This window comes from Mytilus trossulus, chromosome 8 (genome assembly GCF_036588685.1).
Source record: "Mytilus trossulus isolate FHL-02 chromosome 8, PNRI_Mtr1.1.1.hap1, whole genome shotgun sequence".
Lineage (NCBI taxonomy): Eukaryota > Metazoa > Mollusca > Bivalvia > Mytilida > Mytilidae > Mytilus > Mytilus trossulus.
This window is the reverse complement of record NC_086380.1, coordinates 27,257,461-27,401,639: the sequence shown is the minus strand read 5'-3', so window position 1 is coordinate 27,401,639 and position 144,179 is coordinate 27,257,461. Positions and strand designations below refer to the sequence as shown.

The following is a 144,179-nucleotide window of genomic DNA, read 5'->3' as shown; positions in this document are numbered from 1 at the left end:
TCATCGTTATGTGACTTGGTTAAATTCCAGTTTTCTTTTGATTATGTTCCCTTAACCCATCAAGACTGTCCAATATTTTTGGTTTAAATTCTCTCTTGTTGTCGTATACGTAATTTACTGTATTCTCATCGGCATTTGTAGTATGACTCCCCTTACATGGGTCATAGGGAAATACATAGGAGCCTCCCTTTGGAATTGAGTATATCCCATTTTGTTTTTAAGTCATTATCAAACAAGTTTCTGTTTTTACTCTTTTTTTGCTTAACAGACTTTTATAAGATTTGTTGCTCACAAGATATCGTCTTTAATTAATTTCTTCTATATTATGAGATAAACTATATCTGTTTGTATACGTTATATAGTTAATACGATATCTCACATAGTTTATTAAATATATTAAGATATCTTAATATATAGTAAATATAAAATATCTTATATTGTTAATAATATATTTTTATATAAGATATCTTATAAATTATACGAGATATCTTATAAACTATATAAGATTTCTTATAAACTACATTGTATATATTAAGATATCTTATAACATTTTATAAGATATCTCATTTAACTTATATTTTATCATTTATTATCTCACATGGTAATACCAAATTTCCTAAGAGTGTTTTTATGTCTGTCTGACAGAGAATTTGCTACTTCCTGGTGAATGATGACGTCGCTAATTTCCATTGTAGGTACTACTTTTCTTGTACAATCCAATTTCAAATGAAAATATGCCGCTTGCAAGACCCTGGAGACGGTGTAGTTTCCATTTTTATCCTTGTATGTTCTATAGCAGTAGTGTTTAAGAATCAAATCGTTTGGTTCAGTCTTGTGTTTGTTTTTGAACTCCTTTTGGCATCCATAACACTTCTTTAGATTAAATATCGTACCAAAAAGACTAACATGGAATGGTAATGGTCTCTCTGGTTGTGATGGTCCCGGTTTTTCGTTTGGTTTCTTTTTTTTGGACGGAGGTTTTTCTGGGGGGCGATGTTTCCCCTTTGATGGAACAAAACATGGTGTACTCTTGCATTGGGGTTCTTCTTCGATGTCCATCTCAGCCGCATAAGACTTTGCCCTTTTTATGCCAGTCTTATATTCTTTAGCCTTTCGTTGGTTGCTTGTGGGCCCCTTGCCACCTTTCGATAATCCAGAATCAAACAAACGTATTTCAGCGTCTTGTCGGATAGAGAGTGCTGTGTCTTCTCTAGCCGCCTCGAGCAAAGACATGAATGCTCTTCCTACCGATGCAATTTTAGCATGGCCTATTTCGGCTAGATTTGAGGCAGGTGTATTTTCTGCCTTGAAAGCACGAAAAATGTGCGATTTTCTTTGCAGCCACCACTTATACCACCCGTTCAGTTGTTGGTGGTATGCGTTATTGTCGATGAATTCTTTTATCTCTGAAGAAGCGACGTTAAAGTCTGATATACTAAGAGCATCTAGTAACCCTTCCACAAGATTGATAAAATCGGCTGATCGTTCACTGACCTTTTTAGCATGACGGTGTACACTTTGTTTATAATGAAATTCACAGGACGCACATTTCTGTAATATATGTTCTCCAAACACCTTTTTTACACTAATCCAGTTGGCACTATTTTCATCCATTATGAAGCCACATGGATTAAATTTGTACCCTTTTTGATTATTTACTTCTTCTAACATCTCATTCAACAGCTTCCAAAATATTTCAAGGTTTACTGAACTTTCAGCCTCAGCTTCCATTTTAGCCAGACAAATTGTTTTCCTTAACCCTTTCACGTTCCGCCAAATTGGACGTAAACTTATGGAAAGACACTATCAAAGTTCAATCGCATATAGCATTCGCACTGAGGCTTACATAAAGGTCGTTTTAGGTCCATTTGAGAGATAAATGATAAAATATTTCAAAAAATATAATATATCAGAAATTTTGTCTTTTGAAGTCACGTGTTATCTGTCCAAAAGTCACGTGACTTGCAAAAAAAAGTAAAAATTTAACAAAAGTCTTCCGAAAAAGGTCGTGTGGAGACTTTTATAAGGGCTAATAGGATAAAGTTTAAGTGTCAAAGCAATGTCCTAAGTCTGATAGACACAGGAAAGTTACCATTATGGTATAGTTGGAGGAAATACGTGCTATATGCCCCCCAAACGTGGATGCCCGCAACATGCAAAATAACGGTTTTCAGCCGTTTTTTCGTCAAAATCTTATACTTGACACAAATTTAAGCTTAAATTATGTTTTTCCAAGCAGCACATGGAATTTTGACTTTGAAAGTAAAGATTCAATGAATTACCAATAATTACTTTGGTGTTTTGGGCCTATGAGGTTTTAGTTTAAGGGGGGGGGGGGGGGGTGCAATTAGGACACACATTTTTGAAAAACATACAAACATTGTTTTTCAGTTGACTTTTGTATGTATTCATGACCCTCTTTTTGAAATTGAAAGTAAAGTTAAATTAAGGTTCATTTAATATAGGAAATTATTTTTCACCTCCGGCTTTGAGGTTCGAACATGCAATCTTCCTGATATGGGCTAGTGCAGCTTCCCTCTGGACCACGGGAGTTCCAGTTTAATACATCGAAATTTTAATACTTAACATTTCATAAAGCAACGAAGTGAAAGTAATCAAATAATCAGCCTGTTTACTGTTTTCGTTTAGAAATTAAGTCTCGATATAACATAGAATTGTTGTAAAACCCATTATTTTGAGCAAATATAGGATGATATCATACTTTAGTCTGCCATTTTTTTCTAGACGTTTACCGGTTTCTTTATTTGAACAAAAGTGTTTTCGACATTTCCATAACCAGGCACATCAGAAACAATGTTCTGTTACATCTATTTCAACTTCGAAAAAAAAAAATTCATGACTTTTTGTCTTTTTTGTCTTTTTTTCAATTAATTTGGAAAGAAATGACCACAAATTGAGAGTGCATTTCAAGTAAATGATTGCGTTGGTACACTTTCAATCACTTTTTTCACTTAAGTACAAGTTTTAATCATACTTTGAATAGTTTCCCTCAAAAATACACGGCGAAGTTAATAAAAAAAAGTCATATTGCCCCTAAAATCAACAGTTTATTTTCCCATACTCGACGGAAATATTAAGTTCAAATAAAAAAAAAAAAAAACGGTTTTTACAGGAGAAAACGTTGTCCGTTAGGGGCGATTTGATACCAAACCGTACTCGGAAGAAGTTTTAGGCACCACTAATCACACAGCTGTGATATAGGGGATTGATTTGAGCCATCAACCACTTCTGTACGTCAACAAATGTCAAAGATTCAATACTTTGCGCAAGTTAGTTACCCAAAAATATAGCCCATCGGTACCAGAGTACCGATGGGAACAGGAAGGGGTTAATACTGGATGGTAAGTTCATAACGTGACAGTTTTGAAGTTTTTGCACCTATTATGCTTAGCATCTATAAATGCAAATTCCTCATTAAGAATTCCATCTTTGTTGCAATCCATCTCAATGCACAGGTTTGCCATTGCTTTGCTTGCTTTGAACACATATGATGGTTGCATATTCAGTGCTCGATTGTTCACTTTATATATGAAAAATTTGTCCCTCTCGTCACATTTCTGCTTGTAAATTGCTAAAGCCTCAAAGTTTTGACCACATGGATTAATTTCCTTTTTCATGTTATCCCTTGCATTATATACTCTTTTCATGTCAGCGAAGTTTTCTGCAACTTCCTCTACTTCCCGCCATGCAAAACTGTCTGAAGACATCAAATCAACTAGTTTATCATTAACCATTTTTGATGGTTTTGCGTTCATATTATTCCTTATTTCTTTTTTAATGATGTCAGATGATATTTTCTTTTTTTTAACAATGCATGTATGGTAATACATGTGCATGACTGTCACCTTATTGTCATCTGTTTCGAACTCCCAAACTTTAACCGCGAAACATTCTGGCCAATCAGCCACAGTTCCGCACGTGAAACAACACAGTACGGAGGACTTCTTCTGAAACTGTGTTCTATTTTTTACGCCGTATTTTGATCTGAAAGGGCATGTTTCTGAATTACAAACAGGGGATCCATTACATCTTGCTAGTCTTCTTTTGCCATGGAAGCCAACCCGTGAACTTGTTACCCAGCGACCCCACGGCCTCCCGTCCTTGGTACATTTCATCATGTCATTCATGTCACATGTTATTGTATATTTTACAAGGCCGTCTATATCTGCTGGTAAAGCAGCGACATTTTCTACAGTACAATTACTCCACTTTTCAGGGAGAAATGCTTTATTGCGGTGTTTTTTAAAACTGTTTGAGACTTCTACCCTAATCCTCTATACTTTCCGATTCAAGATTCAAATCATCCTCTATACTTTCCGATTCAAGATTCAAATCATCCTTTATTCTTTCCGATGCAAGATTCAAATCATCCTCTATACTTTCCGATTCAAGATTCAAATCATCCTCTATACTTTCCGATTCAAGATTCAAATCATCCTCTATACTTTCCGATGCAAGATTCAAATCATCCTTTATTCTTTCCGATGCAAGATTCAAATCATCATCTTCCTCAACAATGTTCACAAAATCTAAAATATTTATGCACATTATTAGTTAAATTCACGAGACAATGACGAATGACCTATCGAAACAGAGATTGAATATGAGTTAGTCTTAACTTGCAGTGCATGCATTCTGGAATATAGTCATATAAATAAGCAGATGAAGTTACGCTGTTTGTCACGTTTTTGGTCATTGCTCATGTCTGAAGAGGTTTAATTAAAGCAAATTGCACCAACTGATTCGTTATTTGTTTCATAATATTGAATATTATCAAATTATTACATGACATTTATTTATATTAGATGTATTATCATCCCAATGTTCAATATTATGCAGTCCAAGGGCAGAAGGCTCGAGGGCTGATATTGACCGAGTGATAATAATACATCTGATATGAAAAAAATCCATGTTATGATCTTCTTATCAAATGCTTCAACAAAGGAGAATACTAACAGTGTAATGTGTTGATTCTTTTAAATTGTTCTCAGTTAAAAAAGTGAACAGTTTACAGACGTCAGACTCCAAATGTATCTGATATAAAATATATATAAAAATATTTTTTTGAATTAAATCATAAAAAATAAGGTTAAATGATGTGCAATGTTTTTAACGTCTTAAGGTCTTGCAATGGTAAAAACAGGGCCAATATGGAAAAAAAGGCGTTTGGCACGTACACTTCCGTTTTTTAATTTTCTTATACTCATTTAATAAAAGTGTAATGAACTGGCTGTCTCTGTATTGGCCCTGTTATAGATTCTCGTTCAGCTGTATTGGACCACGACTTTTCGAGTCTAGGGTCCAATACAGGTAACCTCCAAACTATAACATCATTTGTTGTTTTTGTTGTTGATGCATTTTACCAAATATATTTTTCTGTTTGCTAAAAATTGTTTTGTACCCTACTTTTGTAATGTTTTTCATAGAAAACGAACTCTTAAGGTATATTTACGCGCGGGAGGACGTTTGAGCGTATTGATAGGACATTTCAGCGAAAACAATAGGACGTTTGAGCGACAAAGTAGAACCCATTTGAGCGCCAGAATGTTAAACCATTTTAGCGAAATATTTGTTACCATGAAATAGTAAATAAATAATATATAATAAATTAAAAAAAAATAATGTTTAATAGAATCATGACAACTCAATATAAAACAAAATAAAACATGTAAATTAAAATACAGCACTAATAGACTCAAAGACAGCACAACATAAGACAATATAAAACTTTCAAAGTCTAAAAGGTTAAATCAAATGTTAATAAAAGTCTTGTCAACTTCTAGCTTGGATTTTATAACCTAGCGTACGAAGTGGGCTTTAGATATACCCCCTGTACAATACTGTTTAGAGAAATGCATTAGGAACTGCTTGTCTCGATTGTGGTGCACATTCCTCTATACTTCGTATCTTTATATGTTGTGATTTGTAATTTTTACAGAGGATGACCTTGAGGTCACTCCGATGTATTGTTATCGCTTAAATTTCCGTCATTCATAAATTATAGTCAAATTAGTTTTGGGTTTTCAACACCAGTGAAAAAAGTGCATTTTCATACCTGCGATTTCTGTTCTCCGGTTGTACGATGTTTCAACAAAATATGGAATCATTTCAGTTGTTGATTTAGTGGTGAAAATTTGACTTAATTATATCTTAATAAATACGATTTTATATGTTTAATTGGTGTTTCAGAAAGAGGTCAGGTGCTCTTGTTCATTCATAAAATTATCGTTCATTCATAAATTTATCGTAAAATAAAAATCACTACACAGGTTATACGTGTAGTGTAAATGACCACCTGTAATCTAAAAATAGCGGTCTCACTAATAACGACAAGAAGAATTTTAGCGACAAGAAGCGTCAAGAACGGACAAGAAGAATAAATTAAGCGACAAGTAGACTATTTAGCGACATGAAAACTTCTCGTATCGCATGAGGATGACACATATCAAATGAACAATTATGTGTGGGACTTAGTTTTAAGAAATGATGTCAAAGTAACACTATGAAAATATTTTTAGTAAGCTGAAATATATATTTATTTTTTACATGTTTATGTCTTGTAAGTTATTTTATTTCTGTCCCATTTTTCAACATTAGCGTCTCGAAAGGTGAAATGTTTTAACTGAATGGTTAATTTAAATTAATTATGAAAATTGTTAAAATTAAATAAATAAAAGTAATTATTGCCCAGTTGCAAACACTACCAGGGGATAATCCATAATTACCCCCAACTTTAGCCTGGTAAACTTGTTGTCTCCATGTGAAATATAAAACATATTAAAAATGATTTCCTGCTTAAGTCTTTTATTGATATAAAGTCAAAACCTTCTTGCTTTTCACTAGACAACCATGTCCGACCTGTCAGGTTTAATTCTTATATATGTAGATGAAAAATAAAAGTCACCAAAACCTTAACATGGCAGCAATTGCTTTTACAGCCTTTAAGGCTTTGATTTTTTTACAGAAGAGTGTCCACCATGCACTTGCACTGCACTATAATAATAGTAGAATAGAATTATCATATACAAATAGATGAAAATATAATTGATGCTTGTTAAACAAAAACAAAAAAGAAAATTATATAAACATGCAATCGTTATATTAATAATATATATAACAACAAACCAGTGTATTCTCTACGACTATTATTATATAAGTATAATAGTCCAAGGTATACTGATTTCTTGCACTACAATATAATAGTTATTACGGTGAGGTTGAATTTTCTGTCATTTATTCATCATCCAAGCACAAACTTCTATCAGAAAAAAATATCTCTGTAAAAAGTAAAATCACAAAAATACTGAACTCAGAGGAAAATCAATTTGGAAAGTCCATAATCACATGGCAAAATCAAAAAACAAAACGCATCAAAAACGAATGGACAAGAACTGTCATATTCCTGACTTGGTACAGGCATTTTCAAATGTAGAAAATTGTAAATTAACCCAAGTTTCAGGTATAGAGATGTGATCTGTTTCTGTGACATGCGCTTTTTACCATCCACAAGAACCTGCGGTCATCCGATGTTCAGTACTTCAGTACTTTGATTTAATAGTATCGAGGAAAACATATATTGCTGGGTTACACCTATAAAATTTATCATTATAATGGGGATGGAACGACTCTGGACCATTATTTGTTCGCTTTGAGTTACCGAACATCTCCATGCTATTTCTTTTACAAATTAAACCTTTTTTTCCTTCGTTCGTTTCAACAACTTGTATTTCCATGATAAAATATAAACAACTTAAACGTTTTAACAATATAAGTTACTGTTCATGGTATACATAGTAAGGAGCATAATCAACCAGGTAAATATTCGATAAAATGGGCTATCAAAAATACAGGTGCTCAAATGTCCTCTAGTAGTTTTAATTTGTTTACTCAACGCTCAAATGTCCTGCGCCCATATTTACCGGAATTTGCCGAATAAAATCGGAATGCCGTGTTATAATGTTACAGAAATTCGGATGCATAATTATGATAATTTTTTCATATCAGCATTTTCTGAACAAATAACCACTTGAAATGTATTAATATCGTCTTCTGATACTTGATAAACCAATGAAATCAACGCGGATTGTGAAGTGTGATACGATAAATATATATTCATGCAAGACTTAGATACCAGGCAACAACCATAAGAGAAATATGTGTTGAGAATGTTTCTTTATAAGACAGGTATTAAAATGATTACAGACAAGTCAAGGAACCCTAAACACTTTCGTTTTCTCTATTTCTTTGGTCTCATTGTGCTTAAAATGTTAGTTATAAATTTGTCCTTTGAATACTTTGACATTTCTTCACAATACATAAAATATCGCTTATGAAAACAACTAATAATTACTATTCAGTTCAAATACAAAAAAGAAGACGTGGTATGATTGCCAATGAGACAACTCTTCACAAAAGACCAAATGACACAGACATCAACAGCTATAGGTCACATTATGGCCTTCAACAATAAGCAAAGCAAATACTGCTTAGTCAGCTTTAAAAAGCCCCGAAATCACAAGTGTAAAACAATTCAAACTAAGTTGGATTAAATCTGATTTAAATGTATCTATCGAATTTCACAACAATGAAAAGAAAAATAATCGCGCTATCTTTTTTCTGTGAATGATTGATACAGAGGTAAATGTATAAAAACGTAAATAAAAAAAATAACTATATTGGACATTCTTTTCCTTATTAAATCTGTATGATTGAAAAAGGTCGAATACGTCAAAATGTAAACACCTTTTTAATAACTAAAATTTACATAAATAAGATGTGTCATGATTATCATGGAGGCATTACTACGGTACAGAACAAATGTCGTTGACTTTATTCAACCTGAAGTAAAAGCCGACACTACATAGCAAACAACAGAGGGTCCAAAAATAAACAATACGTTTACTTTAAGTAGGTTATATAATACTCAAGCTGCTGCATATCATACTTTCAATGACGCATGAAACTTACCTCTAAATTTTGTCGTTGATTTTTTTAGAAAACTTTCCTCAATATTTTCACTGCCTAATTCGTCAATTGATGCCTTAGCTATGGCAGTATTGGGTCCAACGTGAGGCGGAAGTTCTACTGAAGGTATATCAAAACAGTTTTTCAAGATTTCAGCAGTAGGTCTACAAGATGCGTCAAACTTTGCGCATTTATAGAAAATACTTTTCAACTGTTTATTTTGTAAAAAACTGTACTTTTCCGATGGCCTTGGAAGTGCTTTCTTTGATACGAGCTTTTTTAAAGCCTCGATCGGTCTGACTGTTGTATTCTCTTTTATTTCTTCTGCATATGGATTGGCAGTGTCTGGATAGATTAGATGAAACAACACCATTCCAAAAGACCAAATATCCATTTTTAAAAGATCTTCAATGGTGCCTGAAGAAGAATCCCCAAGAAGGGCTTCTGGTGCCATGTATGCAGGCGAGCCGCGAAACAAATTTTGTGTACTAGTCTCTGCTAGGATCTTTGTTTGGATGATCGATGACCTTGCCTCACCAAAATCACTTAATATGGCTACAATTGGTCTTTCCGACCACCAATATTTAGCATCAGAGGTGGCTACGTGATTATTTGTTACTAGTACATTTTCTGGTTTTAAGTCTCTATGTGCAACTCCTTTACCATGAAGATAGTTCAACCCTGATAGTATATCTTTAGCCAGGTGTTGTGGGGTATGTTCAAAACCAGCAAAACCTGCGATTTCGTCGCAAGTAACTAAATATTCTTTTAAATTGAACACAGTGTCTTGGTCTATTTCTATCTTCTCAAAACTAAAGGAAATATAATCCAGAAGAATGGCTTTGTCTTTGTAAGAAAACCATGAATTTGTAGCACACTCTCGTGTCCTTGTACAGTTTTCATCATCTTTGCTTCTTTTATAAATAAAGGAAAATTTTCAGCTACTGACAACTCTTTGATAACAAATTCTTTCTTCTTTTTTATGGCTTTGTACACTTTTCCATAAGAACCTCTTCCAATAATGGTTATATCGGAAAAGTCCTTTTTACTGAATGAAGGTAAACCTATGTCTTCCAAAGATTCTGTCCCAAGCGATATAATTGGTCTTTTCTTAACAGGTAGTGGTACTTTGAAACTATAAGACAAAAAAATCATAGGTTATGTTTCAGGGATGGAAGACTGTTTAACGGTTAGTGGCAAGTTGTGAAGGCGTAAACTGAACAATTTCCTTTTTGGTATCTTTTTAACCCTTCATTGTTACAATAGATACAGAAGACCCCGTACTTTCCCATAGACTTTAGTAACCCCTGTTCTATTGTAAGCCATGGCGGGCATGTTGGTTGCATGACAGGGTCATCGGATATATTTATCAATCAAAATACTCCAATAATCAATGTGGCCCAGTTTAATTCAATTAGGCCAAGTATATACATGTACGGGGAGAAGTTTTTTTTGTAAAAGATCACAAAAAATTATGAAAAATGGTGAAAAATTTACTTAAAAAGCAAAAGCTCCTTCAGGGATCAATTAGAGCACCTGATATCATCCCTAGTTTTTGGTGAGTTCGTGTTGTTTATTCTTTAGTTTTCTATGTTGTGTCATGTGTACTATTGTTTGTCTGTTTGTCTTTTTCGTTTTTAGCCATGGCGTTGTCAGTTTATTTTCGATTTATGACTTTGACTGTCCCTTTGGTATCTCTGTCCCTCTTTGAGCCCGTTAGTTTTATCATTTGAATTGTTTTACACTTGTCATTACTGGTACTTTTATAGCTGACTATGCGATATCGGCTTTGTTAATTGTTGAAGGCTGTACGGTGATCGATATTTGTTAATGTCTGTGTCATTTAGTCTCTTATAGAGAGTTGTCTCATTGGCAACTATACCACATCTTTTTTTTATATTTGCCACATCCATTTCTGTCTTATGAATTGCATTTGCCAAATTAGCAAAAGGGATTACACACTTAAGGAATCTTGTGTTGTTTAATTGTTTTTAAAGGGACATAACTCAAAAACGGTACAACGAATTTAACCAAATTTCAAAACTAATTGGAGTTTTGTAGTAATGAACATTGTGTAGTAATTTAATAACATTTAGTTAAGGCAAAGTAAATGTAGATAACTGAAACGACAAATTTGGCACTGTGTGCATTTATAGCGGGCATTACTTAACGAAGATTCATTTCTGTTGAACTTGCGACTTTTGTCGCAGAAAGCTCTACATATGGATAGTGATCCGGCGGCGGCGTTAGCTAATTTCTTTAAAAGCTTAATATTTTAGAAGGTTGAAGACTCAGATGCTTCATACTTTGTATATAGATGCCTTATGTTACGAAGTTTCCGTCTGTCTCATGTTCATTGTTCTTGACCTTATTTTCATGGTTCAGTGACTTTGTCTACTTAAAAGAAAAAGTTTAAAAAAAAATTGTAATGCTATATCTCTTTTAAGATGAGTAATATGATATCTATATTTGGTATGTGCGTAAATTGTTAGGTATTCGTGCCTCTCATAGTTTTCACTAGACCCAGCCCTCATTTTATGGATCAATGAACAAGGGTAAGTTCTGGTGGTCAAGTACATATCTCAGATGCTATAAGCAAAGGGTCTTGTATATTCAGTGTATGGAATGATTGTAAGGTGTGCATGTCCAACTGGCAGTTGCCATCTGACCTTGACCTCATTTCCATGGTTTAGAGTTTGTGTTGTTCGTTTGTCTTTTACTGAAGGTAATAGGTCTTCTATACGTGGTGTATGAAATGATTGTAAGGTGTACACGACTAGCGGACAGGTGTCATCTGAACTTGACCTTATTTTCATGGTTCAGTAGTTAAAGTTAAGTTTTTAAGATTTATGTTTTTGTCTTACACCATATGCAATGGTTCAAGCTATATTTGTTGTATAGAGATATTTTATGATGTGCATGTTAGTCTCGCAGGTTTTATTTGAACTTGACCTCATTTTCACAGTTCATTGCTCAGTGTTTAGTTTGTTTACCTTGGTCTGCTTTTCTTAAACTTTAAGCAATAGGTCAACTATATAATTTTTGTAGGGAGGAATTGTAAGCTGTACATGTCTGCCTGGCATCATCTGATCTTGAACTTTTTTTCATCGTTCATTGGTCAATGTTTAGTTTTCTTGGTTCGGTCTGTTTCTTAAAACTGTAAGCAATAAGTCAACTACATTTAGTGTATTCAATGATTGCAAGGTAAACATGTATTTCTTGTTTAGCTTTTATGACTTTGAACTTATTTTCTTGGCTATCTGACTATGCGGTATGGTATTTGCTCATTATTGAGGGCGTTCGTACGGTGACCTATAGATGCTAATTTCTGTGTCATTTGTTCTCTTGAGGAGAGTTGTGGCATTATGTGGTCTATTATACATCCTCTTTATTCTCATCACTTGGCGTCCGTTGTCGTCGTCAACTTTTTACATTTTGAACTTCTTCTGGAGAACCACTGAATGGAATGAAACCAAATATGGCATAAATGTTCCTTATGAGGTGCTGACCAACTGTTGTTACTTTGTAGCCGTTCCATTATCCAACATGGCCATCATCGGACTTAATTGATCACAGGACCGTTAATATGGGAAATACATACACATGTCTTCTTTAAGAGAACCACTGAATGGAATGAAACCAAACATATCATGAATGCTTCTTATGGGGTGTTTACCAAGTGTTGTTACCAAGTAGCCGATGCGGATCAATCATCCAAGATGGCCGCCAGTGGGGGACTTCGTTAAACATAGGACCCTATGGGACATACATACGTATTTTAGAGAACCTCTGAATGAAATTAAATCCAAAATTGCATGAAGGTTCCTTATGAGATGCGGACCATGTGTTGTTACTTTGTAGCCGATCCGTTATACAAGATGGCTGCCAGCCGGTGACTAAGTTTAACATAGGACCCTATGGAAAATGCATACAAATGTCTTTTTAGAGAACCAAAACCTGGTTAACCAGAGGAGGATCAAGTGGGCCCCGGACCCCCATCTGCAAATGGTTAAAAGATCAATGGTATTGGATTTGTGTTAAAATTTGACCCCCCCCCCCCAATTCAATTCGTTTAAAAACTGAAAAATGTAGTGGACCACCTTTTTCAAAAGTATAATTCCGATGTACATGTATATGTAGATGGAATTAACCTGGCATTGTGACATGAACTTTATATGATGAAAACGAATGGAATGCATAAAATTTATATTAGCTTTTGATTTGTACCTCATATTGCACCAATTAAAAGAAATTCCATTCAGTTTGTTGGCAATTCGTGTTGTGTTCAGATACTTACCAAAAGAGACAAATTAATAAAACTCAGACAAACCGTAATTTTAGATTTTACCTGTGATTCTGGAGAGCCATTTCAACCGTTCTCTTCTAGATCTCGTGTCGAAAGAGTGCGCAATTTTTCCCAGACTATCTTTGAAGGCGGGAGTTCGTTTTCCAATTGTCCCACCTGTAAAGGTGCACCACTGTATAACGTGTTGTTGCTCGATTTATATACTGACCATGGAAAAACTACATTCTACATTACAACCCGAATTAAAGAATAATATAGAATATTATAATGGCCTTTCACTATTGCACCTGTATCAACCCGACACATCATATCAATTTGTTTTATATAATTCTCGAGAGCCCATGGTACCTAGCATGCCCAGGCTGTCGATTCTCCTCTCTGTAGTGACAGATAAAGTCGAATAGTTGCAGTTGGCATATTAGGCAGCAACCATTTTTTATTTTCGGGGGAGGGGGGGGGGATTGGGGGGTCTGTACAAACTTTTTTTTCGCCTTCGGCAAAGAACAATCTATTTTTTTGGCGACAAACCGAAAACATTTTTTTTTCTTTCAATTTTAGGATTACATATAGTGGAAGCTGAGGGTGAAACAAATATTTTAAGGGGAGATAACTCTTTAAGTACAAAATTTACACTGGACTAATAGCGATTTTTCTTATTTTTACTTGTAGAAACTGCAAGAAAACAAGTTCGGTGACACCATTTTTTATTTTTATTTTCTTAAAACATATGATAAAACCTATCTTCTCACAATTTATTTCAAAATGCTATCTCATAGAATTTGTTCTATGCACACAAATGTGTTTTTTTCATTAATAATATAACCAAATTAAGGCATTTTTCAACGACTCATAGCATGAAAAAAGCACAGTGACCCATACTTTTAATTATATTTAAAAAAAAAAAAGAAAAGCATACACAAATCTTCATTTTGGAAAATTATAAAAAAATTCTGTCTCATAAAGTATATACTTGTGATCTACCTTAATCAAAGTGAACGTAACAAACAATGTTGCAATAGAATGTACAATGGCTACCTTGAGATCGATTTATAAAAGTTGACAAAATAAGATCGATCTTTAATCTACTGAAAACTGGAAAAATCGATCTTGTAGTGTAAACACTCTGCATTAAATAAGATCGATCTCGTACTTTAAGGTAGCACAATACAAAGATTTTATTATTTCCAATCACTGACCTTTGAAATGCTGTAACTTTCTTATGAATGCATAGAAAATAACAAAAGAGGTATATATGGATAGATAAAATATTTATCTTTTAAATGAATGCAATATTTTTATTATGCAATCATTATGTAATCAATTATTATGTAATGAGTGGCAAAATCTGGTTAGGTTCACTTGGATGAATTTAGCTCTATCATCTTTTTAACTACACAGAAAATTTTAACGAAATCTTAATCAACACATCATGGGCTTCAAAAGGGTGTCTCAGATTGTCTCTATGGTATTCCATTCTCTCATAAATCTCTAATTAGTGTAAACATCGTAACCACATAAAAGAAGATAATAGTTAATTAGGTGTAAAATTTGTTCTATACATTCTATCTGAAATCTGAGACACCCTTTTGAAGATAATGGGCATAAGAACAACATATAATAAAATCAAACCTCTAGGGATACCTATGAAGAAGCTAATTTCATTTGAAAGTGGAAATTTGGTGAAAACTATTTTAGACATAGTTTACATAATGACTGGTTACATAATTGTTGCATAATACTAATATGTCATTAATTTGAAAGAGTAATCTGTTAGCTTTCCAAAACTACCACTTTTATAAATTTTCAAGCATTATTAAGAAAGTTACAGCATTTTAAAACTTGGGAGTTGGAGTTATAAAATCTTTGTATTGTGCTACCTTAAGGATACTTTTTTTTAAATACTTCCAGAAAATCACTAAAGTATCACATATAACTCTTTAAAAATCCCGCAATCACGGGAATAACAAAGTTTGAGTACATGAATGCATATCAAATGTGATTCAAACCTGAAGATTCGGTGTCAAAAATATTTTCGTAACTCGCAACTCGACTTTTGTAACTCGCAACTCGACTTTCTTAACTCGCAACTCGACTTTTGTTACTCGCAACTCGACTTTCTTAACTCGCAACTCGACTTTCTTAACTCGCAACTCGACTTTCTTAACTCGCAACTCGACTTTTGTAACTCGCAATTCGACTTTCTTAACTCGCAACTCGACTTTTGTAACTCGCAACTCGACTTTTGTAACTCGCAACTCGACTTTCTTAACTCGCAACTCGACTTTTGTAACTCGCAACTCGACTTTCTTAACTCGCAACTCAACTTTTGTAACTCGCAACTCGACTTTTGTAACTCGCAACTCGACTTTTTTAACTCGCAACTCGACTTTCGTAACTCGCAACTCGACTATTGTAACTCGCAACTCGACTTTTGTAACTCGCAACTCGACTTTTATAACTCGCAACTCGACTTTCGTAACTCGCAACTTGCAACTCGACGATAAGAAATCCTCCAATTTTACACTATGTGTTAGATGGCTCAGCTGACGTGTAATAGATGAAATACACTATATGAGAGTTAGAAGACAAATTTTGTGGCGGATGGCGCGATAGCTTTAGATTAAATCCATCAGAGTCGATGGCTTAGATTAAAATATTTACAAGTGGAAATCCTTTGAACATGTACAGTCTTAAATATTTCCTAAACTGTTTGATACACTTAAATCGGCATTACTATATAAAAAAAAAAATGTACATAAATTATGCCTACTATTTTCTCGTTTGACTTGTTTTACATTTTTCTTTTTGGTTTTTAATTACTCTTTAATGCAGTATCATGGGCTCTGCTCATTGTTGAATGCAGTACAATGACTTCGTTTAATGCAGTATGGGCACTGCTCATTGTTGTAGGCAGAAAAGTGACTAAATGTTATTAATGTGACTTGGGCTCTGCTCATTGTTGACGGCAGTACACTGACTTATTGATACTAATGCAGTATGGGCCCTGCTCATAAATGAAGGCAGAAAAGTGACTAATTATAGTTAATGTGGCATGGGCTCTGCTCATAAATGAAGGCAGAAAGTGACTTCTAATAATTTTAGTTAATGTGGCATGGGCTCTGCTCATTGTTGAAGGCAGTAAAATGACTTTTTGTTATTATTTTATTTGCCGTTTGTTCTACTGGGAAAAGTTGTCTAATTGAATCATACCAATTCTATTTACACGAGTGAGCTTCTCAGTTACATGTATATATTTATACTTTTCAATTTGCGTTTATTTTTTTTGTTAGCTTGCTTGTTTTAATTTTTGCATGTTTGCCTAGCTATTTACATTGCATGTGTTCCTGTTGTAAAATATGCTTATATTAAATTTGATATTTGTTTTTGATATGAAATATCACGTCAGTTGAACTTGTGAGAGATTTGCAGAGCTCATGTTTACGTTGTTGAATCCTACATACCAAGCCCGACCCTAAATTTTCTGACTTGCGTAAACATAGTTCATATAGTGATACAAGCAAATATAGTTATACAAGCAAATATAGTTATACAAGCAATAGTCTGTAAAGGTTTCAAATAGCTTACTTATGCTCATGGACAGGACAATTAGTTTACCAACAAGTCAACTTAGAGCAAATAAGAGAATTATGTGCACTATTCACACAATTATCAAATTACTTTATAACTCACGAAGCAGCAGACAGAGCATGGTACACAACATCCTCTATACTTTGAAGTGCGATAATGTTATTGTATATAACGTTATACACATGATGCATGTACATGTATTGTTTAGATTATTTTTGATTGTCTTTTCTAACTCAGATATGTGAACATTGATGTTTTAATACGTTTGTATTTTACTATCATATTTATTTTACATGTCGGCACGAACTATGGGCTTCCCCACATCTATTTTTAGAAACAAAACAAATATGCGGTATATAAGTTACTGTTAAGGACTTTTACAAACGAACACGCATATTATCCAGATGGGAAACTCGATGAATTTTTAAATTTATTTCAAATACTCTTGATCTATTTCCTTCTATCAAAAGGAACATTTAGCATTCTTATCTATTTACAAAGCTGAAAAAAAAAATTATTGATGTTGTAATGTTTATGCCCTTTGGGGCCCATAATTGGAAATAAAAAAAAATATCTTATCTTATCTTATCTTATCTTACAAAGCTGATGGACACAATCTTTTTAATTCTAGTCGGAATAAATCAACTATCCATTACTTAAAGTAATACCATGGAATTTTACTCTAGCACCTCGTTCTTTTAGGTCACAAAATATATTCGACGCAAAACTATTTAAGATAGAACTTTCCAAAACATGTATTCGAATTTTTAAGTACTACTAGGAATGCATGGGGTAGCCAGTTTAGTACGGAAACGCCTAGTTCTTTTAGGTCACAAAATATATTCGACGTAAAACTATTCAAGTTTGAACTTTCCAAAAAAGCGGCACATACTGCTTAGCCGTATCCGAATTCTAAGTACTACTAGGAATGCAATCACATGCAATCGTCATGTTAGTACTGGATATGTGGTACTTTCAATGTATCTAATATGATCCGACGTACAATTACGGGAAACGATCATAACCCCTTAATCTTGCCACTTGAGTGTGTCTATACACACTCACCAGAATTCGAATTTTTAAGTACTACTAGGAATGCATGGGGTAGCCAGTTTAGTACGGAAACGCCTACTTGATTCAATATTCATTGACAAGGGTTTTAGACCTCACGCGTACAGACTGAACAACGATTTGGTTCTATATTAGTTTTGTCATTTTTCTTTTGTTATTAAGGTCAATTTATTTTGTTGAAATTCATTTTATTTGATCATGTTTTCTAAAAACTTACCAAAATGAATACAAAACTTTAACATTTTACAATGATACATAAAGTTATTACAAACAAAATTTATAAAGTTTTAAATTTGTTTTGTAATTAAGTTTCTTTGTATCTATGTAGTTTCACGGGGAAATAAATCTTAACTATAAACCTTTCGTACCAACGGTTACTTACAACGGTTGCTTGAAAGCATAATCGAGTGCACACAATATTGTTTCCTACGAATACAAGAAGAAACCACATGAAATTAGTCCCAAATTACAGCTAAAAATTCTCTAAACATTCTGCATATGATTCTTACAACATGTTTTGATAAAAAGTGTATGCATCAATAATTTTCAAAAGTGAAATGACGGCTCCCACTTCGTACTACGGTTGGTACGGTAGCAAATCTGGAAACCTCTCTTTTTGAGACGTATCAGGTACGGTTGGTACGTAACTTAACGGTTGGTGCTGTTTTGGAGAAATCATTTAATGAATGAGATCATTTCATTTATCATAATAAAATCAAAAGAATTAAAAAGCAAATCAGCAAATTTTAAAAAAACTAGCTTAACGTTTTATTTGATAAGGATTTCAAAGTTTCTAGATCACTTTGTTTATGATTCCTTATGACATTATTTAGTTGTACATAAGAGAATGAATCAAACAGACCTTAAACGAACAGAGTTGACATGACCTTGATATTCTAAATATAGATTTGCGTTTGTGGTTGGTATTAATGGTATTATGGTTTTTTTCGTGTATTTATAGAAAGAAAAATATTTTGTTTCTTATTTATATTCGTTAACGTGTCAAACTTGTGTTAATTTCATAGTATAATTATTTCTTGCATGATTTTGAAATTAGACATTAAATATTAATAGTTTCATGAAAAGATCTTGTTTTGATGATTGGAAACCTGATGTTTTGCATTAGGTGAGAAAAGGGCACTCTTCTCATATTTTTTATTTTCAACAACTTGAGTTTTTTTTCTTGAAATGCATTCTAAAAAAGAATAACTGAAAAAGTATTGATAAATCAGACATATTTGCCTATTCTGTCGTCGATGAAAAACACCCAATATAAAAAGAAATATATGATATTATTGCTAATGAGACAACTCTCCACCACATGCAGTTGTCTGAGCCAAGTGCATGTGCTCTCCTCAAGAGATCAAATGACACAGAAATAAACAACCATAATAGATCACCATACGGCCTTCAACAATGAGCAAAGCCAATCCCGCATAGTCCGCTTTAAAAGTCTCCGAAACGTCAAGTGCTACGTCAAGTGCTACAAAAGTTTAAACAAGAAAACTGACGGCCTAATTTATGTACAAAATATGAATGAATAACTTTTAATTATGTAACACACTGAGCAACAAACGACAACCACTGAATTAATTTACAGTTTCCTGACTTGGGATAGGCACATTTACATATTTACATACATAATGTGGCGGCTTTAAACATGTAACTTTGACAGTGGTGTAACAGTACAACATAAGAGCGAACTATAAAAATTCGTAAGGGTTCCACGGAACCCAGTGTCTCGCCTACTTTGCTGTAACTCCCAGGCTCAACAAAAATGAGGAAAACAATCAATAAAAATATTCCTCTTGATACTATCTTTTGATTGTAAGAAGCTTCTGTCCAAGTTTAGTTAAAATCCAGGATAGTTTATGAATGGAATAAATGTTTTAAAAATTTAACTCCAGACTGTATAAATGTAACTAGAAGAAAAACTAAGTCCATGTATAAGTAAAATACAGATACACAGGTACCAAATATTAACAAAATTTCCTTTCTAGATACTAGCTTTTGATCATAAAAAAGCTTCTGTCCAAGTTTGGTACAAATTTAAAATTGTATAAGAAAGTCATTAAATTTTTTTAAAATTTAACCACAGAGTGAATGTTTTGTTTCCTGGCAGAAAAACTAAGTCCATTTATAAGTAAAAAGACAGAAAAAATGGAATTTTATTTTTGCAAACTTTACATCTGGATACTATCTTATGATCATAAACAAGTTTCTGTCCAAGTTTGGTAGAAATCCAGTATAGTTTAAGAAAGATATTCAAATTTTAAAACTTTAACCACAGAGTGAATGTAATGTTTCCCCTCAGAAAAACTTAAGTCCATTTATAAATAAAATTCATAAAAAATGGAATTTTATTTTTAAAAAATTTACTTCTGGATACTATCTTATGATCATAAACAAGCTTCTGTCCAAGTTTGGTAGAAATCCAGTATATTTTAAGAAAGATATTCAAATTTAAAAAAACTTTAACCACAGAGTGAATGTAATGTTTCCCCGCAGAAAAAACTAAGTCCATTTATAAATAAAATACAGAAAAAATGGAATTTTATTTTTACAAAATTTACTTCTGGATACTATCTTGTGATCATAAACAAGCTTCTGTCCAAGTTTGGTAGAAATCCAGTATGGTTTAAGAAAGTTATTAAATTTTCAAAAACTTTAACCACAGAGTGAATATTTGTGGACGCCGCCGACGACGACGACAGAATGTAGGATCGCTTAGTCTCGCTTTTACCACTAAAGTCGAAGGCTCGACAAAAATCAGTTGAAAAAGTCTTTACTCAGATAGATACAAATAGAAATACACCTAACTAAAACACAGAGTGTACATTGTACGTGGCCTGGTACTTGTACATATCTGAGAGTTCTCCCAGTTATTACCAGCTAGTTCAAAGCCAAATACAAATAATAAACGAAATCATGCAATTGTTAATCATCATAGAATTAATAAGACTAGAATAATTAATAATTAAATTGTACTGACATTGTATTTTTTAAATATCTTATAAATGTACCTTTTGATTGACACTTTCCTTGCATTTTTATTGGTACGATCAATGCATTTAAATGGGGACATGTAATTGGAACCCGCTTTGTCCTGGGTTATGAACCCCCCCTTTTAAAATGGCTGAATCCGCCCCTGTTTGGGTAGTGCGTTTTGATACCAATTATTCTTTCCATGCGAGATATTTGTCTACTACTGATATTGGAGTTAATACACATGCTAATTGCAACTGCTCATTCCATACCTTCGTCCTTCTATCGTTTTACGTGTCTGGGTATTTAATTTGCCCTTATATTATGTCGTTTGTTTGTCCACTGTCAGTCTGTGCTGTTTTAGTTCGCTTGGGGTTTGTTGTGTGTCTTGAACTAATTTTGTACCTTCTTTCACTAGATATTCGGTTTCCCCCTTTCACGTATCAGGGGAGTGAGGTTTCATCACTATTACATGTAACTACATCAATAAATACTAGAACACGCCCGCGAAATCGCGGGCATTCAGAGCGTAGTTTAAAGTATGTATTGTTGGAAGAATTTTGTAAAATATTGAATGACTGGAGAATTTCAGCAAAAGTATCATATAAAGTCATAGGTTATTGGGGACAGGAAAATGCTTTTTTTTTTTTATCCCTCCTCCTTTTTGGTTTTCTATCAATTTCAATATGAACATACATTTAATATGTTATGAACATTCAAGTAAGGAGCCTGTAATTCAGTGGTTGTTGTTTGTTTATGTGTTACATATTTGTTTTCGTTCATTTTTTTGTACATAAATAAGGCCGCTAGTTTTCTGGTTTGAATTATTTTACATTGTCAGTTCGGGGCCTTTTAAAGCTGAGTATGCGGTATGGGCTTTGCTCGTTGTTGAAGGTCGTACGGTAACCTATAGTTGTTAATATCTGTGTCATATTGTCTCTTGTGGAGAGTTGTCTCAACATGGCAATCATACCACACCTTCTTTTTTTTTTTGTAATCAATGAATTTTGTAAAAGATTTTAAAAACTCTGTGACAGCCGTGGATAGTAAACTTGAAAATGATAGCAGATAGAATTCTGAAAATACACTTTATTCTTTGTACATATGTATGTTCAAAGTATACAGAAAAACGCAAACCGGAAGTGTAATCTGACTTAAAATTTCGTCCAATGACGGGACAATATCCGGATGCCTTTTTCTCGTTTTTCTCCAAAAATAACTCAATCTGAATAACCATATGAATGGATGACAAATGGCACTATGCACTGTACCTATAGGACACATAAGCGTGTTGATTAATTTATTGTGGAAAGAAGAGAAGCGACACCCAAAATGAGGTCTTCTCGTTTAATAGTATAGATATCGGAGTTAGATTACACTACCCGTCCACTTTGGTCGCAACATTTTCTATCCCTTGTGTCACTCATCTGAGTTTTATTAATATTGATTTTGTCGCAGAAACAAGGGACTAATGTGGCGTCGGTCAAAATGAGAAAAACAAAGAGACAAATACATGTACCTACCCAGATCATTAAATAAGATGACAAATAGAACGAAATATGTAATCAGAAAGATGAACAATTGCAATTATGAATATGGTATCATGTTCGGGAATGTGAATCCACGACATACGGAGACAGAAAAAGGCACTTCCAATAGCGATAGATCAGACATAGTCTAAGAGATGACAACCAATGTATTTGTAGGGATACCAATTTTGTATCCCGAGCTTATTTTAAAATCTAGACAACTATGCCCTTTTTATAATGGTTATGGGAAGTACAGGACTGATGATTTACAACAAAACGTATTACGAAAACAAATATGACGGACAGGAACATTTCGGCAACTTCTAATTAAATATTCATGACGAAAAGGGATATCGGACAGGGGCGGATCCAGCCATTTTAGAAAGGGGGTTCCTAACTCAGGACAAAAAGGGGATTCCAACTACATGTCCCCATTGAAATGCATTGATCGTCCAAGAAAAAGGGGGGTTCCAACGTCTGAACCCCTCCCCTCCCCTGGATTCGCCCCTCTCGGGTCAGTGACTATATATGACTATGCTTTTTTACCTCTGTCTGACCGTCTGTCCAACCGTCAGTCCGTCTGTCAATTCGCCCGTCTGTCCCATGAATATTTTCGCTGCATCTTTTTCACGAACATCATAACAAGGATTTCTGATTTTTTGGTTTCAGGGTTTATTAAAGTCGTCTATATTGTGTGATGCGTTTTCAGATTCATAACTAAACAACTTTCTGTTTACCGAACACTTTTCAGATGAGAGACAAGTTGAACATTTTCGTCATATTTGTATCAGAAACTACAAAACAGTGATTTCTGAAATTTGGTTTCAAGGTTTATATAAGTCAGTTATACTGTGGGATGCTTTTTTAGATTCACAACTCAACAACTTCCTGTTTACCGAAATATTTTGGCGGGGAACCATCAGTAGCTCACCTCATCACTGTTTGGTCTTGATTTATATGCTCTTTATATAGACCTTGTTATTTAGAAAATGAGATATTTTTTTCTGTTTTATTCTATATACAGATTTCGAATTAAGTATATAGAAAGTATTCGAACTACCTTAGTCTTATGTAATATTTATACGGAGTTATTTCTCAAAATATGTTATTATATAAACGTAATAATACAGACAGACAATTTTTATTTTACCCTGATACCCTGAGACTTGACTTGATAAGCGTCGGACCTATGGGTTGTCGGAGTATTGGGCTGTCGGAGCAATTGGTTGTCGGACTATTGGGTTGACGGACCAATGGGCTGTCAGAATAATGGGCTGTCGGAATAATGGCGTGTAACCAAATATATTGATTGATTGATTGTTGGTTTTTTAACGTCCAGTGACAAATATTTCAAGCATATTCAGGACGAAAACAAGTAAACAATAGATACAATAGGTAGGTCTCGTAATAGTTGAGGTCATCCAGGATGATGGTCGGGAAAATTTTGACTGCCAGTGGAAAATGAGGGTATATTGAAAAAGGAACAGAAATTTTTCCTTGCAACAGGCCATCTACGGACCCCTCAAAGAGTTGTTGCAATGGTTTTGAATGTACAAAGAGAGTGACACTCTTTTTACACGAGCATCGGATTTAACGACCCTTTTCACTACATGGTTGATACATCCCGCACAGCCAAACGGATGCCCGACTTTTGCAAGCGTTTTACTGCCGGCCGAGAGAAGACCAAGATACCATATTTCTATTCCCCAGTCACCCCTGGGGGTCAGCAAATATTTGAAAGGTAGACACAATGAACTTCAATTTTTATTAAATAATTTACAATATTTAATTACATAAAAAAAAATTGCGAAGAATTGATACTCATTAAGTAGTTAAAAGTTTGTTGATAACTGCTGCGGTTTATGATTTATAATTGAGGTCTATAAAGTAGAATATTTTATATGTTTCAATGCAAATGCATAGTTTTATGTTTTCGCAAATGTCGTGCGCTACTACTATACTGTGTTAAATTAGTATATTTTTTTTTTATCTTTATTGTGTTAATAAAGTATCTGGATTTGATGCAGCATGTCAACTTCATGGAAATGTTTAGGTTTTGTATTTATCTTTATCATATATATACATTTTCAATAAGGTCAATTCTGTATGATAAAATAGCTCTTATTCTATCATGGTTGTAAAAGCCTACCCAAAAAAAATTGCCAACTTATTCAATCTAAACTGTTATATCTATATCGAGTACAACAATATCGTTTGTTATGAATAAGGAACATATCTACTGGAAATTTATATTAAGTAGTAGCTAAACATTATCCAAATACCTTTGTTTACAATTTATAAAACATACGTTGACATTAAGGGCATACATGCATTCTTTTGAAAAAGTTCAATGACGACTCCCAGTTCGTACTACGGTTGGTACGGTCGCAAACTTAAGAATACCTGATCATTTATCTTGATTTAGTATACGTATATACATGCTTTAAACGAAATAATATACTCTTTTTTTTTTTATGTCCTGAACGTTCTACAAATTGAATTCGCCAATTGTATATTCTACCGCAACACTGTATTCTGTTTGTATGGTTGCAAACGGGAAGAAATAACAAAAAATAGATGGAATATCCTAAACTGCTCAAATCATTACTTAAAATATTCTAAAACAAATAAGAATAGTTTGTGTTTCTAGAACGATTCCAAATGAAAAATTATTCAATTATGACTGTAACCAAGTTTTACGCGGTCATTCATTCCGTATGTTTTGTCATTTTGATACGGTCTCATTATTTGCATAGTCAGTGTAGGCATCGGTCTCGGTATAAGTGTTTATGAAGACGACTTTTCCAAAATGTCTAACACACACATGAAACTAAATACATCCGCAAATACAAGTCAATCATCATCGATCTTCACGAGAGTTATGATTTTTACTTACATAAAACGCTTAATACATGTTTGATTAACATTAATGTACAAACAAAATGAAGTTTAACAGAAAACAAAAAAAATACGGAATTTGGAAAAAAGGGAGAAGGCTTTACAAAAATGTCCTGTCTCCAATTACCTATGAATTTTGATAAACTTTTTCTTAAATTCTCCATACATAAAATCTTTTACAAAAAATCTCCCTACAACAGTTTGTATACTTTGAACCAAGCTCTAAATTCCCGCGATTTCGCGAATGTGTTCTAGTTTTAATGAAGAATCATCTCTCCTATTCCCAAACTTATTTTCTCCCTATTCTCAAGATTCTGGATGTTCTCTTCTATGTTTTGATCAACTTTCCAATATGTGTGCCCCACCCTACCACTGCCCCCTAAAACAATGGGTATCTATTGTATCTATTGAACGCCATAGCTATTTAATGTGGAACTCTAATATTAGATTATGTTGTTTTATCATTACTTGATGATAGTTTGTCTTTACATAATATGTTTTTGACATTAAGTGATGATTTTTTTTACATAACTCAATACGGAATAGTCATTACTTAATATTAATTTCGATATTGCATGATATGGTTTCGTATTAACTTGATATATTTTTGTCTTTATTTAATTTGGTTTCGTCATTACTCGATGTAGTTTCACCCTTATTTAATGTGGTTGTGTCATTAGGCAATGTGGTTTTAACATTACATGTATTTGGTGTGTATGTGACTTTAAAAAAATTGTAGTTGTTTCATTACCTGATGTGGTTTTGTTATTTCGTAATGTTGATTTGCCAATTCTTTAAGGGCATACGATACAGTTTTGATTCTGTATTTACAAGTTCATGAAAATTTGCATATATAGGCTATTTTTTACCTGATTAAATCAAATATGTAATAAAAAATATACCTTCATGTGCTACTTTTTGAGTAAAAAGAGGTCGAAATTTTGTATATTTGCTCAAAATTCAGATTTGTGGCCGTAATTTCTTTTTCGAAAGAAAGACATAACTTTTTTGTTATCAAAGATAAACACACAAGATCTTTTGTTGAATAATCGGTAATTTCTGTATTTTATAAATATCCTAAAAAAAATATGCAATTTTTGTATTTAGAAATAACTCATATTTATCAAATGTTCATGAAATGAGGAAAAAACGTCATTTTTTACTGCATGTTTATCAAATTAAAAAAAAATCCTCTATTTACGATTAATAAAATTTGAGTCACATAATCTCCCTGCAAAATGAAACAAAATGCCGTTTTGTAAAATAGGGGTCCATGAACTCGTTTTCAAATTAAATCAGTTTGTATGATAAAAATCAGTCGAAAAATGCATCTTTTCCCGATATGTCACAGTTTGACGTCGCGAAAATAACAAATTACGTTAGCAACGTCATGACCTTCCCTGTAACTGTATCGTATGCCCTTAAATGGCTTTGTCATTACGTAATGATGTTTAAAAAATTGACGATTTTACACTACATGATATGTTTGTTTCAGTATTTGATGTGGTCCTGTTATTCTTTAATGTAGATATCCCATTACGTGATGAGATAAAACCACGTGACCATTTCGGAAAAAAATATGGCATATGTTTAGACCGATTTCCATATGTCGTTTGTGTAATGCGCTTTAGATGAGTACCGCTATCCATTAAGTTAAAGTTCAAATTAAAATTCAATAGACCACTTTCGAGTTTCTCCGTCACCGGGAAAAACTCGTCAATTATACGCGCCTGAATGATGTCATTTACCATATAGAGGTGATCGCCTGTATCACTGCACTATTAACCTTCATCAAGCGTCCCAGACAACATGAGTATGTTGGCCCAACATTGGCACAACGTATATCATTGCATTGGCCCATCGTTGTATTTAAACGTTGGCCCAACGTATAAGTGCAAAGTGGGCCTACGTTGGCCCAACATGATGGCTTCATGTTGGCCCAACGTTGTACGGTTATATGCAATACATAGAGCCAACGTTGGCCCATTGTATTAACCAGATGCTCCGCAGGGCGTAGCTTTATACGACCGCAGAGGTTGAACCCTGAACAGTTGGGGCAAGTATGGACACAACATTCAAGCTGGAGTCCGCTCTAAATTTGGATTGTGATTAAATAGTTTACACAGCATAGGTTTCTGACACAGAATGAATGTATTCAAATGAACTTAAAATTTTTGTTTTCTCTTAGAGCAATTCACTATGCTGTTGAATATTAATCCTCTCAAAAAAATGTTTGAAGAAATTTTCTTTTTATTTATGAAATTTCAAATGAGAAAAATTGAACCCAATTTTTTAATCACATCCCCCTTTCCCTTATTCCAAAACTAATTTCAATTAAGATATTCTAATGGAGTTTGCAACAATTACTACTCATTTAAATACATCATAAACTATTAAGATGTAAAAAAACTGCTTGTTATCACTGAATGGTAAAGATTATTTAAATTTATCAGTTGGTAGTAAAAAGTGAATATACATTGTATATTGTATATAATGAAGATTTAAGTTGATTCTGGACAAAGAAAGATAACTCCAATTAAAAAAAATTCTTGCAGATATTTCTTGCTTACTTTACAGGACAAAGAAAGATAACTCTTAATTAAAAAAAAATTTGCTATTTCACAATATTGTGAAATAAGATATTTCTTGCCATTGCACAATACTGTGCAATTGAAAAGACTTGCTATTGCACAATACTTAATATAATAATTTTAGATCCTGATTTGGACCAACTTGAAAACTGGGCCCATAATCAAAAATCTAAGTACATGTTTAGATTCAGCATATCAAAGAGGCCCAAGAATTTGATTTTTGTTAAAATCAAACTTAGTTTAATTTTGGACCCTTTGCACTTTAATTTAGACCAATTTTAAAACTGGACCAAAAATTAAGAATCTACATACACAGTTAGATTTGGCATATCAAAGAACCCCAATTATTCAATTTTTGATGAAATCAAACAATGTTTAATTTTGGACCTCGATTTGGGCCAACTTTAAAACTGGGCCAATAATCAAAAATCTAAGTACATTTTTAGATACAGCATATCAAAGAAACCCAAGGTTTCAATTTTTGTTAAAATCAAACAAAGTTTAATTTTGGACCCTTTGGACCTTAATGTAGACCAATTTGAAAACGGGACCAAAAATTAAGAATCTACATACACAGTTAGATTCGGCATATTAAAGAACCCCAATTATTCAATTTTGATGAAAATCAAACAAAGTTTAATTTTGGACCCTTTGGGCCCCTTCTTCCTTAACTGTTGGGACTAAAACTCCCAAAATCAATACCAACCTTCCTTTTATAGTCATAAACCTTGTGTTTAAATTTCATAGATTTCTATTTACTTATACTAACGCTATGGTGCGAAAACCAAGAAAAATGCTTATTTGGGTCCCTTTTTGGCCCCTAATTCCTAAACTGTTGGGACCGAAACTCCCAAAATCAATACCAACCTTCCTTTTGTGGTCATAAACATTGTGTTTAAATTTCATTGATTTCTATTTACTTTAACTAAAGTTATTGTGCGAAAACCAAGAATAATGCTTATTTGGGCCCTTTTTTGGCCCCTAATTCCTAAACTGTTGAAACCAAAACTCCCAAAATCAATCCCATCCTTTCTTTTGTGGTCATAAACCTTGTGTCAAAATTTCATAGATTTCTATTAACTTAAACTAAAGTTATAGTGCGAAAACCAAGAAAATGCTTATTTGGGCCCTTTTTGGCCCCTAATTCCTAAAATATTGGGACCAAAACTCCCAAAATCAATACCAGCCTTCCTTTTATGGTCATAAACCTTGTGTTAAAATTTCATAGATTTCTATTCACTTTTACTAAAGTAAGAGTGCGAAAACTAAAAGTATTCGGACGACGACGACGACGACGACGACGACGACGACGACGCCAACGTGATAGCAATATACGACGAAATTTTTTTCAAAATTTGCGGTCGTATAAAAACGAAATCAATGTTGGCACAACGTTGGACAAACGTAGAAATAGCTTTTCTTATGTTGGCACTATGTTGGTCCAAGGAAGATATTTTTATTTTTATGTTGGCAATACGTTGGTCCATTGTATCAACCAAATTACAATGGATGCTGTATGAGGAGCTGAATATGATAAATACTCCGGAACACATTTGATCTTTTTTTGTGTTCAAAACTGCCAAAGTTTAAGGTAGCAATTCTGTATTTTTGTATTACCCATTGTTGTTACTGGCCTTGTTTTTTTCATGAACTTTGCCTCTTTAATTTTATTTATTGTGTGACGCTAAGATATTTCTTTGGCAAGGTTTGATAGATCGACCAGATAAACTCTGTTTCATTTGGTGTCTAGTAAAGAGTTGCCTCATTAGCACTCATACCACATCTTCTTTTTTCATATCAATTTCATTTATTCCATTAACAGAACAAACGACGTATGGCTTATGGTTAGGCGATCATATAATAATTTTTTTCGGAGATGTAATTTTAGTTGTATTGGTTCCAGATCCAGAATGAAAATTAAATAATTCAGAAGATGAAACTTTATTTATTTTAAATTTGATATCGTTGGTCGTCACCACGAGTATGGTCCTCCTCAATTTGAACTTCAAAAGTGTCATTATTATTTATATTCTTTTTTTCCCTTCTCTGTTTCCTGCCACCTTCTCTGTTCAGGCTTAAGCCCTGCCAATCTTTAGCTGCATCATCTTTCTCCTTATCCGAAGACTCTTTACAGCTATGTTTTTTTTCTAACCGACTCTGTAAAGTTATAAGTAGCCTTTATGGTGTATTTGCCTAATGCATGCGTGCGTAATCTCCCTTCTAGATATGTAATATAAATTAATGTATATTCTAAATATTTTAAACACAAAAATTTTAATACAAAATAAAATCTTAAATAACCATTTTTTTAATTTTTTTTTTAATATTGGTAATTTGTCTAATGGTCAGAAATTCATTAGTATTAGAAGGATTTGTGAGTATAACTTGCCATAAAGAACTCATAAAGTGTAAAACTTACTTATCAAAACATCATTAATGATCATACGGGGGGAAAATCAATCTTGTCTCCTCTCCCTAGCCAATTCAATTTCATGGCAATACAGTTTTCCAGGATTGTGCCCATAATCCTTCTTACTCTCTGCTATACTGTATCTCCTCCAAAAGTACTCAAATGTTTGATCTGAAACATAATTATATGATGCTAGATTTAAATAAAATAAAAACAATTGCAAACAACAAGCAAGAGATAAACGTACAGTTAATAATATGACATTTTTACATTGTCCTTGGTATCTTACAAGCACAACCATTATAGAATATATATGAGTAGAGGACAACAATACTGATGCCGATATAGGACCTTGTAAAGCTTGCTTTATGCACTGTGGGTTTTTCATTGTTGAAGGTCATACGGTTATCAATAGTTGCTAGTGTCATTCGGTCTCTTTTAGGTAGTAGTCTCATTGTCAATCGAACTATTTGTTTTATTTTCTTTTTTCTTTTTTTTAGTTTCATGAAACTTAATGCATGCATGTTCAGGACGATAAGTGGCTTGAAATACAGAACATATTCATTAATTGTTGGTGGATATATAGGAGGTATCATTGGCAATCATTATATCACATCTCCTTATCTTTATGTTTCTAGCAATTAATTAAAAAAAATAAAAAATAGCTATTTTTCTTATTTACATGATCATAAAACAAACCCTTATTATTCTTATTTCAGAATTCGGTATCATACTTTATATATTCGTAATATACATGATATGTAAAGAATAATTTAGATGTGTATTAATGAACAGTTATATATTTGATATCTAAAACAGTGTGTATATGATCAGGTTTCAGAAATATATCGTATATGCTTACATGCGATTTAGAAATACAATAAAACTAACACATTCATTTATATTTCAATGAAGTAGAAATCATTATACCGCATTTTTGAAACATTATACGGAATAAGGTACATCTTAAGACAATTATTTTCCATTAACTTCAGTAATGATCATACATCAATGTACATGTTGTTATAGATTTACAAAAAAAATATTAAAATATTGGTAATTTACAATTTGTTTGAAGATACAAATGTTCAGTGGCAAATAATTCATGATGATTAATAGGATTGAAATGATTTAAAATCTAGAAAATATTTCGCCTGAAACTTATAATTATCAAGATCAGCTTTATAAATGATAGAAATTATGTTATGTTTTGATTTTTGACAACATCCCTCAGATTAAAAAATCATATTGTATTTGTCATTCTGATCCTCTATATATATATATATCAGATTTTTTAAAGTTACAACTTACATGTTACTTTCTTTCTCTTTGAATCTCAGATGACATGATTTTCTCTTTTTGTTTTCTTCCGATCACTGCTTTCTTACAAATACACAACAGGAAATAATCACAAAAGTGACCATCCCATTACATTCAGATTTCCTATAAACTTAATTACCATAGCAACTATCTTTGAAATTTGTCGAACATATGGTCAACCTTATCAGAATGGGCTTGATTAACAGACTGGCTGTATCAAATTTCACTCTGCATATAATTGATATTATTATGTTTCACAAAGATTAATGAATAAAGTTAAAAAATAATTATTGCAATAAATTTTAATTTTTAACCAGGCAATTTATGTTTACGATAAACCTTTTTTATTACAGTAATAATATTCCAGTATTAATTTTACCTGACTTATATATAGAGTATAATATATGATCAACGTTGGCCCAGCATTGGCCCTACATAGAGTAGTTATAGTATATAAATGTATCTTAGTGAAAAAGAAAATTGACAGAGTGTTATAGTCTAATCTTGTTATAGTATATAAATGTATCTTAGTGATATAGCGAATTGACCGAGTATTATATAGTCAAATGTCGTTATAGTATATAAATATATCTTAGTGATATAGCGAATTGACAGAGTATTAAAGTCAGGTGCTCCGGAAGGGTTAGCAGATCCTGCTCCACATGTGCCACCCGTCGTTTTGCTTATGTGATAAAAAGTCCGGTAAATAGTCTAATTCGGTAGGTCAAGTTCATGAAAGGGAAGGGGATGGTAGTTACGACGTAAGGAACTTATCCGATATCATTTGTGAAACGGTTATGTCATAACGGTCAACCAACTCGTGATGGCGTCCGTAAAATTTACGAAAGGATGATTTCAACTTTACCATTTGGAACGCTTGGTTTAATAGCTTCCTTATGAGCAGCAACCCTCTATCAAGAAAATCATGATATGAAATGCATGCACGGGAATATATCGTATCAATTGGGAGATATATCCCGTATGCAGGTGCTGCTGAAATGTTGCTACTCAGAAGTTGAAACTGATGGTTCTTGTATGTTTGCCAGTCCCTAGACATACTTTATGGCCAAATATTGTTGGCTTTATACAATAAGGTGTAAAAAAATCAATGATTTAAATTATATTGTAAACACTCCAGATCAGCGCAAACAAAATAGAGTGTATCAAATTAATATGCTAAAATCAAATGTTGAGCATACTAATGAATGTGAGATTAAACCAGTTGCCACTTTAGCCATGGTTAAATTGGAGAACAATTATGACAAACCAGATGTAAGTGAACCCTCTTTAAGTTCTGAAACTATGGAAGAGACTGTTAGACTGACAAATTCAGAAATTTTGTCAAACGTAGATTCGAAACTTGCCTATCTGTCTTTTGATTTTAGAGAACAAAATAAAAGCTTTGTTTTTTTCTTTTAAAAATCTTTTTCCAGATGTGCCAGACAAAACCCCTTCTGTTTGTCATCATTTTGAAGTTGGCGATTCTTCTGCAATTTAGCAACATCCTTACTGGCTCAATCCATTAAAACTTAAAGTTATGAGACAAGAAATTAAAGATATGCTTGACAATGATATTATTGAGTCGAGTTACAGTGAATGGAGCTCTTCTTGTCTTTCTCCTTGTGCCCAAACCAGAAAAAAATCGTTTCGTGACTGATTTCAGAAATGTTAATTCAGTTTCAAATTCTGATTCCTATACGATTTCGGGTATAGACGATTGTATTGACAACATTGGTCAAGCAAACATTTTTAGCAAATTTGATTTGTTGAAAGGTTACTGTTATATTCCATTGACACAAAGAGCTCGTGAAATATCAGCTTTTGTCACACCAGATGGCTTATTTCAATATACTGTAATGCCGTTTGGCATGAAAAATTCTCCAGCTACATTTCAAATATAATCAATAATGTTATAAAAGATTTAAACTGTTTTTATGCTTATATTGATGATCTCATTGTATGAAGTGATAGTTGGGAACAGCATTTAACATATTTATATGATACTTTTGAATGATTGTCAATCTTGGCAAAATGAAATTTGCCAGACCACTGTTAATTATTTAAGGGCATACGATACAGTTACAGGGAAGGTAATGGCGTTGCTAACATAATTTGTTATTTTCGCGACGTCAAACTGTGACATATCGGGAAAAGATGCATTTTTCGACTGATTTTCATCATTCAAACTGATTTAATTTGAAAACGAGTTTATGGACCCCTATTTTTCAAAACGGCATTTGGTTTCATTTTGCAGGGAGATTATGTGACCCAAATTTTATAAAACTGTAAATAGAGGGTTTTTTTTTTTATTGTGATAAACATGTAGTAAAAAAATACGTTTTTTCCTCAATTCATGAACATTTGATAAATATGAGTTACTTCTGATTGAAAAATTGCATATTTTTTAAAGATATTTAAAAATACAGAAATTACCGATTATTTAACAAAAAACAAATTGTTTTTATCTTTTATAACAAAAAAGTTATGTCTTTCTTTCGAAAAAGAAATTAAGGCCACAAATCTAAATTTCGAGCAAATATATAAAATTTCGACCTCATTTTACTCAAACAGTAGCACATGAAGGTATATTTTTTATTACATATTTGATTTAATCAGGTAAAAAATAGCCTATATGCAAAAAGGGGTTTAAATCTCAGGAGAGATAAATCTTGTTACACGAGGGGGTAGTCTCGATCATCCAGCCGCTTTATTTTTCAAAGTAGAGCGTCTGGATGACATGTGATATAAAAATGGTAATTTATCACATTCGGAATAGTATCGGATTTTTTAGCTTGTACTTAAAGATAATGTCCAAGACGAATAACCAAGAAGTTGGTTATTGACTTCGGAAGAAATTATATTACGATAATACTATTGAAAAGCCCGAGTGTACCGATTGTTGTTTAAAGCTATTTATATTTTTTTTTGTGACGACATACAAGTCGTGGAAAACACCAGACAGCATGGCTTCCATCACCGCGAATGAAAATAACAGCACATCAAACTTTGGTAAAATGATATAACAACACAAACTGTTACATAAATTTTAATACTTGTACAACCTGAAACATCGAGTAGTTATATTCTTTCATGCATGTCCGTGCTACGCAAACAAGTAAATAGTTATATACAATACATGGCAATTTTTGTATTAACTGGGACCACTCGAACAGTCGTATACGCTATAAATACATTTTGTGGTTGATTAGTAGTATCTTTAACTTTATAAATACTTTATTGAAAAGTGCTATGAAATGTGAACTTCATCTAGGATAAGTTTGTTGTATCTGTCTGCAGTGTATAATGGAGTTCGCATTTTGATATGTGAAAAAAGGGGGGAGGAAAAATGCGCAATGTTGTACACATTTAAAGGAGGGAACGCAATCCAAAACCATTAGTAGAAGAAAACCAAACAAAGTATATCTAGAAGATGCCAATTTGAACATACACTAAATGGTCAAAATGATTTACGCTCGATTTTTTTTATATAACAAATGCATTTAGCTTTGACAAACATATAAGAAGTGGGACACGTTGTTATAAAAAGTAATGTAAATATACTGTTGGTAAACAAAGTCTGGACTGGTCAACTGGACAATACTTTTTTTGCACTTTTAAAAGGCATTTTTTCCACACTTAAAAAAAATCATAAAAGAATACATGCAATGTTGTCGATGAATATATACCAATTGGCTTTCTTAACCTTGAAATAAAACCATTGCATGAGGAAAACACTGAAAATTCGATTTTATGCAAAACAATAGATCCAGCATCAATGAAAGGAGGTGTCAATGAGGCAACAACCGGTGATCCCAGTGACATACATTACCCAAAGAAGACATCGACATGATTAAGAGGTCATAATGTAGACTAAAACAAAAAATGAGAATAAAAGTACCAAAAGGTCAACATTATACAAATAAGAAGATGTGATATGAATACCAATGAGACAGTTATCCACCCCAAGCTCAAACGATATAGATGTGAGCAATTATAGGCAACTGTATGGCCTTCAATAATGATAAAAATTCATGCATGATTTTGATAGAGAATACAAACAGCGAATGTGTCAAAAAGACATCAAGCCGACAAAAGAACAGGAAACAACCCAATGCCACCAATGGTTTGTGTCATCAACACAGCGAGATAATCTCGCATGTCGTAGTGGGATTCAGCTTGCACCAAGACATTTTAAAATGTATATTTACATATAATATTTTTTCCAAACATTTTGTTTTCATATATGCTATGCTGGTGATAAAAAATTAATATGATTTTAACATTTACTTTCTTTTGTAGACAAACCAATGAAGATTTCTGGACACAGATATTATATGTAAAATGTGAAGAATTAAAAAAAAATCTATAATGCTTGAATTTTCATTGTATCATAAACAGCTCCAATTTTATAAAAAAAAAAAAAAGAAAATTACTGAAGCTGCCAGCAATCATTATAATCACAGTATATACACATTATTCTTGACAGCAACCGTAAAGCGAAAAAAGGTACACAGACAATCACGTTGGCATTGTATCTCATTACATGTCTGACCCTTCTCAGTTATTTATATGGTGTGGAGTTTTCTTAATATTGAAGGCCGAGCAGTGATTATATTTGCGAACATCCATGTCATTTGAACTCTGTTAGGTTGTTGCCTCAACTGCAATCATACCAATCTCCTTATTTTATATAAAAGTTCACATGTACAGGAGAATTTTTGTGAAGCTGCCCTTTAATACACGATGGATATTGGAATCGAATTCGTATTACGTGTGAACTCAGCATAATAGTTTGTAGAAGGAGAATACACTTTTCAGGGTTTTTTTTACAAGTTATCATGCAGTATTTGTAAATCCCATTCCATATTGTCCATGTGATTGATTCAAACATGAATTCAAAGAATATTAAATTGGGTTTCGTGAATGGCTGGTTAACTTATGTATTTCTTCAGGGACACGGAGACTGGCAAAGTGGTATTGTGTGAATATTGGTCCCAAAATGGTTTTTTTTCCCAAAAGGATTAGGCGATATAGATTATTGTGAAACATTTAGACTATTCTGTTCTTTGCAATTTTAAGATCAGTTAATTTTGTAAATAAAAATTGAGTTGGCTCATTGAATGATCTCACTGATCTGCCAGTACATGTAATAAGTTGTTATGGAGGATTTTCTACATTGAAATCTAAGTATTTGCATGAGTTGTTTTTTCTTTCCTTAATGAATGGCAATAATTTATTTTGAATTTATTGAACCATAAAACTAATTTTTGACTCTTCACATTGAATAATCCGCAAAGCGGATTATGTAAAATGTGAAGAGTCAAAAATTAGTTTTATGGTTCAATAAAATTAAAATAAATTATTGCCATTCATTATAAATAAATTTCTATCCAAAATAAGGCTCAAAGAACTTTTTATATTTTTTATATTAATAATTACAACGTACACACATGTTGGCGTATGAATACACAACGCGTCAAAGTGGGCGTGTCGCCATCAAAATTAACAACATTGAAAATAAAACTAATAATTTTAACCAATCAAAAGACAGTATAAACACCAAATTTATTTATATAAACGTAATGTGATGCCGGTGTGCTTTTCTAGTAAGGTAAGTGCGTCAGATATCTGAAAGATTATATAAAAAGGAAAGCATAAATTATAACAAGGATTTACAGAAATAAGAATGACGAGACAAAACTAAGAAAAAAGGGAAAAAATAAAGAATACCGACTAATGTGGGTTCAATATAGATCAATATACCGACTGTTGGTTGCTTAACGTCAAGTGGCAAATATTTCATAGAATAGAGAGAAAATGCTAAAATACAAAAATATAGAAAAATGGCATTTTATAGCATTAAGATAAGAGAATATTAAACGTGGTGTGTTATAATATACAAATAGATTGTATTTGGGTTGCTTGGTTATCATCTTGTGGTAAATAATGGTCATGTTCAGGACGGAAAAACGACAATAAATATAAAGATGAGGTCCTAGATTATATGCCGTTCGGGATACTGTTACATGTCGGAGAAACTGTAACTCACCAGAAAATTAGGGTATATTGTATGGCTTTATGTACAACGGTCCACCTGTATGGATCCATGGACTCTCTTAAAAATTTTAGCGCACAGCGGAGCGTGTTATCCCCTACGTACACAAACAGTGGCTGATCCAGACCTTGTTATAAGGAGGGCACTCTACAGTCATGCTACATTGTTTACCTATATAATCAACCATTTTTTTCCCACGAAAAAAAATCCTGTCTTAATTCTTAAATATTTAGTTTACATGTGTCACAAAATTCAGGAAAAAAGACCACCGCTAATTACATTTTTTGTCGTTCTTTTAAAATTGCCCATCTGCAAGTTGGGCAAAATAGGGTCAACTACAAAATGTCAGTTTTAATAATCACATAACTTTTATACATGTAACGTTACACTGTTTACCGTTTTTAAATATAATGGGGATAACGGAAGTGCTATTTATAGATGTGTTCTATATTTAATTATTTGTTACGCCCCCTATAAATATCTGACCAGTCCGGTTTATCACCCCAGACGCTATATTTGAATATGCGTCTGGGTTATCGAGACTAACGAGGGGGTAGCTCGTCAACTATAGTCTATTTCTAAAACATCTGTTGGATATTTATTTTGCTTAACCAAATTGTTTTATAATTAATTCATCACTTTGTGCTCGCAAAGTAAACTTTAATAGAAACCCTGACGGTATGCATTTGTTATGCAATCTTTGTGGTTTTGTGAAAAGATAGTTTGTATTATGTGCGTTGATGCCATATAGTTGATAATAACAAATACGCATGGGAGTTAAAATACGAGATGTGTGACCAAAATGGCCATTCACATTAAAGCCAAAAAAACCTGACTCGTAATTTTTGCATATAGGAGACAAATCAGGTAGTATAATATAATCGTCGAAGGATGGGTTGCTAATGGGTGCGAGCCATTGTGCAGGGTGATTTTCATCGCGAGAAAAGTGTTGTTAAAACAGAGATAATTCTTGTCCACCAAACTGAAAGCCATTAAAGAAATAAAGGAGTGTGGTCAGCCATGTATGTAAATAAATTCATCATAAATACCAGGACTTAATTTTGTATATACGCTAGACGCGTTTCGTCTACAAAAAGACTAACGCTCGAATCCAAAAAAGTTAAAAAGGTCAAATAAAGTACAAAGTTGAGGAGCATTAAGGACCAAAATTCCTAAAAAGTTTTGCCAAATCCAGCTAAGGTGATATATGTCTGAGGTAGAAAAAGAAGGTGAAAAAGTCTATGTGAGACCCCGAAATTGAAAGCATTATCCTTTTCCTTTATTAAAGTATGGTTAATCAATTAAAAATCATCAAACAAATAATCTTGATTTGGAACTGGCTGTTATCAAAGGGAAACAATTCAATCTCAATCTCAATGTGTTTAAAAGAGGGAAAAAAGATACCAAAGGGACAGTCAAACTCATAAATCTAAAACAAACTGACAACGCCAAGGCTAAAAATGAAAAAGAAAAAACAGAAAAACAATAGCACACACGACACAACATAGAAAACTAAAGAATAAACACACGAACCCCACCAAAAACTAGGGGTTTAAATCTCAGGAGAGATAAATCTTGTTACACGAGGGGGTAGTCTCGATCATCCAGCCGCTTTATTTTTCAAAGTAGAGCGTCTGGATGACATGTGATATAAAAATGGTAATTTATCACATTCGGAATAGTATCGGATTTTTTAGCTTGTACTTAAAGATAATGTCCAAGACGAATAACCAAGAAGTTGGTTATTGACTTCGGAAGAAATTATATTACGATAATACTATTGAAAAGCCCGAGTGTACCGATTGTTGTTTAAAGCTATTTATATTTTTTTTGTGACGACATACAAGTCGTGGAAAACACCAGACAGCATGGCTTCCATCACCGCGAATGAAAATAACAGCACATCAAACTTTGGTAAAATGATATAACAACACAAACTGTTACATAAATTTTAATACTTGTACAACCTGAAACATCGAGTAGTTATATTCTTTCATGCATGTCCGTGCTACGCAAACAAGTAAATAGTTATATACAATACATGGCAATTTTTGTATTAACTGGGACCACTCGAACAGTCGTATACGCTATAAATACATTTTGTGGTTGATTAGTAGTATCTTTAACTTTATAAATACTTTATTGAAAAGTGCTATGAAATGTGAACTTCATCTAGGATAAGTTTGTTGTATCTGTCTGCAGTGTTTAATGGAGTTCGCATTTTGATATGTGAAAAAAGGGGGGAGGAAAAATGCGCAATGTTGTACACATTTAAAGGAGGGAACGCAATCCAAAACCATTAGTAGAAGAAAACCAAACAAAGTATATCTAGAAGATGCCAATTTGAACATACACTAAATGGTCAAAATGATTTACGCTCGATTTTTTTTATATAACAAATGCATTTAGCTTTGACAAACATATAAGAAGTGGGACACGTTGTTATAAAAAGTAATGTAAATATACTGTTGGTAAACAAAGTCTGGACTGGTCAACTGGACAATACTTTTTTTGCACTTTTAAAAGGCATTTTTTCCACACTTAAAAAAAATCATAAAAGAATACATGCAATGTTGTCGATGAATATATACCAATTGGCTTTCTTAACCTTGAAATAAAACCATTGCATGAGGAAAACACTGAAAATTCGATTTTATGCAAAACAATAGATCCAGCATCAATGAAAGGAGGTGTCAATGAGGCAACAACCGGTGATCCCAGTGACATACATTACCCAAAGAAGACATCTACATGATTAAGAGGTCATAATGTAGACTAAAACAAAAAATGAGAATAAAAGTACCAAAAGGTCAACATTATACAAATAAGAAGATGTGATATGAATACCAATGAGACAGTTATCCACCCCAAGCTCAAACGATATAGATGTGAGCAATTATAGGCAACTGTATGGCCTTCAATAATGATAAAAATTCATGCATGATTTTGATAGAGAATACAAACAGCGAATGTGTCAAAAAGACATCAAGCCGACAAAAGAACAGGAAACAACCCAATGCCACCAATGGTTTGTGTCATCAACACAGCGAGATAATCTCGCATGTCGTAGTGGGATTCAGCTTGCACCAAGACATTTTAAAATGTATATTTACATATAATATTTTTTCCAAACATTTTGTTTTCATATATGCTATGCTGGTGATAAAAAAATAATATGATTTTAACATTTACTTTCTTTTGTAGACAAACCAATGAAGATTTCTGGACACAGATATTATATGTAAAATGTGAAGAATTAAAAAAAAATCTATAATGCTTGAATTTTCATTGTATCATAAACAGCTCCAATTTTATAAAAAAAAAAAAAAGAAAATTACTGAAGCTGCCAGCAATCATTATAATCACAGTATATACACATTATTCTTGACAGCAACCATAAAGCGAAAAAAGGTACACAGACAATCACGTTGGCATTGTATCTCATTACATGTCTGACCCTTCTCAGTTATTTATATGGTGTGGAGTTTTCTTAATATTGAAGGCCGAGCAGTGATTATATTTGCGAACATCCATGTCATTTGAACTCTGTTAGGTTGTTGCCTCAACTGCAATCATACCAATCTCCTTATTTTATATAAAAGTTCACATGTACAGGAGAATTTTTGTGAAGCTGCCCTTTAATACACGATGGATATTGGAATCGAATTCGTATTACGTGTGAACTCAGCATAATAGTTTGTAGAAGGAGAATACACTTTTCAGGGTTTTTTTTACAAGTTATCATGCAGTATTTGTAAATCCCATTCCATATTGTCCATGTGATTGATTCAAACATGAATTCAAAGAATATTAAATTGGGTTTCGTGAATGGCTGGTTAACTTATGTATTTCTTCAGGGACACGGAGACTGGCAAAGTGGTATTGTGTGAATATTGGTCCCAAAATGGTTTTTTTCCCAAAAGGATTAGGCGATATAGATTATTGTGAAACATTTAGACTATTCTGTTCTTTGCAATTTTAAGATCAGTTAATTTTGTAAATAAAAATTGAGTTGGCTCATTGAATGATCTCACTGATCTGCCAGTACATGTAATAAGTTGTTATGGAGGATTTTCTACATTGAAATCTAAGTATTTGCACGAGTTGTTTTTTCTTTCCTTAATGAATGGCAATAATTTATTTTGAATTTATTGAACCATAAAACTAATTTTTGACTCTTCACATTGAATAATCCGCAAAGCGGATTATGTAAAATGTGAAGAGTCAAAAATTAGTTTTATGGTTCAATAAAATTAAAATAAATTATTGCCATTCATTATAAATAAATTTCTATCCAAAATAAGGCTCAAAGAACTTTTTATATTTTTTATATTAATAATTACAACGTACACACATGTTGGCGTATGAATACACAACGCGTCAAAGTGGGCGTGTCGCCATCAAAATTAACAACATTGAAAATAAAACTAATAATTTTAACCAATCAGAAGACAGTATAAACACCAAATTTATTTATATAAACGTAATGTGATGCCGGTGTGCTTTTCTAGTAAGGTAAGTGCGTCAGATATCTGAAAGATTATATAAAAAGGAAAGCATAAATTATAACAAGGATTTACAGAAATAAGAATGACGAGACAAAACTAAGAAAAAAGGGAAAAAATAAAGAATACCGACTAATGTGGGTTCAATATAGATCAATATACCGACTGTTGGTTGCTTAACGTCAAGTGGCAAATATTTCATAGAATAGAGAGAAAATGCTAAAATACAAAAATATAGAAAAATGGCATTTTATAGCATTAAGATAAGAGAATATTAAACGTGGTGTGTTATAATATACAAATAGATTGTATTTGGGTTGCTTGGTTATCATCTTGTGGTAAATAATGGTCATGTTCAGGACGGAAAAACGACAATAAATATAAAGATGAGGTCCTAGATTATATGCCGTTCGGGATACTGTTACATGTCGGAGAAACTGTAACTCACCAGAAAATTAGGGTATATTGTATGGCTTTATGTACAACGGTCCACCTGTATGGATCCATGGACTCTCTTAAAAATTTTAGCGCACAGCGGAGCGTGTTATCCCCTACGTACACAAACAGTGGCTGATCCAGACCTTGTTATAAGGAGGGCACTCTACAGTCATGCTACATTGTTTACCTATATAATCAACCATTTTTTTCCCACGAAAAAAAATCCTGTCTTAATTCTTAAATTTTTAGTTTACATGTGTCACAAAATTCAGGAAAAAAGACCACCGCTAATTACATTTTTTGTCGTTCTTTTAAAATTGCCCATCTGCAAGTTGGGCAAAATAGGGTCAACTACAAAATGTCAGTTTTAATAATCACATAACTTTTATACATGTAACGTTACACTGTTTACCGTTTTTAAATATAATGGGGATAACGGAAGTGCTATTTATAGATGTGTTCTATATTTAATTATTTGTTACGCCCCCTATAAATATCTGACCAGTCCGGTTTATCACCCCAGACGCTATATTTGAATATGCGTCTGGGTTATCGAGACTAACGAGGGGGTAGCTCGTCAACTATAGTCTATTTCTAAAACATCTGTTGGATATTTATTTTGCTTAACCAAATTGTTTTATAATTAATTCATCACTTTGTGCTCGCAAAGTAAACTTTAATAGAAACCCTGACGGTATGCATTTGTTATGCAATCTTTGTGGTTTTGTGAAAAGATAGTTTGTATTATGTGCGTTGATGCCATATAGTTGATAATAACAAATACGCATGGGAGTTAAAATGAGAGATGTGTGACCAAAATGGCCATTCACATTAAAGCCAAAAAAACCTGACTCGTAATTTTTGCATATAGGAGACAAATCAGGTAGTATAATATAATTTGTCGAAGGATGGGTTGCTAATGGGTGCGAGCCATTGTGCAGGGTGATTTTCATCGCGAGAAAAGTGTTGTTAAAACAGAGATAATTCTTGTCCACCAAACTGAAAGCCATTAAAGAAATAAAGGAGTGTGGTCTGCCATGTATGTAAATAAATTCATCATAAATACCAGGACTTAATTTTGTATATACGCTAGACGCGTTTCGTCTACAAAAAGACTAACGCTCGAATCCAAAAAAGTTAAAAAGGTCAAATAAAGTACAAAGTTGAGGAGCATTAAGGACCAAAATTCCTAAAAAGTTTTGCCAAATCCAGCTAAGGTGATATATGTCTGAGGTAGAAAAGGATCCATTATGCAGGGGATATAGATCAAAGATAAGTCTAATTTGACAACTGATAAATAAAAATACGATGGATGCCTAATGTAATAGCGCTATCTAAATAAAAATAAATGAAAACAATATATTTTTTTTTCAATCAGTACAATTTTTATTATGTAGACCAAAAGTAGAGAAATATAGCATTGACTCCAATAAGAACGCAGCCGACAGAGCGCAGCTTCCCATGGTCGGACTGAACGTCAGGCTACAATTATCTCAATCATTGGATGTTGTCAATAACCATATACAGTTTAAGCTTAGGGACGACATCAAAAGTCCAATGTAGGATAACAAACTTATTTCATAAAGTTTTTTCCCAGACCCCCCCCCCTACCCCCTTCTTAACTGAATTCGGGAAAAATTGATTTACCTATATGAATATATGTAAAATCGATTATAGATTTATAAAACTTGCAGCAATGTTGACCCCCAACCCCAAACTATTTGATTTCAGCTTTTTAACCTACATCCTTCTTTTGATGTCGTCCCTTAGGCATAATAGCGCCACTGACTGCTTTCAATTCAACAATACTAGAACACACCCGCGAAATCGCGGGCATTCAGAGCGTAGTTTAAAGTATGTAAAGTGTTGTTGAAAGAATTTTGTAAAATATTGAATGACTGGAGAATTTCAGCAAAAGTATCATAAGTCATAGGTTATTGGGGACAGTGGTTGTTGTTTGCTTATGTGTTACATATTTGTTTTTCGTTATTTTTTTGTACATAAATACGGCCGCTAGTTTATTGGTTTGAATTGTTTTACATTGTCAGTGCGGGGCCTTTTAAAGCTTTTTTTAAAGCGATTTGAGGAACGAACGTCGATCTGAGTCTTACATATATAACTAAACTATATAATCATTTGTTGGTTCACTAGAACACGGTGGGTATGGTTGTCCTGCGAGAGAACGTTCTGTGCTGGTGATTCGGTCCTGACGGATGCTGGTGATCAATGAAAAAAATGTAAACAAAGACGAAAATGATGATTTTTGACGTTTTCACTTATAAAAAATGGAAAAAAAATAGTTGAGATTTTTCAATTTTGTTTCTTATGGGTTCATATGTAAACCATTAAAACGTTGACCCTCTAAACTGTTTCAGTAAGCGTAACACAAAAATGCTCATTTGCAGAAAATCACGAACTGAAAAATTAAACAAAACTGCTCATAAAGTCCGCTTTCTATACCGCAATCCACACGACAAAACTATTTTGTGAAAAAAAACATTGCAATTTATTAAAATTTAGCATTTTTCTCAATTTATTCATGTCCTGATACTGTGCTGGTGGGTCCTGTCATTGTGCTGGTTGGTCCTGATACGGTGCTGGTGATTTTGGATAAGAAGTTCGTCATATTTGAAACAAATTTAACAAAATTAATAAAATTGGGCAGATAATTGTTGTCAATAGGATCTATGAATCTTATTCAGCTCTTGTGCATCCATTATGCTGTTTAACATGTGTTTTTAAATGATCGTAACTTGTATTACATAATTACATAAAAGGGCAACATCTTTCGTCCAATATCAGATAACAATATATAGTATCTAAAATAAAAATAGTTTTATTAAGATATTAAATGCCCCTTACATTGATGCTTCAACAATGATCAAAGCCCATGCCGCATAGACATGTTTGTTAGCGCTCCGAATACCCCTCCCCACTTCTACCCTCCTCATTTCCTCCTTCATTGTTACAGTGGTTTACCAACACAACAATTTGTCACATAAAATAACAACACAAAGACACACATTATTGAACAACGAATCCTTGCAGGTACTGAAAGCTAGTTCAAAGCCGCATTTTCATCTAATAGATAAACCATGTTCTCATATACAAAAATCCCAATCGTGTCGATTAAAAAAGTCTCAAATCTTAAGTTTACATTTTAATGTTTGATGAAGCATAACTTTAAAAGTGTGCAGTGAATCTGGTGCTCAGCACAAGTTATTATCATAATTAATATTACATAAGACTTATAAAGGAATTAAGAAGGTACCAAGAAATATTTTACTGTTCAATTTAATGATTTTGAATGGAAGGAAATGGTACGGAAGTTTACATAGGACAAAAAGAAATTGATAGTATTTTTCGGCGAAAGACTTAAACACTTCTTTGCATTATATAGTACAGCTCTTCTATAAAAACATGCAAAAAAAATTTGATTGACTTGCTTGCTATGTTTTGCTTGGATGTTTTCAAACAATAGGTAGGCGGAGTTTTAAGAAATCTTAGTGTTGTTAGTGTTCTCTAGGTTATCTAGTCTTCATTCTCTGACATATTCTAGTCTGCCCTTTCTTAAAATAATGAATTTTGTTTTAGTGTTCTATCGAACTTTCGAAAAAAAACACATGATAACCGTTCAGACAAAAAAATATAAGTTGAAAAATCTTACAGATTCAGCAAGTGATTCTTAATAGCTGTAAGATTCATTTTTCTTTTAAAATACAACTTTTAAATCTTATGGGAAACTATTTCAAGCTTAAAACTTTCACTGTAACCTCGCTCGTACGATGAAGTATGGTTGTTAACACATACTTCCTTTGGTTTCTTATGGAAATTTGTCCATTAACAACAAACATAACACATCATCTACTTTATATAAGTATTGTATAAATTACAACGTATTTTGTTGATCTTGCAAAATGATCGCAATCCCGAAAATCGTAAATATATTTTCTTATCTTAAAAGGGGACAAGAAGGGTTCCAATAACAGGCCAATAAATTAAATTATAGTTAATTTAAAATAATAAAAAATAGGGGTATTTTTTCTCCCATAATAACAGTAAACAGATTCACAACAATGTCAATTTCAAGAAAGCAGACAACAGTTAATTAGTCAATGACAGTACAGCATCAATGATCTTGATTTTATGCCACTTTTAACTAAAATATAAAGGCACAGAACCAGGACATAGGAGCACAGAAACAGGACCGTTTTTCCTATCACCAGTACAGCGTCAGGACAATTCCGTTTAACGAACTTGCACGACTTTTGCAATATAATATTGTTGTAATATACTTTGCATGGTACGTATGACGCATCAGAGGAAAATTAAGCAACAAAACAGTCGTTTATTGCCGTTTGGGTACAATGTCAACAAACCCACCAGCATAGAATCAGGACCCACCAGCACCTGACAGGACCAAATCAGCAGCACAGAACGTTCTCTCGTGGGACAACCATACCCACCGTGTAGAAGCATTTCAGATCTGTAATTAATTTAAGTTCCTGTGTTTTTGAGTAACTTTACTGGGTCATGAAACATTAAACATATACAAGTTTCAATTACACTTATTTGGGAATATTTTTTGGGCAATTGTAAGCCTAGATATCAACGTGTTTAAATGATCTATTTTATTCCATATTCTGTTTAAGAGAATAAAACAACTATAATAAGATACAATAACCACTTTACGGTAAATCTACAACTTTCCTTTGCGAATCATCATGGTTGTTGTTTTAATATCGCCATAAGACTTCTTCCAGCTATCCCAAGATATTCCATATACACCACTTCCTTTAAATTGATTATTCAGGTTAGAACTATAACAGTTATGATACCACCATCCTGCTTTGTATGTCGATGCACAGCGATTGCTTTTGTGTTTATCCTTTGTAGTGAATATCTCATCATTATGTGTGGACAGACTATCACCTAAATATTACAAAACTGATCATTAATCTACATGCAAAAATTAGGTAATGTCAGGAAATAAATTGCTTGTGAAAAATGTAACACATACATTCACGATATCAACATAGGTTTTAAAATTTAAACCAAGTCAAATGAATCTGATACACGAAATGCTTTTATCTGACATTTCTTTATTATATTTGAAATAAATTATCAGATTTTTAGAGATCATTTAACTGTCTGCCAAGGTCTTAGTAATAAATCACTCACGACTTAACATATGTATTATCTATTCATGTATATAAAGTAGTTGATATTTTTAACACATCTTCTTTTTTTTCTCTATATACCGTAAACATTTGTATTCAGATATCGCAGATCAAATTTATTCGTTCATTGTGTAATCATACGTTTTTTGATTGAGTTAAGTCTGCCAATTGATATTTTATCGTATGTTTTTATATGTTGTGATGTTATGCTATTGTTTCAGAAAAAGGGAGAAGGTTTGGGCCCATTAAAACGTTTAATCCCGCTGCAAATGTTTGCACCTGTCCGAAGTCAGGAATCTGATGTACAGTAGTTGTCGTTTGTTTATGTAATATATAGTACGTGTTTCTCGTTTCTCGTTTTGTTTATATAGATTAGACCGTTGGTTTTCCCGTTTGAATGGTTTTACACTAGTAATTTTGGGGCCCTTTATAGCTTGTTGTTCGGTGTGAGCCAAGGCTCCGTGTTGAAGGCCGTACTTTAACCTATAATGATTTAATTTTTAAATTGTTATTTGGATGGAGAGTTGTCTCATTGGCACTCACACCACATCTTCCTATATCTATAGTCTAGACTTGGGTTTAATAAAAAAAGAGCAGCAGAAATGTTTTCTGTATATAGCGTGGACTTAATAATTATTTTTTATTAAGAAGCTTGAAAATATCAAAATAGAGTTTGATTTTCAGGGTACCACATGCACCTGCAATCTAAAGGTTTGTTATATTTCAAATATTTTTAAATATGCCATACTACTGAAAAAAGAAGGTTTGCTTCTTATTCTTTTTTTTTTACGTAATATTGACACATATACACGATTCAAAACTAGAATTTATGTCAAACATGTTTATTTCGACTTTCCTATTGAAAACATATTCTCTTTCATATATCAACTAATATGTATACTTTACGCACAATCATATTCACATTATATGGAGATTGTTGACAGGGATGTGATCTTTGCACAAATTTTGTTCGATGGAGTTACAAAATGAATGACTCAAATATACACTAAATTTGTTTAAGGCACCTTCATGATTTGGTTAACCGATAAGATATGTCTGTATTCAAACACACTAATGACATGCTTAACGTCTTAAACAAGATAATCTTTAGATTTACGATTTTTTTTCTATTCCTTATTTACTTATTCTTATTATAACATTTTGACTGCGCGGGGAGTAAAATGACAGGTGATGACACTAACCATGTACTGCCATCAATTCTCGTTCATTTTGGAGTTCACGTGATTTTCTCTCCTTAGTATATTCGTTTTCGCTTGATGTTTATATTATTTTGATGGACTTGATGATTAAATTTTTCAATCACTTGATTCGAATTGTACTGTTTTATAAGAACAATCTTCTTATCAATCTTCTTATCATCACGTTGAGGTAAATGTTGGCCATGTATATGAATCCATGTGCTAACATCAAATGTCAAAACCACTTTGATACAACGAAATCGACTCAGGTAGAATCTTCTATGTATCTTTTGACATAAATGCACATTAACATATGACAGGACATCATACATTGCAACTCAGACCTGTCTTTTTTTTCTCGGAATAACCGTCAGTAGATAACAAAATAATATGAAGTTGTAGCCCTGAAAGAACCACAACTTAGTCAATTTTCACACCTTATGCATGAAGAGAAAAAAAATGCCCATCATAATAAAAAAGAGATTTAGTCTTTCTTAAACACAAAACAATACTTTTATATATCTAGGGGTACCAGACCTTAACTGGACAGATAAGTCTGTACTCAGAGTAGTTTTAGGATTGTAAATAAAGCCCTATTTGTTCGTATGCTATGATGAACCGTAAAGAATATCAGTGAATTTCAAAGCTTACTCAAAGAAAGCATGTTCTCGAATATTCTTATATCAGTTTTTGTATTTAAAAGAATAAGAAACATGATTGAAAATGAAAAGTTCTACAGCAAGTTTATAAATAAAAGTTTATAAATAAAAGTTCATATATTCATATGCAGGCGTCACACTGTCCCGAAATTAACACAAGGTGTACAAACGATAAAGGAAATGCGATTGTGATCATTAAAACATCGGCCCTTTCGTGAGTGCATTTTAACCCATCATATGACCACAAATTAGGTTTTCAGGCCCCGAAAGCAACTGTGTGAGCGGTGAGCGGTGCCAAAACATATGCGAAAGACCTTGCAAAAGTTAATTTACATATTTAATTGGAATGTCCACTTTGAGGACATCTTGTCAATCGTGAAATCTTTTCTTCTTTACCCTTGTGTTATTATATTAGCGGTGCAATCAAATGAATCGACGCGCGAAGACAGTACGAAGGAAACAGGAATGCTAATTCAGCAGTTTAAATAGGGATTTCAAGTTCGAACTTAAAATATCAAGTATAAAAAACAAACCAAAAGGCTACCAGTTTGTTAAATTGATCATTTCTCCCTACGTTACTGACCCAATAGGACTGTCAAATGCAATATCAAATACTCATTTTGCCTCTTGTCTTACGTAGCATCACAGTTGTGTCTCGATATTGTATCCACTCCGTGCATTTTTGCATAATTCCTCATGGTCCAGGGATCAGTTTGCGCTGATCGTCTTCTCCGTACAGGAGCTGGGTGACGTTTTGGCATAGATTGTGTAAGAACACACTAGATTCACTTAAATGTCGTCAGAAGAAAGTATCATACCTAATACGAAAGTTTTTCTTTTAACTAATCAAGTTGTATTGCACCTTTGCTGTTAACAATTTACTCAATTAAAAGTTCAATTAAGTATACCTTTAAAGAAGCAATTGAATATCGAGGATGAAATATTCCATAAAGTATATTTATAAAGTAAGTTGTATTTATAAAACCCAAATTGTATATGATTTTTAATAGCTTTACTGAACCGCGAAATTGATGACGATCTTAGATGATGAGGTATGAACGTTTGTTTTTCACATATACTGTGTACAACTTCATTTTTTAAGTGTGATTGTTATTTTAAATGATTGAGCCAAATATCGAAGTTTCATCTAAAGTACACATGGTCTTCAAATCAAACATGAATGCAGTAACGTTGCACTGTTTTGCGTATTCTGCTCGATTTACTGTGCATATTAATTAACGAGGTCCTATATACAGCTAGCTAGGACACGCATTTCATTTAAAGAAATTCAAAATATTACCATGTTTTAAGTATTATTCTCTTTATGGTGTTTTTTTGCTTCTGATTTTATCTTCTAGTATGTTAATAATGTCAGTAATTTCATAAGTACTGTATTGAGGTAACTTTTTACCTGGATCTACCAGTGACTCCTAGGAAAGAGTGGCTGACAACCAAGATTGGAATGGTGACGTCTGGAGAGACAGATGTCATTCAGAGAAGACTGAAGCAAGGTGTGAAGGTTGGCAGCCCAACCCACTGTTCCTGCGAAGGAACACCATACCAAGCTACAACACAGAATAACGAACAATATCCCCAAGAAGGATGATGACATCATCATCATCATCATCATCATCATCATCATATATGACAGATAATAACTATGTAAACACTTGAGTATAAGGATTCCTTAGGACGCATTGCACATACAAGCATTTCACAACTGAATCCAGATCCTAAAATTAGCAAAAAAGCTCTTACAGTAGTATGGTTAGATTTTACCAACGCCTATGGCACTATTCCGCACATGCTGACCATATTGCAGACCACTTGAAGATAAGTCATAAGTCTTATTGGGATTGGGATGTGGTTTACAGCCAGCACATTTATAACAACATGGTAAAAACTACAAAAATGAATAGTTACTGGATGTACCATCTCAGTTACTTTGTCTGGGGAATGAATATGATAATGATGTGAGAGAGAGAGAAACTAAAGGTAAAAAAACCAGCAACTAGCATAAGGCAACCACTCAATAGAGGGTTCATGGATTATTTAACCATCACTACAGATACCAATGTCCAGGTTAGATGGTTGTCAAAGACCTTGGAAGAGACAAATATAAGTGTGAGGATGGCAAAATAAGTCTAGAGCTCTTATAACAAGAAAAGGAAACTAAAGGCATGGCTATACCAACATGGACTCCTACAAAGAATATCACGGCCTTCTTTGTTGTACAAAATTACATTTACATCAGTTGAGAAGCTTGAAAGAACCATCAACAGATATCTACGGAAATGGTTGGGTTCCCCTCTAAGTTTCAGAATTGTGGGACTGTTCAGCAGGACCGCCAAGTTGCAGCTACAATTAACATCTATCATGTCTATAGTTCAGATTCAAAGTAAGCAAAACTCGCCTGGTAATGACATTGAAAAATCTTGAGATGACAAAGTAAGAACAGCAGATGTCAAAGTTAGATCAGGACGAATGTGGTCAGCCACAAAAGCAGTTTCAGAGACAGATAGTAGATTGGTGCATAAAGATATCATAGGAATAGTGACAGTAGAACGACAGGGCCGTGGTACATCAAATACTTGCTACTGGAAAAACACTTACACCTAAGATAAACGAAGTCTAGTTCAAAGAGAGATAAAATCTAGAGAAGTAGATCACAGACAAGCTAAAACAGTAGAATAAGGGTCCCATGGTGCTTGGTCAAAAAAGGATTTCGAACAATAACCCCTTACATAATCAGAAATATTGCGATATCCTCAATAACCAACTACAGTTCCTTCTAAGATCAGTGTATGGTGTTTTACCAACACCTACAAATCTGCACAGGTAGAAAATTTCAGAAACACCAGATTGTCCCTTGTGCATATACAGAGGAACTCTACAACATGTAATTTCAGTATGCAATATCGCTCTTACACAGGGGAAATATATATATTGACACAACCAAGTTTTCAGGGAACTTGCTGAAGTGAGAAACAAAGGAAAGATGCAAACATAGGAGGGTGACCTAGAGCAGAAAGGTAAACAGACCACATGGGGGTGAAATACATGATGCCGGGTGGCCTCGACTGAGGATAATAATGGTGTTTGCAGTTATTACACCAGTACTGTATGAAAATAACTTATTTCATTTTTGATGATTTAAAAATATCAATGACCTTATCTTTCTTGTCAGACCTGTAATATGCTTTATAGATGGAAAGGAAAATTATAGTTAATAAATAGTTCATATCAAAATAAGCATCATCTTAAATTTTATAGCAGTTTACGTATCTTTCAAGACAGTATATGCTTATCAATTCTAAATAATGCTAAAACCTTGTCAACTTTATGCCAAAAATTAACATTACATGGACAGGGAAAAAGGTGTTTTTTATCATTATGTTGCTTACAATGGGAACACAAACTGCTTCGTACTAATTTTTATTTATAAAGTGATTCATTACAGGTTATATCATTATATATAATGTATTGTTTTTTGTAGTAATTTTTTATGACGAGTTCCTTTCAACATTAAAATGCCTTTGGTTTATCATGTGTTAATTGACTGCAAAATAGTTTATACTTTGTTATGTTTTAGTAGTATATTTAAATTCACCGATTCTTTTTGTGCTAGTGACCTAATACGGTATATATGGGGTCAATAAATTCCATATGGGGTGAGAGCGAAGCTTTTAACCAATCACTTTCCTAGAAATGTACAGGAGTTAAGATATTAAATCGTATACATCTGTTTTTTATGTAACCTTTTTTATTAGAGGGAATGATTTCTTGGGAGTACTGATTTTAATTGTGATAAAGGCATACGCTATTAATCTAAGATCACACTTTTTATAATGTGACATGTCTATAGATATCAAGGGAGAGGGGATCATTTCTTTTAACAAGAAAAAATATTTAGGTTCACTTTGGCGGAGTTGGTTAATTCCCCTTTTAAAGCAATAATTGAAAACGGGTAATATGAAATCCTTAGTCTGTTCCCATAATTTTCTAAAAAAACTTAACATTAAGTCCGTGCAAACCTAGGGCCTCTCTCAGTTTCATTTTGAATATAACTTATGTGCATTTACTTATAGTAATGTTTTCCTCACATGTAATTTGTCATATTTGTGTTATACATTGTAGTTTCGAAGTATTGTTTAATCTCTTCTTTGTCAGGTTTTGTTTAAGTATATAATTTAATTTAATAATTAACTTTTAGATTTATTATTTGTTTTTGTCATATATTATTTGACTTATTTCCTCATACTATTGAGATAAAGCTTATTTTACTTTGCCTAGTTTTTTAGACCAAGGAAAAAAGATGTGTATTTTTCCTCTTCTTTTGGCCATTTGACGCCTGATCTAATTTGATTTCCTTTAGTTTTTTCGTTAAAAGGAACTAAAATGATCCGTTATATACACTTGCTTATTGTCTTTCTATTTATTCTTTCAGGTTAATGTTCGTCTCATGCGTTTTGCTATCACAATCAATTTCAGCAGATAATGTTTGTTATTTTTTTCTAAAATTTCAATATTATCTTTTTTTTTTATATATTTGCCTTTAATTTACGGTTTTAATGGTATAACCATACCTCAACTTTAGAATTATCTTAGAAAAGGTCACTTTCTAGCTGTGGCGGAACGAGTAAACAATCAACTTAATGATGTAATTAGGTGAGGTTTTGGAATTTGCATTGGTATTTTTGGGGTCTCAAAACCAAAGAATCTTCAAAAAAGTTTGGTAAATGACCTTTCATGAGCTATTAAGTCTTATATGAACAAATGAATTGGTATTGTGGGGCAAAATTCTTAACATTGCAATGTATGGGAAAACACCAAGAAGTCCGAACAGTTGACACAAATTCCAAAACCTCACCTAAGTACATCCTTAAGATCACTATGATATACATTGCTCTTTACTTTCTTATTGTCGATATTGTCCCATCTTATTTGACTTTTTATTCGCCAGTACAGGGACAAACTGCCGTGAAGTTGAAACCGATGTCTATGTTTGATAGGAAATAACTGTCTGACAAAAGAGGAAAACGCTATGGTATTCTGGTATATAAATTCCTATTTTGTCAAAGGATAATGAACCATCCCAACATTTGCTATCCCTCACGGTATCATCAGAATGAGATATAGAGAAACCACAAAAACCTAAGTGACATGAGGGACCAGAACCAGAAGGCGCAAAGAAATAATTAAATGACAAAATATTTCTGCATATTTACCATGAAAAGACAAGGAACACTGACACTTAGAAAGGGAGGCAAATTAAAATATGCTAAGTGTCTACCTTACAGGTACTTCATAGATTTGTTAGGTGCATTGACATAACAGGTTTCTCCTGTTCTTATTCTCACAATGCAGTAAAATTATTTTCCATATAGCATTCAAATGTTTGCTTTAAACAAAATATTTGGATTAGCACATCTGATTTCCGAAATTCTTAATGCAATTTTCAATGCCCTTAATAAAGATGAAAGGATAACGTATAAATAAGTTATTTATATATCATCAGTTCCGAGAACACAGTTATTACGTATTGCATTTCTTGTAGACATCAAATTCAAATTTTAAAAATTGAACCTACTCCATCTCGAAAGGATTTGTACAGTTTAGTGCATTTCTAGCAGGACAAATAATATCAAAATTATAGAAAACTCACAACACGGACACTGCTATTTTAAGGGGGTCTAAAATTCAGTTTTCAGCCAAATTTATTGTTTACCTTCTTTAAATAGACCAAATCACTTCTTAACACAAAGACTCATCACCCAAATATTTTGAACATGTATTATGTCGTCCTCTTTCTTCATATTTCATGCATGAAGTATCAAGGAATAAATTGGAAAGTGTATGAACCAAAATTTGTTAGTTATACATTATTTACACTAGGGACTATATTCATAGACAACGAAAACCAAAATAACTGTGTTTGTTGATCATTAGGAGGTCTTGTCACGTTTTCGGGATCAAGTACAAACGATTGGTTCAATGAGTATGGCTAACCAACGTGTTGCCTTGGTGTGTTCTGCGTATGAACATCGTAGTAGAAATTTTCATCCGTGTAATGCCTCCCTTAGGTCAGAGGGCATCGGTTATCTTTGGTATATATCCTACTTACTTTGACTTATGATTAACTGTTGGCAAATTTAAAAATGCCATATTCGCATGGCCATACGATATTAAATTCTGCATTTCAAAAGACGTCCAAGCAGATTTCAATCACAAAACTTAAAAGAATCAAAATTTTAACAGCATCGGTATCAGGCGAAAATAATCAATAAAGGCAACAGTAGTATATCTCTGTTCGAAATTAGGAAAACGATTGAGAAAAAAACAAATCCGTGTAACAAACTTAAACTGAGGGAAACGCATCAAATATGAGTGGAGACCTACGACACAACAGAAACATGACATTAAAATGTAACACACACAGAAACAAACTATAACTTAACAATGGCCATTTTCCTGACTTGGTACAGGACATTTTAAGAAAAATAATGGTGGGTAGAACCTAATGTTGTGGCATGCCAAACCTCCCGCTTTTACGGCAATGTTAAATATAACATAAAAATGACAGCATACATGACAGGACTACAATACAAATATATGGGAGAACATATAGGACAGAAAAACACACGAATAATAGCTAACAAAAGGTATTAGGTTTAAGAAAAAAAAAGTACGACACGTATAAATAAGTTAATACGGGGTAAACGTTTATGCAAGAGCAAACCATTTTAGGAAACCACCAACGAGAATGACAAAACCACATGCACACTGAGAGCAACACACAGACTTCAACGATATATTGAAGAAATGTCTCATTAAAAGTAATTTAAATATTGAAGTAGTATATAGTAGTTTGGTTGCACTTTAATGAAAACGTATTAAATTTGATAGATTTTTAATTTGCATACGAAAATGGTTCGAAAAAAGTATACCAGTGAATTTGACAGTTGTAGGAAATATATCATAATTTTCATTGTTTTATAAAAGTTATGGGTCATAAACAAATTTCATGGGTGAATGAAAGCATCATTTTTTTTGTGTGTGTTTCTCTTAAATATATATGAAACCTGAGGTTATATGATTACTAAAGCTTGTACATAGAAACACCATTAGAATACATTTTTTTTAAAAGGTTATCAAGGATTGCTAGGAAAGTTTTTTTATTGCTTTAAATACTATTTTATATGTATTGTTATAGCTACAATGGAATATGAATGTACTAGCATGACACTTAAATGTATTGAGAAACTAAGTATTATTAATTATCAAGGGTACTATTATAAACATTGCAAGTGCGTTTAGTCAACATGGATCTCATTTTTTATCTTACAAAACTACAACAAACAAACGCCTGCACAATATTCCGTTCCAATTAATGAAAGATCATTATGCAATTGGCAATATCACTATAACTTGCAATTTACTATTAAAAATATTGAATCTCATATTTCAGATTTGAATTGATATTCAGAGTTATAAAGCGTCATTCATATCTTGTCAAATAAGTACAGTTATATTATCTATGCAAAATAAGATTGAAGGAAAATTAACACCTGTTTTAATATATATTTGCACAAAGCTTTATGTATACAGGACATCGACAATACATTATCAACAATTCACATATATAATGGATTCTGAATTTCAAATTTTTCTTGAAAAGAAAGATTTTAACCTGCATGAAATATTGTGTATGCAAGGTCCATTAATGTTACTTCAACATCTGCAACAATGTTCTTAAACCTACCATAATAATTAGCCTCACTTCACATTAATAATATTATGTCACAATTAAAGAGGCAAATTTGGCAACTAGTTAAAAACATGAAATTTATATAATATTATGTCTCAACAATGCTCTTATACCAATACTTTATTCGCTAATGATAAGTCAATAGTAAACATTTTTGGGATATTCATTTCAGGGAAAATCATTTCTTTTCCCATGCTTTTGAATTAAGGTTGTACATAAAAAATTGACGTAAATTAATTAGGCTTGTTTAATTTTCATTATATTTTGACAAAATATTTACTGCATAAGACCATTTGACAAAAAAATTGAAAAATTGAAAAAAAAATTGAACTAATCATTCTCTCGGAATTCATTTCATTGAATATATGGCAGTTTGACAAACACTTCTTTAGATCATTAAGAAGCTTAATATTCCTTTCACAATACAACGTGATTAAAACTTTTAGCTGATTTTACAGAGTTATCTCCCTGTAGTGTAAGGTACAATATTTTTTTTTTTTTAACGACATAATATAATATTTATTTAAAATATTGGCTTGTTACAATATCCTTCAGGAGTCCAAGCTCCTCCTGATGTTCCCTGTTACAATCGACTAATCACTCAGGGTAGTGAATAGTTGTAAAATACATATTACATTTGTATATCAAATATATATTACGGATTACAAATGTGTCGAGGTTTGTGATTGGATAGCAACACAGAGATGTCAGTATATATTCAGGAAACTGCCGGGGTATATACGACAATTTTATCCCCAATTCGAACCTCAAAAACGTCATCATAACACCGGTTACTATGTGACGTAGTCAAAAGCTATCAGACTGTCAGAGGCTCACAGAGGGAAAATAATGACGTGCTTCAGTCAATAATACATGTTTGATACAAAATCACGCTATTAACGCTTTTAATAATTAAGTTTAATGTTAAAAGTGTTATTATAAATTATTACACAAACGATAATTATGTTCACAGCAAATTAGAAAATCCTTCACGTATGCCGAACATATCAGATCAGGTTGGGTTTTACAACTTATATATATGTGTTGTCAACAAATATCTGCACTGGAAAATAACATTAAGTCAGGGGTAATCCGTAATGTATGTGTAATTCAGGTCTCAGATAGGGTATATACTGTGACATTCCCGGCTTAGGGCTTATTTCCCCTTCGCCTTTGGCTCAGGGGATATAAACTCTAAGCCGGGAATGTCACAGTATATACCCTGTCTGAGACCTGAATAACATATAATATTACATTTGTATATCAAATATATATTAAATAATATCATTTAGTATGACTATTCATATGTTTTCTAATAGTTGCTAAAAAAATACTTTTAATTTTCAAACATACTCTTCTATTGAACTCATTGAGAAAAATTGAGAAAACATTGACTTTTTTCGTCTTTTGATCAGATATGTAATAGGCTTTATACATTGAAAAACCAACAATTGTTAAAAAATAGTTAAAGTCAAAATATTCTTCGTGAGAAGTTTTATATCCAAATACCAAGTGTCTTAATTTTATCTTAAACATTATTTTACTGTTCTTTAAAACTTGATCTATTTTATTCCAAAAAAGTTTTAAATACGGACACAGTAAAAAGAAGTGATCATAATCCTCTTCCTGTGTACAAAAATTACAAGAGCTATTGGTTACAATTTTCCACCTGCATAAAAGTTTCTTTGTAGGTAGAATATGTTGTAGTAATTTCCATCTGAAAATTTTAAGTCTATTTTCTTTTAAATATCTGAATAAAAAATTGTTTAAATTGTTTTGATATAATACATCATCTATATTAAATATACGTAGCCATTTTTTTGGTCCAATAGCTGGTTCAATTTTTTTATTTATAAGAGACTTGTATAAAAGTTTATTCGATAGTGATTCTAATTTTATAGGTAAACCTTCCAATATAAATTGGTTTCTTTTTATATTAACAATACTTTTTATAAAGTTTCCGATTTTAAAATTACTGCCCAATCTTTTGGTATTGATCTCTTTACTAAATTAATTTCAGCTATCCAGTTTGATTTATTATTTAGTTTATTTAAAATGATGTCTTGTAAGGTACAATCTTAACATCAACTTATGTTTAAATTTATAACAAATTAAACTACAAATTGATTGTCAAATACTTGTATAATAGGATATTAAACATGGATGTTATATGTGTGTCATAACTTTATCAGTTCAATGTTAAATAACAAGTAAATACTGGTATGTTCCTCCAAGACTGGTAAAATGTCATAAACAATTAAATTAAACTGAAGAGTTTTATGTGATTATTTACTACAGCATTTTTTTAATGAGTTTTAGCAAATTTCTTTTGCAACAGACTCTGTGTTTTCTTAATAGGTTTATATTTTATTACCAATTTTAATATCTATAATCAATAGTTTCAAGAAATAGTTGTGGCTGACCTAAAATTTCACTAAAACATGAAAACAAATGTTCAAGCTACAATAAAATGATAAACAAACATTCCAATATTTAACTGAACCTTTAATGCAACAAGTGTGGAAGGAGAAATAAATGCCAAATATGTTTTGCCCGATACATATAGAATACAGGACTTTTTGTTTTTGATACTGATTTTATCACAGTAAAAAATCAGGTGAGCCCGAAGGCCACGCCTGATATTTCTGTGATAAAGTCAGTATCAAAAACAAAAAGTCCTTTATTCTGTGTATCCGTAATTTAAAAAAAAAATTACTACCATTATAAAAAAAATAACAAACGAACTTTTTATTCGCGTCGAATCAAAAAGGTACCGCTATCGCATCAGAGAAGCTAGAAAAAAATAAAATTTCGTGACGCATTTTCGACATATTTGTGTGGGACCATCATATACTGACTTTATCACAGTAAAATATCAAGTGAGCCCGATATAGTCTGTGATAAAGTCAGTATAAAAAAGTCCTTTATTCTGTTTATCGGTAATTTGAAAAAAATAAAAATTACTACAATAATAAAGATAATAACAAACAAACTTTTTCTTCGCTTCGAGTCACGGCGAATCACACTTGACGTCACAGGCTGCATTACGTCATTTGAAATTTTGTCACAGTGAAGCAAACATGGCGTTCTCTTGCACAAAGTATTGAAAAGGGATCATTAATATTCTGCTTTGGACATGACTCTAACAATGGAAAATATAATGGTATCATACCGGTAAGTCAGCTTTCTTTGTTTTTTACAAAGCATCAACATAGAGGGTGATAGGAGGGTTCTGATCCCGAAATCCCGGGTTTAAGAACACGAAATCACCGGGTCCCGAATTTAAAGACTCTAACAATGGCAAATATAATGGTAGCACACCGGTAAGTCAGATTTCTTAATTTTTCATAAATCATCAACATAGAGAGGGGATAGGAGTGTCCTGATCCCGTAACCTAAGTCGACTATCACAGTAGAGCTTCTCACGAAGAGGAGCCTCTCTCGATGTTGATGATTTATGAAAAATAAAGAAATCTGACTTACTTGTGTGCTACCATTATATTTGCCATATCTAGTCATATTTGGTATATTTTTAACCCCCTATTGATATGATTTTAAACTCCTGTAATTTAAATAAAGTAAATCACGATATCCCGAAATCACGAGCTGAAAGACATCCGATCCCGGAGTTCCGATTAAGGTCCTAACCCCCTTGAGCATATAAAGTCAGAACATTGGAATAATATGATATATATCAGCAGATTGTCATCGGTCATCATTTTTAAGTTCAATGACGTCAAGTTATAATTATATTTTACTTAAAGCTGACTGTAATTTGTAAATTATCTAAACAAGCTCATTTCTTGTCTACTTCCTAATTATTTCAAACATTTAATAGATGGTGCCCGGTTACACCTGTTTTAAAATTGATCCTAGATCCGCATATGAATATGCTCACTATTTTGTTCTTAGTATGAATATCTGTCTTTAAAATTGTATACGATGGTCCCAAACAAAAATGTCGAAAATGAGTCACGAAATTTCATTTTTTTCTAGTTTCTAGTGATGCGATAGCGGTACCTTTTTGGCCACTATCTATGTGTTGCGTTTAAATATGAATTGTAACACTCTGTAGTGACTTCTCAAGAAACAGAAAAAGAAACTATAGGAACGGCAGCAGGCTATGTATTGGTATTGTACGAATAAAAACTCGGATTGGAACACCATGGACGATGTATTAGTTGTACTTCATAAATCAATTATAAATAACGCATTTTTTTTTAAGTTTGTCGGCTTTTTCATGCTTTTTCTGTTTACATTTCCACAAAAAAAAAAGGTACTTTGTGAAAGTTATAATCAATGTCAAGTGTTTCATTCGCCAAAAATCTAGCGCGATAAAAATAAAAAAGGGGGAAGTAGATCCTTACGCGTTGCATTCGCGCATGTCTTTTGCGTACTAACCCAATAATTTTGATATCACGACCAGTCCACTGATACTGACATTATCAGCGAGTACACATCAAAGAAAAATGTACAAATTACCGATAAAAATGGCATATTAGTATTATGTACATAAAGCCTTTTTTTATGATGAAGATACGGGAATTATCTAAAACTTATCATCAAATGTACAGCAATCACATATTTTTCTCGGTAGAAATTCCATCATTTGTATTATCAAAACCAACCAATAGAACTAAAAAACAAACAAAACCATCTTTCATTCAATTTTGGAATGGGATCATTTAATGTTGGCTCTCATTATGTGTACAATTATAAGTCTACTTCATTCTTTTTGACATTCTAAAGTAAATAAATAGAGGAAATAAAATTTGCCCTTTGAATTAACGTCGAGTTAAACAATGTGTTATCATTCCACTAATAAACTTGCTTTTTGGTCATCATTCTTAAACAGTTAACCCCTGTTACATATTTCTGATATTAACTTATTACATATTTCATCGTTTAATATAAAGCAAACTGGAACTATGAAAAAACCTTGAAAATAAATAATTTAGTGAATTTATCTTGATTTAAATAAAGGCAACAGTATTATACCGCTGTTCAAAAGTCACAAATCGATTGAGAGAAAACAAATAAATATATGAGGAAAACAACATGACAGGACTACAATAAAAATAAATGGATTTGATTTTGTAAAATAAGTGTATTTTAAAGGTACTAAATGATTCTTATATAGCGTACATTTTATTGCATCATAATGGGTTGCTGAAACATTTTTCAGATATAAAAGTTCGGAAAAACTTACAGTATAACAAAAATATATTAGTTAGTTATATAAGATAACTTTTTGATATATTTCTTCTTTTTTTTTAATATTTTCAGTAGTATTTAAGTCGAAGATTGGCAACATTATTTGTTCATCTATCCCAAAATATGTTAACGGTATTGATGAGTGTATAACATAGACATTCCTGATGCGACATGTTTTAGCCATGGGGTTGTAAATTTCCAATCGATCTATGAGCTTGAATGTCCATCTGGTATCTTTCGTCCTTCTTTTGCAACGTTGATTTCTTGTGCATAGTCCATTAGAATAAACTTAACAATAAATATTTCATTATTGTTTATGTAGGGTATAATTATATTGCACCATTCAGTTGACATGATAATTCCTATTATAGGGATCTGATTAAAAGCAAACCGAAAACTATAATTTCTTCAATTTTACCACAATTAAATGATATCAATAGTTCGACAGTAAATGTATGAATAGTAAATTCAGAGTTTAAAAAGTTAGTTGTCAGACGAAATGTTCAATTTTCTATTAAGTTTTTTATATGTCTTTTTTAAAACATAACACTTTACCCGCCCTTGTTATACATTGTTATATGCACCAACAGATAAATTATATTGAATGTATCTATAACTTTACTTCTACACAAGGAGCTCATGTACACTATATTTATTTTAAGAAAGTTAATATATGCATTTGCATATCATGTTTTAGTGTGTAGATATACTAGTCTAGAGGTGCTCTAATTGTCTGTTTTTCTCTACTTTTGGGAAATCAACAACAGAAAACAATGTTACTGTTCCGGATCTACATGCTTGTGGAACAGATATCAGTCATATTCATTGCAACCCACGCATGTTGTATGGAATCGGTATATTTTAAGTTTTCATTTCATTTGTAAATTATTTTTTCTTTCTTTTTACGCATTATCAATTTTATTTGTTCCTCAAATTTTTAGCACCAAAATTAAATAGAGTTGGGGTGTATCATAATCAGAGAATAATTCAGTAAGGTCAAGTAAATGGGGTATGTCGCATGTTTTGCTAAAATTTTGCAGACAACCTTGGCTTGTTGAACAACAACTGAAAATAGAAAAAATAATGCATTTGTCTCTTTTATTATTTAAAATATTACAGATTGATTTATATTAACATGGGTGAATATTTGTATAGAAAGCACATAAAATCGGCGAAAATCTTTCAAAATTTGACTTAAAATCGTCAAATCTCGAATTCTACTCCATAGATTTTTCTTTAAAAAAAAACTATATGTTGCTGACACATTAATTTCTGTATAAATGATAAAACTAATCGTATGGTTATCGACTTCGTTTGTTGTCAAATAGTCAATTTATTATCTTGTTGGTCATCAACATTTTATGGCCTGCAACACGATGACGTTACGATGAATTCGACCTTTTTTTTTGTTTTTTTTTACTAACAACACAACTCTGAATGATGTATACCGTAAAAAACGAAGCCAGTGACACTTTCTTTATGGAGTAGATTACAGAAATATTAAGATGTACTTTCTATACAAATACTCACCCCTTTTGTATGTATTCAATCATACATATTTCAAATGATTAATGAGATAAATGCATATTTGTTTTGCTAACTTTCAGTTGAAGTTCTTCGAGCTAGCTATATATATATATATATATAGAGGGAGAGTTGTATACGACATTTTCAATCAATCTGTGACATAGCCCATTTACTGTAATGTGACCTTTAAAGTTTGAAGTAGAGTGTATAGTATAGTTTAGTTTAGTTGCACTTTTCCAGAGTTGAATAGTCATATAAAAAGAAGATGTGGTATGATTGCCAATGAGGCAACTATCCACAAAAGACCAAAATGACACAAACATTAACAACGATAGGTCACCGTACGGCCTTCAACAATGAACAAAGCCCATACCGCATAGTCAGCTATAAAAGGCCCCGATAAGACAATGAAAAACAATTCAAACGAAAAAACGAACGGCCTTATTTATGTGAAAAAATTAACGAAAAACAAATATGTAACACATAGACAAACGACAACCACTGATTTACAGGCTCCTGACTTGGGACAGGCACTTACATAAATAATGTGTCGGGGTAAAACATGTTAGCGGGACCCCAACCCTCCCTCTAACCTGTGACAGTGGTATAACAGTACAACATTAGAACGAACTATACAAATCAGTTGAAAATGGTTTAACTCATCAGATAGACAGAAAACACAAGTGGACGTGGCCGGGTACTTATACATCCCGACATAAAAAGACACAATGAACAGATCTGAGAGTACTCGCAGTTATCTGACAGCTAGTTAAAAGCCACTAACAACTATTAAAAAAAATCATGCCTCTAAGACTGTGTATATTTGATAGAACATATACAAATATAGCCAGTGGGGGTTTATGATGAACTTATACACTCTATTCAGAATATTGAACGACAATGTTACGCAAACCGCATTAAACATATTACTTGCAAGTGTAATGGGGACGTTAAAATTTAAACAAGTAGTAATACAACGGATAACCTCAAAGATTCAAAGTGTAAGTACCGACGTTTATTATATTATTTGATTAATTTGATTATTTCTCTGGGTACTATATATACAAGTTTGTATAGATGGTACACTATCAGTGTATTCAAACTGAACAGAACCACTGGGGTAAAGCTGATGACCGTAACTGCATTCACGGTCATCCCAAGATGTCGGGTGAAAAATTAGGTCAGTATCTGTATTGTCTGTTAAAGCGTTTCTATATCATTTTCTTTACAATTCATTCATTGAAACGATGTAAATTTATAAAAGATTCACACGGAAATCACTAATTGCTACCGAGAAATGTGCATGAAACAGGAATTTCGATTTGAAAAAATCGCTCAGATGACCGTAAATCACAATCGAGATGACCGTAACAGAATCAGCGATTCATAACAAGGGTGACCGTAATTGGTTTTAAGATGACCGTAATTTGTAAATCATATAGCTCTTCATCTTTTATATTAGCTTTTGATTTCAAATATTTTGGCCACGAGCATCACTGAAGAGACATGTATTGTCGAAATGCGCATCTGGTGCAAGAAAATTGGTATCGTTAATTTTATTGTAAAAGATGACCGTAATTTTTCAAGGATGACCGTCAATTCTAAGAAATATCCGTATTTATACCTTTTTGTATCAAATGATTAATCGTATTAATATGAGAGCATTATCCTATAGGCAGAAGAAAATAAGATGTGCTTCAAATGCATCGTTCACCATATGTATCTTTTTTACGGTAATGGGTTTAATTTTTAAAATAAATTTGCAAAAAGACATGCACATGAACAAGTAGGGAACATGCTACAAAAGCGCGATAAAATGACACCTTACACGTATTATGAATAAAATGCGGTGCACAGCCTCAAACTACAAGACAAAAGATTGTTTTTATTTCTGGGATTCCTTTTAATGACATATAATAAATACACATTTTTAAAAATGCCAATGCATGTACACCTATTGATATTAAATCGTCTTCCATTTTGTCGTGCAAATAAAATAACAGAAACTATTTTAATAATATCATACGACTAAACTAGTGAAAGTGAACCCCAGCATTGTAGATCCTTGAAATAGTCTTGTACGAACAGCGTATCGCAAGGCGGAACGTTGTCAATTTGTAATAATACAGAAATGGTATTCATTCAGTCAGGATTGTACTTTGTCAAAATTATCTCCCCATTACGCCAGTTCATATTCACAATCGTACAAATGGAAACCAACTGTAGGGATGACGCGCTGCCAATTTTGCTCTTGAAAACCGAAATTTATCCACATAGCACCATCACGATCCTAGTATGTCAGTTGTATTTTAAAAGACAAATGTATCTACTAGCTAATGAGCATCGGTGAATGATCTTGTCTGCATCGATTCAATTTAAAAATATTGTCTGATCGGATGGCAGGTGGAATTTTCAAAAACTCTAACGCATTTAAAAAAAATCTAATTAAATATTTCGTGGAAGGGCAGACTAACATTTTCACTGGTTGATGATTATTAACCCTAGAAAATCACACACAAAAAATCCTATTTTTTCGAAGATATGCATTTTCATTATCCAAATTTAAAGACTGCGTCAAGTACTTTTAGAAAACAAAATAGCTATTCGAACATACCTACTCTGATTTTGTGATTCATCAGTATTTCACTTGACCCATATATTTCATCCTTTCGTACTGTCATTTCTTTACGTTATAAAGTCAATCTGTAGCTTTGATATATAACAATGATAGAATCTGAAGCGAGATGCTACATCAAATACCCTTGCTTTGTACGTTTAAAAGACAAAATATACACATCAAGCACGCCCTAAAATAAAAAGGTGCACTCGATTTTCTCTTTTCGATACAATCGCTACCTATTTTGGGGAATTTTTCCTTGATTCACATAATGGCATAATGGAAGGGCAGACACGAAAATTTCTGAACTAAAATATTGATATGTTCTCCGTCCGTGGTAAAAAAAAATAAACTCGGAGGTTATGCATTTTCTACATCCAACTTATAGATACCCACGTCGCCATCTTGATATCTTATTGTTCTACATTACTATGTAATAAATAAATTGAAAACTTATGCAAATGGTGTTTTTAAAGTTAAACACTTCGTAATTGAGAAAAAAATGTCGTTTTATTTGTTTCTATTAATTTAAAAAAAAATGTTACTATATCAAACATTAGAGTAAACAATTATCGCCTTCTCCAACAAAGAGCTTTTATTCTTTTGTTCTATTTCAACAGGGTTTCCGCCTGCATATATCAAGACAAATTAAAGATTTTAATATGCTTCTTCAGAAACCATACACATCGGCTCGATTACCGAATATTCATATGTATTATTAATATTTTTTATTCTCCATTTATGGGCATTATGTTTTTTTCTGGTATGTGCGCCCGTTCGTCTGTTCGTTTGTCCATTTGTCAAGCTTCAGGTTAAATCAGTTAGAAACTTAGTACACATTTACCGTATGGTATGATCTGTTTAATTATAATGCCAAATTACAGTTTTATCCCATTTTCACAGTCCACTAAACATAGAAAATGATAGTGTATATGAGGCATCCGTGTACTAGGGACACACTCATGTTTCTTCAAATGTTCGTCATATCGCTGTCAATTTGTATTAAAATTTTAACGTCGTTATTAATAAATATTGCATTGTTTACGAGAAATATGCAATTTACTATCATTGTCAAAAACCCAAAATACGGCCAATGAAAGAAATTTATGAAACATATCTACATCCGTTAACCGAACCCCTATTGAGATCGACAAAGTCATTAAAAAGCTTTTTTTACAAATACGGATACTTCTTAGAAAGGTTACGGTCGTCTTATATAAATTAGTCAGCCTTTACAAATAACGGTCATCCTTTACAAGTTACGGTCATCTTTTTACCAATCACGGTCATCCTTGTTATTTGTTATGGTTATCTTAAAAATATTTTGATTATGATTTACGGTCATCTTAACGATTCTTTCAAATCGAATTTCCCGTTTTAAGCACATTTCTCGGTAGTAATTTATGATTTCCGAGTGATTCTATTATACATTTACATCGTGTCAATATATGATTTGTAAAGAGAATGATATAGAAACACTTAAACAGACAATACAGAAACTGACCTAATTTTTCATCCGACATCTTGGGATGACCGTGAATGCAGTTACGGTCATCAGCCTTACCCAAGTGAGAACCTTGTGGGTTTTTTTTAAAGGACAAGTTAAAAAAATCCTACTGGTATGATATAAAGTTCCAGGAACACAAAATATGAAAGTCAATTGGTATCTGTGTTCACTTTAGTCTTCATCCAACCTCTTACTTATACAAGCCGACTAAATTCATCCCCTAGACAACACCAAAAAGTAAAACATAAGTAATACACTAGGTTTCTATAATATCATGAATATGTCCATCTCTTAATCTTCCCTCGTCTTTAAAAGATGAATTAATTAAACAGTTAAAATTACAGAAACAATCACTCATTAATAAGTCAGGCTGTTAGGTTTCTTGTTTGAACTCTTTCTGATATTATTGCGAATTTTAACTTGTTACTCTTCAGTATTAAATTTTCATTAATATTCTAGATTGTACGAACATGTTTTTTTTTATTATTATCCACGTCATTGGTATTTGTCTTATCGGCAATCCTACCACATGTCTTTATCTTTATAAGGATATGACATCAACAACAAAATGTCTATATTCATGTAACATATATTTAGATATTACATCAGACTTGCTGAATTGATTTAGGTGCATGTATTTAAGTATATAAATATACTTTTTCACTTTTTTTGGTCTTTTGGAAAATGTTGTTTGTGCTGTATTTAGACCCTTCTACAACGAAATTTGTTTTACATGCACACGTATAAAAATTGCGGTTTTTATACAACGCAATCATAGGTTAGAACGTATATCAAATCAAGAAGTTTGATAAGCAAAGTTGTTCCCCCAAGCTACAACACATGTTTTATACGCATATTTTTTTTTCTTCAGGTCAATCATTTAAAGACAGGTTTGAAAAAAATGATTGACTATTTCAGATTTTGAATAAAATCTATCATTGGGATTATGAATGTCCATAGTATTTAAATTCAAAAGATGGTCTATCACTGAATTTGGCAAAATCTCAAGGAATTGAAATGTTAACAACAAAGTTTGTTGTCAACAAAAAGAATAGTATAGCTACTAAATAAAGGACACCTGGGCTAAACAGACTCCAATAAGAATGGAAATAACCAGGACTGTCTGGTGATTCTCACAAATAATTATAAATATACATTATCTGCTCGTTATTAAAGTTTTTAAGAAAGAAAAGCTGTGTTATTTAGCATATAATCTTCAAATGGCACTTAAAATGTAAAACAATACCTGTGTTTCCACTGTAACCACTGACTGTTAGTTTGTATTGGCTTGAAGTGTCGCCAATAGAGAAGTGCTTGTATTTAGCATATGCATGATTTTCATGAAAATCTCCTAAATCAATACGCAGAGTATATTCCCCACTTGATGTTAGATGATGTAGCTTTTTGTTACCTGAAAATAAAAAAAAAGAATGTTTATCAAGGTGATGTTAGGTGAATTCGTCCTTTCTGATAATATTGTATTGTTAAAAAGTTTCACAGATCTAGAGTTTACGTAATGTTACTACTGTACCTCAATTGTTATACATGTAGTTATAAGCTGTTTACAGAACTTACATTGTTAGGTTGATGTTTAGACAAGTTGTATATATTTTATTTGGCAATCACCAATGGCAGTCAGCAGGGTTAAAGAACATCAGTTGTTCGACCTGTTAGTCAAATGCGTTTTGTTTAGATATACTTTTTCACGCTTTTGGTCTTTTGGAAAATGTTGTTTGTGCTGTTTTTAGACCCTTCTACAACGAAATTTGTTTGACATGCACACGTATAAAAATTGCGGTTTTTATCCAACGCAGTCATAGGTTTGAACGTAGTTTTCAATTTAGACTCGTATATATATATATATGTAACGCTCAGAGCTGTGTCCTTCCCCATAAACCTGCCCAATTCCCCAAACGTGTCCACATGACATCACTGTACTGCAAAACGTGTCTTTATGTAAAAGGGCACCAAACGTGTCAAATATCCCAAACGTGTCTATAAGCTTCTTTTTTTTCGGTTACTGGAACTATCATTCGATTCCATAATTTAAATACGTACTAGGTTATTTGGTTTTTGCTTTCATTAACGTTTACTCATTTTATTATTTCATGAATAAATAAAAATAAACTATTACGGTCTTTTCTAAACCGACAGTCTTTGACCTGTGTTAAAGTGGGGGCGTCCGTTTCGGCTATGTTTTGTGTAAATGTAAGCAATCATGCTCAGTTAGATTGTTAATATTAAATCAGATACCTCGTGTATGGAGAATGTCATTTTTTTCTGCGTATTAAACCCTTTGTAGCAATTTATTCTTTCATAGTGCCATCAGTTCTTTTTTTGACAGCATTTAAAAAGATTTCCATAACGGAGATTGAAATATTTTCTTACTGAAATCATACAAATTTGGTCTTTCCATGCTCTTAAATGTTATAGATTAAATTCACAACTAGTGCTAATCCCGAATTACCGTAATAATTTAGACCTTATCATAAATGCCCGTTATGATAATAGAACCCATCTACTGTATTTATTATGCCGTTCAAATTATGCGTAAAAAAGTTGGCACTGGATGTTATTTCTCTTTTTTGTGTGTCTTTAGTAATGCTCGAAATCTACAATTTATAAAAATAAAATAACATGATAACAGCTTTGAGAAAACCAGCACTGTGTAAAAAAGGGAAGTCAATTCTGCGGAAAATCATCATCGGAGTGTATTCGTACAAAATAATTCACTTAGTAAACAATTAATTCAACTGTACTAAAATTGTTCGTATGTTCGCTCTAAATGAGCCTGAAATACTTGCAACTGAACAGTTAGCAATTTCAGTCAAAAGTTAATTCATATGTTAAAGATTAAATTTGCAATAATGATAATCGTTAGCAACCGGCATTGAACAAACTAATACTAGAGGTGATTTCAGGTGCTCCGGAAGGGTAAGCAGATCCTGCTCCACATGCGGCACCCGTCGTGTTGCTTATGTGATTACAAATCCGGTAAATAGTCTAATTCGGTAGGTCAAATTCATGAAAGGGAAGGGGATTGTAGTCACGACGTAAGGAATATATCCGATATCATTTGTGAAAGGGTTATTCCATAACGGTCAACCAAATCGTGATGGCGTCCGTAAAATTTACGAAGGGATGATTTCAACTTCACCGTTTGGAACTCTTGGTTTAATAGCTTCCTTGTGAGCAGTAACCCTCTATCAAGAAAATCATGATAGGAAACGGAAGCACGGGAATATCGTATCAATTGGGAGATATAAACCCCGTATACAGGTGCTGCTGGAATGTTGCTACTTAGAAATGGAAAGTTCACAATTGGAAAGCTGAAATCATCTCTTTTGTCGTAAAGTTTTGTCTTCAACCGACCCTCATTGTCAATTTCTAGATGTAAGTCAAGATATGAAGCCGACTTAACTGTATCTGTAGTATCCTTCATCTCCAATTCGATGGGATAGATGCGATCCACATAGTCACCAAATTTTGAATTGTTTAGTGAAAGAACGTTATCTATATAGCGGAAAGTAGAGTTAAAGGATATTGCTTACTTCTTATCTTTCTTCCTAAGAAGTTCCTGCATGAAGTCAGCCTCATAATAATAAAGAAACAAGTCAGCAAGTAGAAGGGCACAGTTTGTTCCCATAAGTGTTACATATATATTATTCTAATAGGATGTTCTTCTTTAGCTTTTGTTACAAAGCCATGTTCTATTTCGAATAAAACATGGGCTGCACGTGATTGACGTCACAATTGAAATTGGAACGTCAGATAAATTTTGACCAACGCCAGAGATCAAAATGGACATTTTTGTTGGTGTTGCTCGCTAGGAATTAATCAGAAACAATTTAAAATTAATGTTTCTTTTGTTTTTTTAGTGATAAACTGCTGATTTTCCATAACGTTTTGGGTTCATCAAATCAAAATGGCGACATTTCTAATTGAAAACTTCAAATATTCCTATTAGAATCGAAATAACGCTCGGTATTAAGATATTAACAAATATAATGCCTACCCATGTCAAAATGAGCATAGAGCATGGCAGGATAGAATATTTCTTTAACAAAAAGTCAGTATCGCACATTCAAAAAATTAAATTAAATGTAAAAATTTAAAGACAAAATATGAGTAAAAATTAAGAAATTTAAACATGCTCATAATTTTTTTAAAGCTTTTATGCTTTAAATAAGCTTTGGCTGATGAAAGTTACTTTGCAATTGTTATTAAGGTTTATATATTAGATCACTTCTTGTAGAATTTCTTTTAAAACACTTCTTATAAGGTTTACTGCAATAAAACATCTTTTATACTATTTGAATAATCTTTCTAAAAATGAAAATAATAAATAATATCATTAATATCTTATATTCTATAGTGGGACCAAGAGTTTAATAGACAATAAGTTTCTTCAAAGTAAAAAAGCATTTAACTCAATCCTTTATTTCTTAGTTACAGTACTTCCTAGAAAATATCCTATTATTACAGAAAAAGGATATCAAAGATTTTAAGAGAAATTTCTATCAGAAATAATATTTTCATTGATAGTCACATAATTTTGAATTTTAAAAACATAATTATTATAGTAAATTTCAATTATTAGGAAAGCTAGCACAGCTAGTAGCACTTGCCTTATTCATCAGTGTATTTTATTTATGTTGAAAGTAAACTTTTTGAGAGAAAAACAGGGCTTTGAGCTGCTTTACATATTTATAAATAAGTATTGTATATTTTACCTGGAAAATTGGATATTAATCTCAGAAATGAAATGAAATTGGTGGGACAAATCTTGTGCATTTGACTTTAATAATGATCATTGATGATTAAATTTGACAAAAAATGCCATTGGAATAAATTCAATTTTGTCAGAACACATGCATCTCTATGAATTAACTTCTTGTTTGGTTTAATAAGCTAGTTTTTGCTCTTATTACTGTAGCTTACTTTGTAAATAGATAATAACATAAGAAAGATTTTATTTTATAAAAGATAAATATAATTAACTGACCTTCATTTCCTTTTTTCATATGTTTTTTACTACAGAATTTTCTTTGCAATGCATTTTCTATTGCTATTTTCTTGTGCTTTCAATATCCATCCATACAGTAGGCTATCAATAATTTGTCAGATCTGTCAGAGTTTTCCAAGACTTTTAGTTTCAAACGCAATAAAGAAGATCTTTGATTGTTGTTTCTTTTTTCCAATGTGAAAATTTTTACTAAGTAAATGACCCTGACACATATTTTGTTATAAACGTTACATGACGTATGTTGAAAAGGAACAATTGTGACCGTCAATTTGTGTAGGGGATCAAAAGGGGTTTCAGTTACTTTAAAATACAGGTATCGTATGGAAATGTGAAAATCCATAACTTTTAATCAAAATTTCATTCATGTCTTTCATAAAATCAGTATTTTGAAGCACTTTGAAACAGATACAAAGAAAGAAGCTAAATTTCACTGTTTTGAAAAAGAAACGCACCTAAAACCAGATACAAATTGATATGGCTTGTGGTCACTAAATTTTATGCATAAAAGTAAAAAATGATCGCTTCAAAATTGTGTAGAAATTTGAAATAGATTTCCCGGTTTCATTTGAGATTATAAAAGTTCTTTTCTGTATTTGGATACGCAAACGTCAAATTAGGAAAAGTCGATATTTTTTGGCGAAAAAACGATGGCTATTTTTTTCAAAAACGGACAGAATAAAGGAACAAGCTATTTTTTGTAATGTATGTCTGTCGTAAAGGAATTATATTGGTCACAAAACCTACAAATTTAAAAATTCAATTATAATAAAAACTTACAAGTTGCAAAAAATACTTTAAACGTCAATCTTTTAGCCGATTGATTTGGCGGACTTTTTGATGCTACGGACGACTGTAGCGCCATCTAATTCATTCCCCCTGCTTTTGTTGCTGATAAAGCTTGATGACAACGGACGTTTCCAAGGACTTGCTTCCAACTGAAAAGCTTTGTGTACAAGAGTACGAAAATGAAAAATGATGGTGACAAGCATTTTATCTTGTGAGTGCCAGATGATATTCAGAAGATTTGTTTATCAGAATGGTATAGTGACGTCGTACGTAACAACCATTGTTTGACGTAACAGTATAGAATGACTCTTGATGCGCAGTGTCTGCAACGTCGATTTTTAGGGTTTTCATAGGACATTCGAATATTTTTCAAAACCAAAACATGCATGCATTATTTCAATGTTTGTTTTTTAATCAATGTTTTTTTAAGTGTCCGGGCTTATTTCTTTAAAAGGAAAACAGGAGAAAGGATTGTATGAAAAATGCCTCGTAAGTTTCACAAAACGTGTCATCGCACACTAAAGAAATTAGACCTAGCAAGTAGACCTACAGTTGTATGTATGTGTTTTATTAGATAAATCGAATTTCTATATTTAAAAATCGGTTAAGTCTTTGTCTGATCCAGTAAAATCTGCTTTTTTATAGTTACTATATCATAAACAAACAAATAAAAAGTTTACAAATTTTTTTTGGGGATAGGATGATTTTCCAATTTGTCATCAGCTGTCTATTAAAGTATAAAGATTCGATATCTGTATATAATATAGTGATCAGTCTCTTGATACAAGGTATACGGTAGCAGGCGTTCATGTATCAACTAAAAATAAAATTATATATCTTGAAAATGTATTTACAAGTAGGCTTATTATAAGTACATATACTTATATTTTTTGCCATTGCATTGTCTTCTATGTTCTTCTCACAGTTTATTGTTTTTGGCTGATAATGTTCAAATAATTTATATTGAAAAGACAAAGCACTATAAGCGATGATAGTCCGTCGGAAGGTTACGATAAATGGCTGACCCGTGTTAAGAGAGAGCCACATCTCTTGAACCCTTGTAGATGTCGAAAATGAAGAGGCTAATAACGCTACAAGGCGGCACTCGCACCCGCAAAGTGTAAAGGGATTAATATAAGTTGCAAAAAATGTTTCCAAATCCACTATAATAATAAATATGTTTAAATTAATCAAATTAAAGCACTGTTACTTCAAAAATAATTGCATGCATTCGGCTGACTCCTTGTCGACTTTTTCATTTAAAAGTGTGTTTGAATGCATTGAATTTCAAGTTGACTTCAGTGTCTTTTCACATTGTCCGTGGACTATATTCAGAACTCTGCAAAACGACTCTATATCTGAGCTTTATCAACCAGTGTATGACCTTTTACGGTGGTGAGACACTTTTTTCCGGGGCGTAAGACGGGAAAAGTCCAAAAGTAAATTGACACCTTGCGTTTTTAATTCGACTAAAAATTACTTGCTCCATCGAGAGGAAGCCTATTAATATTTGCAATATACGTTTAAGAATCGTAAATGTTGCGAACGCCATCACGAGAATTACATGAGCAACACAAGTGCCACATGAGGAGCAGGATCTGATCATCCTTCCGGAGCACCTAAGATCAACCCAGTTTTTTGGTAAATATGTGTTGCTTAGTCTTTAATTTTTCATTTTTGTGTCATGTGTACAGTTTTGTTTGACTGTTTGTCTGTTTATCTTTATTTCTTTTTTTAGTCAAGGCATTGTCAGTTTATTTTCGATCTTGGTATCTTTCGGCCTCCAGTTTAATCTAAGATTTGTATAATATATTACGCAAATCCTTGGTTGAATTCGACCGTAAGTCGGACACCATTTACATTACAAACTCCTTATTCTTCCTTGGGGAATACATGTACCTTGTCAAGTTCTAAATTCAACTAACTATCATTAGTATTGATTCCAAACTTTCGTAACTGGTCACAATTAGTGGGTTTTTTCCCCAATTTCACGGTTCACTGATCAAAGAAATGGATAGTGCGAATAGAACATCTGTGTACTTTGACACATTCTTGTTTTTAATTAAATGAACAGGTATAAATTGTAACGCACGTGAAGAAATAGGAAAACTTTGGCAAAGAAAGTTAGAAACGTTATTATCATACCTGGTTATTTCTATAATTAAAAAAAAAAAGATTTTTATGAAATATAAAAGATAAAAGTATTTAGAACTAATATGTTATTAAATGTTGAACAATTTTCACTAATTCAAAATCGGCTTATTTATTTTGACGTTGGACTTGTTTCTGTCATAAAAAAAAACGCCGATCAACGGGGCGTGACCAGCCATCCTGATTTAGCTGTCAGAACATTGTGACGTCATTTGTTTTGTGATGGTCCTTCTTCTTATCAAACAGTTGTGATGTAATATTTCAGACCAGAAGTTTGTTAACTTTCTTGCCAATAATAATTGTCGTAATTTGGAAACAAGCTTAAATGAGATAATTCATAAGGTTTCAAGAAAAATGATAAGAATAGTACAGTAAGGGAAATTATAAAGTTATGGGACAGAGCCGTTGAATATCAACAGACATACGACGATGTTCTGAGAAACGCAAAACTGTATTAAAGAATTTATACCTAGCCAAAATTCCGCATTCAGGTTTCCGAAGCCATCTTCATACTCCACCCAACCACGTTCGAAATTTGTTTTTCCATTTATCCTACGCTGAAAAACCTGTAAAAATGACCAAACATTTTCTCTTGAACATTTTCTATTATTCATTCTAACATGACGTCCTTCAAATGCTTTGAGTACACACATGTGGTAAAATATAAATATATGGCATGTGCTGTTCCCGTTGTACTCCCACGTCATATGGTGTTGTTTTATGAATGAGGAAGCCGACGTTATAGAACGATGACGTAAGAATATAAGCATTTTACGGGAAAATACACACTTGTATAACCGAAAATCATTGCAACCAGGAAACATTAACAAATGATGCTGAAATGTGGTATAAGCCTTTTTTTGGTACATATTAGACATGTAAGTAAATAATCATTTTAATTCATCCAAAACTAATAGTTAAAGCATGCCACTAATTCACTTTGATCCAAAAAAATTGCCGTATTTTTCCTATTAGAATCGAAATAATTTATGAATATCATGAACTTATCTTTTTGTCAATTTCTTCGGGTGAACAATTATCCCTCTTACTGCGGGAAGGACATAAGTGTCCTCCGCTGTCTTACTGCAGGATAGCTGCGGAACCGTAGCTCTTAGGTCCTTATGTTATTTTTTGACTATTTGCGGACCATAGAGCTACGGATTTTTCCTATTTCAAAACGTTCGGAATTGCGACCCAGGTTCAGGTCGCACTTATTTCCCAAAAAGTTATTGTTTAAAATCAATGCAAAGCTTGTCAATATACATAGTTCGTTTCGTTAGATATTTTTCTAGGATATGACGTACCTATTTATGTTTGAATATTCATTTCCTAAACACTATTATCTAATTATTTCCATTTGTATACATTCTCCGCCTATTTTGTACGGCCATGTTGAATCTCGTGGTGACGTCACGAAAATCAAGAAAAGATAACACTGTTAGGAAAGCACGTGTTAGTCTGTTTACGTTGTCTTTAATTTAATTTTTACGACTTGTTGAATGAAAGTACGTATAATTAAAATTATATACTAAGGAAAACAATAATTCGTTCTAGCAATTTAAATATTGAGTATGAATAAATGTTGTAAAGTCTTATAAACACTCGATTCTCGTTAAAAAATAAGTAAACAAACCAACACGTGTTTTTCTAAAAGAGTTATCTGTTCTTGTTTTTCGTAGGCGTTCCTCACCTCCAACAATTATTGAATACGTTTTACTCATCATTTCAGTTGGAAAGAAGATAACGGTTTGACCCCAAGTTTATCAGCAACACAAGAGTCATGTGACCGTGAAAAATCAGCATAAAAACGGACGAGATAAACCGCATTTTTACTCACTAAATACTATTGTCGTAATAAAAACTTATTTACCCAACAAATCTTGAATATACAAAGTTTTTTCTCGTCAAAACTTACACATCAAACCAAAGTCCTTTATTCTTAATTTTATCTTCAAACTTGGTATTAATGATAAAATTGTGAAGTCTCCTAATCGAAAAATCTAAATATTTACGAGGAAACTAAACATGATGGGCTGAATGTAAATTTTTTAAGGATCTCATTAAGACACACACTCGATATGAATATCTCTGCAATAGAATGTTGGATACGCAAACGTCAAAATATATACAATACGAAGCGGTGTTTTTTATGCCGATTTGTGCAAGTGGTTATCTCCCCTTTATATCATAAGTCAAAAATAAAAACCCAGCAAAATGCATAAAAATTTAAAAAGCAGTTTACTTTACAAAATTAGAAAGAAAATAAACGAAACTCGATCTACAACTATGTTATAAGTATATACAGAAGAGATACTTCCCTTTTTTCAGAGAAGAACTAAATGAAACAAATTTAAAAAGACAAAATATTAGTGGAGAAGAAACAATTAAAAAATGTGGATAATGATGGCACCTACGTGTTAAAATAAAACCCGATCTATATTGAAATAAATTAGACCTGGCTGATAAATACTTTGTATTTTTTTATAATTGTATATGGGATCATTCCTAGTAGATTTTTTTTAAACACTTCTGCTAATATTTAAAGCAATACAACATATTTAATTCTATTTGAATAATCTTTCTGAAAATTGATATAACAAAAGTACTGATCATTTATATTTAGTATTCTATAAGGTGGGAACAAGACTAAAGAGTCACAAAAGCTTTCTTCAATTTAAAAGGGACTTTAAACTCAAGCCTATGTTTCTTAGTTGAACAGTAAAATACTGCCTATAAAATATCCTACAGAAAAGGGATAAGTTTTATACCAAAAATATTGACAGAAATTCTGTAAAAAAAATTATGCTATAAATCATAAATGAAAGTGACACAATTTTGAATTTCAGAATCATTATTATTGTAAAATTAAACTATTAGACTAGCTTACACAGGTGCCCTTTGTCTTATTTCTAAGGGAATTTTATAGATTATGGAAGGAAACGTTTTGAAAAATTGGGGCTTCTTCTCTTCAGGTTACTACATTTGTATATCAACTGCTTTACATATTTATAAAAAAAAATGTCTGGTATAAATATTTTACCTGAATAATTGGATATTGATCTCAGAAATGAAATGAAATTGTTGGGACAAACTTTGTGCATTTTACTTCAATAATGATCAATGATGATTAAATTTGACAAGAATTTGACATTTGAATAAATTAAATTTTGTAAGAACACATATCTATGAATTAACTTCTTATTTGGTTTGATAAGCTAGTGATTGCTCTATTACTGTAGCTTACTTGGTAGAGAGATAATAATATAAGCAACTATAATTTTAACTTACCTTCAATTCCTTTTTTCATATGTTTTTTTACTTCAGAATTTTCTTTGCAATGCATTTTCTTTTGCTATTTTTTTTTTTTTTTTTGCTTTTGCCAATCCATAGGCTATCAATACTTTGTCAGCTTTGTCAGAATTTCTCAAGACGTATAGTTTCAAACGCAATAAAAAAAGATTTTTGTTTGTTGTTTTACTTTTCCAATGTGTAAATGTTTACTATATACATGACTCCTGACTCATATTTTATTATAAACGTTACATGACGTATCTTGAAAAAAGAAACCTGTCACAGTCAATTTTGTTTAGGGCATCAAAAGGGGTTTTAGTTACTTTAAAATACAGGTATCGTATGGAAATGTGAAAAAAACAACTTTTAATCAAAATGTCATCCATATCTTTTATAAAATCAGTATTTTAGAGCACTTTGAAACAGGTACAATTAAAAGAAGCTTAACTTCACTCTATTGAAGTAGAAACGCAGCTAAAACCAATTACAAATTGACATGGCTGGTGGTCACTAACATTAATGTATAAAAGTAAAAAATGATGGCTTCAAAATCGTGTAGAAATTTGTATAGTTTTCCCGGTTTCATTTAAGATTATAACCGTTCTTTTCTGTATTTTGATACGCAAACGTCAAGTTAGGAAAAATCTTTTTTTTTGGCGAACAAAAACGATGGGTATGTTTTTATTTAGAACGGACAAGACAAAGGAATAGCAACAACAAGCTATTTTTTTGTAATGTTTGTATGTCGTAAAGAAATTACATTCGTCACCAAATCTAATAATTTTCAAATTTAATGATAATAAAAGCATGTCAAATTGAAGAAAATACTTTAAACGTCAATATTTTACCCGATTGATTTGGCGGACTTTTTGACGTTACGGACGACTCTAGTGCCACCTTAATAATTCGCCCTGCTATTATTGCTGATAAAGATTGACGATAACGGTCGTTCACAAGGACTTGCTTTATAACTGTGTGGTTATTATTTTTGTTGTTGTTTTCTTTTTACCTTTCTAAAAACGCCATCATTACGTCATATTTTATTTGACGTCATTCGACGTCGTAACTGTTTTGACGGCATACAAGCGCGATCAAATTTAAAAATGAACAATTTGTATTTTTCAATTGATTAGATAAAAAGACATAGGTTGAAACAGAAGGGAAAAAACCAACATCTACAAATGATCAATACAAACAAAGCTATTTGCTAATTGGTTTTATTTCTAAATAAATATTAAAAAAAAACAAATGTCCGATTTGAAGGGACACACATATATACTAAGTCTTGAACTTGATGCGTGCCCTTACTTCTTGAAAAACCAAATTAATAAAACAACGAAAATGTCTACGTTGGTAAATACAATGTATTTGTCAAATTCATTACTATATCACAATGATGCTTAGGAAACCCCGCTTGAACTTAATTCCAAAAGAAAGACATTTTTTGACATTGTGCGTAGTAATTTTTTTTTTGTCTTACACGTCGATGTCACCTTGCATCTGAACACAATGTACACACATTTAGTGTGTTAGTTTGAAAAAGTAATGGCGAGTTCAGCTGTGAATATTTGACCGGATTATTTAGTCTCTTTAAGTCAGTGAAATGATTGACTTAACTAAAACAAGGTAAGGAAATCGTATACTGTATGTGCACAACCTTAACTGCTTTAGATGACTAACACAAAATCATTCGTTGTTTATGATAATATATTATTTTTTTGTGATGAAGGAATCCTGATCTATCCTACAAAAATTAAATTAAAAAGTTCTGTACAAAATTTGAACTTAAAACAATCTCTTTCAGACTTGCATTGATAGCATATCCATACTAATATGAAGTATAAAATATTTATGACTTGTGATCTAAAAAATAATTGTTCACTTAGAACTACTGAAATACTTTTTAATATAAAATATAAAAATGCATAGTATTTTTTTTTTTTTCAACAGAAAAAGAAAAATATAAGACCTAGTCTTTTTGTTCATATTTATTTTCAAGTTCATGATTAGAACCATTTATCTATTAGTTTAGTGTGGTTTTTTTTATAATTTGAGTCCATTCATTAGAATTGTTACTTGCATGAAATCAATGAGACAACATTTATTGTTATATTTAGTTTGTTCATACAAGGATTGCAAACTAATTTCCTTTTATCTAGATTTATGAAGATTTTACATTCAGAATACTTTCATCTCATTACAGAGTATATAAGTACTCATACTTTCCACGGACTATACAAGAGTGGAACCACCTTCCAACAGCTACAACTGAAGCTTCAACAATTGAGGGGTTCCAGAGTGCACTAGCCAAGAATAGTGCACCCAAGAAGCCAACACCATAGACAGCAGCCAAGTGTACATAGTTTTAAACTGTATATATATTCGGAACGTTTTATTTGTAAATAGTTATTGGAGAATTGCTGTCTCATTCTCCGTCTAGTGGACTTATAACATTCTTTTAAGGAATCCAGTCCTAATCAAGGAAGAAGAAGAAGAAGATCTCCAGTTTAAATGAAACAGGTAGGACCAGGTATCAGTAATGAACAGGAACTCCCTTTTTATCATTTTAATCCTGTCTTGAGCCATTATTCATGAATATTTGAACTACCCATGTATCAATTGAGAAGACATTTATTTCTGTGTTAAAATAATTTGGTAACAGCAGTAAAATACTTACCAAAACAAAATTATTAAATTAACTCTTGGAATATTAGAATTTAAAATTCATTATTATCTCTATGATGGCACATAGGGACATCTATGGCCTATTTCACTGGGACTGAGTTGTGAAAAATGATAAAATTGAAGTTCTCTTATTTTATTGCGCATATTTACAGAATCAAAATAATCTTAATTAGATTATTTTGATAATATCCACATGTAAAAAACAGCAGATGATGCTTGATTTAACTCGTGAATTACCGTCGTCAGAAATATCGACACATCGAGGTGGAACATTTGCGTACCTTAGCGTATCAAGTGTCACAAATTTGACATATCAAAGTCCAAGTTATGTTACATAACATTATCTAAATTCAGCATAGCTTCCCGAGAAGTTGAGGAGGAAAATTACGATTTTTATTTACTGTAACCAATTTTTTTCGTCAACACCGTGACTTTGAAGACACATTTTGAGAGAGAGAAAATGATTTTATTCGGTAAATGAGTTGAGTAATATATTTCTCATACACTTAAGAATGTTTACTTAAAAGGAACTTAGTTTTAATTCATGCAAAACACTACACTTCAAAAAACGGGCTCCACTTTCTTTTTGGAAAAAAATGCCCATATATGGTAATCACATGACGTCCATTGTTGCTTTAAGAAATGGGGTCAAACCGGGGTCAGCTTTCCGACTGATATGTCCTTTCCGTAGTAAGCAGATGCAGATTTGTAAAAAGAAAAACGTTTAGTCTGTTGGCATGATTGATAAAAGAATTAAATTGATGGAAGAAATGAATTAGACATAGCCAGAAATAAGTAGTGCTTCTTTAATTAATATTCATTATATGTAAATGAGAATTGTACCACGTGATACTAGTTTGAACTGGACTGGCTTGATATCATTAAGATCTTTAAAACACGGATATTATAAGTTGCCCGTCACAGAACTTTGGTTATAATCACTTTGATATTTCCGTAAAGTTGTCAGGCGATCAAAATCAAAACTTTGAACGCGAATTTAGTGTTTTTTTCTCTTTTTCGTGAATTTATTCCTCTTAGGGGCATTTTCACTTTACGTGGGAACCTAGAGTTCAACGACTACGCATACAAGGTATGGCCTTGCTTATTCTTTGGACATTCAAGTTTCAAATTTCACCCCGGCAACCTGTTTTTCTAATGAACTTGTTAGCAAATTTTCAACATGAAGTTTGCAAATTTGACGTTTCAGCCATTTTAGCCAGTATTCTATACTGCAATGTTAAACGCATCTCGCTTCAAATTTTAAAATAGCTCAGAAACCTTGATTTTTGCAACAACAGTCATTATGTTTCCTTTAAATGGTCTATATTGCTGTGGATATTTTTTTTCTGCCCCGGCAACCTGTCTTTCACATAAATTAAAGTTAAAATAGACATTTTTCAAAATTCCCTATCATTTCAATAGAATTTCCGTGACCCGTATCCGATTTCATTAGTATAATATTCAAATAAGCAAAGTGGCGTTGATTTCTGGATATGACATTTCAGACAACCATTCTAGGGTTCTGGACATAGGTATAACAAAATGTAGCCATTTGATGGGGTATACATTATACTTTGTATATAAAATTTGTAATATGAATAAAATGATTGACAGCTTGAAGACCTTGAACTAATATTTGAAATTGATCACGTTACAGTTTCATCAAATGAAATGAAAGCTCGCGCTAGTAACTTTTGCGCTTCGTATATATAATCTTCTGCGTATTTCATGTAATAGAGCCCCAGAATTTGCAGAAAGTAAAGAAAATGTATAATTTTCCCGATTTTTCAGTTTTGCGCCCCGTGATCGTATGCGCAGGCTATTGCATTAGAAAGTTAACAAAAATGTCGGATTCCAGCGTGACGGATTTTTAAAATTATTCTAATGACGGTAAGAATTGTTTTTTTTGTTTTGATGGTTTTCAAGATATCGTACAAATTAATTATATCTTTCTGGTTGTTTATCTCATTGAAAAATACATATTTATACATTTAAACTAAAGTTTTCGAACAAACTGCTTTCTTCCGTTATTTTATTAATTCGATTGTTTGATCATTTATTAAACTCAATTGTATGATAAAACAATAAACAGTAGGGGAACGCATTGTTTTTCAAGGAATATTTTTTGGAAATATAAAAAAAAAAAAATACTGGAACAGTTTAGAATAAGAATAGAGTTTGTGTAGACATAAGTTTTGTTTAAGGTATTTTAAAACTCATTTAAAAAAAGGGAAAAAAAAAACGGTTCTTACATTTTCTTTTATATCAAATCTGTTGCTTTTAATGATCAGTGTCTGACAGCATTTACACATTTTGTATATAGTCTTGCAAGAAAGAAAGCAACAAATACAAGAAAAAACAGTTTTTATTCTTTCATTGTGTCATCATACGTTTTTTGATTGAGTTAAGTCTGCCAATTGATATTTTATCGTGTGTTTTTATATGTTGTGATGTTATGCTATTGTTTCAGAAAAAGGGAGAAGGTTTGGATCCATTAAAACGTTTAATCCCGCTGCAAATGTTTGCACCTGTCCTAAGTCAGGAATCTGATGTACATCAGTTGTCGTTTGTTTATGTAATATATACGTGTTTCTCGTTTCTCGTTTTGTTTATATAGATTAGACCGTTGGTTTTCCCGTTTGAATGGTTTTACACTGTCTAGTGATTTTGGGGCCCTTTATAGCTTGTGATTCGGTGTGAGCCAAGGCTCCGTGTTGAAGGCCGTACTTTAACCTATAATGATTTACTTTTTAAATTGTTATTTGGATAGAGAGTTGTCACATTGGCACTCACACCACATCTTCCTATATCTATCTTAGAAATATTTTCAAGCTTTACTATCGACTGTTCTTTTGAAAAATTGTTTAACTGCTGAATACTGTACCCATCAGTCCGTTGGGGTTGATAACCAACTAATGGTAGTCTTGTTTACTTTACTCACTACTCCGACTATAGACCTTTTAATTGCTATATTTCCTGGGTCGCCAGTGTTCGTTTATGAAGTGTATCCGTTATACATGTTATACATTAAAATTGAAAATAGAAATGGGGAATGTATCAAAGAGACCATAACCCGACCATAGAAAAAACAACAAAACAACAGCAGAAGGTCACCAACAGGTCTTCAATGTAACGAAAAATTCCCCCACCCGGAGGCGTCCCAGGACCCAGCTGACCCCTAAACAAATGTATACTAGTTCAGTGATAATGCACGCCATACTAATTTCCAAATTGTATACAAAAAACTATAATTAAAATAATACTAGACTAACAATGACCAGAGGCTCCTGACTTGGGACAGGCGCAAAAATGCGGCGGGTTAACCTTGTTGATGAAATCTCAACCATCCCCCTATATCTCTAGTCAATGTAGAAAAGTAAACGCATAACAATACGTATAATTAAAGTCAATTCAAGAGAGGTCCGAATCTGATGTCAGAGGATGTAACCAAAGAAAATAAACAAAATGACAATTATGCAAAAATAACAACAGACTACTAGCAGTTAACTGACATGCCAGTTCCAGACTTCAATTAAACTGATTGAAAGATTATGATTTCATCATATGAATATCAGGCACAATCCTTCCAGTTAGGGGTTTAGTATAATACCATCATAACATATATGAGAAGATAATAACCCGTGTCACGCCAACAACTGGGTTTTGAATAAATGTGTTCAGTTTCGATGCAATGACCTGACAACAGTATCGTAACTATATCCCTTCTTAATAAGTATATTTAAAGGTTTTGTTAGTTTCTGCGCTGAATACTGACATTTTTGTGCTTTATAAAGAATATTTCCATAAAAAATTGGATGTGACATACATAAACGTTTAAGAAGTCTGCATGTTGAGCTATATTTACGAATGATGTCATTATACTGATGATACAATTTAGTAAATGTTTTGACTAGTTTGTGATATCGAAAACCCTGGTGTAATAATTTTTCAGTAATACATAAATTTCTCTCGTAAAAATCTACAACATTGTTACATACACGGGCGAATCTTACCAGTTGAGCTATATAAACACCGTAATATGATGACAAGGGAACGTCATCATCTAAAAATGGATAATTAACGATCGGAAATGAAAAATCATCTCTTTTATCATAAATTTTAGTATTAAGCTTTCCGTTAGTGATATACATGTAGATATCACGATTGTATGATATTCAAAAGTAAAATAACAAAAAATACTGAACTCCGAGGAAAATTCAAAACGGAAAGTCCCTGATAAAAAGTCAAAACCAAGCAATAAAACACACCAAACGAATGGACAACAACTGTCATATTCCTGACTTGGTACAGGCATTCTCAAATGTAGCAAATGGTGGATTGAACCTAATTTTATAGCGCTAAACTTTCACTTGTACGACAGTCGCACCAATTTTCATTATATTGACAGTGATGCATGAAGAAAATGTCACAAATAGGGAGAAAAAAACAACACGGACCCCACCAAACATTAGGGATAATTTAAGGTGCTACGGAAGTGAAACCAGATCCTGTTACAAATGTAAAACCCGTTGTGTTGCTCATGTTTATACAAAGCCGGTAGATATTTTAATTCGATATGTCACATTCGTGAAAATGAAAGAGGATTGTAGTTACGACATAAGGAACATGTCCGATATCATCTTCATAACGAATATTCCATAAAGTTAAACCCACTCGAGATGGCGTCCGTAATATCTACGAAGTGATGATTACATCTTCGCCATTTTGATCTCTTGGTTTTAAAAAAAGGTAACAATTGGGAGGCTGAAATCCTCTTTTTTGTCATAACGTTTTGTTTTAGTAAATTTTCGATATAGGTCTTAATCAAATGGCAAAATTAAAAGTTCAAATACATCCATCAAACGAATAGAAATATAACTTCTGTCATATTCCAGACTTGGTTCAATCATTTTCTTGTGAAGAAATAAGGATTAATGGATTGAACCTGGTTTTATAGCGCTAAACTTCACACTTGTATTACAGTCACATCAAATTCCATTATATGTATAACTATGCGTGAACAAAACAGACATACTAGGTAAAATTGTCAAAATAGGGATACAGCCATCATCACCGTGTCACAATCTCAATAGAACAAAAACAAACAAATATATAACATAGAGGTTTAAAAGGGGGGAAACATATTTAACAACCACATGCATTGCTACTTATATATGTATTTTAAATCCACCCAAATGACTGCATGGCGAGGTTCACATCAACTCGAGTAAATAGTCGCGTGTTTGTTGTTACTAAGTGTTACGTCTAACAAGGAAAGATATAACATATTTTTGTCATTCTGAGCATTTCAATATTATAACAATAACATAATGACATAGTAATAGAACTATAAAATATATATGGTGGGATGTTAAAAGTACAAATCTTCGTCATATGTACCGAAAAAAACCCACAAAAAGTAGCACGTACAAAGCACACCAGCAAAATGATTTTTTTTACAAACAACACATTGATATCTTCTTCTTCTTCTATATGTATGTTTTTCCAATTATGGAACACCTTCTCAACGGATATATTATCCAGGTGGGATTTAATTAAAACATATATATATATATATAGTATGCACTAAAAGTTTTCCACAAATAACTTTTAAAAAATAGATTCACTGTACACAGCATTTACATTATGCAGACTCCCTGTCACCGCTAAATATATATATGTGAGATTCAAGTAAATAAGTCCCAGTAAATAGCCGGACTTTTATCGCTCCCTTTTAAACATCCGTAACGGTTGACAAAAGGCTGGTCCAAACCGGATGTGTAGATCCAATTCTTAACAATGTTTTGACCAATTGCAAATATGTTAAAATATGTAAATGAAGACTTTGTTACTATTTCTTTAATGATGGTTTTAGTCTAATAATCCCGAACTGCTAATTTATCTGTTGCTTTCCATTTCAATATTGACGGTAAATTTTGACAAAGTGTATTTATACTGGGCAGATCATATAAAGCTAGTGTGACGACAGTGATAAGGACGACTATGCATTAAAAAGAGCGAAATCTATAGTTACTGTCCCCTTTCGTATTTAAAACTCAAACAGATAAACATTTGAATAAAAACCTACAGTAACAATTTCTATCTGATTTAATAACTTCGTGGTATTCATAAGTTACATTTTATTAAAGTTACAGTGAGATTAATCATTTGATAACTTGACATCCCTTGTTTCTATGATATGCGCTATATGGCACAGTCCAATCAAGGTGAACTCGTCCAGGGTAAAAAACACCCTTGTTACTAGACAATACAGGGTAACGATATTGTCCAAAAGTGGTACATCCCAATCATCTAGCCGTCAGCAGTCAGTCAGGGTCGGTATTACGATCAGACGTTTAATTAATAAGATAAATACCTGCTTATTGTTCCAAACATTGTATTCACTGCTCAAGTCTTTCCAATAACTGAAACTTAGTAGAAGAATTATCTTAAGCTACAAGTGAGCTGCATCGAGAAAAACGGAAGAGCTAGAGAGCTAAGAGAGCTTCGTTTATTAAGATATAGCGGAAAGAGCAACAATATTGCGAGCCTGTTGAGGTAACTATTTGAAATAAAAATATTGTGAGCAAGTAGATCTTGCTGTTTATTTGACCTATAGAGTCATTGAGCCAGTTGCGCTGAAAAATAATTGAGCTGAAGGAGCTTTAATGAGCCGAGAGAGTTGAAAAGGCATTGTAAACAAAAGAAACTATGCATTAAGTCTCAGGTCTCGAGAATCAACTCGGGTACAGACCCCTGACACGTTACACTAGCTTACTGAAGAAGCTGAGATGGTTATCAATATACATGATCATTTGTCTGTCTACTAAGCCTTGAATTGTCGAGTTGTTACAAGAAAGAACACTGTACAGAAACGAAAGTTGCCTTTTATGTATTTCTCCCTCAATTTTTAGAGCACCCAACAGCATAAATACCGACCCAGTGGCTGTTCGTGTAGGCAGAGACTGAATATTACGTAATGTTTTTTTTCTGTGGAAACGTGCCATGATATCAAGTTGGCTCTGGTTAGGAAGGAATATTTCCATTACATATAACAAACGAGGAATAACATAGCTCTATTATATATCTTGTAAGATGTCTGTGGGTTTAGTCTATTTGTTCCATTGAGACCAGTATTCATCAGAGAGTATAGGGTTCTTCTCGCAATTCTGATGCGCGCGTCAATATTAAGATTGTTTACCTTCAATTCTGCTCTTATAAAGCAAAGATGTGCTGTGTCTTCTGATGGATAAACAGGGGTATTGCCTTGTGTCCAGTTTGAGTCGGACTAATTTATCCTTTTCGGTTTGTTGAGGATGACAGCTTTAGTTTTGGTAGGATTTATTGTTACTCTAGACTGTTTGACATGATGAGTTGCAACAGAGAGCACGCATTGTAATTCGTGGCTTGAGAAAAGCTATGTCAGTGGCAAAGAGACAACAACCCGACCAAATAAAAAACAACTGCAGAAGGTCACCAACAGGTCTTCAATGTAGCGAGAAATATCCGCACCCGAAGGCGTCCTTTAGGTGGCCCCTAAACACATATATACTAGTCCAGATATAATGAACGCCATACTGATTTCCAAATTGTACACAAGAAACTAAAATTAAAATAATACAAGACTAACAAAGGCCAGAGGCTCCTGACTTGGGACAGGTGCAAAAATGCAGCGGGGTTAAACATGTTTGTGAGCTCTCAACCCTCCCCCTATACTTGTAACCAATGTAGAAAAGTAAACGCATAACAATACGCACATTAAAATACAGTTCAAGAGAACTCCGAGTCTGATGTCAGAAGATGTAACCAAAGAAAATAAACAAAATGACAATAATACATAAATAACAACAGACTACTAGCAGTTAATTGACATGCCAGCTCCAGACTTCAATTAAACTGACTGAAAGATTATGATTTCATCATATGAACATCAGGCACAATCCTTCCCGTTAGGGGTTTAGTATCATACCATTATAACATATATGAGAAGGACATAACCCGTGTCATGCCAACAACTGTCTTTAGAATAAATGTGTTTAGTTCCGATGCAAATACCTTATCAGTGACTCAAAATTAACGCCAAAATATGCAATCTTTAATGACTTGACAACAGTATCGTATATATATCCCTTATTAATAAGTCTATTCAAAGGTTTTGTAAGTCATTTGTGTCAATTTTAATACCAAGACAGTGCAGATTGTTCACATATACTTTATATAGAAAAGGTCGTACTCCCTGATGAATATTAAAGCTATCACCAATGGTTCTCCTCCATTTGACTCTTGAAATTAGCCCTGAGTAAAGATTTTTTACTATTGACCAGAGAGGATGATTCTGTGTATGATCATATAACGCATCTAGTTGTAAGATGTCATCTACCATGTCGAAGGCCTTCTGACTTCCCACAGTAATAAGAAATGAAGGCTCCATTGTGACTCGTTTTACTTGTGCACTAGCTTCAGTTATAATGAGACTGGTCATAAGCATCGACAAGCCTTTTGTAAAGCCGAATTGAAAAGATGACTGATTAAAATTCACTGTTAGACGAGGTAGGATGGTACATTTGAAGAGTTTGTCTGTTTTGAGATGGTAATTTTTCTTGCCATGAGATTTCCAGAATTGATATTTTTCTTTACCTATTTTGAGCAGCTTAAGAGTGGTTGGAAATTACTTGAGTTGTGGACCTATTAATTTTTAATCTCTGATGGAATAGTAACTGAAGCAGCTTTTTTAGACAGTTGCACAGAAGGTTAATGCTTTATTTTATCGAGTGACTTTCAATATTGTGCTGAGAGAGTTTATTATACTGATATGGTTATGATATGTTTCATTATTTATATCTTTCCACTGCATTTTGAATTTACTAACATAGTCGGATTTTATTGCTTTATTTATTGGTTTTGATTTAACATTCATCTTTTTACCCACAGCAACATGACTTGAAGTATTGGAGTGACATTGGTCATGGATCGTGTAGTGCGAAAGAAAGCCAATTGTGGCATCGTGCAACATATAGTCAATTTGAAAAGTTGATATTCCAGAATGAGGAAAAAAGTTGATTTCTCAGAGCGATGAGATTGAAGATTCATTTCATGTACGAAGGCTTGCAGAATTAAATTTTGTTTGTTACAGTTTTTTTGTGGTTTTAAGGTGCCATTTCTGTCTCCAACTCTGATTATTCTATGTGATACTGAGTACATTGATAGAAGTAAGCTAATAACATCAAGACATTCTGTGTATTATAGATACGAGTCCCCAGAGTTATTTGTAGGCATGTATACACAAACGATGCAAATCTTCATTGGTGATTTCAGTTCAATTACAAATATCTTGGGCCCGTATGCATAAAGCTATTTAAGTAAAGATCTTCCTTAGTAAACACTAAGTTAAGGAAACTCCGCTCTTTTTGTCTAAGTGGTATGCCTAAAAAATCTTGAACTTTGTATTTCCTAAGTAAAATCTTAAGTGTTTTACCACCCAGTCTCGCATAAAACCATGCAAAACAGTCAACAAGGGGGGTAATCAGATTCGATTGAAAATTTGTGTTCTTTAACATCATTATGAAAGAAGTTCATATTTAAAATATTTCATGTGGTTCCCATGTCTTACAGCTTGGAGATGCTGTAGTGTACTGGGAACCAGTTTTCCCATGTTTGAGGCAGTATTTTTCTATGAAATTGACCAATTTCAACACCCTGAAACTTATTAATGCGAAAAATAACGAGACAGAGAATGATGATTTATTGAATAATCAAGTGTTAAAGCTTTAGAAACTCATCAGTACATATATTTTTCAAGAAACAGTTTGTGGATTATTACAAGGGAGATAATCCAGTAAAAATTATTTTCAGAAAATCATATTTTATAAAAAGTACATATTTTAAAAGCTATCAAGCCTTTGGTCTATTAAAATTTTAAGATAACTCAAGTTGTTTTATTAATTGGAATACTTAATTATGCATTTAAGCTAATACACTTGCTGGGGTCTCTTTCAAGTACATTGTAGAATTCTTCTAAAAAAATGCCTAAATTTACATTTTCTCTCTATAAATCAATGAATTTAAACTAGTATTTTGTGGATAATTTTTGGAATGTAAGTGGGTTTTTTTCAAAAGCAGTACAATAATTGACTAAATAATTCAAAGTAACAATGACCATAGTTCAATTACAAATTATGGTGCCATATATATTAAATTTATATGGTACAAAGGGAGATCTAATAATCTATTAAAAATGATTAAAACAGCTTAGAATAGCTTTTTTCAAACTTACCAATTCTCGGTACATTAAACATAAACGTATATATCTTTTTGATTATATTAAGAGACATAATTATTAACGCATTTAAGCATATACGATGGTTGGGCGTTTGTTTTAGTACTTTTTTTAAAATTCTCCTTGAATACATGCAATATTCAAATTTGCCTTTCTCTGAAATCAAAGAAATGAATATATCTATCTGTAGACAATTTTGTGAATGTATTTTTTTCTTTTTTCTAAACCGTAATTATACTTAACAATGTTAAACTAACAATGGATACAATACAATCAAAATAAATAATGCCATAAATATTGATTATCTATGATACAACATGTACAAAGGGAGGTAATTCTCTGAAAAATCTGAAGAAAAAAAAAATCAATTTTAGTGTTCTGCTCTTGATAAATCATAAGCCTTTCAATACTTTCTTTCTTTTCATAAAGATAAATATAAAACAAAGCCTACAAAGGTGTATAAAGAGAATTTTTAGACTAAAACAATCAGGATTTCTTGTACTATTCTGTTGAAAAATGTAAAAATTTGCATTTGTTAATTAATAACAATCATTTATAGAGTAACAATCTGTATATCCATATTTTCAAAGAATATTTTTAAAAGAAAAGAAAATAATTTAACAAGGTGTAAAAACCTAAATAATACAGTCAAATAAACATTAATTTTTATATGATCAATTGGATAATACAAAGAAATTCTAAATTATAAAAGCAGACTTCTAAACTTATATGTGCTGTCATATTTTACTAGAGTTAACTCATCATTATAAAACAATCTTTATTTAAATGTTTCTTTTGATCAAATAATTATAAAACATTTTTTTTCCTTGCTTTTTAAATTTAACATCTTTAGATTGGAGTTTTCAAGATACTAGGCAAAACTTTAAAAAAAAAAAAAAAAAAAAAAAAAAAAAAAAAAAAAAAAAAAATGGTTAAAAATCGTCATTATTAGGCTATAAGTCGTCTGACAATTTGAGCCATACAGACCTTTTATGAGTCCTTTGATTTTTGCTCCTATAGTTTCTATTCACCTATATATTACTATTACAGTTTATCCCATTTCAAAATAATACGCAAACAGGCAAATTAATGTTTAAAATCGCCATTGAAGGAGAATAACACCAATAGGATGTAAACTGGCAAGTTTAGTCATTGATTTGTTTTTACATCTTGTCAAGCTGATAATTTATATCGAAACTGCACTATTTATGTTACAAAAGTAAGATATAGCGATCCTATATTCTTTCGTTGGTTGCAGTGGTGTCTACATTTAGTTGTTTTTTTTAACACCAACAACTTTATCAAAACTAAGATTTTATGAAATTTGGACAGAGCTTGTTAATGTTAAGTTTTTTTTAATGGGTAAGAGATAATGTCTGAAGCAAACTTTAATAATGCTTTATATGTTTTATGTCAAAATTACACTTTTACACTGACACGTACAATAACAGCCTTCATAACGAGGTCTTTTTCGGTTTTTTGTCCACCTTGCTAATTTAAAATGCTTGGCTGAGCGCAGCCTGATACGATCGGAGATGTCAAAAATTGAACAGTTTGGGCGTTTGGGACACAATACTCATGCTTGATACTGTCTGAATTTGGATTGAAATCATTTTTTTTCACATAATATATATAATTCTGACACAAAATAAATGTCTTCCAAGATCTAACAATTCTATTGTGCAATACTGTGCAATCGAATTCTAAATTTGGAAATTTTGGAAAAAAAATATGAATTCCTTTAATGAATTGGGGGAAAAAATCCCCCTTTACCTTTTTGAAACCCCCTTGGCGCAACAACCCCATAACGCAATCCAAACCTCTCCTTTGTATAACGAAATATTGAATCTTGTAGTACTTTCAAGAGAGATCCATACACTTTAACACAAATTATTGTCTAGAAACCAGAAAAATGCTTGTCTTGGCCGCTTTTGACCCCCTAATTCCTCCATATTTGAGTTATTCATTCCAAACTGGATCATAGTCTCTGTGCGATCCATACACTAACACACAAGTTATTGTCTGGAAACTATAAAAATGTAAGTTTTTGGTCCCTTTTTGGCCATTTTTTCCTTCACTGTTGGCCCCATAACCCCTAAAATGAATCTCAACCTTCTACTTGTAATATTAAATATTGCAATACAATTTCAGAGCAATAGAAACACTAATACACAAGTAATTATCCTGAAACTAGAAAAATGCTTGTTTTGGTCCCTTTGTGGCCCCTTATTCCTAAACGGTTTAGACCATCATCCCTAAAATTGATCCCACCCTTCCTTTTGTGGTTTTGAACTTTTTGTATGGCCCCGCATTCCGAAATTCCGTCATTCCGTCATACCGCAACAATCCATTATAGAGAGATTTTTCTAAACGCCTTCGATTTTTGGTATGTGAGTTAACCATAATGAGTTACAGATCAAGTTTCAGTTTCGCCCCGCTCCACTTATTTTTGCCGAAATTACGGGCTTTGCACTTTGCGAAATTTTTGAAAATCACAGTTATACGGAGTTTTTTTCTAAACGCCTTCAGATATTGGTGCTGATTTTTCATATTTGAGTTAACCATAATGAGTTACAGATCAAGTTGTTGTTTCGTTCCGTTCCACTAATTTTTGGCGAAATTACGGGCTTTGGACTTTGTTAAATTATTGAAAATCACATTTATATATTTTTTTTTCTATACTCCAGATTTTTTTTCTATACTCCAGATTTTGAGCTGATTTTTGATAGGTGAGATTACCACCATGTTTGTGTCCACATGTGTTTATATTGAAGTTGCAGATTTTCAACTTGTTGGGACGGGGCTATTCGTGTCGCTTTGGCACATCTAGTTTTTAAATTATAGAGATCCATTCACTTAAACCAAATGTGTTGGTTTTGTTTTTTTTGCAGTCGTACAATATAAAAGTAGAAAAATGTGGTACAATGTATTATAATAGGTTCTTTTTAATGTTTTGAAGAAATTTCACATTTTTCTTGGGCCTTTCAAACAACAGCCAATATTTATCAAATCTTTATTGATTTCTTAGTTATTATTTTGGAAAATCTAACGAACTGACTAACGAGACATTCTATAAATTCCAATAAAAATTGCAATATGAATAAAACAACCGATGTTCAATGTTCTCCCAACTTCTAATTGTTTGAACTGGGCTCATCTTCAGCCTTGACCATTTATCTTTAGAAAGCAATGGCATGAATTTAGATTAGATAACGATTAATTATACTAGATACTTTACAATACGAACCGATGCTCGGATAGAAGAACGCACAGCATTTATATATCCCCAGCTGAGAGGGACAACAAGAATAGATATTGGGTATATGTCAAGGATACAACTTTCATCTGTTTTGTCGCTACACGATCTGCAACAAACTGGGAAACCAGACACTCTACATGGCATATGCTGTTATATAACCAAAGTTGCATTTTCATTTTTGTACAATATTCTGTTACAGTGTAATTTGAATTTGCTTTGATTAGTCTCAGATTTTTGACGGTCACCATGAATAAGCAATTGTAATATTATTCCAGACATAAATTTCTGAATTTGCAGTATTTTAAGCTTTTGCATTTAGCTACAATTCTACGATTTTTTTGAAAACTTAACTATAACTCGTTAGAACTGTTTTTGTGAATTAAAACTAATGTCCTCCGTGTAGTCGAGTCGAGGAGTTAGGACATGCGTTACATAATATATAGTACACTTAATCGGTCTAGTCATTATAAAAAAATATTAAAGTAGATAGTTTATAGGTGAGTATCTGAACAGTGTTTATAAGGGGAGCGAACTCAAGCAAAAACATCATTGGTGTACTCTAAGGTCTAATTGAAAATATATAAATGATTTAAGTTAGGAAAATGAACATATTGCAAGCTATTTAACAATCAATTGTATGTTGGGGACAGGGCATGACCCCCATGATGAACTAGAAAGGCAATTAAGATTACACATGGGTTACGGATTGGGTTCTGAACTTTTTAAAAAGATAAGTCTAAACAGTAATATCATTATATGAGGGAGCAGAACATGACTACAGAGAAAAAACCCTTAGCTGTACTGCAAAGGTCTTGCCCAATCTGTGGCCTATAAAATAAAATTTCTTCTTCTTCTTCTTCTTCTTCTTCTTCTTCTTCTTCTTCTTCTTCTTCTTCTTCTTCTTCTTCCACTTCTTCCAGTTAAGCGGCCGCAATCAACTGTCTGATTATTCTGCCTCTGTGTGTTGCGCATTAAAGTCCAAAGAAAATTTAATCATATATTTACATTACGTGAAAGTTAAAATCCTATATACAGGAGCGGTGGTAGTGGAAAGTGGTAAGGCATTCCATTCCCGTATAGATTTTGGGTAGAATGACATTTTCCTTATATCCGTTCTACAAAGAGGAGCCTGGAAACATCCAGTCCTAGTTGTTCTTGATGCTCGGCTTGTTGGAATTAGCCTAGATGTTGCATCTATATTTACTAGGCAGTTAGTAATTTTGTACATCATGCACATCCTTGTTGTTGATCTCCTCTCTTCTAGTTGTTGCCATTCGAGTTGATTTATCATGACATCTACTGATGATGTGTTACGGTATTGGTTGGTAACATACCTAGCCCCTCTGCGTTGTACCATCTCAATTTTTTTCTTGTTGTTTTGTTGATGGGGGTCCCAGACTGCACTTGCATATTCTAGTGTTGGTCTGACTAATGACTTGTATGCATTTTCTTTTAGTTGTTTGTTATTGATATTAAGATTTCAAAAACCCAATAGTTTTATTTGCTTTTTGGCAGATGTTATGTACATTGGTACTCCAATTTAAATCTGAGCTGATTGTTACTCCGAGATATTTTGCGTCTGATACTCCCTCCAGTATGTGGCCATGAAGGATATAATCTTTTGTGATTGGCTTTCTTTTCTTGCAATGGTCATGACATTGCATTTGTCTGCGTTGAACTTCATGAGCCATCGTTGTTCCCAGTCAGATCCTCCTGCAGTGTTGTGGTATCTGCATCTGATGTTATTGTTAGATAAATTATTGTGTTATCGGCAAACAATCGTGTTCTGGATCGGACCCCCTCTGGCATATCATTAATGTAGTAGAGGAAGAGTGCAGGTCCAAGGACTGAACCCTGTGGTACACCTGATTCTACATCAATGAAGCCAGAGCTTACACCTTCAACCACTACTGACTGTTGTCTACCACTTAGGAAGCTCTAGATCCATCTGTTGGTTTTTCCATCAATCCCGTATTGCCTTAGTATATGGATCAGTAGTGAATGGCTAACTTTGTCAAAAGCCTTGGAGAAGTCCATGATTAAGCAATCAGTTTGCTTTCCTTCGTCCAGGTTTTGTGTGATATCATCTATGAACTCGATGAGTTGAGTTTCACATGATAATTTTTTGCGGAAGCCATGCTGCATAGGATGTAGGATATTATGTTTATCCGAGTGAGCCATGATGTTGCTGGTAATTATGTGTTCCATGATTTTGCAGGCTATACAAGTTAAAGATACTGGGCGGTAGTTTTCTGCTTTGTATTTTTGGCCTTTTTTAAAGATAGGACAGATGTTGGCTGATTTCCAGTCTATTGGTAATTCTCCAGACTCATATGACTGTTGAAAGATGATGCTTAGTATTGGTGCTATTTCGGTGGCTAATTCGTTTAGGACCTTAGATGTAATTTGGTCTGGGCCAGCTGCCTTGTGTGGATTGAGGTTTTTCAGTATTTTCAATATTCCATTTTCTGTGATTTTAATTTCTGGCATAGATGGATGTTTTTTTTTAAAGATCCGCATCTGTCTTGGAATTCCTGATTTGAGAAGCTTGTTTTTTCAGTAAAAGCAGACTGGAACTGTTGGTTTAGTATATTTGCTTTATCCAAAGGATCTGAGTGTAGTAGGCCATCCTTTTTTAGTGGTGAGACTTCATTTCCATCACTTCGTTTGTGTTTTATGAATATCCAGAATCTCTTCATACAGCCACGATTTTCTATGATGATATCTTCTGGTGGTGTTACGATGGATTCCACATACATCCAGTATGACCTCCTCAGTCCTTGTTGTACCTTGCGTTTTATTGTTTTGTATTTCTCAGAGTCTTTCTTGTCATGAGATTTCTTCTTTTTCTTATACAGCCGATCTCTCTTTCTGATGAGTCGTTTGAGATCTCTGGATATCCATGGTGGGCTGTCCTTGGTTCTAGCCTGTTTGTGCGGGATATTCAAATTAACGCTTTTCTCTAAACTTGTTTTAAATACTAACCATATGTCATTGATGTTACTTTTGCTGGTTGTCATTGTTACAATTTCGTTCTTAATATTATTTATATCTTCCCTCATCTTATCCCAATTTGGCTTGCTGTATAGAGGAATCTTTCTTGCTGCTTGCTTTTTTCTTGAAGGGATGACACTTATTTCAGCAAAGACGATGTCATGATCAGATACCCCTGCTTACTACCACTCCATTTTAATTGTAATGTTTCATAAGCAATCAGTACACTTCTCTTTCATAATGACATGTCAAGACAGAATATTGTGTTTTAGGCTTTAATATAATTACCTATTTGACCTTGACCTTTTATTTGACCTAAAAGGTCAAGGTCAAATAGGTAAAAACATCATATTTAGGTGCTGACATTGTGTGTTAAGTATTAAAAATACCTCAAAGAAGAAAAAAAATGTGTGCATTAGTAAAAAAAGACTGGGAAAAAAATAAAATATTTTGAACTTGAGGTCAAAGGTCAAGGTTAACTGGCAGTTTTCATTTTATGAGATATACTGTCTTATTGAAACACACCTTCATTCCAAATTACATGAGATAGTGTCAAAAGATAAATAAGTTTTCATGATTAAATACACAGATTATTGTGGAAAATATATGAAAATAACCCTTTTTTAGTCCGTTGCCATGGTAACGATGTAAGAGACCCCAGCTCGAAAATCATAAAACTTGTAGTACACATATTAATCTTTAGAAAAATATTTTAAGTATCCAAAATATGCCCAAAATACCCTTTTTGGATCAGTCAGCCTCAAAATTTAGCAATACTCAAGCTTTAACATTTTGTCAAGTTTTCAAGGAGGAATGATTCTTGTTATAAAAATCAATTCAAATACCAGTTCAACATAACCTTATTTAGCATAATCAGAGCATTATAATTTTGATATCTTTGTAGATTTTTGGGGGAAAATTCAGGCATTTCCAGTAGATGGCGCTGTAAAATCTAAAAATAGCTTAAAATAAAATTTTATTAAAGTTAGAATTTTTTTTCTCTAGACTATCAAAATATGTGTGCAAATTTTCATTTCATTTGGTTGACATGTCATGTGTACCCACTTATAGGCATTTTGCATGGTTCTATCAAAGACTGGGTGTTAAGTCACGCCCTCAAAAATTAAGTGGTATGCATAAAACTCCTTATACTAAGGAAACGCATAAGATAACACTTAGGTCTAAGGTACCTATAGAGATTTCTTAAATTTTCAAAAATAGCTAAAAATCAATCGAAAGTATGCGTGTTTTGCAGAACATTAATAGGTTACCTACAATTAAATTGTTTAATAACTATATCAGTTATGAAATACTTATAATTCTTATATTTATTGCTAAGCATTAACGATCATCGTTACTTCAAATCATGTATAATCAACAAAACAAGAGATAACAGTGGTTAGTTATATAAACTATTTCCCATATATCACGTGTGCTCAGTTCTTATACTCATGTAATTCATGGTTCCCTTTTTCTTTTGTTTACTCTGAACGTGCACGTTTTTTAAATTTTCTAAAATACAACGCGCTGGTATCACTTGTAACCGTTACGATTTAAGCAGAATTGAGAAATGTAGAGAGGGCATGCAAAACCACATTTTTTATATCATGTGTTTGAGTGGGAGGGATTGTTATTTTCTGGAGGGGATGGGGGTGGGGTGGTCATATGAATTTTCAATTTAGTTGTATTGTAAAGATGCAGGGCAAATCCCTAAAAAATCATTTTCAGGGACAAAATTGAAAAGTTTCAAGACTTACCAAGAGGTAGATTTCTTTCATAAAGGGGTAGGGTGGACATGGACCTCAATCTTGTTGAAACATTAAGTTCATTTTTTATGGAATCACTGTTACGGCAGTCAGAAGTTCACACTGCTTCACCCCATGGAATTCGAAGTTGATATATATATAGATTCTAACATTGACACCAGTGGATTATCGGATTTATCCAATCGAGATAGTTAAATTATCAATTTTAGAAGCGGCGAGGACTTTAAAATTTATAATTTAACTATAAATCCAATAATCCACGAGTAACTATATATAAGAATCTGTTTCTCTAATGATTAAAAAGAAATTTTCTTTTTTGGTTAACCGAAAATCCCCTTCGAGTGCCTTTCACATTGCACGAAGTTGTCAATTTCATTAACACCTGTTATCATATTTTGAGTCATCCAGTTAGCTAAAAAGGTCATGACCCTTAAAATCATCCAATGATCTTTTGAGATCACCAGCAACCACACAATTTTTTTATACAATGGGTTCGGAAAGGGATAAATTTTCATAGAATTAGAGAAAAGATCATATACAGTATTCATGATACCTTACCCATATCAATTTTTTTATATATATTTCCTTATGTCTTCAATGAGATATATTGCGGTTTCGAGAATATTGCTAAGTACGTTAATATGTGGAGAATATACTTACTGTAATTATTTGTTTTTCTAAAGATTGTTGGACTTTTGAAGAATGCCCTAGTTTGTATATGGATTCCTGGGGAAAAATTCCACCCTCTCCCCCTTTTTTTGTGTAAAAGGGAAGTGATAAAAAAAATTATTTCACATCAATTTAGATTTGTTTTCAAACCATAAGCAAATGTAAACAAGGGGTCTGGAAAGGGAAATGTCAGCGCATAATAAGCTGAACTATAAGAAAACATTTTGTTGAAAAAAGTGCTTTGTAAAATGATTTTTTCGGTAAAATGATTTGCTTATGTACAATGCTAACCTTAGTCTTGTGCTACGACACTGAAACCTTGATCATACTTCGTTAGAGTTTAAAACATATTGTTGTATCCAGAAAATATTTAAAGATGATTAAAGATTAAGTAGAGGACAGTCTTGGATTACCGAAATATTTTTCTTCCAATGCTCATTTAAGTAATCCTTAAAAAGCGTTGTTTTATATGCGCCAATTGTTCATCATTATACTAGGTTACGTTTTGTTGAATTGTTTACATACCAATATCAATTTAATCCCAGCTCTTCAAAAATAAAAACATGTATTGATCAATAAATTTTAAAAATCATACAAAACTTTTACACGGATGAGTACATGTGATGGGCCAGTATTATCATACGATAATTAGAGAAAGGTTCTGATTTAAGTATTTCTTAATTGATTAATTGAAGACTTAAGTAAGGTATGCATATCACTTAAGAATTTTACTTAACTAAGGAAATTCTTAGTGAAATCTACGTTTAATGAATACTTAAGTTAAGATGTTTTATGCATACGGCCCCTGTTGTTTCCAGATGGTATTTCACTGATGGATGGTATGTTGAGGGTTATTCACTTTTGTTGTGGAAGAAAATAACGTCTTGCTAGTTCATATGCTTTATGATCGTAAGATAAAAGATACGTTACAATAACGTTACGTTACATTAACAATAGTGTGCGCGAAAGTACAAGAAACAATTACATACGATAACGTTCTAAAGTCTCTTGGCCTATATTCACGACAGATGGAGTTAAGAATCTTTTCAAGACTATTGCAACACCACCTTTCACTTTTGCCCGACGAAAATTTGAGATTTCCACGTTTGTATCGCAGCATCTAATGAACATGTTTATATTTGGTAGAACATTACATAATGATTTTTTTGGAATTCATATAATCCTTTGTTTATGTAAGAAGATGAGTCTAAGGAGTTTATAAATAATTCATTTCCTTTCCCTTCCAAATTGATTGTTATTAATCTAAGATGTTCTTCAGCATTATTTTGGGAAGGTGGTATTAGAATTGGTTATTTTGCTGGTTTTTGTTTAAGCCTAGATCGAGTGGTATGTTGTTTTGGTTGAGCCCGAAAAACGAGTTTTGAGATATTGCAGGTTCAGGATCATCCACATTTGTTGTTGGAAGAGAGTCCCTGAAGGTAACAACTGTTGCCATATCAGATTAAGGAGGGTAGTTTGAGGACGATATGGTTTGCATAGGATGTTGACTGTCATGGGAAGATAAGTCTAAAGAATAACCGCATTTTATGTCACCTAGTGAGTTAGATAGCGGAGATCCGTCTTGGCTCTAAGCTTGCTGTACATTTGTCATGTTCTCATTGTTCTGGTGCTTGTGTTTTGTTTTCACTTCTTCGGGAATTTGCCGCATATTGTTACTATGAAGCCTAAGAGTTATTTGACTTTTGTTGTGATTCTTCCTTTGCTGTGGTCTATGGTGCCTGTCCGGTTGAGACACTGACGGTTTAGATTGAGGCAAGTTCACTCTTAAGTCCTTTTGTATATGCTGACTATTGTAAAATTGATTTTCATTCTAATTTTGTGCAGCATTTGACTGTGGATATGGAGGAAGCTGGAACTGTCTATAATAGTAGGGGTGATGATAAGAGACCTCAGGAGGAGCATATATACTATTTGGAGCTGAATTTGGTATTGCATTTGGTACATACCGAGGAGGAGGTGGAATATGCCTTGGTATTGCCATGTGAAGATAAATAGAGAAACCAGCAGTGGAAGTAGAAAAGATTGCTGCATCAGCTAGCTGTTGTTGTTGCATCATCATTTGCATTTTTTGGTTAGCTAGTATGTTGTTCATAGACATGTTTTGCATCATTTGAAACTCAAGCATTCTTATATATTCTCTGCTCGTCAATGCTTAAGCTACCAAGATTTGGAGTTTGTCGATTTGGCTGAGAAGATTGTAGAATATTGTTTACACTGAAAGATGAAGCTTATGATCCTGTAGGTTTCGGAGGGTATTCTGAAGTTCAATGGTTGACCTCTTTTCTAGTTTGATAATATATGCTTTGTCTTCTATGTTCATGTTTTTTGATATTGCTGCTTTCGAAGGTTGGCGTTTTGCCTTTTTTTGTAAATTCCCTGTGGATGTTTTTTTCAGAGTCTACACCGGTTTCATTGCCTTTGGTGGAAGTGTTTGAAATAGAGTTGACCTTTGGTGACTTTATCTGGTCATGTGCAGCATGTGGAATAAAGATTTCTTTGACATGTTTGACAATTGTCTCTCCAGTGTCACTAAATTTATAGATTAGCGGAGAGTCCTCTGTATTATTGTCATCGTCAGAGAGAGAAAAACATGTTACCATTTGCAGAGTTTGAGATCTGTTACAAGCTGATGAGTCAACATGGTACAACATATTGTCAGTACATAGAGAGCAGACAAAGGCTAGTGTGTTTAAATCATCAACAGCCGATTTTGATAGACCAGCACAATGATAATGAATCCTTAAAAAGCACTCGGTGCATTTGAAAGTGTCTAGAAGTGAGGTTATGTTGCAAATTGGACAGATGTCTATAGGACCATGTTTAGAATCTTTACTTTCATCATCCCTAAATTCAATGGCTAAATCAGCAATATTGTTGATGCGATGTTGCCGTTTATTACTGACAGCATGTGACCATTTATGGCAAGCTCGTCGCATAACTTATCATGAATTTCAGCCAAGATGCTTGGATTATGATACAACTAGCAAAATAAAGATCTACTTTTGTGACATTAATAACCATTCTTGAGCTGGTATGATATAGATTAATAACAAATTTCAGAGTTTTGCCCTGGGTGTTGTATTTTTTTCGATTACTCTTAATACATGCATCAATATTAGCGCCCCAATTTTTTACACTGTGTCTAATTAGGCCAAAATATTGTGTGAAATTGTTTATTATTTTGCTTAGACTTAGTCTGTCAATATCATATGCCGCTGTGCTAAATTCTCATACCAAATTGTTGCCAGGCTTCATAGTAGATTCAATGTGCGATTATGAGCATGCATAATTTGTCCTGTGAATGACTTTATTTTTGTCTAATAGTCTTTGTACATTTGGTTTGGGATTTTCATGTTATTGCCATAGTTCATACGAGTTATTCGTCTTGTTGGGACATTTATTGCGGCCATAATTGACTGTCAGTATGATCCAAACACAAAAGTGAGGGTGGTGTGCAATATAATGTTTCCTTAATCAATGATTGTAAGACGAAGATAATTATAATGATCTAGTAATTGTTGTTGCAATGGAATTATTATATAAGCAAGTGTGAGGCGGTTAAGCAGAATTTTATATATATCCAGGCAATATATGTTGGTTAGGCAATGAGTATGCTGGAGGCAGACATATAATAGGTTGATTATGTAAAGCAGGTAGATGAGACGCAAGTTGTCAAGTCATGGAATAGGTTGGTATAAATGTGGCAAACGGCCAATTGAGCCAACACGTCGTGGACATTCCCACTGTTGGAGGGCTCTGTTGCTTGAATTGGGGTGCGGAGGTTGAGTCAGGGGGCACATCGTGGATATTCCCACCGTTGGCTTTAATATCAGCCCCTGCACGGTTTTTGTACCTGATTTGCCAATTTTCTAAGCCAAACTAACGACAAGGTCTGCTTTTGATGTTTTCCGTCCCTGTATAAATAATGATGATGGTGGCTGATGTCTATTTCAAAATTTGGAGAGAAGGCGCCTAAAGTTGGGTTTATATTACGAATGCTGCTGTTTAGTTATTCTCCTTTTTTAATTAGTTGTTCCTCTTTGTGTTTCAAGGTTGACGGGTTGTCGTGCTTCTTATATGTGTTGAAATCAAGAGTTGATTATGAAGGATTTTCAAAGAAGGTAATTTTACAGGCAGGATATAGTTTCAAAAGTTCTATTATTTCTTGAAATGTATCGGTTATTTGCTGTATTTTGTTCTTTTCTGTCAATTTGTCTGTTGAGAGTGAAATGCATTTTCCGTCGTAGTTCGTTAGGTCACAGGTTCCCAGCCAGGCCTAAAAGTGTATATTATCAAGACGACCAATTTGTTAGGCTATGTTTTGTATTAGCCAGTGGTATCCTTTCACTGATGTGCGAAACGACTTGCCCAACCATCTGATCTGCAATTCAATTTAGTTAGATACTTCATCTCACAGATTGAAACTTTTGCTGTCAGTGAGGACTACTGGAGTATGAGTTTTAGTACCGATAAAGTTTTCTTTCCGACATAAATATTTTGTGTTGTAATTAATTCTTTATAAATACTATTTTTTTCTCTGAGGCAAGCAAACAAGAAGAATCAATTAGCTATAGTGGTCAAGGTTAGCAGAGACTTGTAATTGTGGATACGAACTGATGAACTGATGAATGGAGAATGGTGAACTGAGAATGGTGTTACGTTGAAATTTTTACTAGTTTGACGAATCAATCAAGCCTAAATAAACTCTGGTTTTTTTATCATTAAAAAAAAATAAACTCCGTTGAATTGAAATATGTATATCGATACACGGTGCAATGTGCTAGGTAGAGCCAAGGAGAAAATGTTTGCTAAAAAATAATGGCAGCCATTGTTTCCCGGGCAAAGTGTGACAATTATATATGATTCAAAATGTGAGTTCAAAATATTGTCTATCGAGCAATAAATAGTGTATGAACGCCTGGCAGTGCTACAGAAGATGATAAAAACACAATATTTTAATGTTTTCAATGAATTAAACACTATAAAATATAAAGGTTTTCTCTGAGGAGATGCAGATGCTGGTGCGTGGTTCACATCCGGGAAATTCACAAAATAATATAACATAATTATGTAGTTCAAAGTATTGTAAAATCATAATAACACATTAAGATAATTGCATTTCAATAGAACAAAAACATAATGGCCGGAGGTTTAATAGTGCAGAGCTACGTCATATGTACCAAAGAAACACGAAAAATTACACGTAAAAAGCACACCAGCAAATAAAGAAAGATAATACAAACACGTTGACGGGATGAATAAGTACCGAGCCACTTTAAATGGGTATTACCGAAAACAGACCTACCAGTAAAAGTGATAGTAATATAAGAACAAAGACAAATAAAAGAGCAATATAACACGTTATTTGGACGATTAACAACATTAGTACACATAATCTATACACCTAGACTGTCATGTATTATTTGTGAAGTTGATACGGAATATTTATCTTGGTACCTTCCGATGAACTTTTTTTTTAAAGGACGAGACGTTCTTTGACGTACCCCTGGTTCATCAAGTTTCTGTTCAGACACTTGCGACGTGTTAAAAGTTCTAAATATGAGCTGCAAGCTCAGAAATATCGAATAGGTTTGGAAATGTATAACCCATATGCATGTGGGTTGGTATATGCTACAAAGGTGTGGGAAAATAATAATTTCAAAATTAAAATCGTCTCGTTTGTCATAGATTCTGGTACTGAGATGACTATGTATGTAAAATTCGAGGTATGAATCTGTTGTTTCTTTAACTTCTAGTTCTGGGAAATATATAAATGAAATCCAATTAGAAAAGTTCGAATTGTTAATGTAAGAGACATCATCAATATATCTGAAAGTGAAATTAAATATTCTGGCTATCTTGATCTTCTTGTCTTTGACAAATGTATAACAGAATTCCCGATTCATATATAATAAAAAGAGGTCGGCAAGGAGGGGTGCACAGGTCGTTCCCATAGGAATGCCGATTAATTGTTGAAAAAGTCTACCTCTACATTCATGCTCTGTGAAGCATCTGTTACCCTTTTGTTAACTTTTAACACAATATGCCTTATGACACCCCCAAAGTAAATCATTTATAGCGTATGCTACCATTTTCATGTTGAAAGCCATTGTGGATTATTTCTTTTAATCGATTTTTCAATTTCACATTGGGAATGGTGGTATACACGGTTGAAAAATCAAAAGTTTTGATAGAACTAATTTCAGAAAAGGACCGAGATTTATTATTATCCAGAAGTTCTCTGGAATTTTTAAGAACCAATATATGGTTAAAACCACTACGTGTGTTAACAGTTTCACAGTATTTCTGAAGACCCTCCTGCACTGCGGACAGAATTTTAGTCAATCTAATGGATATTTCTTTAGTCCAACATGACGATGAAGCGGTAATGCATCGTTGCTTTGTGAAGCATAGGTTTTCAATGCAATACAAACAAAATAAGTACTCCGATTTGTTGTTCAATGTAGTTTTCATTGAATCCATGAAGGACTTGATTTGAAGAGATGATAAACATATTTGTCGCTGAAAACAGACTTTGGTCGATCATTCACATAGTTTTTCATTTTATGAATGCGACGTTTTATTGGAGAACTAATGGTTTTGACTCATTCTGACAAAGTGTCCAGTTCAACTTCTTCTCGTTTAGCCCATGCTCTGGTGTGTTCCCCAAAGGTATCCATAATTATTATGTAGTTATGGTTCTAATTGTTGTGTTGGGGTTCTTTAAACTTATGACCTACGGGAGATTTTTATATTGAATTATGTTTAGATCCCCAGTAATAAAATGACCAGAGGGGCTGTAATTATAAGGCGAGTGGGACGTCACATGTCAAAGTTTTTTTTTAAGAAACAGTGTTCAAGTGCCCTAATTTTATACTTGGCACACAGTTAGTTTGTACGGGTTTGACTTTCTTTTTGGTCTTTTTTGTTTTGTTTTATCAGCTAATGTTTGAATTACACATGTTTTTGTCAGCAAGCATAATTGAAAAGATATAAATTGTCGAAATATACATATAGACATAATTTTTATGATGAAGAATATTTCGTTAACTTAATGTAAACAAATATTAAATTTACTACATCTACATCAATGCTTTTTCACAATAATTTAATTTTGGATGTAACGCGTCTATTGATTGGCCGTCGTTGTTTTGTTTATCAGCACATAGACAAAATTTAGTCATTTGACCGTGACGTCGTCAACGTTTTTTCATGGTTTGTTCCGGTTTAAAATGGAATTTGAATTAAATTATAAGAAATAACTGTAATATTTTATCTGTCTATTCGAAATAGCATAAAAATGTGTGCGGGTTATTCAGTGTGCACCACATTTTTTTTATGTTATTTCCTCATAGACAGAATCTTTTTACAGTCATTCCTAAATTAAAATCTTTTCAATAAATAATTATGAATATATAGTCAATATTCAGGTCAACAAGACCCATTATAATACAAAAATTGAAAAATCCATTTAAATCTTCGTTTCTTGACTATCATTCAAACAGTATCAGGTACACAAAATATGTGTGCCTCCAGTTTACCAATTTTGAGAATAAAATAATACTATCAAACACATTGATTCAAAAAAAATTTAACCCTTTCTATCTATATTCATAACAAAAGTTTACAGGTGAACCGATATTATAACATATAGAACAAATCTTCACTTAGGTCAAGCTTCCACTTTGCAAGGAAGCTAGGGGCGTGTATTTTTGTTCTTCGGTAGTGAGCCAGAAGAGGTCCATTTCTAATTTTTGCATTGAAAAGAACTTCTGGTTCTCTTCACTAAAAAAGTCAAAAAGTCTGAAAAGGCCAGTTTTTGTCTGATTTGGATGAATTTTTACTTGACATTCTTAATGTATCTAAATAATTCTTAAAAATTCTTGACATAGTATGAATTTGTCTAATAAGGTTCTTTATTTTCTTGAGAGTGTATTGACAGTATGAACATTGTCTTAAAATTTCTCGACAATTCCTGTATCATCTGATAAGAGTCTGGATAAGTCTCGATCAATTCTAAACCGTCTTAAATTTGTCTCGATCTGTCTTGACACATTCTTCACATTTTAAATAATGTCTGAATGTGTCTCGAGACATCCTTGACATTCCTAAATATGTCTGGACACTAATCTGAACAATATAAATTTCGCCTGAAATGTGTACAGACTTATTCTGCACTGTTTATGACATTTTATTGCTGTTATATACCCCTTTGTATTATGGCTAAACTAAACTTTGAAGAATTAAGGATAAATTTGGAATCGTAAGATGGTACAACTATGTTGGAATACTTTGAATAATCCCCCATGTAATTTAATTATGATTTATTGTAATCAAACGTTTGATTAATTGTTTTCACTTGGAATATAAGTCGAGGTAACTGACAAATAGCATTTAGAATTTTATCATTCGCAAAACTGCCAGTCAAATTTGCTTTACTAAAATAGATGTCTTGTAGGCAGTTTTAAAATGGTATCATGTGTCTCTTTTGGACCCCACAATTCATCTTTTGGGTTTGTGTGCTTAAAAAAAGAAGGGGGGGTCCTGTAGGTAAATATTTTTTTCTCGTCTTGATTCAAAACCATATAAATTATTTTATACATTAAATTTCTTAGCCTTACTTGCATTTGTAAAAATATTTAGAAACACAAATTTTTAGTTATTTTACATGCCGACTTTTCATTTTTGTTGTAAAAAGTGTAACTTGAATATAAAGAGAAATAAAGATTAAACTATATTATGAACATTGGTCATGATTTGTAAAACTCAGAACTGTCAAGTAATTTTAAGAAAATGTTTAGAATATGTCAAGCCATACTGAGAAAAAATAAGAATTTCGAGAATATGTCGAGAAAGGAGTAAGTTCGGTAATGGCCATATTTGACCCCAATTATAAAGTTCATAGTAACAAGACAATAAATGTTTTGAGTTGCCTTAAAGACATGTTAGAAAGTTAAACTGAACTGTTTTTGTCAAGTTTAATTCTAACACCTTGATTTTTACCTCCAAAAAAAGGTCAAGATAAGAGATTTTGGTGAAATTTGACATAATCAGCTAGATTTCAACCAAAAAAGGACCAGGAAACATAGAAAGCAGGCGTCGACAACCATAAGATTCAAATAAGACATGTGAAATGTCTTCAAAGACATTATTTTAAAAGATCTTAGTTGTCGACGTATGCGCTCTTTGTTTCTTGTCAAATAATCTATGGGAATTTACCCATTTTCATTGACTTTTTCGTGAAAAGTCAATATGAGTACAACTTGTGACGTCATAATGAAACGCAGAAACGTAAAATGTTCAACAAAATGGTTTATATCCTAGCTAGTCAAGATATTAGCTATAATTTATCGTGATATTGGTCGATAAATCCGAATTTTGAAATTTACGCTAAAAAGGGGGCCGTTTTAGGACCTTATCGAACATACTCCTTTCAAGACAGTATTCAAATGTCAAAAATTTGTCAAGAACTTTTAAGACCATATTCAGATGGTCAAGAATATGTCGAGTAAATTTCATACAAATTTAATATAATAAGAATTTGTCAAGAAAAATTATGCCACAAGCGATCTTATGAAGAATGTCGAGTAAAAGTTCAGGTAAATCAAGACAAAAGCTTTTTTTTCAGACGTTTAGACTTTTGTAGTGCTTCCACCTCTTCTTTTTAAATAGGGGTTTAGACGGCAGAGGCACGTAACAAACATGGCATCCTTTAGTGTAAATGAAAATAATAAATTTATCAATGAAGATATATTAGAATGTGAGGTATGTTATAAACGTGTTTATGGTATGACAGCCTTTAGTTAGTAGAATCATAGTAGGACATCTTTGTGGGACGATAAGGTGGTTGATTATTAGAACTACACGGACAATAACAGGTAAGGGACAGCATTTTGAAATTCTAAGGAAAGAATTTCGATTCATTGGTGTTAAACGCTACTTTCAACACTCATGATTGTACTAGTGTTCAGTTTAAATCTATACATGAGAAATGAAGAAGGAGGAGGGCATTGTTATTCTTTTTAAGTTGTTTTCGTTTTTTAGCTTTAACCAGTCAACCGTATTCATAATCGAAATCCTCCTGTCCCCCACCCCAACAACTAAACAAATATCAGATGTTTTTTCTCTAATTAAAAGTTTAAATTGATGCTAATTTTTAACGCCGCGTGACACATACCTAATGCATGTTCAGGAAAACACGAGATAGAAAGTCGGGTATCTATGATACTAAAATGACGAGGTCCAATTTGCCAGACGTCATCGCGTAAAAACGAATAATAAATAAATTCAACTTTATATATAACTAATATAGTAAAAAGGTGTAGATTAAAAATTACACCACTCCAGACTCTTTTGTTTTCCACGTAATTAATATTGCCAATAGTTAAGAAGTTCCGGGTCGAGTCCGATACCGATACCAATAATATATTCACCTGTTACCGATTACCTTAGTTGTACGTTCCGCATCGGACAGGCGCACCACCAAACGGTGTATACAGGATTAATATGCTATATACACGGGTCATAATCACAGGGTTGACCTTACTAAATTGTCAAATTGTTACCTGTTGTAGTATTTTAATAAGTAAGACTTTCTAAGATATCAATAGAAATACTAAAGAATAAGGCGTATAGGTACAGTTTTCAATTTGTTAGCGGCCATGACGTAAAACAGCGAATCAAAGAATTCAACTTTATTTATAACTAATAAAGGACAATGCCGTTGATTAAAAAATACTCCATTCTAGGACCTTTTGTTTTCCAAATATTTAATATTACCAATAATTGATAAGTTCCAGTCCGACGGGTTCAAACAGAAACATTTAGATTCATAAAGCAGAGAAAACTGTATATCTTATAATCGGCATGACTTTATCAGATGACAATACTAATACTGAAATAAGGCTTGCGCATAATTATATACATTAATTCAGTCAAAGACACGCGATATCACGGGTGTGTTCTAGTATTATATAAAAACAAAGAGATTTGATATGATGATTGTTAATGAGGCAACGATCCTAATATGAGTTGGATGTTAGCAATTAGTCAAACCGGCATAAGGCCTTCACTGAGCGTCACTGATGAGTCTTATGTAGACGAAACGCGCGTCTGGCGTATAAAATTATAATCCTGGTACATTTGATAGCTACTTCAACAATGACAAATGCCGATACTGTATAGACGTTTATTAAAGGCCATAAAAAATGTTTGAAACAATTCCAACGTTAAAACTAACGGCCGTGGTATACAAAACAAAACAATTTACAAAAAATCAAATAGGAGTTGAAACATTAACCAACGACAACCACTAAACTACAGGTTCCTGACAGGTTTATCAGGAATAAGGCAGGCGTTGATATCAAAACGAAGATGTGGTATAATTGCCAATCAGACAACTCTTCACAAGAGACCAAATGATACAGAAATGAACAGACATATGTCACCATACGGCATTCAACAATAAGCAAAGCCCATTCCATATAGTAAGCACCTGACGTGGGACAGGCAAATACATATAGAATGTGGCGGGGTTATCATGTTAGAGGGATCCCAACCATCCCTAACCTGGGACAGTGATGTAACAGTACATTTAACAACTTATTTGGGAGCGCTCAATCCTCCTCAAAGGTGAAACAGTAGTGTAGCAGTGCATTATAAGAACAACCTGTGCAAATCAGTTGCAATTAGATTAGCTCAAAATATCAATACGAAACACAATGAAACTGGTCAACTAATATTAAGACAATCGACTTAAAGCATCGAACTTAGAGTATTTGCAATCACTGGCAGTTGGTTAAAGCTAGTATCAACTAGAACTAAACTAAATCAGACTGAAGTATCAATCAGTACACAACGACGGCTGGTAAACGTTGTATACTTACATATAGATCCATGTACAATGAAACTTTTTTTTTAAACTTTCTGATATCTTTGCTCTATACAAACATTATCCAGTTCGGTTATTAAAAAAAAAATAGATAGACTAAGATTTGTTTAGCAAAGGAAAGCACAAAGAAAACTGTAACAGAGCACACAGTCATGTCTAATAAACGTATCTTAATTTTCTTTAAAAATCGTGAACTTCATTTAATGTCATCCAATATAACAAAAATCTGCTATATTCTACGGCAAATTGAATTTTTATTTAATTGATCTTCCGTTTAATATCTCCAGAAGAGGTCCAGATTCGTTTGTTTTGAACTTGTCACCAGAAGAAATTCTTGAGATGTGCAGAAGAGACCAATAAATCACGTCCCAAGAGTACCAAATGGTGAAGTTAACTTCATCCCTTCGTATGACGTCATTACAAGTTAGTAACCGTAAGGAAATATCCGTTTCACATACGATAGCGGATATGTTCCTGATGTTGTAACTTCAATCCCGATTTCCATTTCACGTAAGTGACCTACTGGATTAGACTTATTGTCGCAGGTTTGTACTACCATGAGCAGCACTACGGGTGCCACATGTGGAGCAGGATCTGCTTACCCTTCTAAAGCACCGGATATCACCCCAGTGTTTGGTGGGGCTCGTGTTGCACAGTTTTTTTTTCATGTTTTTTGTATGTCTCTTTGTCTCTTTAGTTTAGCCATAGTGTTGTCAGTTTATTTTCGCGTTATAAGTTTACATGTCCCTCTGGTATTTTTCGACCCCATTTTAAATGTAACAGTAATGTTCATTTTAATGCCAAAATAATGGCCTAGATTTATCACATTTGGGACCTTAATAATGTAATGTCCTCCAAAAGCAATTTGGTTTCTTCACCATATTTCATAAATGTCGTACTCTTTGGCAAGCAACCCATCTTGCTACAGCCAAGAACAATAAAAAAAGCTATATTTTCAATTGGAAACCGTTTCTCTTTCACCAATCTATGAAAACACTTAAATTCTTCTAGCTTATTCGAATCTTTAAGAGCCTGGATTATACTTGGGAGTAATGCTACAAGTTCGTCATACGTTTCTGTATCACTATCAGCGGTGATATTCGCGGGTGTTTCTATCTCGCCAATTAAATTAAATTCAGACATTTCATTTTCAACCTCTTGCCCGTCCCATTTTTTTCGGTTTAAGTTCATCTTCTTGGGCATTTTATTTAATCTTATTATTTTCTTGTAAGGGCTTTCTTTTGTTGCACTGCTGCATTTGGAAACACAAATGGTTTCATTTACATCATTGCCGTGATAGATATAAGCCGTCCTTGTTCTCTACATACTTCAGGAATTTAACGAAAAATTTTCAAGGTTGTTGCCTCCCTAGTTGTCTTTTGTACCTTTATCACAATGTTTGAATGTTCAATTATAAAATGTTCTATGCTTGATGTGAAGGTGTCAAGCTTACATTCACAGGATTGACAGGAAAAGTATGGACTATTCATTACAGTGAGACCAGATAAACATAACAGTAAATAAGAAATCACCAAAACATCCACCTTATCAAAAACATGTGCATTATACGAATTTTTTGTAAGTCGCAAAAACAAACGCGATTAACATGCCCAGGAACGTCAATGTTAGTTACCTTTGAATTTTATTCTTAATACATGATTCCCCAACCAATTTCTCCAATAGAGATTTTGTTAATACACTGAAAGCTTAACTATTTCAAGATATAGGCGAGAAACGGGATTTCACATGATATAAACTGAAGTGAATTGCCTACACACCGTACAATTTTTATCAAATTATTTTCTAATTAGCGTACACACCCGCGGCTGTACACCGTACACAAAATCTTTTTTCACACTTGTTTTTTACCCAAAATGCTTAATGGAATGAGTTATCTAAGGTAGGTTTATGATTGGTAACAATCACTTTTGCACTGTTATATCTTTCATTCAAATATACTATGTAAATGGCTCGACAACTGCATCAAAATTGAAAATCCCTGTTAACCTTCACAACTATTTGCACAAGTAAAAATCTATTATTCATATTAAAATATAAAAGATGTCTCATAAACAGGAAGGAATCGATGAAAAAAATATTTGGGAGCAGGAATTTTAGATTTCGAGAAATGTACACTATATGTAGATAAAACAAAACAATTATTTTCTCACCGTGTCAGGTCAAAATTGATGATGTTCCGCTTGCTTAGTACCTATATCCGGTGTACTGATGATACAAGGTGTAAAATGGGCCTTGCGTGTTCCTTTATTAAGGTTTTTTTAGCATTATAATTTTATTCGTCACATATCACTTGTTACAAAAACTATCAAGATTCCACCGACTACCCAGGAAAAAAATAAAAATAATATGTTAATTATTTCTTTATTATCTTCTTTTAATTTCTAATAACATTTGACTTGTTATCTTAAATCTATTTGTGTCTTCTCTCCTAGTACATTCAGTCACAAAACATATTTAGACATCTATATTTTTTTGTTTTCTGTTCAGATACATATATCTTGTATATAGAAAAACTAAATACTGTAATTAAAAAAATTATGGAGTAATACTTGATGTCTGTGATTTTGTACCTCAATATTAGGTTTTGTAGTTTTATCATAAAATCTATATTGCATCTTTTAGATCATCCAAAATCTTGTCAAGTAAGAACAATTAAGATTTCTTTTTACTTTGTCGGGCTTCCGATTCCTAATATAGTTAAAGCTTCGTGTTTCTAGTGCTTTAATATGACTTTCGGGAATGAGACAAACGTTTCCCAAGAATGTAAGTAAAGGCAAAATTAGTGTTTTTATAATAAGTAATTTCCCTGAAACTGAAAGATTTCTTTGTTCCCCCTTCTTAAACATTTTTATAATTTTTTTCTATTTTTCAATTTAATTTCTTGCACTCCTCTTCCTCATGGTAAAAAATACCCCTCAAGCTTTGAGTTAGTCCATCAAGACCAGGAGATTTAATTAATTTGATTTTATAGATACCATGTGTGCATTCCTCCACTAATTTTCCCATCACATAAAGCATGTATAGGTTTATTATTTTCATCGACTTTATTTTCTAATTTGATATATGTTTCTGTTAAATATTTGTTAAAATGATTTTATTTCACAATTTTTTATAATTATATTTTATCCTATTATGGAGCTTCTCTTGATCCGAAATTATTTCTCATTATCTTCCTATAGCTTACTAATGGATATGTTGAATTGGTGTTTTTTATCTGACCCAAGATAATAAGAATTTTTTTCACCAAACTCTACCCATTTTCTCTAGATATCATTGAGCTACTTTCGCCTTTTCTTCGTATATGTTATCTAGCTCCTTCTTCAATATCATTTCTTTCTTTTTCTATTTCATTATCATCTATTATCTATAATACTCATTTCCCTTACCGCGATTTTAAAATCACCCAATAACAGTCTATAATCTAATGTTTCCTTTTCGAAAACATATTTATTTATCAAATTATTTATCAGTTCTTTGTAATCTTTATCTTGCAAAACTGAATGATTAATTTTCCAATACCCATTGCCCTTTTTGGTACCCCTGGTTTAAATTTGAGAAATACACTGTGATGATCAGTAGACAGAATAACAGCCGGTTTAAATTTACCAAATGTTGCAAGTGATAAAATATCTGACCCCATGAAGATCATGTCAATCCTACTAGCTTGTGATTGGTCACTTCTTTTCCATTTGAATTGCTGTTTACATTTATTAAAGTTTCTAAAAAAAATCGGACATTTTGTTAGTTTTTGTCAATTTTTTTTAAATCCTAAAAGGGGTGCGTAAATTTACATGGACGTTTAGATTTTCTATCAATTGAGTAAAATCGCCCCAATTATTGGTATTCCTAGACCGTGTTCTTTCAAATTATCAGTGACCCTTTTGAAAAAAGAATGTCTAGATGATATACAGTAAGGTGAATGTGTTACAGTGAATTTCTAGAATCAGTGATTATGTAGAATCCCGGAAATTTTCAGGGATTATGTCGAATAACTGTTCAGTTTAGGGATATGTATAATCACTAAAATTTTCAGGGATTATGTATAATCACTAGAAAAAATGTCAGGGATTATACATAATAACTGAAATGATGAATTCGTTTTATTTATGTAGAAATCGAATAAAAATAATTTTATAAAAACATATCAAAACATCAATATAAACATAACTCCATTATTGTAAAAGGTTAAGCAAAATATATTAAACATGTTCAATGATAACCTCAATTCGTCAAAATTTGAGCACAACATATTAAGCTGTTAGACAAAATATACTTAGAAGCACAATATATTAAAATGTAAAGAACAATATTCAAAAACAATCATCTATTTTTACAAACTAAATTTGGATGACATCGACTATTGAACATTTGCCCTGCTTTTCCACAGGCACATCTATTTGATTCACATCTTTTTTACTGCACATTTTAAAAACCTTGTCCATCACATATCAAATTAAGGTTTGCTACACGTCTTAGAGAAATAAAGTATTCAGTACAAACATCTGAGCAAGTGTCGCTCCTCTTATTATACTTTGGTTTTGAACATCATGAAAAATAAATGAAAATACTAAGAGATACTGCCAATCATGCGTATTCTATACATTAAGTTGCGTCAGTTTTCTCAGTTTGAATTTTTTGTTTATTTGAATATAAAATATTCAATACAGATATTCAACAACCGTCTTTGCCATTTGTTTTACCACAAAGAACATTTATGTACTATGGGTTTACACTACAAACTTTTTTGTCATATGATCTTGGTAATCCATGATGACTTAAAATTAAGTAGATTACATATAATCTAAAAATGTGAATTCAATCCTTTGCTAACTATTGGTTTAATAACAAGTTTAAAACCCGATAAAACAATAGTATACTAATGAATCACTAATGGTGGAAATGAGCATATGACAAATAGTTTTTTTTATTTCTGATTATATTTGAGTTTGATTACTTTTGCTATTCACAAAATTTATTTTTTCGTCAGTTATTTAAGATTTAATATTACTAGCTAGATCCATGCACATCAGACGCAATCATATGTTTAGGTGTGATGATGTAAAAATGTAATCTGTAAACAACTATAAGAGATGGTAGGAGCCTTTTAAACAATTTAAAGCATGACTATAAATCATTAATTAAAAGTGAGAGGGTTAGTGCTATAGAACCAGATTTAATCCACAATTTTCCACATTTGAAAAGGCCTGTACCAAGTCAGGAATATGACAGTTCTTGTCCATTCGTTTTTGATACGTTTTGTTATTTGATTTTGCCATGTGATTATGGACTTTCCGAATTGATTTTTCTCTTAGTTGAGTATTTTTTTGATTGTACTGTTTACTGTTTAATCAACCTTTCAAAGAAAAAGAAAAAGACAAAAATATAGTTTGTCTATATTTAATTTTCATCAAACAAAGGATCTTTGAGTTATTGATAATCCCCAAATCATTTCAGGGAATTTGTAGAATAACAATTAAAATGTTCAGTGATTATGTAAAATCAGTGGTCATTGTCAGGGATCATATAGAATCACTAAAGATTTTAGTGATTCTACATATTCCCTGAAAAATCAGGGATTATACATAATCCCTGATTATACAAATTCACTGTAACACATATACACCAATAAATTTAAAAATTTAGTTATTTATCTGCACATTGATCAGTATAAATCTTCCGTCGTTATCAATTAATTTATTGATTAGTTCGAAGCTAAGTGATTTATAAATTAAAATAGCTACACCTCTACTAGCCGTAATGCCACGACTACAAAATGTATGATACTCCGTTTTATTATGTATTTCTCTTTCAATAATTTCACCGAAATGAGTTCCTTGTAAAAAAACTTATAACGCTTTTTTTCAGCCGTAAACCATATTACAACTCTATTTTCGTTTTTCCTGTGAATTAATTCCGTTACCATTGAGACTACATAGATTAATTGTACTTGTAAATGTCATAGTTAATAATAATTAGGTTATAATTATTCTAGTTTAACTGTGAGTATTACTGCGCGGTTTTTTTTAATTTACATTGGTTAGAGATACAGAGCGAGGGTTGAGGTACCACTAAACAGGTTCAACCCAGCTGCATTTTTGCGCCGGTCCAAAGTCGGTATTCTCTGGCATTTGTTAGTCTCGTATGTTTTTCTTTTAAATTTTAATTCATTTTAAGGGAGTTAAGTATGACGACAAATTCACTGAACTAGTACTCATTTTGTTAGGGCAAGCTGAAGTCTGACTCCGGTTATGGGTTTTTCTCGTTGTGTTGAAGACATTTTGTTGGCCTTTGGCTGTTCTATATTACCATTCTCTCTCAGTGCAGTGTATATGTTATGATCTCACTGTAACATTCCCTGTGTTTTTCTATTATTAAACCTTTTGTCAGTTCGTTTACTAGTTACGACAATATTGTTATTATGATGAAATATACTTAAAAAAGATAGGTTATTAATATTTACCGTCCAGTAACCACCATCTGTGACCATGTCGCAATAAACCCTGAACATAGAACCATTTTCAGGATAAATCTGATAAACACCACTCTTATGCACTCTCTTATCTAATTCAGAACAATCTGTTGGTCTAAATTCTAATAGATTGGAGAGAAAAAAACACAAATGTATCTATAAGAAGTATTTTGTGAAATAGGATTAAAGCAATTGGGACCTTACTAATATATCTGATCTGACCTGTTGAAAAATAATGATAAGACAATAACCATATTTAATTTAGTAATCAATGAATATAAAATTAGTCTATACTTATAGAACTTAACATAGTTTGCATATTGTTTTGCAGTTAAACAGTTAACTGTAAGGCGTTCCTAGTATTCAGACCATTGTCATCACCTTTACTTATTCATTTATCGTGTATTTTTTTCTAGATTCAACGATTCCTAAAACTGTCGCGTAAATGGACTCACCAAATTATATTCAATTGTTTCCTATGTCATGTATGTTACCACTATCTTTAAATTCGAATTAGCAAACTTACTGATTTCTGTTTACTAAAGGAATTAATTTATAATTATAAACTTACTCTCATTAATTATTTATTTTTATATAACTTCACTTAAATCACTCCATGAAATCTGCTAATAGAGGTCGGTCATTTAAAGACGTATCAACCGTATCATATACGTTGACGTATCCGCATCTGCAGATATACCAAAATACAGCATACTATGATCACGAGCTTTAATTAAATGTACTTTTAATAATGCAATTTGGCGAAGGATTAATTTCTAATGCAGAAATTAACAAAACAACTGGGGGATATGGAGTTTTTGTGGATTATGTAACCCGACTTTTAAAGATATTCCGGATAGTTGGAACAGTTTACAGGCATGATAGGAGTGAATACGGTAAAATCGTTTGTTTGTGTATGAACTTGTGCTCAGGTAGAACCAAATTGTTAATTGACAAAAAGAGTGATACTTAGTACCTTTCTATTACCTTTTATGTATATAAGTAGTACATTTGATGTTTTTTTGCTGTGTTTATTCATATAAGATCTTGAAATAATTTTTGACTAGATTATTAAAGGAGTGGGTACGATATTCGTGTACCTGCCTTACATTGGCTTCTTTTTAAGGGCATGTAAAAGTAGTTCATAGAACCCCTCATTTTTGTTTACAAAACACCACTATTATACATATTGAAAGTGTATGTTTGATTTTTTCCAAGATATTCCAATTATTTTATTTTCTTTTTAAATGAAGCATAGTCTTATATATATAATTATTATTAAGCTCGGGATCACATACTATTTTTTTTATATATCTGCAGATGCGGGTACGTCAACGTATACGATACGGTTGATGCGTATGTAAATGAACGACCTTTATTAATATGTGTACCTGTGAAAAAATGAATACTGACTTACAATTCACTTCATCAAAGTACTAGGTTGTACTTTTAAAATACAGCTGTTTTACAAACAACGTCTCTTTTGGCAAGATATATATTATTCACATTTACTTTATTTTGTTTACGTTCTGGTCCCAGATATGACCTCTATGTTGCGTCTTATAAAGACATAATTTAGGAATGTTACCAGTACAAATAAACATAAATAGCGGCTGACTAGAATTCGCAGGAAAATTCAAAGTGAGGGTTGTACATAATTTTAATATAGGTTTAAACTCTTAAAGTTCAAGGCATATAAATGTTGTTAGTATGCCTCACAAGCCTATATTTTTAACATTGAAACAAACCGTAGTGCATATGAGCTTTCCATTCTAGGATATATTTTTTTTTATGAAATTTCATAGTAAAATTGGTTCAGTTTTAGCAGTAAAAGAAGTTTCTATGAGGAATTGTATTGTTGATATCTACAGAAGTGTAATCTAAATTTGGTGAAAAAATGAACATACAGAATTTCACCAAAGCTGGTTAATCTCAGATATTTGAATGAAATAAACTCAAATATGAAGTTTTATAAATATTTCGGTACGATTACGAAATCTAGGTCTTTACTGTGATGATTCAGCATAAATTCACAGTTTACAATATGCTTACTTAACCTAAAATCCTTTATGCACAGTAAATTCCTAAATTCTCAATTATAATTTGAATTCTTAAGCAGTGCTTCAGTTGTCTCTTCGTAGTCATTGAAACTCATAGATCATTGATGAATATTTTGGTAGGAATGTGTTTGTCCTGTCGAAATCACAAATTTACAAATAAGCCTTAACACCTGAATGTGCTTACTCATGTAACTTTTAACAGTGGCATAAAAAATACAAGTGGGAGATACAAAACAAAATCAATAAAAATAGCGTTTTCTATTCATAAACTTCTATATTAACAAAAAAACAGAATTATTTTGCAAAATTTAGGCACCAGGGGCCCAAATCAGAGACAAATCCGGGCAAAAAAACCCAAGATATTCTAGCCTGTAAATGTATCGTATAAAGGTCTTCTGTATAGAAAATAATAACTGCGCTTTCAATTTATGCCACAAAAAAACAGATGTCAACAGTCTGTTATATGACACTTCTAGTGAATTCATTAATCTTGCAAATACATTCAATTTTGGCAAATATGCTTTGTTAAAACACTTCCAGTCATACACGTATATTATCCAAATAATATCCAGATATATTTTAAGGGATACTATTATTGTAACAATATTTATTCACTGACCATTTTAGGCAGCAATTGTAAAATTTTAAAGATAAATAGGCATAAAGTAAGATCTGAACTAGACACAGAGGCATGATTAAATATTTAACTTTGGATTCGAGCGTTACTGATGAGTCTTTTGTAAACGAAAAACGCGTCTGGCGTATATTCAAAATTTAGTCCTGGTATCTATGATGAGTGTATGTACTACCACTGGGTCGATGTCACTGCTGGTGGAGATTTATTTCCCCGAAGTAGTCCGCACTTTTGTGCTGACAAGAAATATCATTGATATGGTTATACTTATAAATTAACTGTTTACCGAATTGTGATTTTTTTTTTAAATATTAAGGCTTTTCTACGTATACCTCAGGCATAGATAACCTGAGCTGCATTTGGCAATGTTGAAATTTTGCTCCTTAATGCTCTGCAACTTCGTATTTTATTTTGCCTTTCTAACTTTTTTGGATTCGAGCGTCACTGATGAGTCTTTTGTAGACGAAACGCGCGTCTGACAAATATACATTTAGTCCTGGTATATATGATGAGTTTATTTACATGATATAGGATGGTTTCATTGTTTAACTATTACACTTTACATTTATAGTATTCTGAAAATGTCATCAATTTGTCATCAGAAACAGGGTTGGGGAGTATAAATGTACTGTTTGAGAAAAGTAAGAGAATATGCAATGATGTCTTTTCGGCTAAGATTATAAACTACGAGTATTATTGTGTGAAAAGGTGTTTTTCAAGACTTTTATATTTGAATAAATGTTAGTATATTTTGCACTTAGAAATACAACTGCTTTGGTTAAATATATAACATGTATGATATTGGAATAGAGGTATTGAACGTACTCATAGCACTATTTTCAAAAACAAGACTGAAAGGAGTAGACAATATGAATGACAATGAATAACCTATAGCTATTTGGAAAGTGGTAATTCTTATGATACATAACACTACAAAATGCTATGAGTCTGCAAAGTCAATAGTTTGTGCTCGATCAGTAACGTCGATTAAAAATATTTCATGAAAAAGACTCGACATAATCCTTAACTGTACTTAACTTTACTTGACTTTGGTCTCATATATACTTAATAATAAATATAAAAAGGATGTGGTATGAGTGTTCATGAGACAACTCTCCACCCAAGTCACAGTTTTTAAAAGAAAAATCTGTCTGATTAAGTTCTTGGTAATTTTGGTATAGTATAAATATGGTTTTGACCAGTCTCGAACTGTCTCGACACAGTCGTGACCTTACATTTAGTCTTGAGTGGTTTCATTCATCCGATCTTACTCAATTAAATATTAATATTACACAATTCAAGGTTTTTTGACAGTTTGGTTCATTGCTGTCAAATTATAAGATTTAATTATTAATGTCAAAAAGCTAATAATTTTTGTTCTGATTAATTTCAGATAATTATCTTTAATTATATCAATAACAGAAACTTCTACCTTTTTTACCTATTAATAAAATCCTCAAATGTTAAAGAAACACACCAGACTACCAAAGAACCTGGCATTCTTTAAGATCAATATATACCTGTAATAGCTGAAAAGTGATATGAAAATCCAACTTCATTTGCAAAAGCTACATATTACTAGTAGTTAAATCCTTAAATTTGGGAAAAAAACACCAAACTACCAAACAACCTGATATTCTGTAAAATCATTATATATTTGAGATAGCTGTATATTTTTATGAAAATCCAAGTTGAGTTTGAAAAATTCTAAAAAAAGGTATGTCAAAGACTATCTTAATTTAATCCGCACTGAAAATGCTAGCTTCTTTTACTTACATGTATTATTAAATCCTTAAACTTGACAACAATACAGAAAACTACCAAACAACCTGGCATTCTGTAAGATCAGTATATATTGAGAATGCTGTTTTGTTTTGTAAATAAGTTGATTTCAAAACGACACAGAAATAATCGAAGATGACTATCTAAATTAAATCGTACCTTTTAATTAAACCTTTTCAGTTGACGGTTATGAACCAAACAAACAAAAACATTGAAGTTTATAAGATCAAAATATAATTGGTAATGATGAATAAAATGGACTGATTTCGGATTGACCAGACTAAATTTAACGGTCAAGAATGTGTCGAGACTAACGGAGAATGGTCGATACCATATTCAGACTACTGATTCAGTATACAAAAATTGTCAAGTATTCACTCAAACTTATCAAGTAAAATCGAGTACAGTTAAGTACTGTCGAGATTATGTCGAGTCTTGTCACGTAAAATCTGGTCTTTTCAAACTCTTAGTAGTATTAAGTGTAAAATAACAAAAGACCGCCACTACAACATAGAACTGCCAATACACCCTGGGAAATGATTTCGGGATACCAATAAAGGGATGATTTATACACAAGACTTTCATACTTATTTACTAATTCAAAAATTTGTCGGTATACACAAAAAGATACCACTCAAAGAAGTTATGAAAATCTTCAGACAAATTGCACTTCACAAAAAGTACAATCCGAATACACAGCCAATTTTGCATAGGTACTATTTTTGTACTTCAAATCTGTAGTACTGAAAATTTACTTTTGATATTTAGTACTATTTCCTTACTTTAAAATTATTGTACTATTTACCTACCTTTATTTTACAGTACTTGATTTGTACCTTTTGGTACAGAAATAATACCAAAAGCGATCACAATATTCCATGTTTGAAAATCATAATTTTAAGAGATTTGAAAGACATACTATCAAAATGCTGAAAATGTAACGTTGTAACCAAAAATATGTAGTACTTAGATTTTTCAAGTACAAATCAAAAACCGTAAAATACAGTTACCTAAATGTTACAATAATTTTAGAGTAACAAAATAGTACCAAATATGAAAAGTAGATTTCAAGTACTACATATGTTTGGTACAGACATAGTACCTATGGAAAACTGGCTGTGTATAGGTTTATTTAAATAACTCCTTGAGACTATAAAGTCCAGATAATAACTATTATAATCTTTACTTTTTTTTTTATATAAATCATAGTGATTCAAATAAGCCACATCAAAGATATGCTGTTTATAATTGCATAATTCGGAATTGAAACCAGCATGAATAGGAATCATACTGGTTTCAATACCGAATTAGTTCAAAAAGGTAGGATTGGACAATTTTGTGTTGTATGAAGGAGGACGAAGCCTTAAATTTTTCAGGGGGGTTCCCAACTGTAGTACAGACAGATATTTTTAAGATTGTAAATCAAAGAAAACAAACGGATTTTAAAGGAATTTGTAATTTTATAAACTGGGCTTATTAACACACAAACAAACAAAAGTCCGAAAGACCTTTTTCATATGTCTGGGAATGATTCGGTGCAGTTTATACACCTGTACATATCTTTAAAAAGGCATTTTATCCTAAAATTCCTCAAAAATGGAAACAAAAAATTGAATCACTCCACACGTAACCTCTAGATCTGTCGACACTAAGATCATCTGATAAATAATGAAAGCATACAAGCTTTTTCGTGTATAGTTACAATAAACTGAATATGTAAAGCATACCCTGAATTTCGTGCAGATTTTTTCATAAATAGTTATAATTGGGTAAACGCTCTAATCGCACATATCCATCGTTTATTTCTAATTTTGGTCAAAAATCAACATTCAACTAACCAAACTTCAAAACATATGATAATTTTATATTTGAAAACAAAGGGGAAAATTATTTCTCTTCCTAGTTTTTACCTCTAATTCGAAACACAAAGACCATTCATTGGGAATATAGAATTCCCCATTATTGTTAAATACTGAAATGATTATATGTTATTGCAGCTATGATTCGAGAGTATTTCTTTTCTTTATATAAATATTGAAATGCACACATTCTTGATAAAAATAGAACTCACCTTGACAGCGTCTGCCAATTTTTGATGATTTACACGAACAAGCACCGTTAACATGCTGACATATACCAGATAAAGATCCCTCGTGGTCACAATTACAAGGCTGACATTTAATTCCAATGGAGCATTTTGAACTATCTTTACACTCAAATGTACCATCACAGCATTTGTTGAAACACTTTTTGGTCTCCACTTCATTATCTTTACATTGTTTTCCATGTCCCTTTTGTTGTACTACTATGTGTCTATAGCGTTTCTGTTCCCCTCCATTCCCACATGCTTTGTTACAAGCAAACCACGATGTCCAGTCACTTAACTTACAGTCTTGTTTTATTTCTATATCACAATTGTGTCCAAGAAAATGCTCTTTACATTGGCACTGCCCTGTTTCTGGGTGACATATGTTTGAGACTGATCCTGTAGTATTACATTTGCAAGGTAAACAAGCAGATGTTATGCTTTTGCATTTGATATAGCGAGTGCCTTTGCGTGCATACCCTTGTATGCACCTATTTTCAATGTCCATATCCTTCATTAGCTGGAACTTATCACAATGAACATTTGAAGAATGGGTTATTTCTGCACTACACGTGGAATCCGTTGAAAACTGTATCTGACTTTTTACGCGCTGTTGAAATAAGCTAAGAACCTTAGGAGAATGTGGGTCTAAAACATGGCGAACTTGCAATAATACGGAAAACCCATTTGCCTGCGCAATATGAAATTGCCTCCAGAGGTTATCTATCTTTGTTTTGAAATCGAATGTGCAAGCCTCATTCTTATTGCGTTTGATGACTCTAGCAAGCAACGATTCTGGCTGAAATGTATCTTCATCCCGTCGATAATTGAAGTATGAGTCTATTTTGTACAATACCTTTTGCAAATGAAATGCAATTCGCAATAACTTAGACTTCTTGTATTCGTGTGTTACTATTTGATCACATTTCATTATCCTTCTCGCACTTGTAATCAGGTAGTTCATGCTTAGATATGTATTATAAAATGATCCAATATCAGAAGTCGTTAAAACATTTGTCTGTATAGCTTCAGTGTTTACTTTTTTTATTGTTTCATAAGCAAACGAAATACACTTCATGGATGCAATTAACAAATTGGTTGCTAATTTAAGATCAATGATATTCCCTGCCTTAGGGACTTGATTCAATGTTGACATCACTGCTACTGTATCCATTGCTAAGATGACTTGATTATGTATTTGACAGTGTGTTCCATCATAGTACTGTGGACAGTAACACATATCACGGTTTTCCATTAAAAGATGGACGCATTCGCCATTTTGGCATTTAGCTTTACAAACCTTCTTTGAGGAACATTCTTGCACAACTCTTAGTAAGGAGCTTCTGAAATCATACATGTCCTGAGTCCAACTTCGTATCTGTGATATGGAATCCGTGCTCGTTTTTGCTAATTTACCATACACAACCATGATTTGTTCAGCTTTTAAAAGTTTCAAAAGTAAATTCGTGCCAAACTTCAGAATTGTCTCTTCATTGCAACCTGATGTTTCCTTCACTTGCTGAAGTAACGACGTCTTTGAAAACCTGGTTCCATTTAAAGTTGTCTGGAAGATGTGCCTATAGTAATCTACGATGTCAAAATCGTTCTTAAACAACTTGATAGTCCACTGCAAGCCTGTCTCACATTCATCTTGGCTTGTACATTTTAATTCTTCCAGTTTCTCCAGGAATCGATTAAGGATTAAAAAACTAAATTCAATGTTTCTGAGTTCGAAGGAAATTTCTCTTAAATCTCTCCCAAACTCCCTGTCGGTTGTTAACTCAAGTTTTCTGTTTATATCAGTGAATGTTGTTTTCAATTCTTTATAGGCTTTTTGTTCTGTTTTGGGATTGTACTTCTGGATGAAAGCAGCAAGACTATCCACAGTACCAATAAAATTTGTCAACAGGTTGATTTGGTTTAAAACTTTTGACCTCGGTTTGGTGCTAAATATATCACCAGATGCTTTCCGTCAGCTAACCCAATTTTGATTTGACTCTTCCATTTCTCCCTTAAAGATAATTCTTCTCCAAAGACAAAGCATCCTATCAGACTCCACAAACAACTGATGACAATGAATATTTGCATCTTGCTGGAATACAATGTATATTTTAAAAATAAGTATCATAGGTTTATACACATGAACACATTCCATACTGCTGTGAAGCAATATTCCAGGAGTACCTGCATATTGGATAGTTTTAAATAAGTACACCCTCAATATGCACGTGATGTAACGGAACTTAGGACAAGTCTTTTGAATTCACTTAAAAATCTATTATACTATCAAGGTTTCGTTACTTATTTGATGAACACAAAACTTCGGGCAATGCTGAAATCTCACCAAGCTAGCTATGGTGATCAATGTTTAGTTCAGTCTCATTTCTCAGACCATTAACATTGTACTTAATAGTATCAGTTGCTATACCAAAAATGTTAATGCCATCACTATGTGTAAAATTTATAAAAGTTTAAAAGTGTTTTAGGTTTTCCATGTGTCCTTCTGTCCCGTAGACAATAATTCAATATCAACCTTTTATTAGGCAAACTTAAACCATCACTGCTAAAAGAATTTTAGTAAGGGTATATTACCAAATTAAAACATTCTTTGAACATACACTAAGAAACAAAGGACGATTTTTTTGCAGTTTAATTAAGCTTTAAAATTTGGAAACAAACCAATAACACGAGCATGGGCACACGAACACATATTTGACTACCAAAACATAGTTGTATCGTCTGTTACGCAATATCTATAGAATATGACATTAATTTGATACAAAGACACCGGTTTGAGGCTGGACAAATAATCGATATGCAAACGCTACTTGTTTTCTATTATGATTTCATTGATGGCATATTATTAATTACATGGATGCTCATGCATGACGAGTTCCAAGTGTTAAGGTCAACATATATCCCTCCTAAAGTTTTATATAATCGAAATAACGAGGTTGTATGTCGGGATTCGTGTTTTTGGTCATGTTCAACTTGATGGTTTGATTTAATTGGACATCATTTTCGACTGTTCCCTTTCTTTAAATATCTTCATTCTTTTTAGATATAAATGGGAACTTTATTTTTTCTTATCAAGTTGTTTAACATTTTGACATCCTTGCCCTTTCGAGCCTTTTCAACAACTAGCACGGTCATAATGATGATACCATATGGACATTTTAAATATATTAAAAATAAAAGTGCAACAGAGTGTTTAAAATAACCCCGATCATATATACATAGGGTCATGATCATACGCGTATGGTCGAAATACTCATATGGTTCGGAGCATATACTTATAGTTGACTTTATAACAGGTATAAAACGAAATCCCCAAAAGATTTCTAGAGGTTTTTTTATCTGAAAGATCGACGAGCAATAGCTATATCGATTTGACCATTGGAATTAGCCACATCGACAAACAGCACAGGAAAAAGGACGACATTTACACATGTTGAAATCGGCCTTCATAGCTGCTAAGTGCGACTTCATTGAATTTGAGCATTAGCCAGAAGACACATCATATAGATGGATAATCGTCTCGAAGAACTATATTCAATTGTATGTTCTTGATTTCAACGAACGACTTGACTAAAGTGTCTACTACAACTCAAATAAAATTTAGACAGGAAATGGTGAATATGTCAAAGCGACAACCACCCGACCATAGAGCAGATAACAGCCGAAGGCAACCAATGGGTCTTCAATGTAGCGAGAATTCCCGCACCCGTAGGTGTCCTTCAGCTGGCCCCTAAAAATATGCATAATAGTACAGTGATAATGGAAGTCATACTAAACTCCGAATTATACACAAAAAACTAAAATTTAAAATCATACAAGACTAACAAAGGCCAGAGGCTCCTAACTTGCGACAGGCGCAAATTTGCGGCGGGGTTAGACATGTTTATGAGATCTCAACCCGCCCCCTATACCTCTAGCCAATGTAGAAAAGTAAAAGAATAACAATACGCACATTAAAATTCAGTTCAAGAGAAGTCCGAGTCCGATGTCAAAAGATGTAACAAAAGAAAATAAATAAAATGACAATAATACATAAATAACAACAGACTACTAGCAGTTAACTGACATGCTAGCTCTAGACCCAAATTAAACTGATTGAAATATCATGTCTTCATCATATGAATATCAGGCACAATCCCTCCCATTAGGGGTTTATTATCATACTATCATAAAATATATGAGAAGAACATAACCCGTGTCATGCCAACAACTGTTTTTTAGAAATAAATGTGTTTAGTTCCGATGCAAAGACCCTATCAGTGAATCAATATTAAAGCCAAAATATGCAATCTTTAATGACCTGACAACAGTATCGTAACTATATCCCCTTCTTATATGTCTATTTAAAGGTTTTGTTAGTTTCTGAGGAGAATACTGACATTGTTGTGCTTTATAAAGAATATTTCCATAAAAAAATGGATGTGAAATACTTGAACGTATAAGATGTCTGCATGTTGAGTTATATTTACGAATTATTTCCTTATACCGGTGATAAAATTTAGTAAATGTTATGACCAGTTTGATCAAACTTTATTCCACAAAACAAAATGATAAATATGAATGAAATTTTTCTCATATTTGTCATTTTGTCTGTACAGGAAGTTGGGTCATAAATATAGTAATGGCATCTTTTTGGTCTGTAAAAATAATTTCAATTAAAACCTGGCAATTCAGTAAAAAAAACTACTTTCGTGAATAATGGGTCTCGTTGTTTTTATATATTCAGCTGAAATATTACTTTCAAACAACAGAAAACATCTGATATAACTCATTCACGTTATATGCGTAAAATGTCTTAATATTGGTTCTTCATTCTTGGAAGGTTCGTCTATAGCTATCTGAACAAGCGAAATATAACCCGACAAGTTTTCCTGCTCAATATGTGTGAAAAATCAAGAGTATAAACATCATTAAAAAGAGTTCCAATATTTTTTTGTATTTGAACAAAATATTCATTACAATTGTCTATTTATGTGATATACTGTAAACCAATAGATGTTCGCGACTTTCGTTAGAAAAAAATGAACGCAAATATAAATCCTCGCGATAATTTAAAACTTTTGTAGGTAGATTTGTAAATCGCAGAATTTTAAATCGCGCAGAATTGGAATACAAAGGGTTAAACGCGAAATAAAGTATCCGTTATTATAATTTGGTTTACAGTAACTATGGTAATAGTTTTTCACCTGTTAGTTTGTAAGCTAGGCTTTTTATTAATATCTTAAGATTTAAGATACTATCCAGCCTTTGATTAAGCATAGTTAATTTTTCTTCTAACCATACAAAAATAAGAAAGAGCAATTTATTTAATAAAATGTGTTGTATATAATATATTCATATATATCATGTATATATATATATATGTTCCGGACCATATGTCATTGAGTATTTGGACCATACGCGTATGTTCATGACCATATGGGTGTATAAACATATGTGTGGAATCATTTAAAACACTATGTTGCACATTTTAAAATCTCATCTGACCCGTATATTGCGGGTCACACCCGAGAATTTCTCTCCATACCCTGGAATTTTTAAAAACCCGCCGGGTCTTTAAACATAAATGTCCCATAAATACATGAGTTCAGCTTTAAAAAAAAGTTCGTACGGGTTATGACCTGAGATTATTTTCTCCAATGACCTGCATTTTCATTTCATAGGTTGACAGGTATGAAATCTCCATATGGTATCATCACTTTGACCGTTCTAGTTGTCATATCATTATAAAAAGACTATATTATTTAAGTCATATTATTATAATAACTATGATAAAAACATTAACTAGATTAAAATAAGCAGTTTTAGACAGTTAATTTCCTCACTAGTCAAAACTGTGATAAGCAAATTTTATATCGACGGTGTTTACATATTTGATATAACGAGTGGCTGGCAACATATCTACTTTGAAAGAGAACTTCCGAAGATTTTTTAATGACAAGAAGTCACTGACAAACCCAGATCATAGTCTTTTTAAGTTTTCTTCTAAATATGGTGCACTGCAGTCATGTTTCAATATTTGAGATCGCGAGCTTCTTACAACACCGTAGACACATCGGAATGGCCAAATACCCTGGTAACACTGCTACTAAGAAGGCTAGGCATACATTTACTCACAAGCAAAAAGTGTAACTGAGAAGGATCGTGCACAACCATGACGTTTAAATGCGGAAATGCTAGTTCATGTACCGTGTGGAATGTCAATATATCATTTATAATCAGCCTTTGATCATGAATCATCGAATCAATACATTTTCATTCAACACGATCATATGAGTATACGAATGACCATACGCGTATACTGCCCATGTGCGTATGGTTCAAATACTCATATGGTCTGGAAGATATACATAAATACATGGTTATGTTTCCTTTTCATATAAACCCATTTCTCTGACGTAGTCGGTCTAATTTCGGTGTGTGCCTTTTGAACATAAGGACGCTTAACTATGGCAACGCATGCTCGAAAATCCTTTCTGTGATTGGACAAAATGCTGTCATGGTGGGTGATTTGGTTGTGTTTGAAAAAACGTCTCGTTAATTATATCGTGATGGAAAGGAAGTAAAAAATTATAAATATTTGAACTAGATCTCAGAAAGATTTATATTTTCATTAAAATAATTGTTTCTCTAATAGCTCTTTCCGTCCATGACAGCTGTTTATTCGGGACAATTATATAATTTTTACTGTAAACTTTCAAAATTGTTGTAAGAACGTACATGACTTATAGAACGCACCTACGCATGTGAGATTTCCTCGGGGTTTTGGGGAATGTAAACAGAAAGATACGAGGTCCGGGAATACTGAACACAAACAGAGAAAACGTTATTTAAATGGTAAATCACTCATTTAAATATAATTGGAATATTCACAAAACAATTTTTAACGTTCTTTTGTTGGTAATTTATTGATTTTTAGATAGTAAGGGCATTGTTGTTCACATAACAAGATGAAGGACGATGAAGATAGTGAACGGGCTTTTTTGACAAATAAAATCTTTAGGTGTCATCACAATATTCTTGTGTATTATTGTGTTATGAAAGGATTTAGGACGTTTTTAGAAATATTTAAAAATTGAAATAAAATAGATCTTATTTAAACAAAAATCATATGTGTATAGGTGATAAAGATAGTTACAAGTAAAAGATAATATAAATGTCAAATAATTCGTTGATATAGGAAAATAAAGTAAGAAGAAAACACATAAAGAAGATAGCGAATAACAAGCCTTATCTTAGAAGTATGATAAGTAAAAATAGTACAAGTCAAGAACCTCATTAGTTATTTGGCACGCGTTTAGAAGGTCGACGGCAGATGTATGTCGAATTGATACTACATCCAAGGTTATAACCATATTCACAGAATTTGTAGATACTACAGCATCATGAATATTCAGTTATACATTTAGGCACACAAGATTGTATAAATAACCAATCAAAAAGTTTAGATACGAAGATTGACGTACACAAGATATTAAATAAAATTTAACAAATCTTTAACTATCAATTATTATAAAGATCAGAAATTGAAATTCTTCCAAAATTATTATTTTATTTAATTTGAGAAATAAAAGTCCAAATGCTTTTCAGAAACAAATAAATACATTTTGCATATTACGAAGCAATAAATGTTTTGGCAACACATTCCATCTTTTGCAAAAGACGCTCAATCTTGTCTGGGGAACAAGAATGTCGGGTAATGAGTAGTGACTATAAAAGCAAATATAAGTCTACTGCCCGCACATTATACACATTACAATCCTTGTTCCAACCAGCAAATTGAGTTGTCTTATTTATTTCATTAAAAAGGTAAGTTATATAATGTTACTTAAAGTAATTTAATAAAATAAATTAATTGCAAATTAATAGGAAATAATTCAATAAATATAATAAGTTTATTTTGAGCAATATTTGAAATAGAAATGTATTTGTTATTGTCAAATGATAATCTTATTGTTAATCTGTATGATTTATGCACTGTAATATTTAACGATCAAAAAGAAAAGAAACATTACACACATTACAATCCTTGTTCCAACCAGCAAATTGAGTTGTCTTATTTATTTCATTAAAAAGGATAAGAAGGCGCGAGTCCCACTCTCGCTGCCAAATAAGGCAACAGTAGTATACCGCTGTTCAAAACTCATAAATCCATGGACAAAAAACAAAATCGGGGCAACAAACCAAAACTGAGGGAAACGCATTAAATATAAGAGGAGAACAATGACACAACACCGAAACGCAACAGCACACAGAAACGGACCAAGCAACAGACAATACACCACGAGAATAACAAATATAACATCAAAACCAAATACATGAATATGGGATAGACAAGTACCGTGCCACGTCTTATCTCAAAAATAAGAGAAAACAGAAACGAACAATATTATAACAATGGCCATCTTCCTGACTTGGTACAGGACACTTTTAAAGGGGAATAAAAGTGGTGGGTTGAACCTGGTTTTAAGGCATGCCAAACCTCGCACTTCAATGGCACAGTTAAATATAACATTGAAATGAAAACAAAAAATTACAGGACTACAATACAAATAAAAAGCAGAACATATTAGACAAAGAAAAGCATGATTAATAGATAACAAAAAGCATCAGGTTTAAAATTCAATACGCCAAAAACGCGTCTAGTCCACACGAGACTCACCAGTGACGAAAAAAATACAAAATTGTACCGCACTGAAGATCAAAAGTTGAAAAGGTTTTGCCAAATACGGCATTGTTTGTATGCCCAGGATAAGAACATTCATATTATATAAAACAATTCACACTATTGCAAACAGTAAATTTTAACAAATGAATATGAAAGAGATATACATAATGAAACTGAAGTAAAAACTCATTACAGAAAACTAAACCCGAATACATAACGCCCAGATATACAAGATCGAAAGTGAAAAAAGTACAAAGTTGTACAGCACTGAAGATCAAAAGTTGAAAAGGTTTTGCTAAATACGGCATTGTATTATGCCCGGGATAAGAACACTATTATATAGAACGATTCATGCTATTGCAAACAGTAAATTTCAACAAATGAATGTGAAAGATATATTCATAATGAAACTAAAGTATTAACTTATTACAGAAAACTAAACCCGAATACATGATGCCAAGTTCAATACAGCATAGACACACCAGAATCAGTCCAGGCGTTAACGCAATTAAAAAAATGACGTCACATACGATGGCGAAAAGGCAAACGTTATGCTACATTTGAATTTATAAAATTCAGAAACAGCATGACGTCACACATGAATCCTGGTACTTTAGATAACTATGAAAAACTATAATTTAAAAGTGAGCTAGAATTAGGATTGCTTTATGATTATATTAAAACTAAATACTGATAATTCATTATAAAATGCATATTGCAATACTTATTAATAGCAATTAACTGTAATATATATATGTCCAGTTTGTTATGAATCCAACTCCAAACGTAATTAATCGTACAAAATTAAATATAATTAATAAAGGCGGTGATTAATTTTTCTATCCGTAACACCTAAATATAATAAAAAGACGTCAACACATTTGACAAATTGAGAAGATGAGAATTACAAATATAACATTAAACATATAAACTAAATACATGAATTTGGAATAAACAAGTACAGAAACACGTCTTATAGTAATACGAATTCACATCAAAACAGTCACAATCGGGAATAAGTCACGTTTGGTAATTAAAAAATAAGACGACATAATGACAAACCACAATCTACCATGTGGTAAAAATGTCCTTAGCTAGTTTGGTTAAAGAGACATCATATGGATCCACCATAGGTCCTTTTTAAACATCAAAATGAGTGCAATTGATCGTAATATTAGGCTTCAAATATTTGGTTCCCCATTATAAACAATGAGGGAAGATATTTCTTATCGAGGGAAAATGTCGACGAGACAAAATCCCAATTAAAGAGCAAAAATAAGAGCCCCAGGACACTTGCTCAATGGTACTAGTCTACTTGGGTAGACAAAATGATTAAATCACTCTAAAAAAAGATGTTTACAGCATTTGCAGCATGTCCTTTTTGTTTTTGTTGTAGTTGTTCAAATAAAAGACTATTATTAAAAACTAAGTCGACAAAGATATATATATATATATATATATATTAAAGATAAGATACATTCATAACAAAAATAGAGAGTAAACAGAAACTATATAAATTTATAACAGAGATCATTATAATAGTAAATATTTGTCAGACAATTAAACACGCGTTGGTAAAGTAAATTAAGATGGTCAGAGATATGAACATATGTTTTGATAGTTAATCACCACTATGTATATTTATTTTTGACACGCGAGAGCAATCAAGATGATTTTTTTTTTCTAAACAGGCAGTTAACCTTCAGAAACAGGTTGAGATTTCTGAACAATCTGTCATATAGACATTAGTTTAACTTTCATAACACATCAAAATAATAATAACCTACATTTATTTGATAAAGATTATATAATACAATGGTAACACACATAAAGGAGGGTAGAAAAATTAACGAATTAAAAAAAAGTATAAAATAAAAACAAAATCAATGAAGTAAAAGAAAAAAAAAATGTAAAAATTATAAAAATCTGGTGGAATTCATACAATCAAATCTTCGTGTATTAAATACAAAAATAAGTAAAAAAATGATCAATAAAAACTCTATAACAATCAGGTTAAATTTGAATCACTATAATTTAGATGACGCAAAGAGAGAGAGAATATTTTATTTTATTCACTTGCATATGGAGTACATAAGACACAGATCTCCATATGACTTATTTCCGCGTGTTGGAGTACATCCAAAGACAGATCTCCAATATTTCGCAGGTGGACTTTTGTACCACAGAAGAGGATCGGCATAATAATATTATTATTTTCCATCGGCATGCATCATATAATTTGTGTATGTATATGTATTTGTGTTTCATTTATTGCAAAAACAATTCATAGGAAAAGTTAGATTAATCACAATTAATAAGATTCAAAAACTAATTTCAAAACAAACATGTGAGAAAAAATGAAATCAGGAGATTTCAAACTTAACAAGGGGGTAATGTTATGAAAGGATTTAGGACGTTTTTAGAAATATTTAAAAATTGAAATAAAATAGATCTTATTTAAACAAAAATCATATGTGTATAGGTGATAAAGATAGTTACAAGTGAAAGATAATATAAATGTCAAATAATTCGTTGATATAGGAAAATAAAGTAAGAAGAAAACACATAAAGAAGATAGCGAATAACAAGCCTTATCTTAGAAGCATGATAAGTAAAAATAGTACAAGTCAAGAACCTCATTTGTTATTTGGCACGCGTTTAGAAGGTTGCTAGGTCGACGGACAGATGTATGTCGAATTGATACTACATCCAAGGTTATAACCATATTCACAGAATTTGTAGATACTACAGCATCATGAATATTCAGTTATACATTTAGGCACACAAGATTGTATAAATAACCAATCAAAAAGTTTAGATACGAAGATTGACGTACACAAGATATTAATTAAAATTTAACAAATCTTTAATTATCAATTATTATAAAGATCAGAAATTGAAATTCTTCCAAAAATATTATTTTATTTAATTTGAGAAATAAAAGTCCAAATGCTTTTCAGAAACAAATAAATACATTTGCATATTACGAAGCAATAAATGTTTTGGCAACACATTCCATCTTTTGCAAAAGACGCTCAATCTTGTCTGGGGAACAAGAATGTCGGGTAATGAGTAGTGACTATAAAAGCAAATATAAGTCTTCTGCCCGTACATTATACACATTACAATCCTTGTTCCAACTAGCAAATTGAGTTGTCTTATTTATTTCATTAAAAAGGTAAGTTATATAATGTTACATAAAGTAATTTAATAAAATAAATTAATTGCAAATTAATAGGAAATAATTCAATAAATATAATAAGTTTATTTCGAGCAATATTTGAAATAGAAATATATTTGTTATTGTCAAATGATAATCTTATTGTTAATATGTATGATTTATGCACTGTAATATTTAACGATCAAAAAGAAAAGAAACATTACACACATTACAATCCTTGTTCCAACCAGCAAATTGAGTTGTCTTATTTATTTCATTAAAAAGGGTAAGAAGGCGCAAGTCCCACTCTCGCTGCCAAGCCAGTCCACAACAACGACATGTAGTCCCCAGATGTCCAAACATCCTTATACCTATAAGAACCGTAGAAGAACTGAGCAAACGAGAGAAGGCAAAAACAACACCATGTAATCAATTTAGAAACTTCAAAGACAACCATAATCACAACATCGTAACAACTGACCACCATGTGAAGTTCACATAAAAATCCTCCGTCCCAACAGCTGATGGGAGAAAATCCCGTCACAACAATTGCCTTAATATAACCTGAATTTCTTGAAGTTACATTCAGATGGAGATTAAATTAAACAGGTCCTGCATCATTAAGTCATTGTACGTGCTTCTGAAGGTTATCGAAATGATAGTTTTAAACATAAACTCAAATTCAAATACGTCGGATATCTTTTTTAAAGATAGTTCTTGTTTTAAATTTAGTTCATACGACGGACTCTCTTTGAAATTGATTTATGAGATTGAATCATTGGTAGGTTATGTTGCGTTTGTATACATATATGTGTGCGTGTATTAATTTTTAACTTATTCCATGAGAGAAAATTTATTACCAAGGGATTTGAGAAAGGGGAGAGTCAATATATAACTAATGACATGGTCAAATGTGACCCTGATCAACCCACGGACCGATAAGAAAGCGATCGTCATATTTGAGACTTTGTATATGCAAAAAGTGTTATACGTATGACCACTCCTGGTGGTTTTATTTTGATTCTTAAAATTTTAAATGGTATTGAGAGTTTTCCGAACAGTATATCTTAAATAACCCCTTAAAGCTTAACAAGTGTCAAATGGAATTTACTGACCCCATACAAATATCTTAGGACATATCTTATGATATATCTTAGAACATGTCTTATGATCCTGTTATGACTATCTATGGACACATCTTTATTTGATGAATTATAATTGTGAGTGTCCACTGTGAAGGCAATAGTAAAATACTTTCATTCTAGTTGACACTAAAAGACATAAGAAGATAGCCAGGCTAGATTTCTACAAATAAAATTGGGAATGCAAATGGGGTATGTGTCTAAAAGATAACAAAAACATGTTTTCAAAGTAGAGGATATATATTTAAAACATCAAAATGACATTCGCCTCATGAAATGATCTTATAGTTTATAAAAAAAAAATGAGTTATAAATTTACACAAGTGACATGCTGAAGGCCAAGAATGTTGAAGAGTAGATCCAAAGACATTGATAATGAAGCGTGGTCCAATGAAAACTATTTCAGCTCTCTCTTGCTTTTACAGAGTAAGCATATAAGACATTGTTTAAGTCTTTGCATGCTATACAAGGAGAGGAAGGAATATTACCCAAAATTATTAGGCATTGTTCTTAAATTTTTTGGAAGAATTTAGTTACTAGAACTAGTATTTAATGTAATTGTCATTGAGAAATGCAAGCTTATAGTAAATAGTGTCACACTTATTCAAGCCATGATGGACTGCATAAAACATACAATTACATGAAAACACATTTTGCCAATATAAGTCATGAAACCTATATTCCTGAAACTTTGTGATCATTGTCCTCTACGGAAAAAGACACATGCTGGACTTTTTATTGTTGTTCTTTATGCATTTGTAAATTTAAATGTATATTTTACTTCATTAAGATTTATCTTAAATTTTGTACAAGTTAAAACCATTTTTAAGCAATATTTTGTACAGGTTATGACATGTATGAGGTACTTTTGTACATGTTATAACTTTTATTTTTGCATTATACAAGTTATAACATGTACAACATTTTTGTACATGTTATAACCTGTACAAAATCGCAACTTGTACACGACATATACATGCATTGATTCAAGAATTGGATAAACATTATTTTTCACCGCTCACTCGTTTCATATGACTTTAAGTGTTATTATTTTTATCTTTTCAAACCGCTGTAATTTATTTACAGCAAATTATGGCGTACACGTACTTCAAAGCATAGTATTGATATCCTCAATGTGTTTCCCTTATTTTAGGAAATACTACGGGTGTAGTGGTTTGAATTATAGTTACATAATAAACTATATTAAATTGTCTAGAAGAAAATGTAAAATACTCACCAATTATTGTTGTAAGTCTTTTTCAACAAATTAGCTATTCTCTGAACATTGCCACGTAACGTTTCGTGATAACAGTTGCTACTAATTAGTATTTATTTGATTTTTTCCAGGGAGATTAAATTTCAAAAACACAAATATCAATACGTTAGTTTTATATGTAAAATTGTAATTGTTAGCACTATAGTAGGTAGAATTATTTAAAAAACATTAAAAGATAAAAACAAAATGTTAATAGATTTTACGATGTCCAAATTGTTAAAACTAAAAATTATGCCTCAAAGGCTACCTCTAGTTTGTTTAGTCAGTAATGATGCGATTTGTGTCAAATAAAATAAGCGTTCAAATGAACCGTGATAGACTATTTGATTATTTTGAAGTTAAATTGTTCGGCAAATATGAAAATATGTGGTGCAAATAGAGGAAGAGACATGTTCAACTCCACAATGTTGTTATCAAGAATTAACACTAGTACCTCATATAAACGAGAAAAAACAGTCACATGGATCGGACCAAATAAACCACCTAGCCTGAAACTACTATGTAATGAGTTAATATACCTTTATACAAATGAACTCTGTCTGACATACTTTTTCATAACCTGGTAGACATGTACAATTTTCTTCTCATAAATAAAAGTAAACGTTAGTCCAGTTGGTAAAAATAACACTAGTATTTTAGTCATCTTTTTACTGCTCTAGTTATTTACGAAATTAATACCAATTCTTTTTTTCCAGATGATTCTCATTCTTGCATATCAGTTACCCACCCACGAACGACTAACACACATCTTATTCAAGTGTCAAACAAGGAACAGTCTAAAATTATATATTTATTATCTTTCCTTAACTGACATTTACTACTCTTTCTTCTGTACAAAGCATATATGCATGATATTGAATCCATATCATGAAGGTAGAATAGTCTCTACTTTCCGCACGTACAATGTCAGGTAAGACAATTCTATTTCGTGTACAAGTAAATGAGTTGGAGACATTTTATATATATATATAATTATATATAATATAATGTACACGTATATATTATTGTATGACACTCACTCCATAGCCGACAGTATGACTGTATAGCCATTTACAGTCGTTAAAACTTGCATCATCATACGCCTGTATTTAATTTATTACATTTTTAAAGGAGGGAAAGACAGTTCATATACTCGACATCTTCTGTTTATCTTTTTTCACCTTGTTCGCCGTTTAATAAATCGTAGCACTTGAAGTGATAACGAATAACAAAGTATTTTCTCTTTCAAGTGTTTAATATAAAAAAGAAGATATGGTATGATTGCCAATGAGACAACTATCCACAAAAGACCAAAATGACACAGACATTAACAACTATAAGTCACCGTACGGCCTTCAACAATGAGCAAAGACCATATCGCATAGTCAGCTATAAAAGGCCCCGATAAGACAATGTAAAACAATGCAAACGAGAAAACTAACGGCCTTATTTATGTGAAAAAAAATGAACAGAAAACAAATATGTAACACATAAACAAACGACAACTACTGAATTATAGGCTATCTATTATATTTGGCAAATTATTATTTTTTCCATCCAGGTTGTTATCATGAATTTCATTCAAAAGTTTAATTCTTGTTCAAGTTTTGTTATTTCATCTCTTTCATGTTTAGCTTTTAATTTCAATGTTCTATAGTTTCCTCTCTTACTTCTGTTTAAAAGAGATCCCACACAATTGCTAGACTTTTTTATTTCTTAATTTTTCATATTTATCTATTAATTCAAAAAATATTTATTTTTATGTTGTATGATTTGTTATTAAGAATACTGTTGTTTAATTTAAAATATCCCTTTCCTTTGTTCCCTTGACAATGATTAATTTTAAGTGAAATCGCTTAGTGATCTGTATATTGAATTGTTGCAGGTCGTATATCAGTGCTGAGTACTCTTGGACTCAGATCTTGACTAACTAGAAAATAATCAATTCTACTAGCTACTTCATTATTTTGTCTTTTCCAAGTATATTGCGTTTTATTTGGATGTATTGCTCTCCATATATCTATAACTTTTAGTTTTTTATCAGAGTTTTTAGCCCATGTGTCTAATTTTTTAATTTTTTTGTTGATCTTTTCTAATTTTTTCAGTTTGATTTTAGTCTTAAGTGTTTCACAATTCTCGTTTTTTTTATATAAATTAGACTGTTGGTTTTCTTGTTCGAATTGTGTTACATGCACTTGTCATTGTTGGGCCCTTTATAGACTGTTGTTCGGTGTGAGCCAATGCTCTGTGTTGAAGGCCATATTTTGATCTATAATTGTTTACTTTTTACACATTGTAACTTGGATGGAGAGTTGTCTCGTGAGTACTGATACACCACATTTTCTAATTGTTATATTAACACATGTTTATGCAAACTTACAATGATGATTTTAAATCTGCGTGACAGAACCTATTAATGTTAAAGTAAAATTATCCATATTAAAATGTACACTGTGTATCTTCTATGCATATATACGCACAATATAAAAGAATCGAAACCAAGAGTCACATAATGAGTGGATGATTCCTACATTCATTTAATGATCGACCTGTCTGACATGCCTGTAGTAACTGTGATAGTAACATAAAGACTTTAATGAGCTAAGAGAACATTTGTTCGTAGAATGTACATCTTTCACCTTTAAGGCAGCAACTATTTACACAAATGTAACTGCAAAATGGGAGGAGTATGGTTTTTATCCGAGTCTGATTTTTTTTTTCGCGTACAGCAGTAACATTTTTTGTTGTTTTTCTACGCTTTAAAATTATTTAGATATATGTTGGTCGTCTTCTTTGCTTGACCAGTGTTTCATTGTTTTTTTTGGGGGGAATATAACAGCGCCCTCCCCCGTAAGGTCTTATGTGAATATTCAGTGCTGCATACACCGATATATATAATGTGCATTTTTATTATCACTATTAAACCAATGTCCAAAATTACACTGGAAAGCATATCTTTACACCGCCATATTCTACAGGTGGGCGCATTGCATTTGCGCCAATTTTTGAAAATTACAATCTTTCATTTGCGCCACAAGGTAATATTTCATTTGCGCCAAAAAATAAAAACTTTATTTGTGCCATTTTACAGGTAATTCAGGTAAGCAATAACGGATGAGTTAAATATGCATTGCTCTAAAAGGTTTGTCTCTACAGTATTTCTCTGGATAATGGGGTGAGTTAATTGCCATACTCATTTCAGAAGCTGAGAGTCACTAAGGTTTATAATTATATATAGTGTTCACATGTTCGAGGTGTCAAGATGGACATTTTTAATTTAGACATAAAACAGGAGAATAATTTAAAAGTGTGTAATATTTGATGACCTCACTTTTATAAAAAAAAAATAAGATGTGGTATGATTGCCAATGAGACAATTATCCTCAAAAGATTAAAATAACACAAAAATTACCAATTATAGGTCACCGTACGTCCTTCAACAATGAGCAAAGTCCATATCGCATATAGTCAGCTATAAAAGGCCCCGATAAGACAATGTAAAACAATTCAAACGAGAAAACTAACGGCCTTATTTATGTAAAAATATGAACGAAAAACAAATATGTAACACATAAACAAACGACTTTAATGTAGTTTATTATCAGATCATATACGTTCTGAAAAATGGAGACCAAGTCGTGTATGTGTACCCCAAATAGAAATAAACCTTGCAAAGCAATTATAACAACTGAATGGACTGCAGTCCATGAAAAAACGG

At 32.4% G+C, this 144,179-nt stretch overlaps 2 protein-coding genes and 1 long non-coding RNA gene across 3 annotated transcripts; all 3 read right to left on the bottom strand.

Moving 5' to 3' along the window:
• Positions 1 to 4,287: 4,287 nt before the first annotated feature.
• LOC134727527 (probable serine/threonine-protein kinase DDB_G0284251) lies at positions 4,288 to 13,353 on the bottom strand. The gene is made up of 4 exons (XM_063591908.1): positions 13,334 to 13,353; positions 9,935 to 10,120; positions 8,989 to 9,797; positions 4,288 to 4,550 (listed from the first exon to the last, which is right to left on the bottom strand). The coding sequence occupies exons 1-4, from the start codon at positions 13,351 to 13,353 to the stop codon at positions 4,288 to 4,290; spliced, it is 1,278 nt and encodes a 425-aa protein (XP_063447978.1).
• Positions 13,354 to 30,023: 16,670 nt separating this feature from the next.
• LOC134681793 (uncharacterized) lies at positions 30,024 to 31,899 on the bottom strand. The gene is made up of 3 exons (XR_010100694.1): positions 31,675 to 31,899; positions 30,373 to 30,534; positions 30,024 to 30,110 (listed from the first exon to the last, which is right to left on the bottom strand). It is a non-coding gene; the product is annotated as an uncharacterized LOC134681793 (long non-coding RNA).
• Positions 31,900 to 47,291: 15,392 nt separating this feature from the next.
• Positions 47,292 to 128,288, bottom strand: LOC134681792 (uncharacterized). The gene is made up of 5 exons (XM_063541437.1): positions 126,204 to 128,288; positions 119,648 to 119,778; positions 76,785 to 76,881; positions 69,599 to 69,763; positions 47,292 to 47,613 (listed from the first exon to the last, which is right to left on the bottom strand). The coding sequence occupies exons 1-5, from the start codon at positions 127,645 to 127,647 to the stop codon at positions 47,381 to 47,383; spliced, it is 2,070 nt and encodes a 689-aa protein (XP_063397507.1). The 5' UTR covers positions 127,648 to 128,288; the 3' UTR covers positions 47,292 to 47,380.
• Between the last annotated feature and the right edge of the window lie 15,891 nt (positions 128,289 to 144,179).

Coding starts and splice junctions, on each gene's coding strand:
- LOC134681792 (XM_063541437.1), bottom strand. CDS start 127,647: ATGGTTGTGTATGGTAAATTAGCAAAAACGAGCACGGATTCCATATCA. Junction 119,779..126,203: donor AATTGGCAGACGCTGTCAAG/GTGAGTTCTATT, acceptor CCAATCTATTAG/AATTTAGACCAACAGATTGT. Junction 47,614..69,598: donor TGGTTACAGTGGAAACACAG/GTATTGTTTTAC, acceptor TGTAATATTTAG/GTGATAGTCTGTCCACACAT.
- LOC134727527 (XM_063591908.1), bottom strand. CDS start 13,353: ATGGCTCTCCAGAATCACAG. Junction 10,121..13,333: donor ATGGCTCTCCAGAATCACAG/GTAAAATCTAAA, acceptor TTTGTCTTATAG/TTTCAAAGTACCACTACCTG. Junction 4,551..8,988: donor ATCAACGACAAAATTTAGAG/GTAAGTTTCATG, acceptor TAAATATTTTAG/ATTTTGTGAACATTGTTGAG.